At 51.2% G+C, this 144,179-nt stretch overlaps 2 protein-coding genes across 3 annotated transcripts; one reads left to right on the top strand and one right to left on the bottom strand.

The window, feature by feature from the left end:
* Positions 1–191: 191 nt before the first annotated feature.
* LOC144720698 (coatomer subunit zeta-1-like) lies at positions 192–18,956 on the top strand. 2 transcript variants are annotated; one of them, XM_078597668.1, is made up of 10 exons: positions 204–295; positions 4,185–4,253; positions 5,897–5,978; positions 7,201–7,292; positions 8,062–8,117; positions 8,790–8,867; positions 10,008–10,059; positions 11,817–11,855; positions 16,822–16,854; positions 18,258–18,956. In XM_078597668.1, the coding sequence occupies exons 1-10, from the start codon at positions 278–280 to the stop codon at positions 18,303–18,305; spliced, it is 567 nt and encodes a 188-aa protein (XP_078453794.1). In that variant the 5' UTR covers positions 204–277; the 3' UTR covers positions 18,306–18,956. The 2 variants fall into 2 exon arrangements, with proteins under 2 accessions (XP_078453801.1, XP_078453794.1); XM_078597675.1 differs by lacking the exon at positions 16,822–16,854 and having other exon boundaries at positions 192–295.
* Positions 18,957–44,853: 25,897 nt separating this feature from the next.
* PDE11A (phosphodiesterase 11A) lies at positions 44,854–139,647 on the bottom strand. Its single transcript, XM_078597654.1, has 20 exons — positions 138,449–139,647; positions 130,314–130,472; positions 95,931–96,020; positions 92,738–92,878; positions 91,796–91,860; positions 90,997–91,117; positions 89,418–89,496; positions 86,957–87,024; positions 86,675–86,767; positions 85,227–85,277; positions 74,825–74,971; positions 73,531–73,638; positions 72,278–72,387; positions 71,807–71,897; positions 69,536–69,636; positions 68,219–68,296; positions 66,613–66,676; positions 65,540–65,614; positions 58,107–58,190; positions 44,854–45,094 (listed from the first exon to the last, which is right to left on the bottom strand). Exons 1-20 carry the CDS (start codon positions 139,340–139,342, stop codon positions 44,930–44,932), a joined length of 2,784 nt encoding a protein of 927 aa, XP_078453780.1. The 5' UTR covers positions 139,343–139,647; the 3' UTR covers positions 44,854–44,929.
* Positions 139,648–144,179: the final 4,532 nt, after the last annotated feature.

The raw sequence follows: 144,179 nt of genomic DNA, 5'->3' as shown, positions 1-144,179 counted from the left end.
GGATGGGGGGGATGGTGGATGGGGGATGGGGGGGGTGGGGGATGGGGGGGGGATGGGGGGGGGTGGATGGGGGGGATGGGGGGGTGGTGGATGGGGGGATGGGGGGGGTGGATGGGGGGGGTGGGGGATGGGGGATGGGGGGGATGGGGGGGATGGGGGGGGGTAGTGGATGGGGGGGGAATGGGGAACTCGCAGGTCACGTGACGCAGGTCCAGCTGGGCACGTGACGTCACGCGGCACGTGACGTCGTGGGGTCCACGTCGGCAGAGACGGCGGCATGGAGTCGTCAGCGATGGTACCAGCGCGGCTGTCCGCTGCGCGTCTCCCCTCTCTGTCCCTCGTGTCTCCGCGTCTCCTCCTCCTCACCCTCCTCCCCTCTCTCTCTGCTGCTCCTCTCCCACAGCTGATTTCGTTCCCTCCCGTCCCATCTCGCTCACCTCTTTCTGCACGCTCCTCCACCACTTTCTCTCTCCACCACTTCTCTCTCCACCACTTCTCTCTCCTCGTCTGTTCTCAACGACCTCCCTCTCCTACGCCTCTTACATCTCCCTTCGCTCTCTCGCCCCGTCCTCCACTCGCCGTTCCGTCTCGAGTCATCTTCCTCCCTCTCTGCCTATCGTCCTCTCTTCATCCTCCTTCCCTCCGTCTCTCGCGCGTCTTCTCCTCGTCTCCCTTCCTCGTCTCTCTCCCTCCCCCCCTGGGGGTTCCGATGGGGCCTCTGTGGCATCACATGCGGCGGGCGGTGTGTGGGACATCCGCACTCATTCACTTAAAGTGCCACGTCTATTGACAGCGGTGTACGTGTGCGTGCGTGTGAACTTCTTTCGCGCCGTACGTAGCCAACCGCGCTCATCGGGAGGTGCGGATGGAAGGTCAAGGACACTAAAGGAATTAGTTTTCAATCAACAAACAAACTTGAGGTTTGAAAGACCTTAGAGGCTTTCATAGGAATAATAATAAAAAAAGTTTTATTATACTGCTGGATGAAGATCTCACAATGACTTTGCCCCCCCCCCTCCACTGATGTTAAATCCGGGAGGAGGACTCCGTTCGTAGTGGATGGAGTGCGCTAATCGCTGCGCCACCACTCCCCCCCGTGGTGGATACGTGGCCGGGCAACTCGGGTTCCTGGCTCTCCTCTCAAGTTTAGTCGACTTAGCCAGCCGAGATATCAGGATGAGTCATTTGCACGAGTGACCTGGATCAATTCTTCTCTAGGGTGGGTGCCACGTTGGCGAGATGTTGACTACCTTGCGTGGTATACAGGAGGTCGTGGGTTCGATCCCGACCTTGACGACGCCTGTGTGTGTTTGGGGGTTTGCGTGTTCTCTGTCTCTCTCGGGGGTTTCTCTCCACATTCAGAAGTGCTGTAAAGTCCCCACGTGATGATAAGCCACTTCGTTGAGCTGTCATTTGTGGCCAAAGTCGCTTTTGAAAACGAGCTATAGATGGCTCAGTTGGCCTTACCTGGTAAACATAAATTATGTCACGCGTGTGAAGTGTTGGTGTGTGAAGTGTTGGTGTGTGAAGTGTTGGTGTGTGAAGTGTTGGTGTGTGAAGTGTTGGTGTGTGAAGTGTGTAGTGTGTGAAGTGTTGGTGTGTGAAGTGTTGGTGTGTGTAGTGTTGGTGTGTGAAGTGTTGGTGTGTGTAGTGTTGGTGTGTGAAGTGTTGGTGTGTGAAGTGTTGGTGTGTGAAGTGTTGGTGTGTGTAGTGTTGGTGTGTGAAGTGTTGGTGTGTGAAGTGTTCGTGTGTGTAGTGTTGGTGTGTGTGTAGTGTGTGAAGTGCGTGTAGTGTAGTGTGTGTAGTGTAGTGTGTGTAGTGTGTGTGTGAAGTGTGTGCGTGTGTAGTGCGTGTGTAGTGTGTGTAGTGTGTGCGTGTGTAGTGTGTGCGTGTGTAGTGTGTGCGTGTGTAGTGTGTGCGTGTGTAGTGTGTGCGTGTGTAGTGTGTGCGTGGGTAGTGTGTGTGTAGTGTGTGTAGTGTGTGCGTGTGTAGTGTGTGCGTGGGTAGTGTGTGTGTAGTGTGTGTGTAGTGTGTGTGTATATATAGTGTGTGTAGTGTGTGCGTGTGTAGTGTGTGTGTAGTGTGTGTGTGTAGTGTGTGTAGTGTGTGTAGTGTGTGTGTAGTGTGCGTGTGTAGTGTGCGTGTGTAGTGTGCGTGTGTAGTGTGCGTGTGTAGTGTGCGTGTGTAGTGTGCGTGTGTAGTGTGTGTGTAGTGTGTGGTTAGTGTGTGTGTGTAGTGTGCGTGTGTAGTGCGTGTGTAGTGCGTGTGTAGTGCGTGTGTAGTGCGTGTGTAGTGCGTGTGTAGTGCGTGTGTAGTGCGTGTGTAGTGTGTGTGTGTAGTGTGCGTGTGTAGTGTGTGTGTAGTGTGTGGTTAATGTGTGTGGTTAGTGTGTGTAGTGTGTGTGTAGTGTGTGTGTAGTGTGTGTGTATATAGCGTGTGTAGTGCGTGTGTAGTGTGCGTGTGTAGTGTGCGTGTGTAGTGTGTGTGTAGTGTGTGGTTAATGTGTGTGGTTAGTGTGTGTAGTGTGTGTGTAGTGTGTGTGTAGTGTGTGTGTATATAGTGTGTATATAGTGTGTGTAGTGTGTGCGTGTGTAGTGTGCGTGTGTAGTGTGCGTGTGTAGTGTGCGTGTGTAGTGTGTGTGTAGTGTGTGGTTAATGTGTGTGGTTAGTGTGTGTAGTGTGTGTGTAGTGTGTGTGTATATAGTGTGTGTAGTGTGTGCGTGTGTAGTGTGTGTGTAGTGTGCGTGTGTAGTGTGCGTGTGTGTGTATATAGTGTGTGTAGTGTGTGCGTGTGTAGTGTGTGTGTAGTGTGCGTGTGTAGTGTGCGTGTGTGTGTATATAGTGTGTGTAGTGTGTGCGTGTGTAGTGTGTGTGTAGTGTGCGTGTGTAGTGTGCGTGTGTAGTGTGTGTGTAGTGTGCGTGTGTAGTGTGTGTAGTGTGTGTGTAGTGTGCGTGTGTAGTGTGCGTGTGTAGTGTGTGTGTAGTGCGTGTGTAGTGTGCGTGTGTAGTGTGTGTGTAGTGTGCGTGTGTAGTGTGCGTGTGTAGTGTGTGTAGTGTGTGTGTGTAGTGTGTGTGTAGTGTGTGTGTAGTGTGTGTGTATATAGTGTGTGTAGTGTGTGCGTGTGTAGTGTGTGTGTAGTGTGCGTGTGTAGTGTGCGTGTGTAGTGTGCGTGTGTAGTGTGTGTGTAGTGCGTGTGTAGTGTGCGTGTGTAGTGTGTGTGTAGTGTGCGTGTGTAGTGTGCGTGTGTAGTGTGTGTGTGTGTAGTGTGTGTGTGTAGTGTGTGTGTGTAGTGTGTGTGTAGTGTGTGTGTGTAGTGTGTGTGTGTAGTGTGTGGTTAGTGTGTGTAGTGTGTGTGAAGCATGCGAAGTGCGTGAAATGTGTGCGCCGGGTGACGCGTATCCACGCGTGCGGCGCTTGTGGTTGCTGATCTGTATCAGAGATGACATCCGCGCGGGTCCGCCCCTTGCAGTGCTACTAACACCACCAGGCTTTCGAGCCGAAGTTCTGTGGTACACTTGGGCTGTGCTGTCAAGGAAGTCAGTGCAAAACAGAACTTTGGTTGGAGAGCCGCGCTCGGTTAATGCATGACGATCCTCCCGCCCCCCTCCACACACACATCCCGCACGCCAGAATTGGGAGTGTGGAAGCGGCTTTCACACGACCAGGCAACGCGTCCCCCAATGTCTGGCAACATGCTGGCTTCCCCGTATGTTTGTCTCTTAACATGTTCGCAATAATTGCATTGACGTGTGTGTCGTTAACATGCGTGCGTCTTGGGTGTGTTGTGTCTGCTAACCGGCTCAAAGTCGCGTACGTGCGCTGCGCTACGACACCCGGCAACCCGAGTTCGATTCCCGCTCACGGACATCAACACCATCGGTGACGATTATCTGCACCAGTCCTGGGCCTCCCCTAGGTCAACTCGGCGTCATATGAGTACCTGGTGCAGTGTGTACAAACATCGCCACTGGGAGACAAAGGCGTTCGGGCGTAGTGCTGGCACACCCACGGCCTCGTGTGCCGTGCTGACCTTCATAGGTGCTGCTCACCAACAGCACTTGCCCCCAACAGTCTGTTTAGGCTATACGGGCGATCTTTGTGTCTGTGGCTTTGTGTCCGTGGCACGTGGTAGACGCAACGCTGACAAGAGTTCCCTTTTCTACGTCTCTCTCGTGGTCTGCAGGAGCCCTCCCTGTTGTCGGTGAAGGCCATCTTCATATTGGATGCCGATGGGGAGCGAATCTTCTCCAAGGTGGGGCGGTGGGGCAGCTGCTCCTCGAACTCGGAGACCCTTCGTGAAACATATCCATCCTAATCATTAGCTACCGCGTCTCTTGTTTAGCGCGTGCGAGTGTGAGACTGCTTTTTTGGGTTTAGTTTGTTGTCCTTCTCCTGCACCTCCGATTAGAACGGTTGGCTACGTACGGTGCGAACAGACATTCAACATACATACGTACATACAACTCGCTGAATTCGGTCTCTGCCGGTTGAATCTTTAGCTTCTCCCGGGGTTGGGGGGAGGGGGCCCCCCCGAGTACTGATGGGGGGCTCGACATGAACGCTAAATCCATTGCCCCGCTCTGTCTTTATCATTGATGATGATCTACGTATGTATGTCACATTGGAATAGAGCAGCCATTGTATATTCACGCACTCTGTATGGGCAGCAGAGGGCAGTGCAGTAATATCGTCTGATTGTAGAGTCATACCCATATTTACGTCTCCCCCTTTTTACGTCGTTCCGGAAATATGCCGTCACTTTGTTTTCAACACCGTTACAGGATTTGTGTCGCCTTGAACCCGCACTTACGTCACGTGACAGCGTCATCATCATCCTCCGTCCTTTCTTGTTATCCGTCGCCTCTCGGCCTTCGCCTCCACCACCTACCCCTGTAAACCGCTTTGATTTCTGTCGTTTCACTATTCGTCAGGGATACCCGATACAGTAATACGAAAGGCATGCGTTATTCAGAAAACACACGTAAAACAAATTTCGTAAACCATCCCCCGCACAGTGCAGCGAGCACCTCACTGACGAGATTAAACAGCAGTCGTCCTATGGCGTTGAATTACCATGACACTACCGCTCGCCACCCGTTTCACAGTGGACTTTATAAATATCCCCTGGTGTCGTTCGCAAGAGTCGGCTATTGTGCGAAGGCGTCGGTGTCCAAATTTGCCAACTTTGAAAAAAGAAAAATGACCCACAAATTACTCAGTTGGGATGGGAATACACAGAGCAATCATCACCTCCCCCCACTACTGGCAGATTAATTCCCCGTGTGCAGGCTAGGCGCTGAGTCACCTTGTGCCTATAGGGACAGCTGTCACTCGGGGTCCCCCTACCCCCTTTTTATATATAAGTATTGTCATTAAAGAACCCAGAATATAGTGGGAATTTATAAAGGGAGGGAAAACAACGGATAACGCTTGCCAAGGTAACAAGCATCCTCGGAATTAGGGACCGAACAAAGGCATCTGGGTTCGCTGCCAATCCGCGGTAGCAGTGTATATAAAGGGGGGTTGGGGGGTAGATACTTGGGCTCCTCCTTTAAAAAGTTTGAGACGAGATGTGGTGCACAGCGTTCGGAAACTGCCCCCCACCCGCCATCCCCCCCATTGACGCATCGGGCGCTACGTCGAAAAACACAAACCATTGTCGTTCCCGTCACAGAAGTGTGGAATTTCCACCGCTGCACCGGCCAAGGGAGATGAGCGCCCCGCTCACGGATGACAATGCTCGTATGTGGCTGTGGGGGGGGGGGGGACGCGCGTGTGCTTGGACCGTTTGGATGAGACTCATTGTCACCCCCTGATGTCGTCGCTCTGTGTGTGTGTTTGTTTGTCCCTCTTTCCCCACCCACACACCCTCCCAAAACCGCGCTGCGTGTGCAGTATTACGACAACCCCCACCTGACCGTGAAGGATGAGAAGACATTTGAAAAGAACGTCTTCAGCAAAACTCAGCGGACTGAGAGTAAAAACTAATTATTTGGCCATAGCGCGACGTTTGCTATGGGGTGCACGAGCACACATAACGAAAAAACACAAAGCACTCGGTACATTCATCAATAACAGTGCGGCCTTAAGAAATTAGAAATAGAATAGGCGGGCGTTTCTGACAATGGCCCTACTTCTTTCAGCGCAAGACAGAACCGCTCTCGATGCGAGCCTCTTTATTTGCTGATGGAGCCTCTATTTGCTCTGAAGGTCCATTGCCAGAAACATCAGCGTATATTTTTGTATTTAATTTTTTTTAAGTTCACGGTGCTATTGTCGAATGCGTCAAGGTTTTTTTTATTGCTTTGGTCTTTATGGACTGAGAGCAGGCGTGCCTGCGCGTTTTTTTTTGCGTACACATTACACACTTCAGTTTCCCGCCACTAGACGGAAACGTCCGTCATTGGAAACAAAGCCCTTGAGGGGCTGGCTTTTATCCCCTGCACCTCAGCGCCTACCCCCTTGCCGAGATGTGAATTCCTCAATTACGGTGATGACAACACCCGACGCAGCTATATGCGAAGGGGGGTGACCTTACCTTGCAAAGGTCGCCGCGCGCTTGGATTGCCCTTGTCGGTGCATGTATGAAAGCGATTTTAGCGACGCGTGGTGAGCTTTCGGCCACGAGTCACCGGCAGACGCATTCCAGCATCGAGAGGTTAGGGTTGCCAACACCTGTGGTACGAGGATCGCACTGCATCGATAGAAATGGGTTGTCGGGTACCGCTCGTCACAGCAAAAAATGTAAAGATGCCGACGCAGTGCAACGCAATTTGGATTTACGCAGCGTCTGAACCCTTCAGCATCTCCAATTTCGACAGACTACGTAAGGGATAGAAAAGTACAGCGTTGTTTTCCGAGTCGACGGGTTATATCGTGAAAAAATGCCTGTATTTATCCTGAACCTCGTTTGGGTCAACTCAGCCTTAAATGAGTACTTGGAGTGACGGGTGATTATCTCAGCACTGGGAAGACAAAGGCAGCTTGGCATTGTGCTGGTCACACCAAACCCCCTTTTTGCCTTTTCAGCCTTAATAGGTAATTGGTAATATATATTCAGGCTTAGGGATTAATACGGCTCAATTGAGGAAAATAGATTAATTTTCCTTCTTTCAAAATATATTCGAGTGTTGAGAGACAAACCTCTGCCCTTGGGCGATATCGCAATGGTGAATGTTCATCCATGCGTTTGTCACCAGACGAGATCGCCCTGCTGGACGGTCTCACTGTCGTGTACAAGAGCATCGTAGACCTGCACTTCTATGTCATCGGCAGCTCCCAGGAGAACGAGGTATCCGCATTGCCGAGCGGTGCGCCCGATGCATGTACAGTCTGTTTTCTATAGTGCGTGTTTACATGACGCGAATTTAATATGACGCGATGAATGCATTCGGGAACACGTTTTTTTATAACGCGAATGCGAATTGGATATAACGCTATTGAATGAACAGAACTACGTTGCACAAGTAGGAATAAGCGGTTTTGCGGCTGCCTCGGCATAGCATCACACAAGGCAGGATGCTGCTGGATGCTTCTAGATGCTTCCCACGCTCTTCAGACTGTGCTTTGCCCGAAGTTTTGTATTATAACGCAATTTTTTTTATAACGCGATGTTCTTAATGAACGCAACTACTGCGTTATAGGAGAACAAACTGTACGTTAAACTTGTTTCGGCACCGTACGTAGCCAACCGTGTTAATTGGAGGTCCGGGGTGAAGGACAACAACATAAACACAAAAAGCACTTCTAAAGAGATGAGTTTTCAATCGAGATTATTTAAAAGTGTGGACAGATCCAGCGTTCCCAGACGGCCGCGGGAAGAGTGTCTGAAAGCGCGCGACTCGGTAACCGTCTTTGATAGATGGTTAGCCAAAAGCCGCCGCCGCCGCCACTGCTGGGACGATGACCAGAGTTAGCGGGATGAGACTGCCGCTGCCCATGCCACGTGTGCGCGTCAGCGGTGCCTTGCGGTGCCGCGTGTCGGTGGAGGAATCGAGTGGTCGTTTACGTTTGTTTCTCACGGCCGTCTACGCGCGTGCGTGCGTGCCTGCGTTGTTCAGCTCATGCTGGTCGCTGTCCTCAACTGCCTCTTCGACTCGCTCAGCCAAATGCTCAGGTAGCCCTTTTGCACTCGCGAGACATTCCATTGATGTTGCACAGGTGAAATGTTGCGCCCGTGTTTTGTGTGTGCTGGCCCCGAAAGCATTTTTATAATAATTATAAATTATGAAAATGTTTTAGTTTCAAATAGCCTCCCCGGTTCATGCAAATTTGCATCTGCAAATCGCTGAGGAACCACAGACCAAGCTGGAAGGCAGCAAGCGAGGGGGTGAGCCGGATCTACAAACAATTGGCCAAGCTCTGTGGTCCTCTATATATGAAGATGTTTTCAGCCAATTAATGTGTTGTGTGTATATACATCTGGAAGAAAACCAGGTACACCCGGAGAATATTTTATGGAACACTCAATGAGCAAAATGTTTAAATAGTACTTTTATCCTCAGTTTCCACTATTTGTATGTGCACGGAATATTGTGTGTGTGTGAATATATATGGCTGATGTGGGGGGTGCTCTGGCACGGTGGTCGACGCACTGCACTATGAATCCGGCGATCTGAATTTGATTCCTGGCTATAACCAAAACTGCTCCCGTGCCTTCCCTAAGTTGACTCGGCATTAAAAGAGTTACTAGTGTAAAGCACCGGGGATGCAAAGGGAGTGGAGTATGGTGCTGGCCACACCACCGTCAGTGTATCTGTCTTTGTCTCCCCGGGCATTCTCTTGGCAGGAAGAACTTGGAGAAGAGGACTGTTCTGGACAACATGGAGGGAGTTCTCCTGGCCGTGGATGAGATCGTGGATGGCGGGTGAGTCGTTGCACATGACTCTTAATTTGTTCACGCGGATTTCATTTTCAGGGCTTGGCAGGCTTCTGAGAGATTGCAGTTTGGCGCGCCGTGGTGGTGAGATGTTAACTGCCTTACCTGGTATGCAGGAGGTCGTGGATTCGATCTCGACCCAGACGCCTGCTGCTGTATATTTAGAGTTTGCGTTTCTCTCCGTGGCCGCTTGAATTTTTCTTCGCATCCTCTGTTTTTCCCCTCCACATTTATAATCAACATGCATTCAGAATATTTGTCTGCTTTAGATTTCCACGTGATAAGCCACTTCGTTGAGCTACCATTTGTGGCCAGGACCCCTCCTGAAAAAGAGCTATTTATCTCAGTGGGCCTTACCTGGTAAAATAAAGAATACTCTTTGGTTCTTTCGGTAAAGTCATGTTGGTAGTAAAAATAATAGATCACGATGTTTCGATCGCAACGCAAGAAATCGTCATCAGGCGGAAGAAAGAGGAGGGGAGCTGCTGATGCAGGCTGCTGCTTGTTAAGGTTAGAGATGGGCGTAGCCTCAGAGTCATAAACTAAGTGGGGGGGGGGGGGGCTAGTGATGTTAAAGTGAGAAATTTACATGTAAATGTACTATGTAAATGTGATTAGCATGGCAATGTAAGCTCGCAGTGCACTGTCACATTGAGGACTGCATGTAAACATTTTTCTACCTACGTGACTTTACCGAAAGAACTAAAGAGTATGGATTCCTGCAGTCACGAAAGCTTCAAATAAAAAATAAATAATAGTTTATAGTTTTATAGTTTTGAGTGAAAAAGAATCTTCAACGCAATGGAGTTGTGGGGCTTAATTTCAGCTGGGTTCTGTTTGATGTTGCCAGCGCCCGGCACATCACATCCAGTATTCCTCTCTCTGTGGCTCTGAGTCACGTGGCCTACTCCGATCTATCAGCGGCCCCAGAAAAATATTTGGCGAGAAACGCATCGCTGCCAGAGAGGGTTTCAACGCAACTCCGACAGACGTGAACACACGGAGGTTGGCGGCGAGGTGCCATGTTGACAGCTGGAATAAAGCAACGTCATGCCGGGGATGAGATCGTCGTAAGCCATTGGATTTGGGACGCGTTTCTAGCGGATTTGGTTTCTCCCCTCTGCGCAGAGTGATTTTGGAGAGCGACCCGCAGCAGGTGGCACAGAGAGTCGCCTTGAAGGTGAGTTCTGCCATGACTCGTTGTCACTGTTGGCTCCCCAAGCAAAGGGCCTGACACTGCCGCCACCTTCCATCGCCCTCGCCTGGTGTGCAGGAGATTCGTGGGTTTGATCCCGACCCCCTGACGCGTGTTATATATTTGGAGTTTGCGTGTATCTCTCTCCCTGTGGTCGCGTGGATTTTTTTCTGGGTCCTCTGATTTTTCCCTCCGCATTTAGAATCAATGTGCGTTCAGAGTATTTGGCTGCTAGGAATTTACACATAAGCCAATTTGTTGAGCAATCATTTGTGGCCAGGTCACTTCTGAAAAAGAGCTGTATAGCTTAGTGGGCCTTACCTGGTAAATTAAAATAGTTTAGTTGAATAAACAGGGGGCTTGGGGAGGCTTTCATACAACGGTGGATAGAGCATGGCTGCTGATGATAATTTATTATTTATAAAAAATATATATTTTATTTAAATTATCTATTCACACATCAGATCTCCAATACCTGGTCATAGTAGTATGGAATTTCCACTACTGTCTCATCAAAGCTACCAATGGAAACGAGCACGTCCCCCCGCGCTCACTCGCGTGGCAGAGAAGATGCCGTACTCGCCGTCTTGCTTGCGGTTGCCAGCTTGCAACCCGAGCCTTTGGCCAGTTGTAGGTTGGAAAGCTCACGATTGCGAACGCCGTGGTCATGAATGACAACTACAATGGCTACGACGACGACGACATTATAAGCCCCCGTTGCCCTTCGCAGATTTGCTGACGTTGGTCAAATGCACCGGGTGCAGATTTACAGCAGCGGGTAGCTCTCTCCGTAGCCGTCTCTTCGGCCCCGTTAATTGGTACCTAACCGCGGTCGCTGATTTGACCTCCCGCTGCAAGCATCCCGTCACCCCCCCTGTGAAGCTTTTCGCGAACGCTCGCCTGCTTTGCTCATCGCCGCAAAATCATAAGCGGCCAGTGTTCCGAGCCAGCGCTTTACGATGGTTAAATTAGTAAAACAGCGTTCGGGGTGTGCACATACACACACACGCACGCATGCATACAGCGGTAGCAGCAGCGGTGCGAGCGTGCACTCTATAGTTAGCTCGCTAGCCGCTGTCCGTAGAGAAGCGTCAGCACGGTGGCCCTTCGCCGTGACGCTTCTCTGCCGTTTGGTGTTTTTAATCAAGACAGGCGCTGGTGACGTCATCATCTGGTCTTACCCGCCCCTACTGGACATGTGTGAAAAACAGCTGTATAGCTTATTGGATTCCTCCAGTGTAAATAAATATTCCGATTCCGATCTTCCAAGCAAAGAGCTCCCGGGATGGGTGCTCAGCATTGTCTCTCGGCTGCCCACCGGGAGAGGTTCTCTTGCATTGTGAATGTATTTTTTTATTCGAGTGCGTTTCCTGTACATGTATATTGATTTTGTTTTTGCGCCATAGCTAACAGTGCTAATCAGAGGTGCAGGGGAAGGACAACAAACTAAACACAAAAAAGCAGTACCTTTAGGAGCACAATGGAGCATTGATTCTCCTTTCAATGAATATCAATTATCAAGCTCACAATGCGTTCATACATCGAATTGTGTGTGTGTGTGAATCCACGTGACCACGGGGTGAACATGCAAACTCCCAGTATTCAGCAGGTGTCAGGGTCGCGATCGAACCCATGACCTCTTGTATACCAGATGAGGTTATTTAATGTCACGCCACTGAGGCACCCCAAATAAGCTTATTATTCTGGCAAATATTGGCGGCTGAACGTGCGTTGTCTTGCAGGTTGACGATGGATCACTGTCAGAACAGACCGTGTCGCAGGTAAGCGTTGTCACCACACACATTCACACGTGGAGTCCACAATGCCTTGCGCATATCTCTCCGTCACGACTGCCACAGTCTCTCCGAATGTGTTAGTCGCTCATCGCTCTGGCCCCCGTGCACTGTATATTAACATGCCGTTAATCTCACGCTGACCAATGAACCACTCAATTAATTTCAATGTCTTTTCACAAAAAGGCTGTTTCAACTATTCACGCTTCCTAACATATGTGTGTGTGTACGTGCGTGCACGCTTAGGCAAAAACAACCCCCTACCTCCTCGTGGTGCTAGATGGGCAACGATGTCGTGGACAGTGCTGTGCGGGGGAGGGCCAATTCCGATTGGCCTTTCCCCTCAGGGTGTTGGCAACTCCCACAGCGGCCAAATGGGGGCTCTGGATGGGTGCGAGGGGCTGGTAACCCCTCCACCTTCAATAAATGACCACAAAACCGCGTAAAAAATATCTAGTTAATAAGCTTGTGACGGAGGCCCCGGGGGGACAGTCGTCTATAACGTCTTCTGGCCAAACCCCATTTGGCGGAGCCAGGAGATTAAATCTTTACCCGCGGGGCTCCTCCAGAAACAACAAGAAACCACTACGGATGGCCACGTGGAATGTTCGAACGCTCACTGTGGAGGAGAGCCTGCCACTCCTCTGTCGGGAGCTGGACCGGTCCCGCCTGGATCTCTGGCATTCAGGAGGTCCGGTGGACCGGCTCTGGCTCCTGCCACCATGAGGGGTGGACAGTCCTCTACTCGGGGCAGGAGACTACCAAACACCAGGGAGTGGCTCTTCTTCTGAACAAAAGAATGAAGGGGGCGTGGGAACGCGGCAGTGAGGTGTGGGAAGCTGTAAGCCCCAGGCTACTTTGGGCTCGCCTTCCCATCAACCGGAGGCGAGGAGTGGTGGTCGTGGTTACTTATGCCCCTACCGAAGATGAACATCCGTGGAGGGATGCAGGCAAGGCCGATGAGTCAGATGCCTTTTACGACCTCCTGTCACAGGTGATGGCTAAAGTGGCCCCTCGGGATAGAGTAATCTTGTTGGGTTACTTCAATGCCCGAGTTGGTCATGATGCTGGCACCTGGTCTGGAGTGATTGGAAGGCATGGGCCAGATCAGCTCAATAACAACGGTAGGAGGCTGCTAGACTCTTGTGCAGCCGATGGGCTTGTAATTACCAACACACTGTTCCGGCATCGGCGCATCCACACAACATCATGGATGCATGCCGGGTCCAAGCAAGAACATCTGCTGGACTACATAGCGACAGAACAGCGGATGCGGGCCCATGTCCTTGACACCAGGACCGACCGTGAAGCTGATCTGCCCACTTACCATCGACTTGTCATCTGTAAGATGCGCCTGTCATTCTTCCACTCTGGTGGTGGGTGTACACCCAGGACCCCATTCCGAACTAAGGTGGCCTGGTCTCAGCTAGCTGATGAAAGTTGCAAGTGAGAATTTCATCATCGCTTGCGGCTGGGGTAGGCATCGTCCCCCACTCCTCCTGATGTCGAGGGTAAATAGGCGAGGTTTAGAACTGTGACTCAGGCAGCTGCAATGGCTGCTTTGGGTACGCGGTGCAGACCTCCCCAGAGACCCTGGCTGACGGAGGAGGTGTTCAAGATGGTTGAGAAAAAGCGACAGGCCCACTCTAATCGTCTACAGCATCCCACGTCAGAGAATGAGGAGGCTTACCGCAGCCTTCGCTCGGAGGTTCGGAGAGCCGTAAGGAGCTGCAAGGATGGGTGGCGGTCACGGGTTGCTGAGGAGATGGAATCTGCCTCAATGGCCCACGATCACAAATTACTATTTAACTCCATCAAAAAAGTAACCTGCAGCGCCACACCTATTACCATCATTAGGGGAAAAAACGGCAATCCAATCTCCGACCCCTAGGAACAGGTTTACAGATTTGCTGAGCATTTCTGTAAAGTCCTGGGGGAGGGGAAATCCATCGACATGGAAAACATCGTGGGACAAAGTGGGGATGACTCTGCTGCGGCTGTGGTGCCTCAAATATTGGAAGAAGTAGTCACCCTCTGGGTGGCTAGCTGAGGTGCCATCTGTTGAGGAAGTACTAAAGGCGATCCAGAGTCTGAGACCAGGAAAGACACCGGGCAGAGATTATCTCCCAAGCAAAATGCTGAAGGAGGGTGGCGTTTGTGCACAGACTGTCCTACATGACATCATAACAACATTCCGGACAACTGGACGGGTTCCGCAGGATTGGAAGGATGCCCTTGTGGTCCCCCTCTTTAAGAAAGGGGACCGCACAGACTAACAACTACAGGGGCATCTTACTCCTCAGTGTGCCGGGAAAGGTCCTGGCAAGGATTATTCAACATCGCCTTGCCAGGCACGCTGAGGAGAGGCTTGCGGAGCCTCAATGTGGTTTCAGGAAAGGGCAGTTCTGCACAGATGCCATATTTTCTGTCCGTTTGCTACAGGAGAGGTGTAGGGAACGACAACAAGACCTACATCTCTGCTTTATTGACCTGGTCAAGGGCTATGATACCATCAGTAGGCCTGGGCTCTGGGTTGTTCTTCGTGCTTTCGGAGTCCCTGACCCTCTGCTCATGATCATTAAGGACCTTCATGATGGTGAGCGGGCCCGGGTAAAACTACGTGGCCAGGAGTCGGAGCCATTCCCCGTTCACCTTGGGGTGCGACAGGGATGTCCTCTGGCTCCCACATTATTTAACATATTTTTAGACCACGTAGTTCGTGAAGCCTTTGATGGCTGTACCAGATGAATTTACATCTGGTACAGATACAATGGGAGGTTGATCAATGCCCGGGTGCGGTCAAGGGATGGCTCCCTATTGGTCAGTCATGTTTTGTATGTCGATGATCTGATAATTGCCGCTCACTCAGAGGAGGAGTTGGAGGCGCTGCTGCTGAACCTGGAGTGTACCACTAAGAGGTGGGGCCTTACCATCAGCCCCACCAAAACGAAGCACCTGCCTGGGTATTTTATACCATCGGACAACCCACCCCCACAACTCTCAATCGGTGATGGGGTAGTTGTGGAGAGAGTGGAGAGTTTCCCATACCTGGGCAGTGTGCTCATGACCGGCTCCGGTTTGACAGCAGAGGTCTCACTCAGAATCAGTCGAGCGGTATTATCTTTTCATCAGTTGCGTAACGCTGTGTGGAAGCTACCTGGTCTGTCGCTCCGCACGAAGCTTCAAGTCTTCTCGGCCATGGTCATTCCATCCCTTCTCTACGCTTGCAAAACGTGGACCCCCCTAATGGAGCATCTTCGCCGATTGGAAACATTTAGGCTGGCCTGCTTACGATCCATCCTGGGTTTAACCAGGCTGGATTGTGTGAGGAGCTCACAAATCGTTGAAAGATCTGGGCAAAGTCCCATCGGTGATCTCCTTTGGCAGACAAGGCTGTGTTGGCTGGGTCATGTAGCCCGCATTCCCAGTCACCGCATGCCTAAACAGCTTTTATTCGGCCTGATATAGGGGGCTAAACGGGCGCGGCACGGGCGAGAAAAGAGATGGAGTGATGTGGTACAGGAGGATGTGGAGCTGAGTGGACTTGCCGATGACTGGTACCAGCGGTGTCAAGATCGGCCTCTGTTGAGGAGGCTCATGAAAGACGCTGCTGGGCAGTTGGAGGGAGTCGCCCTCCAACAACAACGGAGGGCGGAGGAGCGACGCTCACAACAACGAGCGGCACGCCGGGTGGCTAAAGCACAGAAAGTTGGCACAGTAGGGGGCACAGGTGGTGCATCAGCCAGTCATCTCTGTCAGTCGACCCGTGGCACCTGGGTCTGCCCCGTGACCTCCTGCCAGCGAACGTTCGACACTTCACGTGGCCTCAAGGTGCACATAGCCTGGCACAAGCATCGTGGTGATGTCACCGCCACTTAGTGGCGAATGGCGGTTGTTGTTGTTCTACGTGCACGCGTGATTCATAATTGATTGTCAAATGTGTGTAGATCGCTCTCCAACAACACAGCAGGAATAAATTGTTCACGTTTGTTCATCACGTGACAGCTTTATTCATTGGCTGTCGGGTAAAGAAGGGTCTACGACGCACATTTAATTCTCCCGATCTGATTATCAATTATGAATCGTAATATTGGCTGCGGAGGCCTACCTGTGTGCGTGTACCTTTGTGGGGAGCGGAGGTGTTGTGGCTAGCAGGCTGTGCTCCGAACCAGGCAACCCGAGTTCGATTCCCACTAACGGCCAACCACCAGTGACGATTATCTGAAACGGTCCTGTGCCTCCCATCGGCCGACTCAAATGAGTAGCCTGTGCTACCGGCCTTCATAGGTGCTACTCGCTAACAGCATTTGCCCCCTAAGTTTGTTAAGGCTATGCAGGGAGTTCTTTGTGTTAGCACTTCTGGCAAACTCGTGTAAATCTGTAAACGCTGAGCCAGTGGGGGGGGGGGGGGGGTGGCACGTGCCCCCCCCAATGATCCGATTGAAATCCCTAATTTCGATCGGATCATTGGGGTTTATTAGTAATAAATCAGCATTTTGCGACCCCCACTGCCACTGTGTAGCATATTTTTACATGCCAGGGACTCTGAGGTTATACGTGACTCACAGAATGGCGCGCAGTTGCGTATACAGTACACGACTTCCCTGGTTTTTCAGCGAGCGCGATGCCGATCACACAATCACACACGGTTCGAATTCAACCCTCGATCGATGGCTACGCCATCGCCGCACACGCGTCGAATTAAAAGCAAGGGACAAGTCCTTACTTACTAACAACTCCTCTATCATTTTTCATTGCTGGAGGAGTTGCCCCCCCCCTACCTGAAAATCCTGGCTCCGCCATTGATCACGTGGTTTCTCCATCACAACCAGTCCATAATTCAGAATGGATGGCGCAGCATCTTTCATGTTTAATTGCAGATCTTTATTTATTTGTGCTTAGCTAATAACAATGCTCTCTTTGTTTTGTTAAACCGTGTTTTTTGTTCATACAGCAAATAGCTCAAAAGCTTGGCATGAAAGGGAATGTAAGTGCATGGCTCCCATTGACCTGGTGACGGGGTAGAGGGTTCACAAGCACAGACGAATTTCAAGTCCTATATTTGTTTCCAGTCAATATTGATTCGACAACTTGAAAGGTTTAAAGTGATTTACAATCTTTTTTTTCCCCAATGTGTGCAATTCTGCTCAAGTATTTTTAAATGAAGTCTGTGTATTGTCTTCCCTTTTTGAAATGCATCTGTGCATTTGAACCCGAACAAAAATCTAATAATAGTCTAGTTTTAGCTTTCATGCTTAAACGCAATTTTCCTTCCATTCATTAAGGTGACATTCTGGTCTGCTTCATCACCCGTCCCCCATGGTCTAACATCGCCTCTAAAGACGCTGCTGGCCCTTGCTTGGATAGTATAAAGGTGCCATGGTGGCGATTTGTTATCTGCCTTGCCTGGTATACAGGAGGGTTGTGGGTTTGATCCCGACCCTGACGCCTGTATATTTGGAGTTTGCATGTTCTCCCCGTGATCGTGTGGATTTTTAACCGGGTCCTCTGGTTTTTCCCTCCACATTTAGAATCAACATGCGTTTAGAGTATTTTGGCTGCTATAAAATTTCACATTATAAGCCACTTCGTTGAGCTGTCATTTGTGGCCAGGTCGCTTCTGAAAAAGCTATATAGCCTTACCTGGTAAAATAAAAAGTTGAGTTAGTTTAGATAGTTTAGTTTATCGGGGCATCAGGGTGGCCTCACAGCTACAAATTCCTGGGTTCCATTCCCGACACAGGCGCCTGTCTGTGTGGGATTCCTCCAGGTTCTCCAGCTTCCTCATCTCATAGTTAAAAAATAAAAACGTTCAATGTGTCTGTTATTGGCCAAATGTAGCAATGCAAAAAAATAGAATACTTGCAATTTAACTCAATTGGGATTACGTAAAGCAGCACCGCGTCCCGCTGCAAAAAAAACCTTAACGTTAAATTTCGATTTAAAGCTTTCGTGACTGCAGGGATTCATCTTCTTGGTTCTTTTGGTAAAGTCACGTAGAAGGGAAATAATAAAATAATAAAAATGAAACATAACAAAATAATATTATACAAATTTTTATTATTATTTTTATTTGTATTATTTTATTACTTCCCTTTTACGTGACTTTACCGAAAGAACCAAGAAGATGAACCTTAACGTTCTGTTTATTTCAGCGGGAAGGCCCATCGAGCTCGTTGTTCTCTCTCTCGATGGGTGTCCTGCGATGGCACTGATTGAAACTTGGTGGCGGTGGAGTGGGCCCCTCGTAAAAACAACCCTAACAACAGAACAACAACATCAAAAAGTGTGAGTGTCACACAAATGATCCGCATTGCACACCGCTGCGAGGAACTGACTCTTACATTCCGCCCGTGTGTGTGTGTGTCTGTGCGTGCGTGCTCGTGGCAGGTGCTGCAGTCGGCCAAGGAGCAGATTAAGTGGTCCCTTCTCAAGTGAAGGATGCCATTGTCTGTGCTCCCAACACATTCCACACGTTGAAACGCCCCCCCCCCAACCTGATCGACACACGCCCACGCACACACGCGCGCACACACGCGCACCCAGCACCAGCGTTGGGTTCCCCACGATCGGGCGAGACCTCTGCGCTGTGTTTTGCCACCCGCAGTGAAGTACTATTGCCATTGGGTTATTTATTGTAGGTTGATGTTTCACAATCCATTGGGGGGGGAGTGGAGGGGATGGTGGGTAATTGAGAATTGGACGAGCTACTTGGACAGGATTCACGTCGAGTCCGTGAAGTACGTTTATTTCACGTCGTAGAAGAGTGATTCGTATTTTGTATTTTAAACGTCGAATAAAACCAGTCCAAGCCGTCCTTGGGCTGTCGCGTTTCGGCTGAAATTTAATCTTTCCTTTGCCCACATATTAGGCTGCGGGGAGAAGCGATTCTACGAATCGGCAGGGGTTGGCCGATTTTCACCGTGCGTTGGTGGGAAACTGCCCTAAACCAGCAAGGCAAACGTTATTCCCGCACTGCTCACCTTCCCATCGGTGACTGTTCAATTTTGTTTCGCTTGTCTGAAGATATAGAGCTTTGTCGGGGAATGTTGAATCGATACTCGCAGACATTAAAAAAGGGACATTGTATGGAATGTGTAGACACTTTGTGTGTGTGTGTGCGCACATGTGCTCTGTTTTCAACAAGTAGACGCTTTAAACAAAATTCCGATCGTATCAGCGGTCGTTATTGAACGTCGTGCTTATTTTACTCGGTGTTTGTCACGGATATGAACACCCGCAATCGGTGTATGCTGCTTGTCTCTTTAAAATGTCATCGTATCGAGGTGAGCGGGCGGGCAGGTGGTTTGAGGGGTAGGTGGGCGGGTGGGTGGAGGTGCAGGGTAGGTGGGTGGGCGGGCGGGTGGGTGGAGGGGGGGTAATTAACCCCCACCCTATGTGGTGGATCGCCCTGTGGAGTGTAGGCGAACTTTACGATTGTTCGAGCAGGGTGGGGGGGGGAGGTGCAACCGCCGAATTTGACTTTCTAATGAATTGACACCAATTGGAATACGGGCGTTGACGAGTCAACCTTCGTCAGAGCCTTTCCACCTTGCGAGCGAGCAACTGTGTGTGCTCGCTGAACAGGGAACAGGGGGGCGGAGTGAAGGGGGGGGGGTCCTGGAGTCCCGTGCTGGCAGAGGATCGTCTACTGGACATCCATGAAAAAGAGTTTCATAGCTCATCGGATTCCTCCAGTTTCAATAAATATTCCGATTGATTTTGAAGAGTGCTGAAGACCGCTGGGGAACTCTAGTCATCCGCAGGACCGTGCGTTGGGAGCCACTGATTATGTTTAAACCTCGTGGAGCGTTGCGTCTCGGAAAAAAACAATTGGACAAACAAACAAACAAAAAAGAACATACACAGACAAGGAGGAGAGTGGGGGGTGCGCGCGTTCCCCCCCCTCCAACGCGTGATTTCGCTCCCCGTGCTTAATTTGATGTTTCTTCAACTCGCACGGCTTATAATGCAACCGGCTCGACAGGAACATCGTCTCTGGCTGGCACCACGTCGCGGCTCATCGGTGATTAAAGCCAGCACGGCCCATGCGCTGGCACGCCAGTTGTGTTGTTTTCGGTTTGTGTGAATTGCAACGCTGGGAGTGCCACCGTGTGCCGAATGAACGTTGAGCTGCGAGCGTCCATCTCCATTGGAGCTGAGCTATAATCTACTTTTATTTGACCAGGGTAAGGCCCATTGAGATATACCGTCCTGCTAATACTGGTAGGAACATCCTGGTTACACCAGCCCACGGGATTATTGTGTCCGTCGTGGAGGGAGGGGCTGGGTAGGGAGGGGCTGGGTGGGGAGGGGCTGGGTGGGGAGGGTGGGGTCGGGGTCGAACCCACGACATCCATAGCAGGCGAGGCAGTTAACATCTCGTCGCCGTAAGCTGCTGAGCCAGTGGTGGGAAATCCGTAACGCCTTTAGTGGAGATCAATTTACGCTTTGGACAACCGTTGCCGACCTACCACAAAAGTAGTACATTGTTTTATCAACCCTGGAGAGGATGATAGGCTGAGTCGTGCTCCGACCAAAATTTGACCTCGCAGTTTGCCGAGTACGGAGAGAGTGGTCTCGACTGACCACGGAATGACACTCCGCTGCAATGATTAGGATCGTGGTGATTATCTGATTAATTGTGTCGTGGGCACAAGGCTACAACGTAAACCTCGTGTGTACTGTATATCTTGACTGTGCGTCGTTAGTGGCGGTGCTAGAGAAGACACATCGATGTACTTGGAGGCTGCGTAATTACAAAGAGCAACGCGAATAAAACTGACACTCGGTAGTTAAACGCAGCGTCCTTACAAGACGATCCATATAACGTGGAGGAGGACCTTGTCCACAATTAACAAACAAATAAATGTAATTTACGACTTATTCCGCTTTTCCATACACCGGTAAAAATCGTGCGGTTGTTGTATTTTCTGCAGCACTGCAGTCGCACTAAATCCAATTTACGACGACAGTAATGCGTGCACTTCGATAACAGTGACTTCAGCGAAGACGGGGAAAGAGATACAACAAGGAACACAAAACAAAGTATGTTGACTCCGTGTGTCTCTTGATTTTGTACAATTTGCTAGAGCTTGACTCGTTGGCGGAGGGAGTAAACCTTGCGGGTGCAGAGACGGCACAATCCGTCACCAGCCGAATCTCCTCCGTACGAGCGCTGTACGTGTCCATTGAGAGCTGTTTTGCTCAGTGGGCCTTACCTGGTAAAATATAAAAAAAACGAATTCGTTGGGGTTTTTTTTACGTAACGAGAAAAATCATCGTGTTTAGTTCTGTTCAATAAAGTTATACGGAAAGGGGGTCAAAAGGTCACTCCCGTCTTTCTGTTTTCTGGATGCGTGGCAACCAATGCACCAATAGGATCTCCAAAGCATATAGCGGATCGCCTCTTTATAGGGATGTAGCAAGCTTGTTAAAACTGTGATCATTATTTGAACATAGTGTTTAACAAGTTTGTTCTAACCCTATGGCGCCACGGTGGCGAGATGTTAACTCCCTCGCCTGGTATGCAGGAGGTCGTGGTTTCGATCCCGACCCTTGACGCCTGCTGTATATTTGGAGTTTGCGTCTCTCTCTCCCCGTGGTCGCATGGATATTTCTCCGGGTCCTCTGGGATTTCCCTCCACATTCAGAATGAACATCACGTGTCTAGAGTATTTGGCGGCTAAACTTTTCCACGTAAATAAGCCACTTCGTTGAGCGATCATTTGCGGCCAGAGTCGCTTCTGAAAAAGAGATGTATATTGTTCAGTGGGCCTTCCCTGGGAAATAGTTGATATAGTTTATTTACAGACCTTTGTCAATAATTTTCAGGAGTAAAGCCTCCCCCCCCCTCGCTATAATTAATGGGGGAGTTTGACGTATGTGTAGTGGTGATACGCGCTGGGGTAGGGATCGTGTGTCAGCGCGTAGGGATTGGCTGTGTGTGTTGGTGACGCGCGCTGACGGTGAAGGATCAGGGATCAGCGCGGGGTCATGGGTTATGTGGTAGTGATTGGCTGTGTGCCGGTGACGCGCTTGAGAGGGAGTACCAGCGAAGACTGAAGACGGAGGAGGTGGCGGAATACTGGAACCCGGGGCCGAACGTCCGTGAGAGGGCCGGCTCGTGGGACTCAGAGGTTGTGGCCCACGCCCAAGCTGGGGTGGGCCTGTAGGCTCCACGGACGTTACGGGGTCAAGTGAAGTGTGTGTAGCCGGAGGAATAGAAGCTACACGAGTCAAGTGAAGTGTGTGTAGCCGGAGGAATAGTAACTACACGTGTCGAGTGAAGTGTGTGTAGTCCGAGGAATAGAGACCACTCGTTGTATAGTGACAAGTCAAGATTTAATAAAAAGTGTGTTACCCGTCAAGGAGTTTCCTGCCGTCATTCAAATACTTCATATGTATTGGTGAACTTCTTTTGCACAGTACTTACCCAACCGTGCTAATCGGAGGGGTGGACAATGTTTTTTTTTTACCTGCATTGCGGCTTGGTGAACAAGAGGGATTGCCTACAGGGACAGTTCGGATATCGCTCGCCGCTGATGTTAGCCGTGGCCCTGGATTCCATCTCGGCTCGCGGGTGTCCTCACGCCGCACCTGTGTATGGATGGCATCGTAATGGTCAAGCGAGCTGAATGTTACTCACAGGGCAAATGGAAGCTACCGATCTTCGAATTCGGGCGCGTGCGCAGGACGCTCGCGAAATAATTGCAGGATAGGGTACGCAACTCGTACGGTTCAGCATGGAACTGAGCAAAATGAGGGGTGTCGGTGAAGATGGAAAAAGAGGAGGGAGTGATTGTTGGGATGCGAGCGCGTGATGGAGGAGGGCATGTTATTGAGATGGGCGATGAAACAATAAGAGTGGACATTGGGAAGAAGTGGGTGTCCACAGCTGAAGGGTGGAGGCTATGCAGATTTTTCCTGGGCCGTCTGGAACGTTCTTCCGATGTTAGGAAGCCACTGGAGCTATGCACTTATACATCATCTAGATCGAAACTCATTTCTTGAGAACTGCTTTTTTGTGTTTAGTGTCGTTGTCCTTCCCCCGCACCTCCTATTAGCATGGTTGGCTACCTGCAGTGCGAAATAAGTTAAGCGTACATACATACAAACAGATGGGCGGTGGCATCAAAGACATTGTGACGACTTTCTCGAATTTGAATATTTTTTTTCACGTGCCGGTGGTGAAGATCGTCAGAAGTCTGGTGGACGTGTTCGTGGGACGAAGCGTGCGGAGTTCCACGCAGAGATCAGGAAACGCTTCCTCCTTCCTGCCCATTCGGGGGAAGCCGGACGATGTTTGATGACACAAACAACAACGCCAATTTTTGTCAAACGGGCGAGCGCCTCTCATTCTTGAGCCGTAACTTGGCCGTGCGGCGTTAAAAGTAGGTTTTGTTTTGTTCTCTTTGGATTAACCCCGGTTGCGGGTTTCACATTTCATCTTCGTGTCATCGTGTTCACTGCGCCGGCGTTCAAAGTATTCGTTCGGGACTGGCTGCAGTCCAATCGCCGACAGCATATTCCATTGGGGCTTTGCACATTTCTCAGGAGCACGGGATACTGCAGTATATTATCGGAAATGAATGTCCGTTCAACGATATATCTAAATCCAGCCCAAACTCATTTGTTTAGAGCCAAAAGCATGGCCCTGGGTGGGTTTGCGCTGTAAAAACCACAACACGCACACACGACGGCCATAACTCTTATTTTGTTTATTAAACTATTTTTCAAACGTAAATGGCTGGAATAATGACATGATTTCCACACGTGGCAGCGTCGTCCCGTGGCAATAGTTACTTTAGAAGGACGCGAAGAGATTTATGTAACTTGCGAAGGCGATTATATTTCACGTTTAGGCATTTGTTTTTGTTATGGATGCAATTTAAAACTGCACGGAATCGTTTTGCGCATGCAGTCAACGCGGTGGTCGTGGCTATGCACGTGGCTTATGATGCAGCACTGTTGCAGGCAGTGAGGGGTCGGTGGATCGCTGCACTAATCTCGTTAAAGTCCCTTCCCGTGGTAGTCGATGAGGTGCCATACCCTGGCTCGCCAGGAGACGGCAGTGCAGCGACAATGTGCACTCCACCTGTTCCGTCTGAATGGGATAGAGCGTTGCCCCCTCGCACGCGTGTGGTTTTCTCCGGGTGCTCCGGTTTCATCCCACGTTTATACACTCATTAATTGGCCTATCATCATCATCACGATCCACAGGCAGATAGATCGTACGTGTCCACTGCACATTTCGTAATTTTTTTCCCACTTTCCTTTGTTTTGTGCCAATATGCTCAAGTAGTGCCGCATCTTTCTGGTGATTGGCCGGTAACACCTTCATATATAGAGGACCCGCAGGGCTTGGGTAATTGTTGGCACCGGCTCATCGCGCGGCTGCCTTCAAGCTTGTTTGTGATTCCTCCTCGCGCGGTTGTTTTTGCACTGATTTCGGTTTGTGTTAATACAGAATCTACATGCGACTGCGTCTCAAGGCGCTGTACAGAAAGTGGGCATGTTGATTTTATACCGAGAGAAATATGCAGTCTGTCGTAGGCAGAGGCGGAGGGGAAGGTTTCGAGCATTGGAATTGAACAGGGGGTCTGGAGTCGACAGCACGGATGTCTGGGTGAAAAGGGAGTTCCAGACTTGTGGGGGTAGGAGAGTGGATGGAGGGGAGTCGGGTGAGGTGAAAGAGGAGATGTCGCAGATCGTGTGGCGGAGAGACCAGTGAGATGAAAGGGGAGAGGTAGGAGAGCACGTGGAAGGGAGTAGAATGAGATGGAAAAGGGGAGAGGTAGGAAACGCGCCCGTAGGGGATCTTAAAGACGGTGAGTGCGATCTTTAAATTGATCCCGGGATTGGATTGGGAGCCAGTGAAGGGATTTACGACCTGTAAGACGATCATGCACGTGGCACTGAGCAGCGGTTGGCAGCTGTCCTGCATTCATTAAGTCCCAAAGTCACAGCGGCTCCATTTCTCAACACTCAAAACAAAGGTGGTACCCCTTGAGCGCAATGTGTATCTACAGCAACGATCCTGAGCCAGTGGTGGACATTTCACATTTATATGCTGATGCTAATGTAATATGAGAATATATCAGGCTCACTGACGTATCACACCTTGTCATGGTGATTGGCTCTGCCGGTCCTGGTTTACAGCCAATGGGGGGAAGCCTGGGGGCATGGCCATGATGTGATGGAAGGGCGACAGCTATGGAGATTGGTTCTGCTGGCTTTGGCCTCAGCCAATGGGGAGATGAGTCAGGGGCGTGGTCCTGGGAGCTGACGAGGGAGCCTGGAAGATTCGACGCAGGCTAACGAGGATTGGCTGAAGCGTATCACGTGACCCGGGGATTAAATAGGGGTAGAGAGGAACGACACGTGGTCAGAACGGGAACCAACGGAGGAAGGAGCCACGCGAGAGCGGGGCTCCGAGTTGCCACGTGGCAGTGCGTCTCTCTCGGTCTATCTGTCCCTTCACGTTGTCTATCAGCAGCGTGAAGTAGATGTAACCCAAAGTGAATAAAAGACGGATTCCAGAAGTCGTCTCAAAGAGTCTTATTACACTAATAATATTGGCCTCCCTACGGCCAATCGCTGTTGACTTCTCACACGGTGCTACATCTAAACTATTACAGGCCCACTGAGCTATATAGCTCTATTTCTGAAGCGACCTGGCCACAAACGATAGCTCACAGAAGTGGCTTATTGTGTGGAAATTTACATAGCAGCCAAATGCTCCAAAAGTGGAGGGAAAACCCTGAGTACCCAGAGAAAAATCCACGTGGCCAAGGGGAGAACATGCAAACTAAAAATATACAGGCGTCAGGGTCGGGATCGAACCCACGACCTCCTGTATACCAGACAAAAGAGCTAACATCTCGCCTCCTTATTGATTCAATGAGCGCTCACTTCTCCTTGGAACGCATTTTGAGCTCTAAGCGAGGACTGCCTGTAAAAATCATTGCCCGAGGAGGGTTGAGGTGGACGCATATCGCCTGCAGGGGGCGACCTGACATCGTTATTGCTCTTCTTGGTTCTTTCGGTAAAGTCAACGTGACTTTACCGAAAGAATCAAGAAGATGAATCCCTGCAGTCACGAAAGCTTTAAATCGAAATCGTTATTGCTGCTAATTTCGGTCATATCGTGAGTTTCAATGTAAAGTCACGTGAGAGCGCGGGGCGTGCGAGACGCGTGAGTACGCGCACGTACGTACACGTGCGCACGTGCCACCCACCGCGTTCCGCACAACGGAATCAGACTTTGTTCATGCTGGAAGAATCCGATGAGCTACAAAGCTCTTGTTAACAGATGTCCAGTAGGACCTGGCACAACGTCGTCGCATTTGCACGCTGTGAGCAATGGATGCGCGTCCGCTTGGGCCGACGGTGCGATCTCATCTTACCTAACAAAGATGCACATAGCGCCTTGTTCCAATGCGCTTTACAGCAATCGTATAATTGTACGTACGATGACAGTGAGTGAGCTTAAGAGTGGGGATATTAAGAAGTGGTGGTGGAGTGATGAAATAAACCCGTCTGCAGGATGAATTTCAGTATTAATTGCATCGCCGGATCGTGACAGATGGCAAAGGGATTTTGTAGGATGCCTTCATGCAGCAGTGGATTGATCATAGTTGCTGCTGATGATGATTATGAATTTCCACTACTATCGTGTGTTTGTATAGTTTCTTGCTGTAACGTTCTGACCCGCCCACTACTGGACATCTGTGGAAAGAAAGAGCATTATAGCTCATCGGATTCCTCCAGTCTAAATACATTTTTGTGATTCTGTATTATTTTATCAGAGCCGTTCTCGTTATCGGGAGCGAGGAATGTATTCGGCCGTGAGCCGAGTGGGCTCTTGCTCGGGGTCCACGGCTCCATGAATGAAACATTGAACGAGGATCTCCGGAGCCTGCGTCAGGAGTAGCGGGGATTGGAATCCCTGCGACGTCTCCTTCGTATTCGTGGATCGGAGGGGGAGGGAGGGGGGGTGGACATTGCATCGTTACACGTCGCACGCTCTTTGTTCTGCATGACCACAGTCGCAAGCTACTACTGGGCAGTTTCAAATATTCCAGTTGCGCGTCGGGTATCCGCCTCTGCAGCCATGGTTTGTGCAGTGGATGCTTTTCCAGGGTGGACCGTGAGCACTTACGGGTCATGGGCAGGCTTTCTGCTTGTACCTTTTGTCGTCCTTCCCCCTCCCCCCAACCGCGCCCTCCGATCAGCAGGGTCGGCTACGTGCAAATGAAGTCCAACACACCGTACGCACGCACACACAGGACCGAGGTAGCAGCAGCATTGCCGCGAACAAAGCCGCTGCATTTTTGGCTTAACGGTGTAAGAGAGGGCTTCGCTGTAGCGTTGCAACACGTTCCCAGGTTGATGCCGATTCGTGTGGGTGGCAGGAATTGTACTGAGATCCGGTATCGGTATCGCTGTGTAGAAGTGTATCATTGTTATTATTACTGGTGCAGGATACAGAAGCACAGTTGTGGGAATACGACCTTGGTGCTGACTGAGTTATGCGTCCGGGTTTGGTCTCCGGTGGGAAACAAGGGTCCGGGTTTGGTAACCCCGGCCTCCTGCCATCAACGAGTGAGTTAAATTCCTGTGCCAGGTTTAGGGTGCGCAGCCTGTTGTGACGTTTGCAATGAAAATCAGATTAATTCGAATGAGAAAAATAAACAAGCAGCTGTTATAAATAACAATAATAATGCTGGGGGTTAAGTGAGTAGGATTGCGTGTCCCGAGCTGCCTTAAATGAGTTTGAAGCTTGATTAATGAGGGGGGAAAACATACTTTAAAGGCACGAGTAAAAGTGCTCCAGTGATGTCACTGCAGTGGCATTAAAATTAAAATATATTTTAGTCCATCAGCCTGTTGGAGACAGGCCAATATCATCACGGAGATCCAGAGAGGCTTTCTTATTGTACTATAATAAGCATAAACCCGTAATGCTCCACTGCAACGCGCCACGTGGTCTGTGCCTGCTGGAATACAAATACGGGGTTCCCCGCTTGCTCTGCGCGGTGCTAGTAGTAGATGCGTTAAAAAAAAGGCGCACAAAGCGAAACCGCACGTGGAGAGAGATACCTGCCGAGTGGCACACACAGTACTCACAGTACATGAAGTACACACAGTACACACACAGTACATGAAGTACACGCAGTACAGACACACAGTACACACAGTACACACACAATGTTGTCCCACGTCCGACTGCATAGCCGCATATGAATGAATTCAAACCGCCATGTTATAAGCCAATTTTGCGTAGAAATAGGTTAACCGCATGTTCAGCGCAAAATCGCACAAACCGAACCCGCATAGAGCGAGGGGAACCTGCTATCAGGAACAAGGCACTCGTCACAAAACGCTGTCTTGCTCCAACTTACATTGGGCGGCGCACATCTTCCCTGGTAGTTCTAAGCCAGCGCTGGGAATTCCACATTGCTATGGTGGGTGCCAGTACATCCATAGACAGAGAAAACCATGATCTCACTAAACATGAGGTGGTACTCATCGCATTGACCATGAAGAGACGATTGGCTAAATGGCTCCCTGACCTTGGATGTGACGAAGCGTCACGGTCCAAAGTTGGCAAATTCGAAAGTTACCCGCAAGTCACTTGAGATTACGCATCACAATCACCGCCCCCTGGACTGGCAGACTCCTGCCCGCATATTGGCCTGTGCCGAGTCACCTTCTTGGTACACAGGGACATGTTGCCTAAAAACACGTGCTCACAGACGAATCGTACGCGTGCACGTGCCACTTCTTTCGCACCGTACGTAGCCAACCGTGCTAAATCGTCGTGTTTGTTGCGGTTATGGGCGCGGTACGATTGCGGGCACGAGTATGATTGCTTGACCTCGAGACTTTCCAATTAGAGGTGTGGTAATGTGTGTGACAGCTGAGCGAAACTTGGTGAGGGAACACTGCCTACCACGTGTGAATTCAACACCCCCCCCCCTCCCTCCCCATGGTCGTTTGGAAGATTAAATTAGCGTCGTTTCACATTAGACACTTTGATACATTCTAAAAATGGGCCCTCGTTATAGGAGGGGTTCGTTTACTTGCGTTTAATGTATCACGTGTTTTTGTATTGTTTATTAACTTTTGTATTTTTCCTCGATCCGTGTCGTGTTTACGAGACGACCTGTTCAGAAATCTCGCACGAAGGCAAGATCATCACTCCGCTGTTTTGGGGGACGGCCCGCGGAAGGCGATATGACCGAATTGTTACCGATATCGGCACACGAGTTGGGGCAGCACTTTACCACCAGCCCCTACTGTTGAGGAAACACTTTCACAGCATTTTTTTCAATCGGTCAAAAATAACGACGAAATATATTTTAACGTTGTTGTTGTTGTTGTTGTTTTTTTTAGCAGCCATCGGTGACTAAGCTGTGACCAAGCAACTAACTACAACTTGATATCTCAAATTGATCACGAGCGGCTGGACACCCTGGATTCAAACCCAGGTTCTCAGCCGTGTCAGCTCGACGTTCTGATGAGGGACCCGGCCTCCATCTGTACAAGGAGAATCCCAACCAAGTCTCCTTGATGCGTTTTATTTTTCCACCTCGTGTGTGCGACTACACCTGACCTTAAAACATGAGCCCCGATGGCCTTTTATCTTTACTTTATTGCGTCAATGAAAGGAACATTGATCAAACGTGCTGATATGGTGACCTTTCGAGTTTTTTGTTCATTTTCAAAAGCAATTAACAAGCATGGGTGTGTGTGTATGCAGGTGTGTTATAAGTGGCGTGGTACCAGCCACCCCACCCCCCTCGTGTGCGGTGCGAGCTTTCAAAGGTGCTGCTCGCTAACAGCACTTGCCCCCAAGAGTCTGTTAAGGCTATACGGGGGATCTTTGTCTATTATAAGTGGGTGGAGAGCGGTAGTACAGCGGTTAGCGTGCTCCCACTCACGGCCAACACCAGTTACGAATATCTGAACCGGTCCTGGGCTTCCCCTAGGTACACTCAGCCTCAAATGATGGCCTGGTGTGGTGTGTAAGCATCGCCACTGTGGAGACAAAGGCGGTCGAGCGTGGTGCTGGCCGCCCGCCCCTTCGAATACCGCGCAGGGCTCCACACAAGCCGCCGCCACCTCTCACGATCTCACGGTGTAATCGCTCCATCTCCCTCGTGTCAAAGATGCGGACGAGATTGGTGCACAACAAACACGGTGACAATTGCGTGGTACCTGACCCTGGCATTGATCTCCCCCATGCGGGCTCAGTCTGAATGAAGTGCCTCGTGCGATTGTGTGTCACCTGAGCAGATACGGAACGGTCCACGTAACCAAAGCCCTCGGCCACCCGGTGAAGAGCTCCTTCCAATTGGTTCCCCGGTGCGCTTTCGGATCGTGCCACGTGCTGCCCATTCATTCGATTGCTCAAAGAAGCTCCCGCAACACGTGGAGCGAAACGTCGGACATCGTGCTGAACAACAACAACTTTTTTTTTTATTTAAAGCTTTCGTGACTGCAGGGATTCATCTTCTTGGTTCTTTCGGTAAAGTCACGTAGAAGGGTAATAATAAAATAATAAAAATGAAACTTTATTTCCCTTCTACGCGACTTTACCGAAATAACCAAGAAAAAAGAACAACAACAACAACAACGACACATAGCGGTGCAGCCGGGAGAACAACGATTAGTACGGTGGTGCGAAAGAAGTTCAACAGACAGACATACAATAGAAAGCTGTCCAAGCACACACCGCGATAACCCCATGGTGCTCAGTTTCACAGCAGCAGCAGCAGCAACCCCCTTTGGTTCTCATCATTTGACGTTTCGGCGGCCGTCGCTCAGAGGCGACCGTGGCTCATTGTGACCGGCGTTGGGTCGTTTTTTCTCAAACCCCCCACTCCAGCAATTCGAGCCGCGGCAATCGCCGCATTTCATTCGGCCAATTTACAGCGGCAGCCGCTGCAGCCGCTGCAGTCGCAGCAGCAGCAGCAGCATCGCCTTGGGAAGCGCAGCGGGAGAAGGCAGCAGCGCGTGTTGCCCCCCCCCCCCTAGCAGAGGGTGGGGTGGTGGTGGGGGTCCTGGAGCCCATCTGGACATCTATGAAACAAAGAGCTTTATAGCTCATCGGATTCCTCCGGTACAAATGTTTACGATTCTCATGTCTGAGCGCGTCGGGGGTTGGAACCTCGCTCCGAGAGCTGCCCTCCCGCTCCACGCGCCCAGCCTCTAGCACCCCCCCCCCCCGCTGCCTTCTGAGAGCCCCCTACCCCCTCTACCCCCCCTCACCCTGCCTCCCCCCTCACCCTCCCCCCCCTCCGCCCTCACCCCCCTCCGCCCTCCCCCCCCTCCGCCCTCACCCCCCTCCTTCTTCACCCCCCCTCACCTCCTTCCTCCCTCACCCCCCCTCACCCCCCTCCTCCCTCACCCCCCCTCACCCCCCTCCTCCCTCACCCCACCTCACCCCCCTCCTCCCTCACCCCCCTCCTCCCTCACCCCCCCTCACCCCCCTCCTCCCTCACCCCCCTCCTCCCTCACCCCCCTCCTCCCTCACCCCCCTTCACCTCCCTTCTCCCTCACCCCCCTCACCCCCTCCTCCCTCACCCCCCCTCACCCCCCTCCTCCCTCACCTTCCTTCTCCCTCACCCCCCTCACCCCCTCCTCCCTCACCCCCTCCTCCCTCACCCCCCTCCTCCCTCACCCCCCCTCACCTCCCTCCTCCCTCATCCCCCCTCACCCCCCTCCTCCCTCACCCCCCCTCACCCCCCTCCTCCCTCACCCCCCTCATCCCTCACCCCCCTTCACCTCCCTTCTCCCTCACCCCCCTCCTCCCTCACCCCCCTCCTCCCTCACCCCCCCCTCACCCCCCTCCGCCCTCACCCCCCTCCTTCTTCACCCCCCCTCACCTCCCTCCTCCCTCACCCCCCCCTCACCCCCCTCCTCCCTCACCCCCCCTCACCCCCCTCCTCCCTCACCCCCCCTCACCCCCCTCCTCCCTCACCCCCTCCTCCCTCACCCCCCCTCACCCCCCTCCTCCCTCACCCCCCTCCTCCCTCACCCCCCTCCTCCCTCACCCCCCTTCACCTCCCTTCTCCCTCACCCCCCTCACCCCCTCCTCCCTCACCCCCCCTCACCCCCCTCCTCCCTCACCTTCCTTCTCCCTCACCCCCCTCACCCCCTCCTCCCTCACCCCCCTCCTCCCTCACCCCCTCCTCCCTCACCCCCCCTCACCTCCCTCCTCCCTCATCCCCCTCATCCCTCACCCCCCTTCACCTCCCTTCTCCCTCACCCCCCTCCTCCCTCACCCCCTCCTCCCTCACCCCCCCTCACCCCCCTCCTCCCTCACCCCCCTCATCCCTCACCCCCCTTCACCTCCCTTCTCCCTCACCCCCCTCCTCCCTCACCCCCCTCCTCCCTCACCCCCCCCTCACCCCCCTCCTCCCTCACCCCCCTCCTCCCTCACCCCCCCTCACCTCCCTTCTCCCTCACCCCCTCCTCCCTCACCCCCTCCTCCCTCACCCCCCCCTCACCTCCCTCCTCCCTCATCCCCCCTCACCCCCCTCCTCCCTCACCCCCCCTCACCCCCCTCCTCCCTCACCCCCCTCCTCCCTCACCCCCCTTCACCTCCCTTCTCCCTCACCCCCCTCCTCCCTCACCCCCCCTCACCCCCCTCCTCCCTCACCCCCCTCCTCCCTCACCCCCCTCCTCCCTCACCCCCTCCTCCCTCACCCCCCTCACCCCCTCCTCCCTCACCCCCTCCTCTCTCACCCCCCTCACCCCCCTCCTCCCTCACCCCCCTCACCCCCTCCTCCCTCACCCCCTCCTCCCTCACCCCCTCCTCCCTCACCCCCCTCACCCCCTCCTCCCTCACCCCCCTCCTCCCTCACCCCCCTCCTCCCTCACCCCCCTCACCCCCTCCTCCCTCACCCCCTCCTCCCTCACCCCCCTCACCCCCTCCTCCCTCACCCCCCTCACCCCCCTCCTCCCTCACCCCCCTCCTCCCTCACCCCCTCCTCCCTCACCCCCCTCACCCCCCTCCTCCCTCACCCCCTCCTCCCTCACCCCCCCTCACCCCCCTCCTCCCTCACCCCCCTCCTCCCTCACCCCCCTCCTCCCTCACCCCCCTCCTCCCTCACCCCCCTCCTCCCTCACCCCCTCCTCCCTCACCCCCCTCACCCCCTCCTCCCTCACCCCCTCCTCCCTCACCCCCCTCACCCCCCTCCTCCCTCACCCCCCTCACCCCCTCCTCCCTCACCCCCTCCTCCCTCACCCCCTCCTCCCTCACCCCCCTCACCCCCTCCTCCCTCACCCCCCCTCCTCCCTCACCCCCCTCCTCCCTCACCCCCCTCACCCCCTCCTCCCTCACCCCCTCCTCCCTCACCCCCCTACCCCCTCCTCCCTCACCCCCCTCACCCCCCTCCTCCCTCACCCCCTCCTCCCTCACCCCCCTCACCCCCCTCCTCCCTCACCCCCTCCTCCCTCACCCCCCTCACCTCCCTCCTCCCTCACCCCCTCCTCCCTCACCTCCCGGGGCGTTAGGCAGCGGCGAAAAATCGGCAGATGGTGCCGCGTGCGTCGCAGGGGCCGTCGTCGTAAGCCGAGGGGATGGGAGAGACCAATGTGCGTGAGCGCGCCGAGAGATGCACCGTGGGTTTGTGTTTACCCGCGTCCACTCGTCCCATCCCGCTGAGCTACGGGGTCACACAACTAAAATCACAAGAAGAGACATCTTTTTTTCGGATTCGGTGACAAAAACACAACACACACGTAGGCTTTCGCGACCAATATCGTTCATAATCAACGTTTTTGGGTTAGATCGCGTTATTTATAAATGTGTCGTAACCCTCCACCACCCGACACGGCCAATCAGTAAAAAAAGTGTCACGTTGACAAAAGACAAATAGTTCACTGCTTTAGCCCACCGGTGTGTTGAAGCGTGAAACCACAACATTTACTATTTTTTTGTGGTTTCACGCTTCAACACACCGGTGGGCTAAAGCAGTGAACTATTTGTCTTTTGTCAACGTGACACTTTTTTTGCTGATTGGCCGTGTCGGGTGGTGGAGGGTTACGACACATTTATAAATAACGCGATCTAACCCAAAAGTTTGATTATGAAAAACACAACACATTTCAAGAGCCGCAATGCAATGTGAATGACGTAATTGGGCAGTCCCTTCAAGGGCAGCATGCGGCTCCAGAGGTTGCCAATTCCTCTTCTAAACTAAACTACAAAATAAACTTTTATTAGATGTAGTGTCAACGATTCAGAGACACAGTTTCTAGGAGGCACTTTCTTCATTGACAACTTTCACGGTCTCGTCCGCACACAGTCCACAGTAGCTCAGCCCAGCCTGTACACAACACCAGCCGTCTAACACGGACGGCGCTGACTGAGATGGCCAACATCTCTCCTTCGTAGCGCAACATCTTGGGGAGACGACAGCGACGACGAGACGAGTCCACTCCCAGAACCGGCAGCCTCGAACCCCCCGCTCTCGGCTCCTTTTATGCTCCCAGCGCGATAACACTACTTAGGTCAGGCGCGCTGAGCAAAATAAGCTCTTTTTCAGACGCGATCTAGTGACAAAAGCATAGCTTAGCGAAAGCGGCTCATCGTCTCGTGGGAATTCATAGCAACAGACTCGAAGCAGTACTGCTTTGAAATCGGGCCCATCGTTTTAAAACACCCTGTATTATGCGGGGAGGGAAAAACGGGACGACCCGGAGAAAAATCCACGCGACCACGGGGAGAGAGACACGCAAACTCTAAAGGTACAGCAGGCGTCAGGGTCGGGATCGGGATCGAACCCGCGTGCTCATGCATACCAGGCGAGGAAGTTAACATCTCGCCACCGTGGCGAGATGAATTCGATCACTGATCAAATGCCATGCTTAGGCTTGCTTAAAAATTTGATCGTGTACACTGTAAGGTTGGGTGTTATTCTAGTACTGTAATTGGTCAAAGTCTATTGTTCGCTCGGTTAATCTGATAAGGGGGTGAGGTTTGATTCCCCCCCCCCACCTCCCATCGCCCCCCCCCCCACCTCCCATCGTCCCCCCACCACCTCAGCCCCACACAGAGATCACAAGACACCACTGCTAGTCAATGCGGCGTTAGGAAGGCGTTTTTGAGTACCTGGTGAAGTGCGTCATAACATCGCCACTAGGGAGATAAAGGCGGCCGGACTTGGTGCTGACCACCCACCCCTTCGCGTGCCGTTCTGGCCTTCATAGGTGTTTGCGTACAGCACTTGCCCCAACAATTTGTTAAGGCTATACGGGAGATCTTTGTCTCTTTTGGTGGGAAGCGGTAGTGTAGCGGTTAGCGCGCTGCACTACGAACCCGGCGTCCCGAGTTCGATTCCCGCTTGCGACCAACACCAGTGACGATTATTTGAACCGCTCCTGGGCCTCCCCTAGGTCGACTCAGCCTCCAATGAGTACCTGGCGCTGTGTAAACATCGCCACTGGGGAGACAAAGGCGGCCGGGTGTGGTGCTGGCCCACCCACCCGCTCGTGTTCCGTGCCAGCCTTCATAGGTGCTCGCTAATAGCACTTGCCCCAACAGCCTGGTAAGGCTATACGGGGGATCTTTGTATTTTGGTTTCTTGTTCCGATTTTGTAATATTACGTTTTCGACGGCAAGGATTCCACATTCCGTCTTGGGACCAATTTGCCGAGCGCATGTTTCTGCAATATTCAAAAAGCGTGCAGCAAACGCGAGAGACGCCCCTCCTCCTCTCTCTGTGGATGGATCGTGTTCATAATGCGTGGACGCAGAGGCTCAAGGTGAGAGTTCCGACGGAAAGCAAAATAAGTATAATTTTATTAGCTCAGTCGGCAAGGCGCAGTTTATTTACATGGCTAATTTTACATCGCCTAGAAAGAACAGAGAAAAGCATTAACAAAAAATATTGCACGCAATAACATACATTTATATCATAGTGCTATTTCTCCGCTTTCTCGATGTTCCCGGTTTATTAAAGGCATGTAACACACTTCTCTTGAAAAAAAGGGAATGCAGGCTCGCCGAAGCTGTAGGCAAATCATTCAGGTCACAGACACGAGCGATAAATATTCCCGTTGTGCTCCGTCTCCGTGGCATGCAGGAGAGAGAGAGAGAGGAACGGTCAATTTGCAGGCATTCAGATCGCATCCCTGTTTCAAACCAAGTCACATTCGGAACCGGCGATAGGGGCGTCAGTGCATCACCGGCTCGGCCCTCGCCAGCAGCCACGGTGCGCGTAGCCCGAAGCAGTCGGCCCGGACTTAAACAAAACAAAACCCCAAACAACCCGTCCGAATCTGCACCGGAGTTTCAAATGCATCGAACAACCGATCGATCGATCGATCGATATAACCGAAGCGAACGCGCTACCAACGCAGGCGAAATGCGCCGAATTTCCCGAAGCGTGCATGGCCGTGGGGATTTTCGCGTTACCCAACTAAAAGTGTCACTTGGATGCGGTGAAATCCTCGAATGAGCTGCGATGTGATGATGATCATGATGGGAGATCTTTGGTCGCGATAGCCCCGCCGCTCAGAATTATGGCAGAGGTCCCGCTATTCTCGGATCTGGTCTCTGGTAAGTCACGACTCTTGGTTAGATTTGCATAACTTTGTCGTGGCCTCTAGGGGATGTGGGGCTGGTTGAACTTCTTTCGCACCGTACGTAGCCAACCGTGCTAATCGGAAGAGCGGGGGAAGAACAAACGAAACACAAGAATCTGGGCGTTGTAAATCTGTATGTATGTGTGATACGTGTGTGTGTGCGTGGAGTGGTGGCGCAGAGGTTAGCACGCTGCGCTACGAACCCAGCCATCCGTCCCGCTCACGACCGATAACAGTGGATAATATGATCCGGTTCTGGGGTTCCGCTAGATCGACTCAGCCTCAAATTAGTACCTGGTGCGGTGTGTAAACATCGCCACTGGGGAGACAAAGGCGGCCGGGCGTGGTGCTCGCCACCCACTTGTGTGCGGTGCCGGCCTTCAATTTTGCTTACGATCTCCGGACACAAGATGTTTGCTGTCTTTACCATGTATTCTTTTACAAACTTGCCTTCGGAGAAAGTGGTAATGAGTGGTAATGTTGGTGAGAAGAAGTTTTTAAAGAACATTAAATCGAAGTTAAGAGGAAATTATTGAAAAGTTTGTATAATTAATGATTTTTCAAACTTTAATAAAAAAAATTTCTGTGCTTAAAACTCTTTAAAAAACTGTAGGGTCTAGAACGGACTCGTGAAATTCGGAGAGAACTCAGAGTTAAGTTTTGTTTGTTTTGTTGAATTACACAAAGTGCACCATCTAATGGGGAAATGGGGGCATTACAGGAGGAAGGTAAAATTTAATTTAATAATAATATTTGGACAAGTTCGGGGGGCCGGATTAAACAGCCCATGTCTGGTCTATACCGTCAGCAGTGACGTCTGCTGTGTGATCTCATTTGGTAACAGCCAAGTCTGCATGGAATCAGCAGTGACGCCATCTAGGGTGCGTATTCTAAATGGCTCGACGTGTAGTTCCGAGTCGATTCATCTGAAAATATGACTCGGTGATACTGAATGTATTCACGAGACTCTCACGATGTCATCGTCGTCGTTTTAGGATGTCTCACATTGAGATTTTCCTCTTCTTCTACGTCAAAGGTCGCATTATTGCATTGAGCGGATCGACTGCTCCGTGATAATTTGGGCCTAACACGGAGATATTTCGCCGAATTTTTTAATCAGTCCTATTCCGCCTCGTGGGGCAGCAGAAAACGGGAGAAAAACTGTAACGGGAGATATCGCAAACAAAGTAAATATCTGCACGAATGTGTCAACAACCTCCTTGCTGAACTGCCACCTTCCCTGATAACCTTCAATAGCCCGGCATGCGATGGCAATCTCGCTGCACATTGCGACGAACTCTTTGCGTGATCTGCCAACCCCATGACCAATCAGCCAGGGTCAAATGGGGGAGGGGGTGGATGGGGGCGGAGGGTGCCCAAAACCCACGGTGGCCGCTACCTGCACGTTGAGGTAGAATTCACGTGAGAGGGCCTGGTGGACTACGGTCAGCAACTGAGGTTTCAATCCCCCTGGATCCTGTCTCTGGCGTGCATCATTTACCCCATGCGGAACACTGCGCCACCATGCCACATGCAACACATCATCACTATTATCACCGTGATCATCATCATAATCAGGGACGGCGTCTCTCCCCGACCACCACCCGAGAGTAGTTGGAGATAGAAGCTGGAGTTCGGAGTTGGAGTTAGAAACTGGAGCTTAGAGCTTGGAGATAGAAACTGGAGCTTGGAGTTGGAGATATAAACTGGAGCTTGGAGTTGGAGATATAAACTGGAGCTTGGAGTTGAGATAGAAACTGGAGCTTGGAGTTGGAGATGGAAACTGGAGCTTGGAGTTGGAGATAGAAACTGGAGCTTGGAGTTGAGATAGAAACTGGAGCTTGGAGTTTGAGATAGAAACTGGAGCTTGGAGTTGGAGATATAAACTGGCGCTTGAAGTTGGAGATGGAAACTGGAGCTTGGAGTTGGAGATAGAAACTGGAGCTTGGAGTTGAGATAGAAACTGGAGCTTGGAGTTGGAGATAGAAACTGGAGCTTGGAGTTGAGATAGAAACTGGAGCTTGGAGTTGGAGATGGAAACTGGAGCTTGGAGTTAGAGATGGAAACTGGAGCTTGGAGTTGAGATAGAAACTGGAGCTTGGAGTTGGAGATGGAAACTGGAGCTTGGAGTTAGAGATGGAAACTGGAGCTTGGAGTTGAGATAGAAACTGGAGCTTGGAGTTGAGATAGAAACTGGAGCTTGGAGTTGAGATAGAAACTGGAGCTTGGAGTTGGAGATAGAAACTGAAGCTTGGAGTTGGAGATATAAGCTGGAGTTTGGAGTTGGAGATAGAAACTGGAGCTTGGAGTTGGAGATAGAAACTGAAGCTTGGAGTTGGAGATATAAGCTGGAGTTTGGAGTTGGAGATAGAAACTGGAGCTTGGAGTTGGAGATAGAAGCTGGAGTTTGGAGTTGGAGATAGAAGCTGGAGCTTGGAGTTGAGATAGAAACTGGAGCTTAGAGTTGGAGATAGAAACTGGAGCTTGGAGTTGAGATAGAAACTGGAGCTTGGAGTTGGAGATAGAAACTGGAGCTTGGAGTTGGAGATAGAAGCTGGAGTTTGGAGTTGGAGATAGAAACTGGAGCTTGGAGTTGACATAGAAACTGGAGCTTGGAGTTGGAGATAGAAGCTGGAGTTTGGAGTTGGAGATAGAAACTGGAGCTTGGAGTTGGAGATAGAAACTGGAGCTTGGAGTTGGAGATAGAAGCTGGAGTTTGGAGTTGGAGATAGAAACTGGAGCTTGGAGTTGAGATAGAAACTGGAGCTTGGAGTTGGAGATAGAAACTGGAGCTTGGAGTTGGAGATAGAAGCTGGAGTTTGGAGTTGGAGATAGAAGCTGGAGCTTGGAGTTGAGATAGAAACTGAAGCTTAGAGTTGGAGATAGAAACTGGAGCTTGGAGTTGAGATAGAAACTGGAGCTTGGAGTTGGAGATAGAAACTGGAGCTTGGAGTTGGAGATAGAAGCTGGAGTTTGGAGTTGGAGATAGAAACTGGAGCTTGGAGTTGACATAGAAACTGGAGCTTGGAGTTGGAGATAGAAGCTGGAGTTTGGAGTTGGAGATAGAAACTGGAGCTTGGAGTTGGAGATAGAAACTGGAGCTTGGAGTTGGAGATAGAAGCTGGAGTTTGGAGTTGGAGATAGAAACTGGAGCTTGGAGTTGAGATAGAAACTGGAGCTTGGAGTTGGAGATAGAAACTGGAGCTTGGAGTTGGAGATAGAAGCTGGAGTTTGGAGTTGGAGATAGAAACTGGAGCTTGGAGTTGAGATAGAAACTGGAGCTTGGAGTTGAGATAGAAACTGGAGCTTGGAGTTGAGTTAGAAACTGGAGCTTGGAGTTGAGATAGAAACTGGAGCCTGGAGTTGAGATAGAAACTGGAGCTTGGAGTTGAGATAGAAACTCGAGCTTGGAGTTGAGATAGAAACTGGAGCTTGGAGTTGAGATAGAAACTGGAGCTTGGAGTTGAGATAGAAACTGGAGCTTGGAGTTGAGATATAAACTGGAGCCTGGAGTTGAGATATAAACTGGAGCTTGGAGTTGGAGATAAAAACTGGAGCTTGGAGTTGGAGATAGAAGCTGGAGCTTGGAGTTGGAGTTAGAAGCTGGAGCTTGGAGTTGAAGCGAATAGTTGGAGCTAAGTGTTGGATCTAGGAGTTTATTCTCGGAGTTGGAGCTAAGAGTTGTAACTAGGCTTGGTCATCATCATTAAGCCTGTCCAGAATGGCGAGTGTGGTCAGCATAAATATCCCAGCTGCCTGTGTGTTCATGTTGACGGTTTGCTTTCAGGTAATTTCCCAAAGATCATGACATTTTACACCTCATGAATTAGATATTTGCAGCCGCGGCTCATTAAAACGAACCCACTCCAGTATTTTATATTCCGAGATACTCTCCGTGTGATGAACGACTCTTGTGGACATTTCTAATGCTTTTTTTAAATTACGAATTGCACCGAATATTATTCAATTCGTTTTTTTTTTGATACCACATGAAAACCCATGAGCACGTTTCAGTTCTCACCACCGACTTCGCGCACCAAGTCAACGATGCGAGTGTTTGTTTGTTTTATATTATCGCAACGCGTCAAAGTTTAATAACATGACCAAATACAAAAAATAACATGACTAAATCATCGCAACGCGTCAAAGTTACCACTGCAGATATTTAACCGTAAACATAGCCGCGCGCCTTTGGGCAGAGACGAATCGCGAAGCAGCGGTGAGAGCGAACAAATTTGGTCATGTTATTCACGTTCGTCGGAAGCCTTAATAAGAGTTTGCGACGGCTGAGGAGGAGCGTGCAGGGGCTGCTATTGCGTCCCGTGCTTATCGAGCGACACTTTTTTTAAACGCCGACTTTGCGTCATTGACTCAAAGACGAGATCGGTGTTTCCGTTGGGCACGAGACTGCAATTTAAAGCCTTCCCCTCCCCCAACACCAAAACAACCGCCATTCGTCACGAAGTGACGGTGATGTCACCACGGCCCCTGTGCCAGGCTAGGTGCACTTTAAGGCCACGTAAAGTGTCGAAGGCTCGCTGGCAGGAGGTCTCGAGAACAGACCCAGCAGGTGCCATGGGTTAGCCGACTGAGATTCGCCTCCCTCACCCGCCTCTCCACCCCCACCCGCGTACCCCTCACCCCCTCTCTTCCCCCCACCCCATGCCCACCACTGATACATTCTACCCACACCCATTACCCGGAGCTTGTGCAAGAACACAATTGCGAACACAAATAAGCACGGCTTGGGGAAAGCAGCCTTGTAATGGACAAACGCGAAATTAATCTAAAATGCTTTTAGAGTCGGCGGGTTTGCGACATCAAATGTCCTGTAAATTGCACTCTCAAGGGGGTTGTTGTTTTTTGATGTTGGCTCGCACGCACGCGCACAACCTCTTGGCGCAACATCGAGAGGAGCCGGGCTCCCTCCTATGCAGGCCGAATGTTCCCCCCGCTGTGGCGGCGCGACGATGTCTTTGTTTTCCCCTCTTGATCGACGAGCCATCGCACTCCCCTCGCTGTATGTACGCCAGTACGTTGAACTTCTCTCGCACCGTACGTAGCCAACCGTGCCAATCGGAGGTGGCGGCAGCGAGGGGGCAACAAGACTGAACACCGTTGTATAAGCACAGTGCCACCTCGACTGTGCAGACACAGTTTACACATTTCGCTTCCCGCTTTTAGTATAATTAAACATTTTCGGTAAAGTCACGTAGGTAACCCTTGGGCGACACCCATTTCAAACCTTTAAAACAGTCTGCATTAGCAACAGGCCATGCTTTCCCACCTGATGATGGACCCTTGTGTTGCGCCCAAAACGTCGTGATTTATTTTATTTTTATACCTACGTGACTTTACCGAAAGAACAAAAGAGTATGGATTCCTGCAGTCACGAAAGCTTCAAATCGAGATATAATTAGTTTGTGCAGTGATGAGCAAGCACAGGAGTTGGGGTCTGGGGTCTGGGGCGGACACCTTTCCACCCGATACCCCTCCGTGTAAATTTGTCTGACAATTGCCCCGTCACGACCGTCAGTCGTGAGCTGTCGCGTTGTAAGGGAAATGGAGTCGTCGGTCGCAGTCGTGGCCAATGCTTACAGAACGAACCTCGGTCGCTTAACAATCACCTCGTTTGATTGGCTCGAGCAGCGGGTCTTAACCTTTACTGCGGCCTTGCACCCCTTTGGTTCTCAATCGTAAAAAAAATAAAGTGTAATGTTTGATGAAATAAAGTAAGTTGTTACTTACGTGCCCGTGTTTAAGTTGTGTTTTCGATTATTTACTTTAAAAAAAATCTGCCCATGTCTCGCACCCCCAGGGGGTGCGTGCACACCAACTTAAGAACCAACGGGCTTGAACAAGAGGTGAAGGTGAAACAAGAAGTAATGGTGGTACTCTCGCTTTCGCCCAGAAACGATCAGCGCTGAGCCACTTCGATTCTCGGCGTCTCGCGTCATTAAAGCACCCACAGGTGACCACTCGGCTGCCCGCCAGCCAATCTCTGCAATATGTTCGATTCCTTCACGTGATGCGGTGATTTTCTTTCGTGTTGTTCCGATCGCTATTTGCTTCTTCGTCGTTGTTGTTTTTGATTGTCAATGCTTTTTTTATTTTTAGGTCGAGACTCTTGAGACTCTATCCTGGTCTCTACTGCGAGTTCTCAGCTGGTTACACAACACGAAACCTGACCCTATTGTTACGGCGGTGCTGCTCTGTTTTGTAGAGATTGGACAGCGAAACTCCGTGGCTCTAACTTCCTGCGGCTCCCGTGTGGCGATTTGAAACTCGCACGGCACAAAAAAATCCCCGCCCGCCTCGGCCATGTGCAACAAATTTCGTCTCGTTGGCCGCTGCTTGGAGTGCATCTTAGCGCGCAAAAGAAACCCGAGAGATTTGAATCCTTGCGCTGCGGCTAAAATGAAAGCGTACAGCACGCAGAAGATGTTGTCTCCTCCGTTTGCAGAACGAATACGTTAGAAGGTCGCGCTCATAATTATCCATGCAGCAGCGGCATATGGCTCGCCATCAAAGACGGTGACCGCATCGCGCACTTTCAGATGCGCTTCTGCGGCCGTCTGGAACGGTCTTCCTTTCGCTATTAGAAAGCCACTGGATGAAGTGAAGTCACTTTTAAATCATTCGATTGAAAGCTCACTTCTTTAGAACTGCTTTTTGTGTTCAGTGTGTTGTCTTCCCCCCCCCCCCCCACACCTCCGATTAGCACGGTTGGCTACGTAAGGTGCTAAAATAAGTTCAACATACATACGTTCATACACACGCGCACGCAATCGCACAGAGACAACGAATCTCCTCGTGTGGCCCTCATCGATAACGTTCCAAATCTGATGCTGTCAGCGAGAACCTAGCGAGGCTGGCACGGTGCTCGGGGCGGTGGTGTCGCCAACGCAATGTCAGCCCACCCGCTCGGGCTGCCCGGCCTTGTCCCCTTGATTCACTTCATTGCTCCCGCCTCACCAAAAAAACCCCACACACACAGTGGCCGAAAGTGATTTACTTAATACTTGCATTTTGAGGTGCAATTTCTAGATGCTAATTGTGATGCGATTTGCGCGAACGACGCTACGCGAATGATCGATTCTCATCATTAGCACGTCCAGCTGGATGGATTGGAACACCATGGTCTGTGTAGAACCCCATGGTGTAAATGTGAGTGTTTCTTGTCGGGATCTCACCCGTCAAATCGTGTTTGTTCACTTCTCCCAGCGCTTTTTGTTCACTTCTACCCACTACGCAAGTGCTCGCGCACCGGTTTGTTAACAACGCTCATAAAACTTCGAACACGTGCTACGCAGATTTCTTTTTACATCTCGTTGCTCGTATTCAACGCCTGGGATGTAAGACAAAGATCCCCCCCAGCCGTGTAGCCTTAACAGACGGTTGGGGCAAGTGCTTGTAGCGAGCAGCAGCTACAAAGGCCGACACGGCACCCCTCGTCGGTTCTTTCCGCCGTTGCCTCGTCCGGAGGGATTTTCCCGCTCCGCTTTGAGCTGTGTTCAATATCAGTGACAGCCAATTTGATGTGCCTTCCATTTCTTGTGCAATATCAATAGATGCGATCGCGCAGTTTAAAACCGCGTGCGTGGGAACTGGATACCGTCAAAGTCGCGGGTGCGAATTTAGAGTCCGCATGTGTGTCGCCTGGTCAAGCCACAGTCATCGATTTGTAAAAAATGTTTTATTATGTTTAACTTCTTTTAAAACGTGCCATCGTCCATTGAGATGCAGCAGCATTGTGATCTTACCGTGGGTACATAGACGTGGTAAAAAAGAATGATATATTTTAAATAATTTAATTAGCACACGCCACTGCGTATGCTTTTCGCGGTATTAACATCCGTCGTGTTTTCGGGTTGTTACCGCGCGCTGTCCGACGTTTCGCTCCCGCGTGCCACGAGCTCGGTCAGGAACCGCGCCGGGCAGCTCGCCGTCGATCACGAAAACTGGGAGAAGGTATGCGGCACGATGAATACGCGACAGTCGCACTCTCGCGGACCACGGGGGGGGAAAGGCCACGCACGTGCACGAACTAACAAATGAGAGAGCGAGCGGAGGACGCGTCCCGGTCGGCAAGCTCGCGGACGAGTCTCGGTCCCGCCCACCGGGTGACGTCACAGTGGGGAGTTGTCACCTAACGAGCGTGATGGACGGAGACCCCTTCATGCGACCGTCAGGGGGGGGGGAGGGGTTGGGGGTCGCTTTCTCGCAGGCAGTGGCGCGCTATAAACGTGGTCGGATCGCTCCTTTCGCCTCCGTCGTGGGCCGTGACTCGCCGCCAATCCCGGGGGAGGGGTGGGGAGGGTCCGCGCTGACGACGCAGCCTGGTAGACTCCTCCGGGGTAGACGTCGATTTCCACGTCCCCCCCCCCCCCCAAGCAGCGTGGTAGCCGTTAAATGCACGCCAGCAGGGGTGGCAGCGGTGCGGCGTGGTGCGGTCCCCCTCATTGCGTGTCCGCGCCTTTGCCGTTGCTGGTGTCTTCGGGAGTCGGAGGCTCTGGGCAGTCGCACGAGTGCTCCCGGAGCTGGTGCAGCTCCTCCCAGCGGCGCCGGTTCGCCACGATGCCGTCCAGCATCGGCCGCAGCCGGGAGCTCATCCTCACCAGCGTCTGTGGTGGCGGGGGAGGGTTGGGTGGGGGGGGAATCGATGGGGGGGGGGGGGGGGCCACAGAAGGGAGCAGTTGGCACAAATCTGTCACCAATTCCTAACGAGTGTAACGGAAGAGGAACTACCCAGCACCTTACCATCAGGGGGCGTCGCATTCTCGCAAGGGTGGTGGGTAATTGTCAGGCGTAATACGCTGCCACCACTGCAGGAAAATGTGTACCTCCATGCAGGGCCCAACAGGGGGCAATAGCGGGTCCGGTCTGTACTAAGTAGGACTCGTGGGTCAGGCAATCTGGGGGGCGGTTAGGAACCGGAGGGGGACACCCCAGGCCCCCAGTGGGGGCTGGGGGGATTGCGCAACAATCTAGGTCCCTCCAGAAGGTTCCAGAGAGTGGGTGTGGCCAGGGGCGGAGTGACTCTTGGAGCCCCATAAAAGCCGGACCCCAGAGCAGCTCGGGCAGTCAGCGTCAAGCCGAAGACCCAAGAGCTCGCCTGAAAATAGGACCCTGGACCCCAAGCTCTGCCATCCTTCTAAGGGCTGGAGCTCAGTGAGGCCAGTGGTCAGAAGGCTAGGACCCTGAGGATCCCTGGACACAACGTCCTTATCAGGGCCGGTTCTGAGTGGGCCAGTGGTCGGGACCCGAGAACCTTGGCAGGGTCGGGTCAGCCTCCCCTAGGTCCCGTTAGCTGGAGGGCTAAGAGTAGGTGGTCCCAGTGGCTAGGACACGTTCGCCCGGAGGCGATACCTCCTTAGGTCGTTGGGTAGAAGGGGCCATTACCCCTTCGTGTTAGGGACCTCATATGCTATTGTTATTGCTAAATAAATGTGTTGCGTCCTAAGAAGACTCCGTCTCCATATAACCCACTACACAAGTGTAGGGGTGTTAGAGAGAGAGAGCCGTTATGCATGGCAGCTTATGGGAAACAAACACAGTGGGCGGGGCTACGTAAGTGCACGGGGGGGGGTGCTATCAACGACGTCCGCACCAGGCAGCCCGGGGCCCCACCCCTCAGCGGGGGTTGAGTATAAAGGGGGATGTGTCAGAGGGCTCGGGGCAGAATGTTAAAGCTAAACCAGTGAAGACCGAAGATCGTCTAGCTAGAGCCCTGGACTCCCCTGGGACGCCGCCCTTGTCAGGGCCGCGCAGGACCGAGCCAGCGGCGTGGTCCCGACAACCAGAGCTAGTGCTCTGGGACTCCGGGTACCGTAGCCCGACTTACCAGTGTCGGGCCAGACAGCCTCCCCTAGCCCGTTAGTGGAGGACTAGGAGGTAGGTCAGAGATAGCTAGCAGTGTATTCCCAGCTAGCCGGGTGATGGGGCCGATACCCCCTCCAGTATTGTATGTCCGCGGTTGTGACAACTGTTGCGGAATAAATACGTGTGCCTCAACCCCGGGTGTCCAAGAGTCCTCAACGGTATTACACAAGCATTGGCGCACGCTAAGTCGGTGTCTGTTCATGTCACCGTTATAAGCCATGGTCTAGCCACTGCTGGACGATTTCATGGCTCCATCTCCAATTACATCGCTCCATCTCCGATCGAATTGCCTCCATCTCTGATTGAATCGCTCCGTCTCTATGGCGTGGACATCTCCTCCCTCGTGCGCTTTGGTCGTTATCTCTCAAAAATCCCAGCCTGACGACACAATATACTGTGCGGTGTGTATCTTTAAACCTTCTGCCATAACCCCCATGGGAGTGGGGGAGGTGGAGCCTGTCTCTGTAGAATCAAGTCTGAATGTCTGCCTGCTCAGGCGGGTCTGATGATGCGCTTCTGTGCATCGTGCGCGCTTTCAGATGCGCTTCTCCGGCCGTCTGGGATACTCTTCCAATATTAGGAAGCCACTGGAACGACGCGACTTTTAAATTATCTAGATTGACGAACTCATTTCCTTAGAACTTATTTTCGTGTTTAGTTTGTTGTCCTTCCCCCTCGCCTCCGATGAGTGTTGAGCGTAGTACATCGCATCTCGCCCAACTTTATCACTACGTTGTCTACGGGGGAAATAGTTTTCGTGGAACGCCTTTTTCGCTTGCCGCGGCACTTCTCAGTAACGAATCTCCCGCGTTCAACAAAGACTTACTTGTACATTAATTAACGTTGCTGCGTTGCCCTCCCCTCGCCCACCCCTTGCTGGCCAACACGAAGCCCTGCAGCTGTCATGGGCACAGCGGTGGCGCCATTAGGAACACTATCCGGGCTAAAAAAGTATCTGCTTAGTTTTCCGAGAAGTGATGGAATCGGGCGGCGCACTCCGGGACGATGCTGCCTGCAGGCTATTCAGAGTGGCCCTGAAGAGAGCCGAAGGCAAACGCTCGCGAATGCGATGCGTGTGATTAGCATGTCGCATAATGCACGCAAGCCACATGTTCTACGTTGCTTCATTAAACCGCGCGTACATTGCCGCTGTTTTGATACTGTTGCCTCCCTATGCGCGCTCTCAACCCACTCGCCAAAGTTTTCCTCCAGTAAATTCAAGTGTGCGTACGCAATTACTGAGCCAAAAAGTGAATATTTATAATTTGAACAAAGCATAAAATGTTCAACTTGAAACGTGATTTCAGCTTGGTGGAATTAGTTTTTTTTGTATCCACTCACATTTAAATAGATGCGTTTAGATTGTTTGGCTGCTACACATTTCCACATAATAAGCAATTTCGTTGTCGCCAGGTTGCTTTTGAAAAATACGTCATTATCTCAATGGGGGTTTATCTGGTAGGATGGGGATGGTTTAGTTGTGTTTGTATGTGTGTTGGTGATTTGTTCACCTCTCTTGTACTTTGCACTCCAATCATGTTTTTGCATTGTTTGTTGTTGTAACGTTCTTACCTGCCCCGACTGGACATCTGTGAAAAAGAGCTTCATAGCTCATCAGATTCCTCCAGTGTTAATAATCTCTCTCTCTTGCTGTTTATCAATTTCTCTCTATCTCTGTCTCTGTCCATTCTGAATGGTCTCACAAGCCTTATCGCTGCTGCTGCCGTTGCTGCTTTCGCCTCGCTGGCCAATGGTGGCGGCTATTGGGGTAGAGAACTCACGACGAGATAAATGATCCAGCAGTAAAGTCCCCCCCCCCCCGCGGCGAATCTCGTGGCGTCAGCAAAAAAAAAGCGAGCTGCCCCAACTGAGAAGCGCTCGCGGGACACCGCTGCGCCCGGGAGGAGCGGAGGTGCTGAGCCGCGTCGAGTTAACCCCACTGCATTTGCACGTAGTGTACGTACGTACGTTGAACTTCTTTCGCACTCTACGTGGCCAACCGGAGGGTGCGAAGTTTGCATGCCCCCCCACCACCACCATCCCCACACTCCGCTACTGCTGTGCCAGCTCAATCCCACCGTGGATGAGAGCCACTGGCCGTTGCTGCTGCTGCTTGCGACGTATCGGGGAGCCGAGCCGTGCCCCACCATGCGCTGTGAGCCGACATGAGCACGGCGCGATGAGTCCCCGCGCTGTGCTCGCATTATGCCGGCCGTGCCTCGTCAAAACGGCTCTCGCTTGAATTTGTATAGTTTTTTTGTTTCTGACACGCACGCAGTCTAAGTAGTACCACCTACTGCTGTATTCTCAGCCGTGACTACGAACTCCCAGCCATTTTAATGAGGGCGAAGTTACATTTCGCAGCTTGTCGCAAAACGAGCCCCCCCCCCCACCGCAGTGAATACGGCCGGCGCAGCTCCTCTGCCACAGGGCCCAAGCAGCACCAGCAGAGCGGTACTCATCAGGGTTAGCTCGGCCCTCTTGAGCCAATGAGAGAGTGTGCCCATGCGAATGATATAATAGAAAGCAATGTATTCGTTCACTCGTTAATGCCTCTCTGAGTTACGAGGTCCCTTTTTTCAAGAGGGCTCTGCCTGGGATGTTTTGCCAAAAGTTAATGCATTCACGATTTGTGTCTGCTGGTGGAAATTGGCCTGGGTGGGTGGGTGGGTGGATTGGTGGGTGGTTGGGTGGGTTAGTGGGTGGGTGGGTGGGTTGGTGGTGGATGGGTGGGTGGTGGATGGGTGGGTGGTGGATGGGTGGGTGGTTGGGTGGGTGGGTGGTTGGGTGGGTGCGTGGCGAGCGAGTCCTCCCATTGCGGCAAAGAGTGGAAGTTCACGCTCGCATATGTAAACAATAATGCTCACTCACAGCAGCATTAACAAATAATGGAACGTGGGGGGTGGGTGTCTTTAATGAAGGTGCATTGGATGCGTGTAAATCGCACGCAACTTGCCCATTTTGCACGAAAATGTTCGCGCGGTTCGTTGATAGGGAAACCGATGACAAATGCCGCGCACTTCATACGCTCGTAAATTGCAATGTACGGTGCGTGTCGTTATAAGGACGATAATAATAATGATGTTGAAGGGAAACCGGTTGTTATTGTGAAAGCACTCCTTGGTACAAATAAATAAAAGGAATAGTAATTTTAAACAAAAAAAAAGTTTAATGATAAGAAATTGCCCTATGCAAAGCCGCAGCGTTTTGATTCCAGCATCAAAATGTGGTGCGAGCGCTAACGCAGTGCTCACGTCAATGAGGTCCTGGTAGACGGTGCGAATTAATAAATTATTATTTTCGCAAGCCAAGACCCGTTTTACACGCTCGCGTGAAACGGTGAGGTTGGGGTGCCGGGGTGTTGGGCTGAGTGTGAGTATGAGCACATGCGTGGATACATATATACGGGTAACGAAGATAAATATCCCCCGTATAGCTTTAACAGACCGTTGGGGCAAGTGGTGTTAGCGAGCACATATGAAGGCCGGCACGGCACACCGAGGGGGTGGGTGGCCAGCACCACGCCCGGGCACCTTTGTTTCCCCAGTGGCTATGTTTACACACCGCACCAGGTACTCATTTACAGGTTGAGTCGACCTAGGGGAGGCCCAGGACCGATTCAGATAATCGTCACTGGTTTTGGCCGTGCATTACGACTGCAGGCATTGTGGTCTATGTGTAATGTAGTAACTCGGCGGGAGACGACTTCACGGGTAACACACTCTTTATTTTATCAAACTCGTTTACAGGTGACTAACACCTACTTTGTATCTCGGGTGACAAACACCCACTTAGCTATCTCGGGTGACAAACACCCACTTAGTATCTCGGGTGACAAACACCCACTTAGCTACTTGGCGACTAACGCCCACTGAGCTACTCGGATGACCAACATCCACTTAGTATCTCGGGTGACAAACACCCACTTAGCTACTCGGCGACTAACGCCCACTGAGCTACTCGGATGACCAACATCCACTTAGCTACTCGGCGACTAACGCCACTGAGCTACTCGGGACACTCCCTGCCCGGGGTGTCCGTCTTGACTGTGGGTCCCCAGCCCGACCCACGTGGGCGTCGGACCCTGGGTCCCACAGTCTCGCCTCCGAGCCACACAGGGCCCCGGTCCCCACAAGGACGGCGGGACTAGGGGTCTCGGGGCACTAGGTCTTCAGCTCCGTCTTCGGGTCTTCAACTGGGTAACTCTCCCCGAGTGCTCCCGCGCGTCCCCCTTTATACCCCACCTGCGGACGTCGCTGCGAGCACCCACTTATTCGACCAATCGCCGGGCGCTGGCTACGATCCTCTTTTCCCACATCTCATCGTGCCTCACCACCCACGCCGCGCCGCCCCGTCATCTGTCACTCCCGGCGCGCGCGTCCACACCACGCCCACAACGCGTGCCCAACCCCGCACCCCGCGCCGCCCCGTGATCCATCACTGTCACAGTCGGCGCACGTCAATACCACCACTACATCACCCCCTACCACATAGCTCGCAGCCGACCCGGCTGCTATAAAAATATACCAACCGCCCTGTGTGCCCCGTAACACAACACAACAACAAGAACAACAACTAACTTAACAACACAACACGACGCGAACACTACCATCCGCAACCCTCAACCAATGCCACCGCGACAATAGAACAATATATACAAACCGGCGAGTGACAATAGCAATGTATATGCAAAAAGGAAAATAAATGGAATTTTTTTTTTTTTTCTTTCGACTCGTGCAGTGTCCCCTTCTTCTTCCGAGCGTCCCTACAACGGGACAGTACCCCGGCAGAGGGGAACACCGGGCGAGCTCGGTGTAGAGAAAAAACGTCTTCATGAAAATTGTTGAGACCTAGCCCGAGTCCGCCTTGCCGGTCCGTCGTACGGCACCAGACGCGGTTGAACGTCCGGTGGTGCCGGCGGTTCAGGAAGACATCGGCCAGGCAACGAGGACCCGTGCGTGCCCCGGGGTTCAGGCTCTCGACGGTCAGCAGCCGTCAAGCCCGAGGCACCTGGGGGTGGGTCAGGTGGAGACACGTGAGGATCAGCCTGCGACACCTCCCTCCCCGAGTCGACGGTCACATCACACGCCCGGTCGTCACGGCACAGAACGGGGTCACACGGTGCCGCATAGGGCTTCAGTCGGGAGGGGTGCACGTACCAACGGCGTTTCCCCCATTTAATCTGTATACTCTGGGGTCGTGCAACCCGCACAATTTCCACCGGTCCCCTCCAAGGTCTCAACAACTTGGGGGACGTAGCCAACGGTGCATGTGGACAATGCAGCCAGGCCTTATCGCCTGGTTTCCAATCATGCGTATGCACCCTCCGCTCATGCAATTTCTCGTTCGCAATTTGCCGCGACCGCGAATTCAACCTTGCCGCCTCCCGCGCTTCAGTCAATTTGGCGATATTAAATTTGATGTGGTCTGCCAATTTAGATTTTGCACGTGGCTGGGAAATCCCCAGTTGGACGTCCATGGCCGGATCGGCCTCCCGCCCATACATAAGAAAAAATGGGGAAAACCCCGTCGCCGCATGAGGGGCCATTCGATAGGCCGCGAGTACCCCCGGCACCTGTAAGTCCCAATCAACCTGATCGTCGCAGACCTGTTGGCACAACATAGACGCAATCGTCCTGTTCAGACGCTCAACCATCCCGTCAGTCTGCGGGTGGTAGGGGGAAGTACGCACTTTCTTTGTACCCAACAGGTCGCACACCTCGCGCAACAAAACGCTCGAAAAATTCTTTCCTTGATCCGTCAGCAAGCGTTCGGGGGCGCCCTTGTCCAACACATAACCCTGGACAAAGGCGTCCGCCACCGCCGCAGCCGACTGGTTGGCGAGCGGCCATGCCATAGGCCATCGGGTGAAGTATTCCACGCCAACCAGCAGGAACCTATCTCCCCTTGGTGTAGCCGGAAAGGGCCCCAAGATGTCCAACGCTACCAATTCGTTTATACGCGAAACCTGAATGGATTGCAGCGGTGGATTAGCTGCCAATGGTGGCGGTTTCCTTTTGGCGCACCCTACGCATCCCTTAAGAATATTCGCCACGTCGTTACCCATCCCCGGCCAATAATAGTCTCGCTGGATTAGGGCGAGCGTTTTGTGAAAACCCAGATGCATGAGCCGTTCGTGAGCTGCCAGAACAACCCTACCCCGCATAGCAACAGGCACAACGAGCACGTGACGCCGGGACATGTTGTCCCACTTCATCAAAAGGCCCTGTCTGCACACCCAGGAACCGACCCGCGCCTTCCCTTCTTCGGGAGCGCCGACTTTCCGACGTAGCGTAAGTAGGGAGCTGTCGGACATCTGGAGGCGGCCCCACTCAATGAGGGGCAACGACAACAGCGAATCCCTCCCCGTGGGGGCGTCCTCTCCCGGGGTGTCAGTGGCGGCGAGCGCAACTCCCGGGGTGCCGGCGACCGGGGGTTTGCACCGCGCCGATCCCAACAAACATGTGCAGTCCGTGCACGGCGGCAACCGCGACAAGGCGTCCGCATTTGAGTGTCGCAACCCCTTGCGGTAAATCGTCGTGAATTGGTAGTCTTGAAGGACCTCCAACCATCGGGACAATTGGCCCGATGGCTGTGCCACGCGCATAGCGTATTGTAGAGCCGCATGGTCCGTCCGGACCGTAAAATGACGGCCGTAAAGATACGGCCTGAATTGCTGTGTAAAAAACACAATGGCTAACAATTCACGACGAGTTACGCAATAGCGTTGTTCGGCGGGGGAAAGAACCCTACTACCGTAGGCGACCACCCGTTCAACCCCCCCGACCACCTGTGAGAGCACCCCCCCGATACCCGTATTGCTGGCGTCCGTGTCAAGCAAAAACGGTTGTGTGAAATCGGGGTAACACAAGGGGGGAGCCTGCACCAAGGCGTCACGGAGGGAGCAGAACGCAGCCTCCTCTTCCGCCCCCCAGTGAAACCTCACACCCTTAGCCGTCAAAGCGTGCAGGGGCCTGGCTATGGTGGCAAATTGCTTGACAAAACGACGGTAATAGGAGGCGAAACCAATGAAACTACGAACCTCCGTGACCGAGGTTGGCGTTGGCCATGAGCTGACGCAATGCGTCTTAGCAGGGTCCGTCGAGATCCCTGAACGACTCACGATATGGCCCAAATACCTGACCGATTCCCGAAGCAGAAAACATTTAGCCGGTTTAAATTTAAGCTTAGTGGAACGCATCCTGAGGAACACCGCTCTCAGTCGCTGGAGGTGCTCCTCGAAAGTCCGACTAAAGACGATGATATCGTCGAGATAAATCAAACAGGTATCCCATTGGAGGCCTGACAAAACCAATTCCATGAGTCTCTGGAACGTGGCGGGAGCGGAATGTAAGCCCATGGGCAAACGGTTGAATTCAAATAGGCCCCCAGGTGTCCGGAAAGCAGTTTTAGGTTTTGACTCGTTATCGAGTGGCAATTGCCAAAATCCAGAAAGCAGATCGAGTGTGGAAAAAAACTGCGCTCCCGCCAAGGCATCCAGCGACTCATCCATCCTGGGGAGCGGATACGCATCCGCCATCGAGATTTTGTTTAAGCGGCGGAAATCGACACAAAACCGCAAGGACCCGTCCTGTTTCTTTACTAGGACAATAGGTGCACCCCACGGACTAGAAGAGGGCGAAATGATATCGGCCGCCAACATATCATTAACCGCCGATTGCACATGTTCCTTCTCGGCTGGGCTGAGCCGGAAGGGATTCTGACGAATAGGGGCCGCGTCCCCTGTAGCTATGTGGTGGCGCAACAGGTCAGTGCAGCCGATATCGTACTTATGTTTGCTGAACACGTCAGCAAACTCGATTAGCAAACCCCTCAATGCTCCCAATTGCACCCCGGACAAGTTAGCAGAACCGGCACACAGCGAGTCCAACCACTCAGTCCCCTCATCACTTTGAGGATGCGACTTAACAGTGAAATCTGCTTGAGCCACGAGCCGTTCCTCAACGGGTAGCGGCGCGGCGTGAGCCAGCACCGTTCCCTGCGCAATTACGGCCGGCCGCGACCCCGTATTCAGGACCATTACGAACGGCTCACTGTCCCCTCTCACCATGGTTTGAGCAACCGCTAAGTCGAGGCCCTTACTGGCTCTGTTTGACGGCCCCAACAGCACCCCCTGTGCCTCCGCACCCACCTCGAGTGGCTTCCTGAACCGAAGGGGTACTAACATTTGCGATCCCGGGGGCACCCGTACAGTGTGAGTCGCCAGCGCCTGCACCGTCGCACAAACCGTGCGCACTTTGGTAGGGCTCGACAAGAACGCAACCCTCCGACCTGACGGAAGCTCTATGCAGGCCTGATCTATAAGAATTTTGATGGGCATTTTGGACAAAAAGTCCGTACCTAGCAAACAGGGAACGGCCAGCGATGATGATACAAAAATAGGGCCCGCCAATTTAATGTCACCAATGCAAATAGTCGCCCGAATCTGGCCGATGATCCCCAGGGATCCCCCATTCGCCGCATAAAATGGCACGTCTACTGGCAGAAGGGGTCTACTTTGGACGGGAAGAATGTTATAAATAAGGTCCGAGATGATGGTGGCCGACGCACCCGTGTCAACAAGCACCCGGACCTCAACCCCGTCAATGAACCCCGTTACCACGGACGACCCGGCCGACGCAGCCACGATCCTGTGGGCCAATTCGGACCACTCGACTGCTTGCGGGCCGCGTACGGACCCCCCTCGCCGAATTGAACCCCCGGCACCCAGCCGCGAACCCCCCACCGCGAAGCGGCGACCCGAATGTGCCGTGTTTGTGGACCGAACGTGTGAGGTGCCGCGACTTGCCGGGTTTTGTTGGGATGACTTGTGGCCCTGGTCGTCGTCCCGACGTGGTCCTGTGGCGCGCTGACGCGGGGCCCGGCACCCGGCTGCGACGTGACCCCGAAGGCCGCAGTTGTAGCAGACGACGGACGTCGTAGGTTTCGGTTGCTCCAGCTTGCGGGGCGAACGTGTGGGCGAACGACCTCCCGTTCTCCACTCCCCCGGACGCGATGCAGCGAAGGCCTGCTCCTGCACCGCAGCTGGCTGAGGTTCGGCGATCGTGGCGGCCAGTGCCGCGTTCCCCGCCCATTTGCAGACGACCCCCGGCTTGCGTTTTAGGACCTCGTACGCGTGAATGCTCGTGGCGATCGCCAGGGAGCAGATATCCATCTCGTCCGCCACGTTGATGGGGACCCCCAACTCGTGGGCCAACACCAGCAGCTGCTCCGTCACCATGGCGTCCTTCCCCTCCTTATCCATGCGGGGAAAAGCTGCGTCTGCCAAGGCGAGTAGTGCCGTGCGGTAGGCGAGCGTCGTTTCTCCAGCCACCTTCCGCCGATCGTAGAACTGGTGGCGACACGTGGAGGGCGGCCCGAACACCTTCGCCATCAGGTGTAGTGCGGCCTGGAGCGTAGAGCGGGACGACCTTGCAGCAGATGTGAAGGCTGCAAGCGCGTCGTCGTCAAGCATCGCTGGCAACGCACGCAGGGCAGTGGTGTCGGACCACCCCGACATCTCCTGATGAGCGAGGAACCTTCGTTGGAAGGCTCCCCAGTCGCCCCCATCCGCCTTGAACGCCGACAGCGCGGGCAATCTTTGCTGGAGGACCCGATCGTCGTCGACGTCGGAGAGATTTTCCCGCGCTCCGCTGTAGTTGTGTAAAATGTCGGCTCGGTTGTCAGGCGCAAAATGGAGGGCTCCGGCGCGCGCTGATGACGTGGGCTGCGCTGCGCGGAGGTGTCCGGCCACGTGGCGTCCGTCTTTCCCGCCAATCGGTGGCGGCCCCCCAAAAACGGCGGCAACTTCCAGACTTTTGGCGCGAAGCGCCTTTTGGCGGGAATCCTCCACCGTCGCTTCCTCCACGACCCCCGCAGCCGTTTTTCCGCTCGCCGGAACGGAGATGTCGGCCAAGACAGCGGCGGCGGCGAGTAGCAACTCCGCCAACCGGGCGTGCGCGTCCTGGAGGCTGGTGTCGGAGGCAAGCGGAGCGTCGGCCATCACCGCGAAGTGCTGCATCGGCGGCAACTCCTCGTCCTCTACTCCCGAGGTCGGTGTCCCCGGTACGCCGTCGTCGTCCCGACCTCGCTCGTGGGTACGGGTAGTCTTCCTCGTGTCCATACTCCTTGAAGACAGGTTTACTTCTGACGCCAGTTGTAATGTAGTAACTCGGCGGGAGACGACTTCACGGGTAACACACTCTTTATTTTATCAAACTCGTTTACAGGTGACTAACACCTACTTTGTATCTCGGGTGACAAACACCCACTTAGCTATCTCGGGTGACAAACACCCACTTAGTATCTCGGGTGACAAACACCCACTTAGCTACTTGGCGACTAACGCCCACTGAGCTACTCGGATGACCAACATCCACTTAGTATCTCGGGTGACAAACACCCACTTAGCTACTCGGCGACTAACGCCCACTGAGCTACTCGGATGACCAACATCCACTTAGCTACTCGGCGACTAACGCCACTGAGCTACTCGGGACACTCCCTGCCCGGGGTGTCCGTCTTGACTGTGGGTCCCCAGCCCGACCCACGTGGGCGTCGGACCCTGGGTCCCACAGTCTCGCCTCCGAGCCACACAGGGCCCCGGTCCCCACAAGGACGGCGGGACTAGGGGTCTCGGGGCACTAGGTCTTCAGCTCCGTCTTCGGGTCTTCAACTGGGTAACTCTCCCCGAGTGCTCCCGCGCGTCCCCCTTTATACCCCACCTGCGGACGTCGCTGCGAGCACCCACTTATTCGACCAATCGCCGGGCGCTGGCTACGATCCTCTTTTCCCACATCTCATCGTGCCTCACCACCCACGCCGCGCCGCCCCGTCATCTGTCACTCCCGGCGCGCGCGTCCACACCACGCCCACAACGCGTGCCCAACCCCGCACCCCGCGCCGCCCCGTGATCCATCACTGTCACAGTCGGCGCACGTCAATACCACCACTACATCTGCAAACATGACTCCTTGTAAAAAAAGCTGTCAGTTTTGTCACCAGATGAAAGGGTAAAACACCAATTATCTAGTGTCAGGGTCGCTACTCTGCTGTATTGAAGTTATCTGTAATAAATACGTGTTGCCTCAAGTCAACCCTCTCGGTCGTCATAAAGGCCACTACATATGTACAAACATATACATTTCCCTTTGCCGCAATGAAAACTAAACACAACGTTCTCCTGAAAAATTGGATACCCGCCGCATCAAGGGTGAGCAAAGCAATGCCACCCATGCCGGGCACTGTGCACAGCGGTGGCAAACGGCTCACCTTCTCTGGCTCCGGTGAAACCGTCCGTGCGTGCAATGCGATTCGGCATTCATGCATGGCTCTATGTTGAACTTATTTCGCACCGTATGTAGCCAACCATGCTAATCGGCTAAGCACACACGTATCCGTGATCATGTGTGTCGGTATATACACAGCGTGTGAGAATCCGCTCTAAATTATACTATATTAACCAAAACTATGTTTTACTTTACCAGATATACAGCTCTTTTTCAGAAGCCACCTGGCCATCACAAATGATAGCTCAACGAAGTGGCTTCTCATCATGTGGACATTTTATATCAGCCAAATAATTCCAAACGATTGACCTTTATTCTAAACGTGGAGGGGAAAAATAACCCGGACAAAATAAGTGTGGAAGTGTGGCACTCCTGGATAAATGCAGAAATAATAACTTATATAATAATAAAATAAGTGAGAGACAGACAGACGGATGACAGGGCCGGTGCACGTTCGGGATCTTGCCTGGTAGAGGGGTAGACAAATGCTATCGATCCACTCGAGCTGAAGCCCTGGCAGCTCGTCCTTACGGTTTCGATCAAAGATCGCCTGCGCACGGCCGACGACACAAGGTGGGGGGCGGGTGGGGGTGCGGCAAGTTTCACTCTCAACGCACGGGGACTGCCAAGTAGCGCAATGCTGTGCGAGAACAGCATCCGCAGTTCGGAAAAGCTGCACGAGCCCGTTGACGACGTCAGAGTAGGTGGATCACGGAGAGACGGCATTAAGAGAAGAGCCGGGTGGTTTGCGACGCGGCCGCTTTCTCTGCCCTGGCAGCTCCCCACCGTCTCCGGACCCGCCAACCGCTCTCGACCCTCAACGCTTTGTCGTGAACCACTGTGCTCTGGCATCATCAGATCGTTTCGAAATTCAGAATCAGAATCAAAATATTTATTTATACTGGAGGAATCTGACCCTACCGGACAAAGCCCACTGAGGTAATAACAAATTGGCCCATCATCATTTGGACATTTCTAGCAGAAAAATTAGCGAAATAGTCTAAAAGACATGTTTCAAGATCGTACAGAGTTTGCAACAGTTCCGTGGACGAACTGCCCATGGCCCCAGCGCACCGCAGCTACAGGAACCTCACTGCTCTACCCACGGCACGCACTCTGCCCTCTCAAAGGATTGCAGTGACCGCCGTACCCCCCTCCCCGCCACAATGAACCGCCAACTCACGCCCTGTGGACCAGATCTCCTGGGAGAAGCGGCGGAGGAAGTCGAGTCGCGGTGCGAGGAATAATTTAATTGCCGTCGTCGCTTCAGCCAGCCGCTCCAAGCCGCTGTCGATTCCACCCCCACCCACCCCCCCTATCCCCACCAGTCGATGTGTGTGTGTCTTTTTTGCCCGGGCAACGCCAGATGTCTGTGTGTACGTCGATGTGTGTGTGTGTAAGTCCAAGTGTGTGTGTCAGTCGCTGTGTGTGTGTTAGTCGATGTGTGTGTGTGTGTGTTAGTCGATGTGTGTGCATGGCTCCATGTGAGTGTGTAAGTCACTGTGTGTGTGTGTCCATGTGTATCAGTCGATGTGTGTGTGTACGGCGATGTGTATGTGTGAGTCCATATGTGTGTGTGTTAGTCCATATGTGTGTGTAAGTCTAGATGTGTGTAAGTCAATGTGTATGTGTGAGTCCCTATGTGTATGTGAGTGTAGGCCAATATGTGTGTTAGTCTATATATGTGTGTGTGAGTCCATGTGTGTGTGTCTCTTAGTCGATATGTGTGTGTGTAAGTCCATATGTGTGCTTAGGTCGATGTGTGTGTGAGAGTCTACGTATGTGTGTGTGTGTGTGTGAGTCGCTGTATGTGTGTACGTCGATTTGTGTGTGTAACTCCATGTGTGTGTATCTAAAGTCGATGTGTTTGTGTGTGTGGGTCAATGTCTGTGTGTGTAGGTCGATGTGTGTGTCTGTCTTTTTCGCCCGGGCAACGTCGGGTACTTACCGCTAGTATCTTAACTAAAAAAGTCATTTTTTGTCTGTCTGTCTGCGCACGCGCGCTTGCGAGGGATTTGGCTCGCGAACCGTGGGGTTTACGTAAAAACTTAAATATAAAAAGAAATAGCTAGGCACCACGCCGTAAGCCCCGTGCTTGGCATAGGCTATTCCTTTTCCACGTCCGTCACCTTTAAATTAGTTAAAATAGCGTTTTTGTGCGATTTCTCTTTATTTATTTATTTCCCTGCCCCGCTCAAGCTGCACGGGGGTTGCCCCTGGCAACGCACGCACGTCATTGGTGGAGGGTGGGGGGATTTTTCCTTCGCATTCAAAATGTAAAAAAAATACATGCAACGCTGAGGTAAATTCATCAAAGTGTCATGTCCTCTTCTCTCCCCCCCCCCCACCCCAATGTATGCACTTACTACTATAGGGTCGGTCGATACTAATATTATAGCGCTTAGATAGTATTATTGTAGCGCAGGCGGGGGGATGGTGGGGGGCGGGGGTAGCGGCCCAGCCCCCAGCCTCGGCTGGCTGGGCAATCTAGGCGAGGCCGGGGGCTCTGCACGGGACTAGGCCTCACCACGGCACTCTGTCAGGTGAGTACTTTGTGCTATAGAGTCGACATATACTGCTATAGAGTCAGCATGTACTACTGTAGTGATAGCAGGTACCACCACAGTCAGTATGTACTGCTGTAATCATACAGGTACCACCACAGTTGGTATGCACTGTTGTAATGAAACTAGGTACCACCACAGTATGCACTGCTGTAATCATAGCAGGTCCCCACCACACTCAGCATGCACTGCTCTAATCATAGCAGGTACCACCACAGTCAGTATGCACTGCTGTAGTGAAAGCAGGTACCACCAAAGTCGGTATACACTGCTGTAGTGTTAGCAGGAACCACCACAGTCGGTATGCAATGCTGTAGTTAAAGCAGGTACCACCACCGTCAGTATGCACTGCTGTAGAGAAAACAGGTACCACCACAGTCGGTATGCACTGCTGTAGTGATAGCAGATACTGCTATCGAGTTGGTAGATACTGCTATACAGAGTTAGTAGATACTAAAACAGTCAGTATATACCACTACGGTCAGTAAATACCACAATAGTCAGTAGATACTGCTATACAGTCAGTAGATACTACTACGGTCAGTAGCTACTGTTATAGAGTCAGTAGATACTACTATACAGTCAGTAGATACTACTACGGTCAGTAGCTACTGCTATAGAGTCAGGAAATACTACTATAGAGTCAGTAGAGACTGCTATAGAGTTAGTAGATACTACTATAGTCAGTGGATACTACTATAGAGTCAGCAGATACTACTGTAGGGCCGGTAGATACTACTATGGTCAGTAGTTACTAGTCAGTAAATACTACTAAATAGTCAGTAGCGACTACTGGCTCAGTAGATACTACTGTACAGTCAGTAGATACAACTACAGAGTCAATAGATACTACTTACTCTGTTTTATGTTGGGTGTGTAGGTATATATACCTACGCGGGGGTAAAGATATTTTTTTAGGGGGGGGGTCGACAATTTTCGGAAACCTTTTAAATCAACTATTTACCCCCCACTTTCTTGTGCAAGCCTCTTATAATTTTGTTGTTGGAGAAATGGACAAACGGCCCATCGGGCTTTCACAATACCTTAGTATCTGTGTATGTGTAATAAAATACTCTGTTAGGCACTGCTGGTCTCCGTTGGTCTTTTATTCAAGTTCTTTCTCCGCACCCCGCTGGTCTCCTCTGCGGACCAGCGTCGTCTCGCGCGCGCCCCGCGCGCGCTACCTCCTCAGCTCCTCCACTCTTCCTCACACCCCGCTGGTCCTGACAAGGGACCAGCATCTCCTCTCGCGTACCGCGCACGCTCCTCTCGCGTGCCGCGCACGCTCCTCCGTTAGCTCCTCCTCGCGAGCGCCCTGCATGCGCTCTCCCGTCAGCTCCTTCTCGTGCGCGCCCCGCACGCGCTCTCCCGTCAGTCGCTTCGCTCCTTCCCGCTCCTCCCCGCTCCGCACACCGCTGGCCGACGGTGTGCCGAAGCCCCATCAGCCACGTGGCTGATGGCGCGGCGGCCACCCAACGTGGTCCCGCTTCTTCACTCCAACAACTGACCCCGATCCCTTCCGGGCTTCCACCTATATCTTCTTTCCCACGTGACCCTGACTCCTCCCCTCCCGGATCGTCAGATCCGGCCTTCCCATACTGGGCTCCGCCCCCCAATACCCCGGGCCGTGTGATTAGGCCAGAGCCCAGCAGCAACCCCATTTACGCTCACATTACATATGTATATGTCAGGTTTTTAAGAGAAGATTTGAAATATATTTTTTGCCTGGTTAACGCCGGGTACTTCCCGCTAGTCTAACCTATAAACCAACTCATGTACGAACTCACGCGCCTTTCGTGGAGGGGACGGCCCATGCCAAGTCGCACGCCTTCGGTGGGAGTGAGGGGGACATTTTCTTTTGCGTTAAAAATGCTTCAAAAATAAACTAAACGCTGAGCTTGAATCTTCACTGTGTGATGTCCCCCCCACCCCGATGCGTGCAGTTACTCATATATACAGTCGCTAGATGCTACCACTATAGGCCAGCCTGCCAAGGTGCCACCTCGGCCAGCTGAACAATCTAGACGAGGCCGGAGGCTCTGCACGGGACTAGGCCTCACCACGCCACTCTCTCAAATGCGTATTTTGTGCTATAGAGTCGATAAATACTGCTATAGAGTCAGTATGTACTACTGTAGTGATAGCAGGTACCACCACAGTTGGTATGCACTGCTGTAATCATAGCAGGTACCACCACAGTTGGTATGCACTGCTGTAATCATAGCAGGTACCACCACAGTCAGTAAGCACTGTTGTTAGATTTTTAAGAGTAGTTTTGAAATATTTTTTTGGCCAGGCAACGCCGGGTATATAAGCTAGTATTATATATTTTATATATACATATGTAGACAGTGCCTCTCATTCCACAATCACAAACTGCGCTGCCGCCGGTGTAGTCGATCTTCTTCTTTGGTACGGCTGATGTAGCTGCAAAGCAACAACTACAATTTCACATTCAGGTGGTCAAGCCAGATAGCCGTTGTGAGGAATAGCGGAGGGTACTGCTGTGATGTCTCCTTCGTATGTGTAGCGATACACTCTGAGACACTAGGAATAGGAGGCACTCTGTTTATTATGGCTTTCATAGGGTACAAGGGGTAACTACACTTTAGTCAGGATAGCTAACAGACTGCCTGACTGACAATGCCGAGAATGTGAAGACGGTGATGAAGACTCCAGCAGACCGACGGGATTCCACTCCAAACAACAGCCCCGACCTTCGCTTGGGTCCCCTTTTATCCTCCTGGCATGGCCTCGCTCCGCCCCCGGCCACGCCCCCTTTCTGGAACCTACTACTGAGTTCCCGGGCTCACCTCATGTGCCCCCTTTATCAAATTTGCCCTACATCCCTCTCTCTGCTTATCACGTGACCTGTTGACAGAGAGGGCTGCTGCAACCGCAGATCCCTTTCTCTGCCAGCAACCAGCGCTATTATTCATAGTGACCCATTCCATGTCACTACATATGTGTGGATCGGGCATTGCATTGTTGTGCGTTGTCCGGTCTGTTCTGGATGACCACAGTCGCACACTACTGGACAGTTTAAAATTTTTGTGCAACTCGGGTGAAGTGTGACTCGAAGCGGATGGAAAGCGGCCACTGTTGAAACCGCAAACTCACAGTGCGCAGACTTCCCTTGGTTCGGAGTCGCGGGAGACCGCGGACAACTGGGAAGGCAGCCGATGCAGAAACCGGAGCTGCCAACGATTGCCCAAGCTCTGTGGCCCAATATGGGTTTTTTTGGTCAACTCCATTAATAAGTGATTATACACTGCGGAACACTGCTGCTGAATTGAATTCAGTTTCTTTTAGTTTTTTTTGGGGCATAATTCTTAAATAATAACCTGCAAAGATGTCAGGGACGAACATTGCTCTTAGCCTAACCTCCGCCACTGATGTTTTTATTTTGTACAAAGCATATTTAGAGGATTTATTTTCAATAAAGGCAGTAATACAATGGCATTTCACGGGGAAAATGTATTTAATTTGTTCAGGGCCTGCTAGCTGCAACCACGGCATCAAGTTATCCTCCTGGGTTTCTGATTGCATAGCTATACGCAAAATAGGTGACCTTGGTGCATTCTCCTGCAGTAATAAAAGAGCAGCCCCCTGCACATAAAACCCACACTTCTATACGTTCCTGGTATATTGCCTCTTTGTCTCCCCCTTTCTGGCCAATAATATGAAATCGGAAACATAAAGGGACACAGTTTTTTGTTAAATCTTAATTTTAGAACTTTCGTGACTGCAGGAATTATTTGGTTCTTTCGGTTAAGTCACGTCTAAAGATAAAATAATAAATTAAATTAAATAATAGAATACGACGTTTCGATTGCAACACAAGCAATCATCATCAGGTATAATGAAATAGCGACATAAAATCTAACCAGAAAAACTATAGACAGACATATTAGCAGACAGATATCACCAAGATACATAGCGGGAGCAACACAGGTAACAGAGAGGGGTGATCGTCTCTGTGGGGTGGCCTTAAATAGACAGAGGGGGGGGGGGGGGTGGAGGCAGAGAGAAGGAAGGGGGGTTAGAGAAAAAATTAGCATATCAATGAGTGGTCAACAGACGTGGTGCTGCACAGCAAGTAAGCCTGAAAATCAGAAGGACACACTAAAATTAAATAACCTAGTAAAATATCGAAATGTAATGTAATACAACACAGAGGGTCGGTCAACACACAATTAACGCATAGCCTGGTTGATTACGTATTTCAAAGATTGCTAAGTTAGAATTTAAGTGTGAACATTCTAAAGAGGACACAGGCAGAGAAAACAAGTCGCCAGAGAGAGGGAAAAAAGATTTGTTTTCTCTGCCTGTGTCCTCTTTAGAATGTTCACACTTAAATTCTAACTTAGCAATCTTTGAAATACGTAATCAACCAGGCTATGCGTTAATTGTGTGTTGACCGACCCTCTGTGTTGCATTACATTACATTTCGATATTTTACTAGGTTATTTAATTTTAGTGTGTCCTCCTGATTTTCAGGCTTACTTGCCGTGCAGCACCACGTCTGTTGACCACTCATTGATATGCTAATTTTTTCTCTAACCCCCCTTCCTTCTCTCTGCCTCCGCCCCCCCCCCCTCTGTCTATTTAAGGCCACCCCACAGAGACGATCACCCCTCTCTGTTACCTGTGTTGCTCCCGCTATGTATCTTGGTGATATCTGTCTGCTAATATGTCTGTCTATAGTTTTTCTGGTTAAATTTTATGTCGCTATTTCATTATACCTGATGATGATTGCTTGTGTTGCAATCGAAACGTCGTATTCTATTATTTAATTTAATTTATTATTTTATCTTTAGACGTGACTTAACCGAAAGAACCAAATAATAGTTTTTTGTTACCAACAAAGCATCCGAAGAGGAAATGAATGAGTGAATGAGTGAACGAGAGGTGTCGCGACCGCCCCCCCAGACGTAGAGGCGGCGTGTGCTGACAATCCTTCCGCCAACATGAGCAGAGCCGCGTCGCGTTTGCTGAGCGCAACGCGGAGAAAAAGAGAAGCAGTAGTTCTGAAACTAAACTTAAGCAATTTTTTTCAATTTTTCAGAAGTGACCTGGCTATCACAAATGATGGCTCAACTTTACTGGAGGGGCGCCACGGAAGAATATCGCATCACAAAACGTGTGTTGGATCTGAAAAAATGAGACGGAAAATACCGCGCGAGCGCTTTGTGAAGATTGCCTCCTCATTGCAACAAACCAGTGCGGCCGTGCGATCAGAGGCATGACAAAGCAGCCTCTCGTGGCACCAAGTAAATCGATGGTACGCACGTACGCGGCGAGCGAGATGCGGCAACCCGAGCCGAGCTCTCACCGCGGGCGTGAGCTTCAGCTCCGATCGCTCGCGGTCGCCCTGCTCAAAAAACTCGCTGGTCACCAGCTCGGCCACCTGCACGCGAACGGAGACACGGCCCGACACGCGGGCGATGTTTAGACATGGCACCAGGTTTTCATTTCTGGCTGAGCCGACCTAGGGGGAGTCCCAGGACTGATTAAGATGGCTGTGAGCGAGAACCGATCCCAAGTCGCCAGGTTCGCAGCGCACCGTGCTAACCATCACACCACCGCTCCCCATATATATGCAAAGACAAAGATCCCTTGCATAGCTTTTAACAGACTGTTGGGGCGAGTACTGTAAGCGAGCACCTATGAAGGCCGGCACGGAACATGAGGGGGTGGGTGGCCAACACCACGCCCGACCGCATTTGTATCTTCAGTGGCGATGTTTACACATCGCACTAGGCACTCATTTGAGGCTGAGTCGACCTAGGGGAGGCCCATGATTGGTTCAGATAATCGTCACTGGTGTTGGCCGTGAGCGGAAATCAAACTCGGCTCACCGGGTTCGTAGTGCAGTGTACTAACCGCTACACGTCTGCTCCCCACTGTGCATATATATGCACACACATACACATACATTTCTGTCCTGGCAAACCTGGTAAGTCTCCACAATGCATTACAAGCCCCGAATGTGTAACAATTATAATAAGTAATCCACCGCTAAAGATAACGCGTTTGTCTCTTTGTAGTTCTCCCATTTTCTGGTATCATGAGATGCCCTTTTCTCTCTTCCCACGATGCATCCCGGTGATTAGAGGGGGGTGGGGGTCAACCCTGCTAACGTGTGTAAACCCTCACTAGCGGAGTCAGCCAAACGTCCCAATGTAGGACTCCAGAGCTCGCAGAATTATTGGTGCTGGGCTCTGGCTGCCTTGCCCCACTGGTCTGTGGTTTCCCGCGCCTCCGGAACGAATCTCTCCCTCGCCCTGAGAGCGAGCGAAAGACTGTCGCTGTTGCACGGTTCCCCACGACATCATTTCACGACGTCGCTTGCTTTCCGAGCAATGGCCGGGATCGAGCGGAAAGACCGAGGTGCGCGGCCCTTGCCTTCCTCGAGATGTCCCAGGGCTTGGTGACGGCACCCAGGTCGCACGCCGTCATCAGCATTGACCTGCGGGGATTGCAGCACCACGACCTCGGCGTCACACAGGCGTGCGGGCTGCGAACGTTCACACAACGCCCCATGACCGCAGGCAGCGGCCGACAGCGGTTAGCTCCAACTCATCGCCTTAACTGACGAGCAATTCACTCCGATGGATGGAGCGGCGGCTACAGGTTATTCAGAAATACCCGTGGGTTTTACGCAGGGGCGGATGGGTGGGCTAAGGCTGGTGGGGTGAGGGGGGGGTCTCCCAAACAACGCAGACGTTGGATTTATGAGTTGGCCGACGATCGAGATTCAAGATCCTTAACTAAAGCGGCCCTAACATTTCAGATCCAAAATTACGCAGGTGAATAAAAAATAATTAATAATATAAACGCCCAACTTTATCTGTGATGAATATGATGAACGCTGCACTTCCCGTCGTTTTCATGCAGGGGGCGCTGCAAACCTACGCGCCCCGTGCATGAACGACGGAGGCACAGGGACAGATGTTCGATTACGATGGAATCGATCTGCAGATGGCGGTCTTCTCGCACGGCCAGCTCAATGTCGCCTTATCTCGATCCCACAATCCCAAACAGGTGAAAGTCCGCATCGAACCGAACCCCCAGCAAGGACATCTACTTAACGACGAGAGATAATTCACGCAAAATGTCGTTTTCAATTAAGTCTTTCAGATGTAAAATTATATTTATATATAAACAACTTTCTCTGTCTATGATGAATATGATGAACGCTCGAGAGAGAGAGAGAGAACGAGGCGATTCGGTGTTGATTCCCAGAATCGACTTGGCCCCCACCGACACGACTTTGCCATTTGTTTTGTGACGACGACAATTTCCCCTACTCCCCGCATACGCTATCACAATCAACAAGTCGCAGGGACAGACATTCCATTACGTTGGTAAGCGCACAACTTTATCTATCTTTCTATGATGAATACTAGGTTGTTGGGGGGCGACGCAGGCGCCCCCCAAAACCTGCTATTGTTTTACCCATCATATAATTGTTTACACAGAAGAGCCTTGCTTTGTATCAAGACTCTTTTTTTGTTTTTCTTCCAGAGGGTCCTTGTTAGGTTTTCGGAGTCGGGGTTGACGATCGCTACTCCGCATTTCCCAATTTAGTAACTCGTGTAAACTCTTCAACTTTGGTAAATGTTGGATCGATGACACCGGCACACAACGGCCCTTTCGATGGGGATGTCATCCATGGGACCTTTAGCATTCACCACGAACCGCAATACTCTTGCATCTTTACGGTTACTACAACACCCGCGCATATGAACCAATTTTAAGGTTAATTTTATCCCGCGAAGAAATAAAGATCAATCTTTCGAGCTGACATTGCCTCTTGAAAAGTTACAGAGCAGTAATGCATAATTTATTGGAAATTACTATAATGTATGTGTGTGCGCGTGTGTGTGTGTGCATGCGTTCGCGTATGTGCGTGTGTATTAGCCGTAGCTTTATTTCTGGTTTCTGATGAGGGATGCAAAATTTATATGAACAAAAATAAGCCGCGCTCGCTCACCCTGGCTCCACGTACCTTAGCATCTCTCTTTGGTCCCGTGCGTTCCAGTCATGCGTTCCCATGGACACCAGCTCAAAGAACTTGGTCCTCTGCCTGGTGGGAACAATCGCAGTAAACACAAGGGCCCTCAGATATGAAAATAACATCGAAGGAATCTCGAAGAAACGACAACGCTCGCTGATAGGCGAGCGTGTAGGCATGGTGCTGGCCACCCACCCCCTCATGTACTGTGCCGGCCTTCATAGTTGCTCACTAACAGTAACTGCCCCAACAGTCGGTTAAGGTTACACAGGGGATCTTTTGTCTTTGTCCTGTAGAATTAATCATCGGGGGTGGGGGATGCGCTTGCCCAATACTCGTCGCCCGGCAACATTCGGCCTTCACGTGGCCCACTCTGTTAAGTCGACCGTCGATCTCCCAGTCTCGAGAGCGACAACTACAACACGAGTCACTTTCAACGGCCCTCTTCAGGGCCAACCAAGGGCGCGTCAGATATGCCCTGGGACAAGGATCCTCCAAACTGGACATTGAGGGACTCTCCAGAGCGAGTATCCTGCCATCGTAATGATTGCACGGTTGTCTTCACCATCTGAATGCAGGGGCGGTTTCTTCATTAGGGCGATTGGGCGACGCACCACCAATGTCATTCAACCACAGAGTCACGCTAGCCGTCACTGTGCCTTTGGATATAGTCCAATCAGCGTCATGTCACGTTCTGTGGAGTACCGCCTCTTTTTGGGAGATTTCACTCCGGCTGAGAATCGCCCCGAGTGGCCCCATAGACTTACATTCAAAGATGTTTTTTTTCGAACGGGGGGGCGCTGCAATGCATTCTCTATGGCTTCCGGGAGGGCTCGCACTAACGTGCTTACGTCATCATACGTAAGCACGTTTCATCCAACAATATAATTTGTCGCCACCTAGTGGAATCTTTAATAAAATAAACTTGAGTGGATTGTATTAATAGTGAGTATAGAAACAAACAAGATGTATTGTAAGAGTCACTTTATTTTTCATTAATATTAAAGAAGTGAAGTTGCCTTTACATGCTTAAGCTGTTAATTTATCCATTGCATGGGTGGACCTTATCCTTATCAATCATCCAGACATTTGCCCCCCCTGAGAGATTTTGCAGGAGCCGCCACTGTCTGAATGTGAAAATGTAGCTGTTGCTTTGCATCTACATCAGCCGTACAAAAGATTCGGCCCTGCCCTTTGCTTGCATGTGTCCACGTGTGTGCTTGCAATGCGTGTGTCCGTGTGTGTTTGCACATGCGTATGTGTTTGCATCCGTCTGTGTGTCCGCGTGCGTTTGCACCGTGCGCACGTTACCGGAAATAAAGCATGAGGTCCGTGGCTAGGATCGCTTGCTTGAGCAGCTGCATCATGCTGGCGTACTCGCGCGAAGAGAGGTTGCCGAATATGTTCTGGCCCTGCGGGAGAAGCGAGTGAGATATTGCGGGAAGACGAATGGACCCATTGGAGTAGCAGCAGCGGCAGAAGCAGCAGTGGATGCAGCAGAAGCAGCTTCAGAATCAGTAGAAGCAGCGGAAGCATGAGAAGCAATAAATGTATGTATATTGATGTTCTTTCGCACCGTACACAGCTAACCGTGCAAATCGGAGGTACGGGGGAAGGACAACAAACTAAACTGCAGCAGATGCAGAAGAAGCAGAATCAGCAGAAGCAAAAGCAGGATAAGCAGCAGCAGATGCAGTTGATGCAGTAGCAGGAGTAGATGCAGCAGGAGCAGAATCCAGTAGAAGCAGCGGAAGCAGGAGAAGCAGTAGATGCAGCATATGCAGAAGCAGGAGAAGCAGCAGAATCAATATATGTAGCAGCAGGAGGAAATGCAGCAGGTGCCGGAGCAACAGAATCAGTGCCGGCATGCCCACAAGGCTCCCTAAGCATTAATCCATTCATTCGTTTCGACTAGTAGAGCCATCGTTTATACTGGTAGGAACCTCCTGGTTACACCAGCCCACAGGGGATTATTGTGTCCGTCCGTCGTGCATCAAAAAATGGAAGGGGTGGGGCTGGGTGGAGAGGGGAGGGTGGGGAGGGGCTGGGTGGTGAGGGTGGGGCTGGGTGGGGAGGGGCTGGTCACCCGTTGGTGCCCTTATAAAACTCAACGTTTAACCTACTCACGCCGGCTTGTGCCTGCCCTCACAATCGGCCATATTTGCGGAATACACCACGCCGCCGTTGACCCTGGCCATTGACCGAGCAACCCAACGTTCCTACCAGCTCCCTCCGCAGGAATGTGTTTTATGAGCGGCCGATGTCCCATCCCAGGCTCGCCGCATGCAGCTGACACACTGCACCATGGGGACCTTTCTCCTACTTTGCCCCTGGCTGCCACGGTGGCGAGATGTTAACTACCTCGTCTGGCATACAGGAGGTCGCGGGTTCGATCCCGACCCTGACGCCTTTATATTTGGAGTTCGCGTGTCTTTCTCCCTGTGATCGCGTAGATTGTTTTTCTCCGGGTTCTCCGTTTTTTCCCTCAACATTTAGAAACATGCGTTTAGAAGATTTTGCCGCGATAAACTTCTACGTGATAAGGCGCTTCGTTGAGCCATCATTCGTGGCCAGGTCACTTTTGAAAAACGAGATGGATAGCTCAGTGGGCCGTGAACCGGATTCAAGAAAATTGTCAGATCGTGTCTGCTGCCCCGAATTGACTTCTCTTTAACTGTTACAGCCCTACCCCGGCACCTCCGATTAGCACGGTTGGCCACGCACGTTGCGAAAGAAGTTCAGCATACATACATAACTGCTTAGCGGACACCGTTGAGCAACTGTGATTTGTTTTCATATATAATGGTTTAAATAAGAACAATAAATATAATTCACGGCCCTGTGTTCAATCCAGTGCTAGATGAAGGCCTCGCCACGCCGTGCCGGTCATGCAGGTTGCTGGGTTCGTAGGGTGGTGCATGAACCCCAGTAACATTGCAGCAAGCGCTATCTCAAAGCAGAGTCGTGCAGAGAAACCGTGTCCAATTCGTTCAAATCTCTTTACACGATATAAAATGTAACCTTGAACAAACTAAATATAGCAAAATGACAATCAAACCCCGGCAGTGTTTGCGGGAATAAAGCCACGCTGGTTGAGAACACTCGCCTCACAAAATTAATACAATCGAACGCAATTTAATGGCATTTCAACAAGTTGCAAATCAACAAAGGGAAATGACAATTCCGCGTGGTTCTGCAAACTCGTGTGGTGCGGTGTGCCGCTGCTGCCGAGCATTGAAGCCGAAGTGTGGTTGGCATGCGGCCCTGGTGCGAGGAATTGAAATCAAAAGAATATTTTTCGATTTAAAGCTTTCGTGACTGCAGGGATTCATCGTCTTGGTTCTTTCGGTAAAGTCACGTAGAAGGGAAGAAAAATAATATTTATTTAGACTGGAGGAAAACCGATGAGCTATAAAGCTCTTCTTCACAGATGTCCAGTAGTTTTCGCTATTGTGATGGATCCCGTGTTACAATTCCACCTCCTTCCTCCCCAACTTCGTAGTCCACCGGTCTGAGGGGCCCGATGCAGTTGCACCGCTTGCACACTCGACAGCTGCTAGACCAGCGCCTCCCTCGGCGTACCTCGCTCCGCAGGATCATCACGGCATGGTTGAAGTGGTGGTGCTCCAGCGTGGCCGACGTGCCGTAGAGCTGGGCAAGAGCCGAGCCACTCCTAGGGGCGCCACGGAGAAGAGACACAGAGAGTGGGGGGGTTGGGGGAGGAGAGGGGGCGCAGGGGGGTGGCAGTTTGTCTCCGACCTCAGAACTAAAGGGGGGGGGGGGGGTCCCAATATATGTATGTTGTATGCTGAACTTCTTTTGCACCGTACTTAGCCAACCGTGCTAATCGGGAGGCACGGGGGAAGGACAACAAACTAAACATGGTGTGCTGCTGTGTGAGGACCTCGTGGCATTTTGGCCGGGGTCTCCCCCTACCGATGATTCACCGCTAAGGGGGTAAGGGTGAACTTTGGTCAGCCAAAGGGACATTTGGTGGTGCGGGGCACCCCTTGGATGGCGCATGGGGCCCTGGCCAGCCGCTGCTCCGCTCACTTTGCCTGGAAGGCATTGTTGGTGCCACGGTGGTCGAGGTCGTGGCACAGGCAGCCCACCATGAGCGCCAGCTTCTCCGAGTCGGTGAACACCTTGGATAGCGCCGCCGTCTGTGTGTGGGGGGGACAGCGACACGGTGAGCCGGACAATGACGGCCAGGGAGAGGAGGGAGGTTACGGACACCGGGAGAAATTATTATTATTCTTCATTATTATTACTATAGAATAGTGCGTCCTTATATAGTGCCCGATCCGAAAATACGAGGGGGACATCACAGCGACATACTCCACTGCTACGCCTGATGCGGTTATCTGGCTTGACCACCTGAATGCAATCCACATCGGCCGTACACAAAAGGCGAAGAAGAGATTACTATTCTTCTTTACACAGGAACACCTCATAAGAGTCTCAAGACTCTCCTTCAGGAGGGTCCTGTCAAGCTTTGGTAGTCGTAGTCATAGTCGCTAAGCCATCAATGGGCCGTTTCAAACGTTCCTCCAGGTGTCGCGATTGATCGCTCCTAGCCAGGCCTCAACTTCGAAAAAATCCAGGTATCACTGTAGTGTGTCATCGCAAATCGAGTACAGCAATTCACAGGTTAAATGTTTTAGCACTGGGGATGTTGGAGGCCAATGTGGGGTAAGATGGTGTGCGGTGTGCTTGTATGTGCAGAGTCGTCCCTAGGGGTTACGGCGAATCGGAGCGACCGCCCCGGGCCCTGGACTTTGGGGGGGGGGGGGCGCGCTTCAATGTCACGGTGTCAGATGTACCACTTCTGGTTTACTTTGAAGACGTTGGGGTGGCGGGGGGAGCTCCTCATGGTGTGATTTTCCCCGGGCTCCGTATCCCCCGCTATGGACGGCACTCTGTGGTGTGTGTGGTGTGCGTGTGGTGTGTGAGGTGTGCGTGTGTTGTGTGTGGTGTGTTTTAGGGGGAGTGGTAGTATAGTGGTTAGCGTGCTGTTGTACGAACCCGGCGTCACTTACGGCCAACACCAGTGACGATTATCTGAATCGGTCCTGGGCCCTCTCCTAGGTCAACTCAGCCTCAAATGAGCACCTGGTGCGATGTGTAATAATCGCCACTGGGGAGACAAAAGCGGCCGGGGCGTAGTGCTGGCCACCCGCCCTGTCGTGTGATGTGCCGGCCTTCATGGATGCTACTCGCTAACAGCACTTGCCCCAACAGTCTGTTAAAGGCTATACAGGGGGGGGTTTCTTTGTCTGCTCGTGATGAAAGGGGCCACCCCCCACCGTCATCATGGCGAACATGCACTGCGCCACGTTGAAGGCGTGCCGCCAGTTGTGGTACTGCACTAGGCGGTAGTTCTTCCTCACGGTCAGCAGCCACCGGCACAGCGTCTGTGTGTGGTGAGGGGAGGGGTGGCACACGCACAGGCGCAATGGGGTCAGGGTGACGGGGGGGGCTGCAGTGTCAGTTCGATGAGGGGGGGGGTGGGGGATTATGGCTGAGAGGCGGTGGGGGGGGAACCCCGACCACCCCCCCCCCCCGCCTCTTTCTTGAGGCTTGTCACGACGCGTCAATTCAACTAATATTACAATAAATATGAAGACAAAAATCCAAGTCCATCGCTCGATCTGACGCACTGTTTTTTACCCCCCCCTACCTGATCTCAGAGCTCTGCTGGCTATGACAGAGTTGGGTTTTTTTTTCTCCCAGCGGTGAGTGGTGGCCCCAGTTCAGGCAGTCACCTCCATCGAGGGGGTGGCTTATTTATTTATTGATCGCAGGCAACGTAAGCATCTTAGTACATCAATTGGGCACCACGGTGGCGAGATGCTAACTACCTCGCCTGGTATACAGGAGGTCGTGGGTTCGATCCCAACCCTCACGATGTCTGTATATTTGGAGTTTGCGTGTTTTCTCTCCCCGTGGTGGTCGCGTGGATTTTTCTACGGGTCCTCCGGTTTTTCCCTCCACATTTAAAAAAAGCGTATAGAGCATTTGGCTACGATACATTTTCACTTGAAAAGTGAATTCGATGAGCTATCAATCGTGGCCAGGTCTCTGCTGAAAACGAGCTACACATGTCAGTGGGCCTTACCTGGTAACATTAAAAATAGTTTAGTATAAATAGTTGGGCCAGGTGGCTCAGTGTTAGAACGCGTGGCTCGCAAATTGGAAAGTTCTCGAGTTTAAATCCTGGTGGAGGGGTTGACTGTCTCCTATGCGGCCCGGCACCACTTTGCTTGTTAGCGTATGCAGATACTCGGCTCTGCCCGAGGAATGTGGAATTTCCTATCGCTGGTTCAATAACTGTTAAACGGGATATGTGAGCAACGGCCCAGTGTTCACTTGAGCGGGAAATTACTGCATTTTGTGTTTTCAGTTTGTTGTCCTTCCCCCGTGCAGTGCGAAGAAAGTTGAACATTACACATACACATAAAAAAAGCGGGAGGCAATGTCGAACACAACAGTGGATGAAAAACCCCTGAAGTAGAGAGATTACAGTCACGTCACGGGGGGGGCGGGGGGGAGAGAACCTGGCGCGAGCCGTGACATTGCGGGCACGTTGCGGGCGTGCACCTCGTAGTCAATGCGGAACGTCTGCACGAGCCCGAGGTCGGTGAACATGCGCAGGGAGGCGGTGATCATTGCGTCGTGGTCCAGCGAGAAGTCGTCGAAGTGGAACTCGTCGATGCCAAGCTCGCACACCGGAGGGATCTCCACTGCCTACCAAGGAAGGAGGAGGGTGCAAGATGGGATCAGATCACGAATTTTACGTACTGTGTTAAATCGAACCTGGATCTTGATTTTGGAAATATTTTTTGTGACCCCTGCTCTGTATGGCAAGGTGATGGTTTTGATTGGGTCCTCAGATGGTTCTTTCCCAACGGTTGGGGTGAGAGCTTTACGGATTGTGTAGTCTTAATATTCATTCAGACTGTGTAGCAGCAGAGGGTTTTCCTTAAAACCCTCTGCTGCTACACCTCCCAGATTGTATGGCTTACCGAAAATCCATAAAGAAGGGACACCCCTTCATCATATCGTCTCCACCATTGACTCACCCACTTACAAACTGGCCCGATTTCTGTCTGAGACCTTAAAACCATTCACTGGTAAGACCACCTCAACTGTACTCAACTCAGCTCACTTGGTATCGTTTATTAAGGACACCTCACTATCTCCAGGTGATTTGCTCGCTAGTTTCGATGTGGTCTCTTTGTTTACCAACGTTCCTGTGCTTGACACCATTGCAATCATTGAAGATTTGGTCCAACAAGGACTGAATGCTGATGTACCGGCCCTGGTGAGACACTGCCTCACCAACACTTACTTCACCTGGAATGGAACATTCTACAAACAAGTTGAAGGTACCCCAATGGGTTCTCCCTTATCTCCAGTTGTAGCCAATGTTTTCATGGAAAAATTTGCCATCCAGGCATCCACTCTATGTCCGTCCTTGTGGAAGAGGTACGTAGATGACACGTTCGTCATCTGGCCATATGGCCGACCAGCTCTGGGCCAATTCTTCAACCACATCAATTCCATACACCCAGCCATCAAATTCACAAAGGAGGTGGCAAAGGATGGCAAGTTAGCATTCTTGGATGTTTTAATCGAAAAGAAACTAGATGGCTCAATGGGACACTGTCTACAGGAAAGCCACCCATACGGATGCCTACCTAAAACCAGACTCCCACCACCATCCATCCCAGAAGAATTCGCTCATCAAAACTCTACACCATAGAGCTCGATGTATTTCCGACCGTCATCACCTAGCCAGTGAACTGGAATACGTACACCAAGCTCTCAAGATGAATGGATATTCAGACTCCACAATCCGTAAAGCTATCACCCCAACCGTTGGAAAAAAAACATCTGAGGACCCAATCAATACCATCACCTTACCATACATAGCAGGGGTCACCAAATATTTCCAAAATCATGAGCAAACACAAGATCCAGGTTCGATTTAACACAGTTCGTAAAATTCGTAATCTGATCCCATCTGTGAAGGATGTGATCCCTGACATGCAATACCCCGGCATCTACAATCTATGCTGTCTGCAGCAGTAGTTACATTTGGGAAACTAAGCGACATGTCTCGGACCGTGTTCGTGAACATAAGGCAGATCTGAAACACGGTAGGACCAATACCTCGGCCGTGGCTGATCATTGTTTTAATGCGGTGGGCTCACATTAAAAAAATTTCTCTAAGACGAAGGTACTTTGAAAGCCAACTGGCTATCAACAAAGATTCGTTCATGAAGCCATCCATATATATAGACAGACACAATTTCAACTAAGATGGGTACAAACTGAGCAATAATTGGAAGGACGTTATCAACCAGTTTAAGTCATAATTGGTTATGATGTTCCCATCTTACCACCTTCCGATGTTGGTCGTGCTTTACGCCCATTTCAAACTTGCGCTTTCAGTCATTTCGCGCGCCGACCCATTGGTTGCAGCTCTGCGATCTTCCATTAACATGCTAATCTCTCTTTAACATGCTAATTTTCACCTGGAAGCCGTTTGATTGGTGGAAAACGAACCACCGCCGGGCTCGTTGCCGAACGCTTATATTATCATTGGCTGCTGACATTTGGGCTATGCCCATTTCAAACCCTTATAATTAGTTTCCCTTGGAAGCTAACCCCCCCTTTTCCTAAAGACGACCGCTTGCGTTGCGATCGAAACGTCGTACTTTTATGTTATTTTTGTAAAATGTATTTTAACCTATCTACATGACTTTACCGAAAGACCCAAGAATATTAATTCCTGCAGTCAAAAGTATTTTTTTACATTTTTAGAAGAAAGCCATTCGGGGAGCCGCGTGCCATTTACTGTAAGAAGTTTCCAGGAAATTGGAACTGCTATTTTGTGTCGGCATGTGTTTGGCAGGCATCATTACATAATGCACGGCAAAACAGACTCTTAAGAGTTCTCTACTAAAATGAAACACAACAGCCACCCGCGCCGATCTCAAACCATCTTTCTTTCGCACGACTGCTAATGTAGCTGTAGAGCAACAACTTCAATTTCACATTGTAGTGGTCAAGCCAGACTTCATTAGGAGCAGCAGAGTGCATCGCTGTGATGCCCCTTTGTATTTGTGGATCGCGGCATTGCGTCGTTATACGTTGTACTGTCTGTTCTGGATGACTACAGTCGCACACTACTACTGCACATTTTCCATTTGTGCATCAGGTATCCGCATCTGCAGCCATGGTTTGTGCAGTGGATGTGGTTTAGGGTAGACCATGTTCTTCTGAACTCCATTCAGCTCTCCCAAACCTCAATGGGGGTAGTCTCTAGCGAATTAACCATCTCGTGCACCGTGCCCCGCATGGTGGACTGCAACGGTGTGCGTGGCTACTACGCAATTAGAATGCATTTCCAACACATAGCACATACGAAAGGCGAGCGAACTCCGGTCCTCCTCCTCGGGTCGTCAGTGGCTTCTGGCTGGCCATCGAACAAAGACGGTGGTCACCGCATTGTGTGCGCTTTCAGGTGCGCTTCTGTGGCCGCCTGGAACGCACTTCCTTCCGATATCAGGAAGCCACTGGAGCTGTGCACTTTTAAAGCATCTGGATTGAAATCTCATTTCTTTAGAACACTTGTTTGTGTTTAGTTTGCTGTCTTTCCCCCGCACCACCGATTAGCACGGTTGGCTGTATACGGTGCGAAAAAAATTTAACATTCATATATATACACGTAAATTTTGGTAACACTTCTGGCAGTGGCACATCTTCACATCTGGCAATGGCACTTCCGGTTGAGTTTGAAGGCGTAGCAGGGGTGGGTGGGTGGGAGGGCTTGCACACAGTGCGAACGTGGTCCATTGTCTGAAACATCGCCGCTTACATCCGTCTTCCTTGTCTCCTGGCAGTGATATATATTTGATATATATGTAGTGGTGATACGCGCTGGGGTAGGGATCGTGTGTCAGCGCGTAGGGATTGGCTGTGTGTGTTGGTGACGCGCGCTGACGGTGGGGGATCAGGGGTCAGCGCGGGGTCATGGGTTGTGTGGTGGTGATTGGCTGTGTGCCGGTGACGCGCTTGAGAGGGAGTGATCGTGTGGCAGCGCGGCGTGATTGGTTGTGTAGTGGTAACACGCGCTGGGGAAAATGGATCGTAGGAACAGCGCGGCGTGATTGGTCAACTAAGGAGCGATGCTCACGTCGAGGTCCGCATACACTCCGTCTCCCGTGAGCGGGGACTATATAAGGGGATGCGCACAGGCGCACGGGGAGGAGAGTACCAGCGAAGACGGAAGACGGAGGAAGAGGCGGAACCCTGGGACCCGGAGCCGAACGTCCGTGAGAGAGCCGGCTCGTGGGACTCGGAGGTTGTGGCCCACGCCCAAGCCGGGGTGGACCTGTAGGCTTCACGGACGTTACGGAGTCAAGAGCAGTGTGTGTAGCCGGAGGGACAGAAGCTACACGAGTCAAGTGCAGTGTGTGTAGCCAGAGGAATAGAAGCTACACGAGTCAAGTGCAGTGTGTGTAGCCGGAGGAATAGAAGCTACACGAGTCAAGTGCAGTGTGTGCAGCCGGAGGAATAGATGCTACACGAGTCAAGTGAAGTGTGTGTAGCCGGAGGAATAGATGCTGCACGAGTCAAGTGAAGTGTGTGTAGTCTGAGGAATAGAGACCACTCGTTGTATAGTGACAAGTCAAGATTTAATAAAAAGTGTGTTACCCGTCAAGGAGTTTCCTGCCGTCATTCAATACTTCAACTGGCGTCAGAAGTGAAACAGTCTTCCAAGCATGGATACAAGGAAGACCCGTCGGACTCACGAGATTGACCGCGAGGATAACCTTGACGACTCGGGCCAGCTGGCATCGGGGGGTGAGGAAGAAGAAATGCCGACGCCGCAGGATCCGCCGAGGGCGCCGGACGAGCGATTGGGGACCGAAGCCGTGCTCCGCGAGGCGCACTCCCGTCTGGCGGAGCTGCTGCTCGCCGCCGCGTCCATCCTGGCGGAGATCAGCACGTCGGGAGGAGCGGGGACGTCGGTGGACTTTCAACAGGGTCGCCCCGGGGATTCCCGCCAAAATGACTGGGGGATTCCCGCCCTTTCTACTGCGTGGCCATCTTTTGGCGGGAACGGCGAGCACCACGTGGCGGCGGTTCTCCAAGCGCGCCCGCTTACGTCATCGATGCGCGCTGCGGACCGCCATCAGACACCCGCCATTGGGGCCGCCATCTCGCACACCGACGGAGCGGCGGAGAGGAACCACGAGGCAGAGGACGCCTTCATCTTTCAACAGCGCCTTCCAACATTGTCAGCCTTCAAGGCGGATGGCGGGGACTGGGCCCAATTCCAGCGCAGATTTCTGGCGCATCAGGAGATGTCCGCCTGGGCCGATGCTACGGCGCTGCGGGCACTGCCTGCCATGTTGGACGACAACGCGCTCGCAGCCTTCACGTCAGCACGGAGGTCGGACCGCTCCACGCTTAAGGCCGCGTTGGGTCTCATGGCCAAGGTCTACGGACCTCCCTCGGCGTGTCGCCATCATTTCTACGCAAGGCGGAAGGCGGACACGGAGACCGTGCTCGCCTACCGGACGGCGTTGTTGGCTCTCGCCGACGCCGCGTTCCCTCGTATGGACGAGGAGGGCCAGGACACGATGGTCTTGGAGCAACTGCTCAAGTTGGCGCAGGACCTGGGGGTCCCCATCAACACGGCCGACGAGATCGATATTTCTTCCTTGCGGGTCGCAACAAGTATACAGGCGCACGAGGTCCTTCAACGTAAACAGGGGGTCGTCTGCAACGCTGCCGTGGCCTCAGCTCCGGGCCCGGTGGTCACCGAACCCCAGGTTGTCAGCCCACGAGAGGAGACGTTCACCACGGGACGACTGGGGGACTGGAGGTTGGGGGGTCGTTCGCCTCTGCGATCGGCCCGCAAGCTGGAGCAACCGAGATCTCCGACGACCCTCATCACGTGTTATAACTGCGGCCTCCGGGGCCACGTGGCGTCCGGTTGCCGCGCTCCACGTCAGCGCGCCATGGGACCTCGGCTGGACGACGACCAAGGCCCCAAGTCGTCCCCACTAACCCCGGAAAGTCGCGCACCTCACATGCTCGGCCTACATGCACGACACACATGGGCCGTCGCGTTGCGGCGGAGGAGAGCCGGTTAGGGTTCGGGAATTCGGTTCGGCGAGGGGGGTTCGGCGGGGACCGGGGGGACATTACATGGTCGGAGTTGGGGCACAGAATAGTGGCTGCCTCGGCGGGATCATCCGTCGTTACGGGATTCATTGATGGGGTCGAGGTCAGGGTGTTAGTGGACACGGGGGCGTCGGCGACTATTATATCGGACCTCATTTACAACATTCTCCCCGTCCAATGTCGACCGCTGCTCCCAGTGGACGTGCCATTTTACGCCGCTAATGGGGGATCGTTGGGCATTATCGGTCAGATTAGGGCGTCCATTTGCATTGGAGATATAAAATTGTCGGGACCCGTTTTCATTTCTTCTTCCTTGGCGGTTCCTTGTCTATTGGGCACTGATTTTTTGGCTAAAATGCCCGTTAAAATTCTCATCGATCAGCGTTGGATTGAACTACCATCGGGTCGCCGTATTTCATTTTTGACGAACCCTACTGAAATTCGGACGGCGTGCGCTACGATACAAGCGTTAGCGACACAGACCGTGCACGTGCCCCCGGGTTCACAGATGTTAATTCCCCTCCGGTTGCGGAAACCGTGGGTGGAGGAGACCTCGGAACAAGGCATGCTGTTGGGTCCTTCAAATAGGGCTGTCGGGGGTCTCGATTTGTCGGTGGCTCACACTTTGGTTCGGGCTGACAAGGACCCGTTTGTGATGGTTTTAAACGCTGGGTCGCGGCCGGCCGTTATTCAGCAGGGCACCGTGCTAGCTTACGCGGCACGGATCCCTGCGGAAGAGCGGCTGGTTGCGCAGGTTGATCCGAGCCCCACGGGGAACATTACAGCGAGGGAGGACCTTGTATGGGTCGATTCGCTGTGCGCGGACTCGAACGATTTGTCAACGGTACAGTTGGGTGCGCTGCGGGCGTTGCTGATAGAGTTTTCTGATGTGTTTAGTAAGCATAAGTATGACATTGGGTGCACGAACCTGTTACGCCACCATATTGAAACGGGCGATGCGGCACCGGTCAGGCAAAATCCCTTCCGACTGAGTCCTACTGAGAAGGAACACGTTCAGTCGGCCGTCAACGATATGCTGGAAGCCGACATTATTTCGCCTTCTTCCAGTCCTTGGGGAGCACCTATTGTGCTAGTTAAAAAGCAGGACGGGTCCTTGCGATTTTGCGTAGATTTCCATCGCCTGAATAAAATCTCTGTGGCTGACGCGTATCCGCTCCCCAGAATGGACGAGTCCCTCGATGCATTGTCTGGTGCGCGATATTTTTCGACTCTTGATTTATTATCGGGATTCTGGCAGTTGCCACTCGACGACGAGTCTAAACCTAAGACAGCGTTTCGGACTCCAGGGGGCCTGTTCCAGTTTAACCGGTTACCCATGGGACTTCATTCCGCTCTCGCGACGTTTCAGCGCCTTATGGAGTTGGTTTTGTCGGGCTTGCAATGGGATACGTGCTTGATTTACCTTTACGATGTCATTGTTTTCAGTAAGACGTTTGAGGAACACCTCCAGCGATTGAGAGGGGTGTTCTTGAGAATGCGAATGCATTTCGCCACCATTGCAAAACCCTTGCACGCTCTAACGGCAAAAGGAATCAAGTTCCGATGGGGACCGGAGGAGGAGGCTGCGTTCTGCTCCCTCCGGGACGCCTTGGTGGGTGCCCCACCCTTGCGTTATCCTGACTTTGCGAGTCCCTTCTTGCTAGACACGGATGCTAGCAACACGGGCATTGGGGGGGTGCTCTCGCAAGTCGTTGGAGGGGTCGAAAGGATGGTCGCCTATGGTAGCAGGGTATTGTCACCGGCGGAGCAGCGCTACTGCGTCACCCGTCGCGAGCTGCTTGCTATTGTTTTTTTTGTACAACAGTTTAGACCGTATCTATATGGCCGTCACTTTACGGTCCGGACGGACCACGCGGCGCTTCAGTATTCATTGAGGGTCGCCCAACCCTCGGGCCAATTGTCACGGTGGTTGGAAGTCCTCCAGGACTATCAGTTCACGACTACATACCGTAAGGGGTTGCGCCACACAAACGCCGATGCCCTGTCGCGATTGTCGCCTTGTCACAAATGTGCGTGCTTATCGGGATCGGCGCGCTGTAAACCGACAGTTGGGGAAGGTATGGGGGCGTTGGCTGCGACCGCGGGTGCACCAATCGGGGATGTTCCCGCTACCCCTGAGGGAGAGGACTCGCTACTCTCACTGTCGCTGATTGAGTGGGGCCGTCTCCAAATGGAAGACAGCTCCCTGCTAGCATTGCGCCGCAGGGTGGGGGGTCCCGAGGAGGGCAGGGAGCGAACTGGCTTCTGGGTACTTAAGCAAGGCCTATTAATGAGATGGGATAGTTTGTCTCGGCGGCACGCACTTGTGGTGCCTTCCGCTGTGAGGGGGAAAGTTGTCCTGGCCGCACATGAACGCCTCTTGCATTTGGGAGTGAACAAAACGCTTGCTCTGCTTCAGCGTGACTATTATTGGCCGGGGATGGGGAGTGACGTGGTAAATATTCTAAAGGGGTGTGTTGATTGCGCCAGGCGGAAACCACCGCCCGTGGCATCTAATCCACCGCTGCAATCTATTCAGGTCTCGCGCACTAACGAACTCGTTTGCGCTCGATATTTTGGGGCCTTTTCCAGTCACGCCTAGGGGAAATAGGTACCTGTTGGTGGGTGTCGAATATTTTACCCGGTGGCCTATGGCGTGGCCACTCGCCAACCAGTCGGCGGCGGCTGTGACGGACGCCTTTGTCCAGGGCTACGTCCTGGACAAGGGGGCTCCCGAACGCTTGCTGACCGACCAAGGGAAACATTTTTCAAGTAAATTGCTGCAAGAGGTGTGCGACCTATTGGGTACTAAGAAGGTGCGTACCTCCCCGTACCACCCACAGACGGATGGGATGGTGGAGAGACTCCACAGGACTTTGACTTCTATGCTGTGCCAGCAGGTGTGTGAGGCACATGTTGATTGGGACCTGCAGGTCCCGGGGGTCCTCGCCGCGTATAGAATGGCCCCCCATTCAGCAACGGGATTTTCCCCATTCTATCTGATGTACGGTCGGGAAGCCGACTCGCCCATGGAAACGCAGCTGGGCCTACCCGCACCACGAACAAATTCGAAATTGGCTGAACATATTAAATTTAATATCCATAAGCTGACAGAGCGGTTGTGTGCACAGAAGGTGTCCGTGCACGACTGGAAACCTGGTGATAGGGCCTGGCTGCATTGCCCTCAGGCACCTTTGGCTACGTCGCCTAAATTGTTGAAGCCATGGCGGGGACCCGTGGAGGTCGTGCGGGTTGCACGCCCCCAGTGCGTTCAAATAAAATGGGGGAAAGCGTCGTTGGTACGTTCACCCCTCCCGACTGAAACCGTTCTCGCCTCCATATGGCCTCCCTTTGTGTCGTGAGGGCCGAGCATGTGACGTGACCGACGACCTGAGGGGGGAAATGTCTCTGCCTGATCCTCACGTGTCTCCGCCTGATCCGCTCCCAGGTGTCTCGGAACTGACAGCTGCCGACCACCGGCGGCCGGATCTTCACGGCGCGACCGGTCCTTCCAGGCCCGATCCGCGCCGTCCAGAGCGGCCAGAGCCACCGGACGGTCGTCAGCGTCCCGTTCCATACGACGGACCGGCCAGGCGGACTCGCTCTAGGTCACGCTACTTGTTGTGATCTACCGATTGAGGAGGCGAGGCGGCCGGAGCGCCTCGTCACTGCATGTGGTCGCAGAGACACTGGACGCGTTCATTTTCTGGAATTCGCTTTTATTGTGTTGTTCGTCGGGCTGTACATAGCTTTTTATCTAGTTGTTGTTGTTGACTTTTATTGCGTTGGTTGTCGATTTGTACGTAAGTTGTTGAGTTGTTGTTGTTGCGTTACGGGGCACACTGGGGGGTGGGGTTTTCTCGTGTTGACGTTGTGGTGTGTTGTTGTTTAGCAGCCGGGCCGGCTGCGAGCTATGTGGGAGGGGGTGATGTAGTGGTGATACGCGCTGGGGTAGGGATCGTGTGTCAGCGCGTAGGGATTGGCTGTGTGTGTTGGTGACGCGCGCTGACGGTGGGGGATCAGGGGTCAGCGCGGGGTCATGGGTTGTGTGGTGGTGATTGGCTGTGTGCCGGTGACGCGCTTGAGAGGGAGTGATCGTGTGGCAGCGCGGCGTGATTGGTTGTGTAGTGGTAACACGCGCTGGGGAAAACGGATCGTAGGAACAGCGCGGCGTGATTGGTCAACTAAGGAGCGATGCTCACGTCGAGGTCCGCATACACTCCGTCTCCCGTGAGCGGGGACTATATAAGGGGATGCGCACAGGCGCACGGGGGGGAGAGTACCAGCGAAGACGGAAGACGGAGGAAGAGGCGGAACCCTGGGACCCGGAGCCGAACGTCCGTGAGAGAGCCGGCTCGTGGGACTCGGAGGTTGTGGCCCACGCCCAAGCCGGGGTGGGCCTGTAGGCTTCACAGACGTTACGGAGTCAAGTGCAGTGTGTGTAGCCAGAGGAATAGAAGCTACACGAGTCAAGTGCAGTGTGTGTAGCCGGAGGAATAGAAGCTACACGAGTCAAGTGCAGTGTGTGTAGCCAGAGGAATAGATGCTACACGAGTCAAGTGAAGTGTGTGTAGCCGGAGGAATAGATGCTCCACGAGTCAAGTGAAGTGTGTGTAGTCTGAGGAATAGAGACCACTCGTTGTATAGTGACAAGTCAAGATTTAATAAAAAGTGTGTTACCCGTCAAGGAGTTTCCTGCCGTCATTCAATACTTCATATATATTCAATCGACGAGTACGCGTGAACGCAAACCGTCCATTGAAATCCCGTCGCCGCCCGCCGCGGTGGGAGCTGTTACCTTCAGCATGTCTACCTCGGCCTTGGTGCAGGTGGCGTGGTAGGACAGCACCTGCAATGGGGACAACGGGGTGGGGTGAACGTGACGGTCAACGCGGCGTTTAGCACAGTGGTTCTCAGCGCTTTTATTTGGCTACTGTGTACCCCTTGTTGTATGTGGACACATGTGAAGTAGGATGGACAACAGGAAAATTCAAAGTGTGTTTTTGCTGTTCGGAAAAATGTAAGGAACCGGAAAGAGAGGTAGACCTAACGAAGATTAGCTTGGACGACGACATTAAGAGATTGGTGCCAGAAAGATGTGCGCACCACTTGAGTATATTGGCACAAGACAGAGGCAAGTTTAAACAAATGACGAAATGTGCAGTGGACACCTATGGGCTATTTGCCCATGGATCGTGATGATGATGATCCCTTGTTGAATTTTGTTTCAACCGAGTACGCCCCTTGCATGACCCAATATGGTTCTGAGAAAGAAATGTATAAATCACGAACATCAATATTGTAGCCAATCGTCCATTTTGTGAGGTATCTCTCTCGGAGTCGTTCTCTCTCTGAGGCGTCCTATCTCTCTATGAGTCATCCTCTCTCTCTCTGAGGTGTCCTCTCTCTGAGGCATCCTCTCTCTCTGAGGTGTCCTCTCTCTCGTTCTCTCGGAGTCGTCCTCTCTCTCTCTATGAAAGTGAGCGCATACTGTGCAGCGGCGGCGGCACAGGGTTACAAGTTGAAGTCATTATTATTCATGCTGATCTGAGCAGGGAATCACGTGCCACAGGGTCGTTTCTGTGCTAAAGCGGTGATGATTCACGCATCTCAACAAGTTTCTTTCACCTGCTGGTGAAATAAAATATACCAACACAACTACTCAGCAGCACAATCAGAATCTTTATTTATACTGGGGGAATCTGATGAGCTATGAAGCTCTTTTTCACAGATGTCCAGCAGCAATGGGGTGGGTGGGCATGGGGGGGAGGTTTCTTCCAGGATTTCTGTCAAAATGTGCGGTGATAATTGGGACCTGGGCCACCACAAGACCTGTCCATAGGGTATGGCGAATCAGGGTGACTGCCCCGGGCCCCACGCTTTGGGGGGTGGGCGACCGTGCTTCGACGTCACGGTGTCAAATGTAACACTTGTGCAACCTCCCCCCCACCCCATGGACGGCCGTGGCCGCCACCACGCACAGGTTTAGTATGTACGCTGAACTTCTTTTGCACCATACGTAGCCAACTGTGTGCTGCGCTAAATCGGTGATGCGGGTTAAAGGCCAAGAAACTAAACGCAAAAAAGCAGTTCCAAAGAAAGGAGTTTTCAATCTCGATGATTTAAAAGTGACATAGCTCCAGCGGCTGGCTTCCTGGAAGGAAGAGCAAATGCGCCTGGGGTCTGGGAAAGAGCGCGTCACGCGTCAACCTTAATGATCAATGGGCGGCGGCGGTCGGCACTCACATCCAGAGTTACCGACTGCTTGGCGAAGGACTTCTTCACTTGATTGTACATGATGGTGTTATTGATTCCCAGTCCACAGAAGATGACAAAAGCCTGGCGATAAAACGGCGCACGACAAAAAACAGAAATCAACCGTAACGCTTTGCCCCGCGTTAAAGTTAAACCAACACAAAAATGAAGAGAGAGAAGGGGGGAGGATAAGTGCACTGATTGACGCCTTATTTCGTGAGAGCAAATAAACAGCGGTGGAAGAGGAGAGAAGAAGAAGAAAAACATATATACCTCGAAAAGCCTTTGATCATCGTCGTCAAAAGGCTTGCCATCGATCCGGTTCAGAATCTGCGCCACACCTGCACACAAAAGCCACCACGGGTTTATATTCCAAAGTGCCTGGGGTTCGATTCCTGACTTAAATTAAACTAAACAATTTTTTTTATTTTACCAGGTAAGGCCCAGTGTAGCTATGTAGCTGCTTTTCAGAAGCGACCTGGCTATCACAAATGATAGCCCAATGAAGTGGCTTATCATGTGGAAACTTATATCAGGCAAAAACTGTCCATGCACTTTGAATAGAATGTGGAGGGGAAAACCGGAAGATCCCGAGAAAAATCCTAATAGACAGCAGGCGTCTGGGTCGGGATCGAACCCCCGACTTCCTGTATACCAGGCGAGGTAGTTAACATCTCATCATTATTAGCGACGATGCTTGCTGGGATGACACACTTGTGAGCATACCAGCAGTCAACAGCAAAACCCCAGTCGATCGCGCTCACAGGCCAGCAGGTTGTCGTCACCACCACTCCCGGCTCCAACTTCAGACTGTCCTCTTCAAGATGGCCGCCTCACCAATACACCCGGGCACACCGCGGCTGTGACGCAGTTTGAATATCTGACACCCTACGCTATGTTTCTTTTTCACCTGACACTTTTCTCAGCTCCCGAAATTTTCCTCTGTCACTACTTATCTTATTCCATGCCCCAATGGCCCTCACTCCAGGAAACCAAATGTTCTAACTCGCATTCTGTAGGCCACACGGCCGCCCTGCGTATCCCTCGCTCCTCGTCCCTCCCCTGTCACCTGGTTCCCCTTTCCCAAGTTCCATCCACTCCTATCAATCCAAACCCCTCACCGATCAGGAGATACCCTGCCCACAAACCATCCCTGCCCCCAAACCACAGTGGCCCGGGCAGTCAGAGACACCCAGCCACAATCTCACGGGGAGGCGAGCGATGATAGCCCGTGAGATGCGACTCGCTAAGCCCCAACGCACCCCCAAGCACTGCATTATTAGCAGGCGTGGGTGAGCGAGCACAAACAATGGCTAATGTAACATTGGACAGTCTCAATCCACTACTGGTTGAATGCCTCCCCCACGCCATGTCGGTCCGGGGGGGGGGGGGGGGCGGGGTTGTCTGGTCATACTTCACCATGCTGTTTAGTGGGTGTCGATGTTGCCAGGGTGGTTAACCCATGACCGGTTCGGACGCTGGCCACCATGGTCGAGAATTGAACTCAGGTGGCCGAGGTTACAGCACCATGTTCGCCACTCAGTTCCATTTTCATCATCATCATTATCACCACCATCAGCCGAGGTCAATCCACTGCTGGACGAAGGTCTACTCCAAGCTGCTGCCACCAACCACTTCCTGCGATCCCGCTATGTGAGCAATCCACCCAGCACCCGCACACGAACGGATTGAATCACTCCATCTCCTTCGGTGGGGTTCGTCCTCTTGAATGCGGGTCATATAGTTACCATACTCAGTAGGGGGCACAGCTGGTGCGTATGCCAGTCATCTCAGTCAACCCATGGCACCGCTGTGTCTGTCCCATGACCCCTCCTGCCAGCGAGCCTTCGACACTTCACGTGGCCCTCAGAGTGCACCTCGCCTGGCACAGGCGCCGTGTTGACGGAGCTCGAGTCGGCGAGACCGCCGCACGTGTGACGGCGAGAGACTCCGAGCCGCTATTGAACGGCCACTTAGGTGGCTTTCACCAGCCTCCCCCGGGCGTCCGCTGGGAGCTGTCAAATGAACACTGCCACTGCGAGCGGCGGTGGAGGAGGAAGCAGGAGGCAGTGCCGTCTCGGCAGGAATTAATTAAACTCCATCAAATGGGGAGTGTTTCACAAACTCCCTAGGAAAACGCACGCTTCGACTTCGTGACCTCATTGAGCTCAGGGCATCTGCGTTTCTCCTCCCAATACTGCTTGCCAATCACCTCGCTCGCAAGCAAAAGGTTGTGTGTCCAAGTCCCGGTCGGGGATCGACGAAGGTTATTATCATCGTCACCGTCGTCCGCATCAGCAATGATCAATCCTCTGCCGGATGAAGGCATCCCTCTGCACGCAAAAGCCGTCTGCCCCCTCCCTGAACGATTTCGCAACGCGGCGATCGATCGAGCCTCCTCCTGCACACCCGGGGGGAGTGGAGGGGGGAGTTCGTCGCCGACAAGGCAGAATCGTTCCTGAGCCCGTGATGCACGGCCCTGGTGATTGGAACTCTTCATGAAGAATGAGTGACGGGTCCTGGGGAATCTGTTAACTTGACCACGTAGCTCGGCGACAGAGCGAGCAACTCGCAATCACAAAGGGGGGGGGGGTTGACTTAGCCCATCAACCCACTGAGGTCGATTAAAATCACAACCAATTTGTGGGGAAGTCTATACCGTGTAGTGATTAGTCTGTTCTGTTTGCGTTATCCATTGAGCGATGATGGGCATGAGGGCACGAACGGGACTTACCGATGATCTCGTGGCTGCTGTTCCAGATTGGCACACACAGCACCGAGCAGATGTGGAATCCGGACATTTGGTCTGCGAGCTGTGTCCAGACGCATGCACACATGCACACACGTACAAGTGGTATCGTTGTATATATGTTTGTTGAACCTCTTTCGAACCGTACGTAGCCAACCGTGCTAATCGGAGGTGCGGGATAAGTATAACAAACTAAACACAAAAAGCAGTTCTAAAGAAATTAGTTTTCAATCTAGATTTAAAAGTGCATAACTTCAATGGCTTCATAACATCGTAAGGTAGAGCGTTCCAGCCGTCCACAGAAGCGCATCTGAAAGTGCATGGTGCGGTGACCGTCTTTGTTTGATCACTAGCCAGAAGCTGCTGCTGCAAGGATTACCGATGTTAGCATACTCATGTACCATGAGTGAGTTTCTACTGCTCATCTCACATTTATAGCCTTGACCCAGTGGTAGAAACTCCACATCCATATGGCGGGGGGGCGAGTCTATCCATAGGACAAACACATTTTTGTGATATCCCCTTGCTTGACCACCTCTGTTTTGAAAGACTGTGTTGATGATTTCGGTGGCACCGTTAGCTGAGCTCGAATCGTGATTGGTAAGTTTGCCCATTCCAACCCTCTGTGGGAGGGTCGCTTAACCCACCATCCATTCGAATCAGGGTTATAAAATAATAATTAAGTACCGCTTTGTGGGAAAGTCAGCGGCAGTTGTCTTATTGAACAATTGGTCCCTACCATAGCAATGTGGAATTTCATACGTTGGCTTAGGATGTTAGATGAGCACTGCTCCGAAGCAATATCGATTTTTATTAAACTAAACAATTTTTTGTTTTACCAGATAAGCCCACTAAGCTATATAGCTCTTTTTTGGAAGTGACCGGGCCACAAATGATAGCTCAATAAAGTGGCTTATCACGTGGAAATTTATTATTCTAAATGTGGGGGGGGGGGGGGGGGGAACCGGAGGACCGAGATGAAAATCCACGTGACCATGGGGAGAGAGACACGCAAACTCCAAATGTACAGGTATCAGGGTAAGGATCGAACCCGCAACCTCTTGTGTACCGGGCGAGGTAGTTAACATCTCGCCACCATGGCGCCATATTATTATTAAAGGTAGCAAAGCAGAAGCACTTGACATCAATAAGACAAAGCAGCAGCTGCAGAAAGAGGGAGAGGTGAACTCAGGTGGGAAGGTGAGATGTGTCAAGCACCTTCATCGCGTCTCAAATCCATGAGCGCAGAATCTTTGACCGAGCTCTCGGAAGCGCTTTCGCTCCATACGCCACGGTTTTGTGCGGCCCAAGGTCCGGCGTTTCGCTCCTAATACTGGGAACGTCTTCAGGAGCCCATATGGGGCGAGCTCACTTCTCTGCGGGGGCTCCCGAAGCCCGCGGAGCGAAAAACACCGGACGGGGCTCGGTGTGTCCAATATCGAAATCTGAGATCCACACCGCTCCGCCGCGGCGCGAACCTATGCGGTGGTGGTGGTGGGCCTCGACTCGGTCATTGGCAGGTGAGTGGCGGTGGTGGAGGAGGAGGGGTGGGCCGTTCGCTCACCTTTGTGTCGAAGCGTGGGTCCTGGTAGACGTCGCTGATGTTAACGGGGAGGCCTGTGGAGGCCACCAGCTCGGCGATGCTATTGTTGATCAGCCAGTCAGAGCGCGTGGCCTTCTCCAGGCTGCCTTCACACCGGGGGGAGGGCAGCCGTTACGTGACGTACAAAGGTGACAATGTCTAAGTACGGCGACAGCTTTGCGCTCCCGATGACGCTGCCCCCGGCGAGTTTGTCGGCTGCCGCGCTTCTGCAAATGTCGTTCGGCCGCATGCGAGACGTCAGACATCATCGTACGAAACGGCAGGCGGTGCAGCACCACAAGCGCCCCCCCCCCCCCTGCCGAGAGCTGCTTCAACGCGCGTGAACGCACGGTGAGCCGAAGTATCGACCGTGATCCTATGAACGAATCGCGATGCGTCGTCGCACCCCGAGAGTGCACGATTAATGATTGGCCTTGGCATGAACTGTTTAGTGCGAGGCTGAGAGCAGTGCGGGAATTGATGTGGCGGAGGGGAGGAGTAGGGGGGTTGATCAGCAAAGTTGATTTCACGACGTGGGCCATGAATTGATATTGGTGACCGCATGCACACTTGCGAGGCCATCCCTAATGGGGTAAGAGTGCAGTAGGAGGAGATGTATGTACAGTACGTACGTATGGGTTAACTTATTTTGCACCATACGTAGCCAATCGTGCTAATTGGAGGTGCGGGCGAAGGACCGCAATGAGATGGTGAAGTCTTGCCGTGCGATACTTTGATGCAACGTTTGGTAACGATCAGCTGGGGAATGAGACATCATCACCTGCTCTCCGTGTTGCCGCTGCACTTGGGCGACATCAGTTCGAAGGTTTTGCTGAATTTGACGACCTGCAGAGAGGCAACGGGCATTCAACGATTTTTTTTCTTCTTCTTCCAGGACTACAATTCGGACAGAAATAGTTTTGAATCATCAAGTGGCTTAATGCACAACAACAACCGTCATTCGCCACTAAGTGGCGGTGACGTCACCACAGCACTTAATGCCAGGCTATGTGCACTTTGAGGCCACGTGCAGTGTCGAACGCTCGCTGACAGGAGATCACGAGACAGACCTAGGTGCCATGGATTGACTGACCAAGATGACAGGCAGATGCATCACCTGTGTGTTTGTCACAATATGACAAACACTTCGAGCCAATTAGGACTGTAATTCACAAATAAATAATTTGCCTACTCTTCTTATTAAGGGATACATGCCCGTAAAATACCATGGTGTTATGACATACGTGGACTAACTGCCTCTCTCCATGCACGCTGGGATGGCAATAGTGCAAAGTCAGTTTCATGCATGCCATCAAACTATTCCATAAACAACCCATATTTTTTTTACCGTACATAACTCCTTTCCCATTCGGAGACGTCTGCAAGTTGCAGGGTGGGTCGTGTTCACTGCTGAATCTCGGATCGCGCAAGCGGTTGAGCGTTAATTTTATTGAGACATTGTACTCGCCGCAAAGAACCGTAGCGACACGACCGCACTCTACAATAGCTGGCACCAAACTGTGCCACATGCCCTCCCGCATGGCCTTTTACTTCTGATTCTGGTCCAACGACGTATGTGAAAAACTGATGACGTACACATACGTCATTGGAAATTGAAAAGGGATCATTATCTTCACAATGTCACGATCGCCGCATGTGTTATAGGGACGATATCGGAACATTTGACCGTGAGGTTGCCAAATTTGCGGAGCCGCCTGCTCACCGGCGACGTGATGTCCTCCAGCAGAAGCACGGAGCAGTGCTCGCACTTGAGCAAGGCCTGGGCACGGTGCATGATCTTGTGGACAACCTTCTCCAGGTGTGTCTGCTCTTCGAACAGGTCGTTGACCACCTCCAGCAGGGCCTAGAAGTAATTCCGCGTAGCAGGCCACCCACTCCCGAATGACACTTTGTCACTTCCATCATTCACCTGGCCTTGTAGCACAAAGGTCTAGCTAGGTGGCACCGGTGTTGAGACCAACTGACTCATCATGGGAAGGTTACACTTTCAAAAAATGTGGTTCAGTTGATCACCTCGGCCCATCATCACTTTGGGGTTCGATTAAAGATTCATAATAAAAGGGCCTTTGTCCAATCGGCTGCCGAATGAAGGCCTCCCCATGCTGTCAGTCACGAGGGTTGTTTGGCCATACTTCACCACGCTGGTCAGTGCGTGTTTGTGAAGGGGGACCCAGGAGCAGTTCCGATACCACTCACCACTCATGTAAGCCATCGCCGGGAATCAAACTCATGCGACAACACTGCTCCTCCAACAGCATTTAAGGGGTCAGCGTAATGAGCTTCCCTTCGTGGAGAGTAACATTCGTGGTGGTGTGGACAGACTTGGTCCTGTCATGGAAATATAGAATTGTATTCTCACTGGCTCCAAGCTGCCAATGCTCATTTGAGTAGAGGGAATACTTTGACTTGAAACCATAAACATGCAGGGAAAGGAATTCCCCTTCTCAGATTAGTGTATGGCACCAAAGAATTTCAACATACGTGCCACATACATACATATATAGAAACAGAAGGCAGAGACATCGCTTTTCAACAATCAGCGTTTACAAATTGAAAACATGGCTCGAGAGTTGTTCTGCCCCATGGCAGGTATGGGGGTGTTGATTACACAGGAACTTCCTGATATGGTGTTGAGTTTGGTCACGTGACCAGGAAGTTACGATTTAACATTCTCTAAGCCATGAAGCAGGGTGTCAGCCATTACACGAGTACAAGGTGGAGGCACAAATAGCGTCTCAGTGAAGACAGGTGCATCTGTTCATTGTGGGACTTTAAGAAGCATTGTCTGTAAGTTCGTATATGTTCTTATAAGACTGGGAATGCTGTATAATGTTGGGATTGCCGTTATAATGCTGTAAATGCCTTTATAATGCTGTTAAATTGTTACGATAAATATGAGGCCTAGTTAACAACGAAGCCTGCCACTTGCATTATTGTGAATGTTACTTGTAATTTAATAAGTCGAGTCAGACTTGTGCCCATGTAACTTTAATGCGATCTTGAGAGCAAGGATGAAGAAGTATCTCATCCACAGTTCAATGTTATGTGCAGCGCTGTGCATTTAGGCTGCAGTATGGTGATTACACAAAGTGACCTTATTCAACACAGTAGCTTATTCTCTTGTATAGCTATTCAGTGCTAATGGAGGTGCCTGGTCCATCCAGGACCTATTGTTGAGTTTCATTTTATCTAAGACAATGTTATAATGCTGCAGTGTTCATTGTATTGATATTCCAAGTATTAACAGATGCTGTATTTTGTGCTGTGTTTTCCATCAGTTTTACCTCGTTCAATTAATTAAATACGTCGGAGTCGGATGTTCACCCTGGCTCTGAAAGTTTATTGAATGCGAGATTAACTACTCAGATAGTGGTGCAACACAGCACACAGTGAGGCCGAGACAAGAGTCAATTGGGATTAAAGGCCCCTTTCGTGAGAAGGAAAACTAACAAAAATACGGTCCAAATGTCATGACCGGAAAATAATTCCATGGAATGTTAAAACTTACGGTGTTAAATGACAAAATCCACACGAAAATATATTGCGCCAAATATAAAACATGACTGCTCTGCTTACAATCACACACCGAACACGGCAGCAGCTACATATATGGGCAGTTTCTATCGGCAGGCATAACTACGGCAAATACATAGTTTTTTTTTATTAAAAGAAACGCCCAGTTATTACATTTTAAGAACTCGAGGAATACATTTAGACCTGCTACATTGCGTGGGCGGAAGTGTGACTGTTGGTGTCTCGTAAAAGTGGGTCGATGCCATCTAGAATCAGGCCAATATATTTTAAGGCATTAGTGACGCCAGTATATTTTCAGGCATTAATGATGCCAGTATAATTTAAGGCGTTCGTAATGCTGGTAGATTTTTTTTGGTGTTAGTGACACCAGTATTTGTTTAAGGTGTGAGTGACGCAAAAAAAAAAATCGCTCATTGGAGAGAAGACCAGAGAGGAAGTGACCAAATAAATCGTCAACAACACTGGCCCCCAATCGAAAAAAATTAATAAGCGACGTTTCGGGCAATGACCCTGTATTTAATCTTTTAGGTCAGTGTTGTTGACAAAGTGATGAGTGTTTTTTGCGTGTTTTCGTTAACTGCACTTGTGCCGCCACTGCCAACGCAGCAGCATTACCACAAACTTTATTTAATTTTGTAAGAGCAAGTGAGCTTTCCTGGGGAACAAAGAGGCAGTTAATTGAAACTATAAATATTTTTTTATTTTACCAGGTAAGACCCACTGAGCAATGTAGTTCTGTTTCAGAAGCGACCTGGCCACCAATGATAGCTCAACGAAGTGGCTTATCATGTAGCAATGTATAGCAGCCAAATACTCTAAACGGGTGTTTATTCTAAACGTGGAAGGAAAAACTGGATGACCCGGAGAAAAATCCACCTGACCACAGAGAGCATATGCAAACTCCAAATAGAGAGCAGGAGCAAGGGTCAGGATCGAACTCACGACCTCCTGTATACCAGGTGAGGTATTTAACATCTCGCCACCATGGATTGATTGGCAATGAGCTGGGTTTTTTTAATTGAGAGCTCTGGACGTGCCCAGCGATTAATCAAAACATTGAACCGTATCTGATCGGGCACCTTGAGAAGCGTACCACACAAATCCATCATTGAGATTCCATGGGGTTAAGGCGCAGATAAATTGTCCTTTGAGGTCCACTCAAGTCCTATGAATTTTGTTTGTAAACAATAAGCGGCGCGTAACCCAAAAGTGGTGGTGGTGGGCGGGGGGGGTGCGATAATTTTCAACCATGGACACGTAGTACGGCCGGGTATCCCCGTCGTCTGGGTCTCTTTCTCTCCGACTCTCTCTGGGGGTGGGTGCATGCATGGATCGCGTGGAGTGGGTCGAGAGCTGCTCACCCGACTGCGGTCGTATTCCTTGCGGGACGCGGCGAACAGCTGAGCGTTGGCGATGCCGATCCCGCAGAAGGGCAGGTACATCTGCAGCACCTGCGTGGACAAATCATGCGCCGTGATTTTGGTGAGCGGCCTGTTCAGCACACTGAATGGGACAAAACAAAACAAAACTCACTTGGTCCTTTTGGGGTCATCTGGTCCAACACCATGTGAGACTAGGCTCTAAGGAAAGCTGTATCGGGTGTGGACCAATCAATTTCAAGGACAGTGCATACATCATCAGTTATGTTTTTTGTTTGCATTCCGACTGCAGGTATTGTGGTCAATGCAAACATGACTCCTTGTAAAAAAGGTCAGTTTTGTTGCCAGATAAAAGGGCAAACAACCAATTATCAAAAACTCACTTGCTCTACTGTATTGATAAGGCAAAGATTCCCCCGTATAGCCATAACAGACCTTTTTATCGGCGGCCAAGTGCTGTTGGAAAGTGGCAGCCATGAAGGCCGGAACAGCACACGAGAAGGGGTGGGTGGCCAGCTACCACGCCCGGCTGCCCTTGTCCAGGACCGGTTCAGATCATCGTCACCGACGTTGGTGGCTGCGAGCGGGAATCGAACTCTGGTCGCCGGGTTCGTTGCGCTGGGAGATAACAACTGCGCCACTGCTTGCTGTATAATCATGATCATCAGCAGCTGGGACGATCTTTCCATTGCTCGATAAGTAACAGCATCCCTAAGCCGTGAAACCATCTCATGCACTCTTGCGATTAAACAATCCATCGGGCTCCTGCGCACGACATAATCTCATCAGCTGCCATATCAGCGTTAGGTGATGTTGACATTACACGATAATAGGGATTATTTTAGTACACACAACCGACAGGATGCACAAGTGCAATGTGCTTGAAAGTTGATATTTACATTCGAAGAGTCGTACTCAGATTGTAAACGTTGTGGCTATGCTCTCCGACACACCGGTGTTGCTGTACTAGTGACGAATTGGCATGTTCTGTTTACGTGACAAATCTTATTAATTGGCTGTGTCGGGTGGTGGCGGAGGATAGTGGTCGCGAAATCCTACTACGTGTTAAAACAACAAGACAACCCGACACACAGTCGGGCAACAGCCCTTCCGTCACAGCACAAAGAGAGGCCAGAGATGCAGGCGACCAGGGATGTCGAAAATAGGCGACGTGTCGGACAATGCCCCTCTGCCTCTGGAAATCTCGACCTCTCTGGCCTCTCCACGTGCACTGAAGAAGGGTGACTACCCGAAACATCGCCTATATTAATTTTATTTTATTTCTAGTGCAGTGCTAATGACGGGTGTGCCACAATGATTTGTGTTTGTTGTTGGCTGTGCGTATGCACCACTGCCAATGCAGCAGCGGCGGCGGTAGCATCGCCCGAAGACTGCGTGTGGTTAGATTCAGCGTTAGCTGATACTCAAGTCGGGTGTCGCATTGCGCTGCTTTACTGAAGGCTAACTGTTCTGCCTCACGGCAGGGGTTTTGCCTCACGGCAGATGGGGGGGGTTATGTACACATGAATTTCCTGTTTTTGATGATAATTTTGGTCACGTGACCAGAAAGTTGCGATTTGAGATTCCCGCTCAACCACGCGGGCGTCGGCCATTACACACATAATTCAAGATGGCGGCACACATCGCGTCCCAGTGAAGCCAGCTGCAATTATCCATTGTGGGACTTTAAGAAGCATTATCTGTAAGTTCGTTTTTATTCTTATAATATTGGCAATGCTGTTATAATGTTAGAATGACCGTTATAATGATGTAAATGCCTTTATAATGCTGTTAAATTGTTATGATAAATACGAGGCCTAGTTAACAACGAAGCCTGCTACTTATTGTGAATGTTACTTGTAATTTAATAAGTCGAGTCAAACTTGTACCCAAGCAACTATATTGCGATCCTGAGAGTAAGGACGACGAAATATCTCATCCACAATTTAGTGTTATGTGTAATACTGTACATTTGGGGTGCAGTGTGATGAATACACGATGTGCCTTTATGTAACACAGCAGCTTATGCTCTTGTATAGTTATTCAGTGGTAATGTAGGGGCCTGGTCCATCCAGAATCTATTGTTTAGAAACAAGTTATCTAAGACAATGTTATGATGCTGTGGTGTTCATTCATTGTTTTGGTGTTTCCGGGTATTAACAAATGCTGTATCTGTGCTGATTTCTTACCAGTTTTACCTCGTTAAATTCAATAAATGACGTTTGGAGTCGGACGTTCATCCTGGCTCTGAGGGTTTATTGGACACGAGGTTAACTACTCAGCTAGCGGTGCAACACAGCGCACAGCGAGGCAGAGACACTGACGACGGCACGCAACATTTGTTCAATGAGGACGATCAATGAAGGGGAACCAGTTCAGCTGTGTTCGCATTGATTCATGCCTAAGCATTGTCTCTGCACGCGTTTCTTGGTCGGCGCCAATCGCTGCAACCCCCCCATACCCCACGGCGTTTTGACCAAATCGCCTGGAATGCGCCCGATTCTCGCCAGACCTCGGAAGATTTTGAAGGCTAGAGCTTGGACAGCGAGCACACAACAATGGGCCACCCAAAATGCAAAAAACACAGGCGTTATAGGCTGTTGCGAGGCTACGCTGTGGTCAGCAGTGCTGCAAGACTCCATTGTTATGCGCTCCCCGTTGTATTCTTCCCGACATTACCAACTCACACTGACCGGCGTGGTGAAGTATGTTGTTCAAATTACCTCCACCACGCAAACATCGCGGGTAGGCCCTCGTCCCGCAGTGTATATATATGTGCATGACATTCTGTGTGATGTGGTCATCTGTTACAACGACGAATTCTTTGGTGGTGCTACTGCTGGCAATAATGCACAAGTACAGACAACAAAAACAAATTCGTAGCATACGTGCTATGAAGAAAGGACCATCGCTAACAACGTCGCCTGTTCTATATATATACTTTTTGTATAAACTATGAATGTTTTTATTTATTTTTTTACCAGCTAAAGCCTACTGAGCTGGATAGCTCTTTACTCAGAATTGGCCTGGCCACAAATGATAGCTCATCAAAGTGGCTTATTACGTGGAACTTTAGAGCAGTAACCATTTACTCTGAACGCACGATGGCCATTCTAAATGTGGAGGGGAAAAATCGGAGGACCCCGAGAAAAATCCATACGACTACGGGGAGAGTGAGCATGCATACTCCAAATATACAACAGGCGTCAGGGTCGGGATCGAACCTACGACCTCCTGCATACCAGGCGAAGTATTCAACATCTCGCCACCGTGCCGCCCCTTTTTTCTTCTAAGACCCCAGTCTCGTTGTTGACGGGTGCGTTTCGTTGTTGTTGCAGACCACAGATAGACAGCGAGCTTTATTTGGTACAGCAGGCGATTGCGCATCGAGAGCAAACACCTCTTTGTCAATGGGCGGGGGGTGAGATCTGGACCAAAATAAACACCGAGGAACATGCACAACGGGCGGCGATTGCTGCCTCTCCCATCGCCCTAGCCGAGGATATCACCGCAAGCATCACCCCTGCGCCAACAGTGTCGCCGGGGCTCCAAGCGGCTAACTGGCACGATCCTCGTGACTGATGTCCGTGCTGGAGAAATACAATCCCTCCCGTCCCCCCGTCCCCCCCAAAAAAAATCTCAAAACCAGAGGGGAAAACGTGGACTTTATTGCATCCATTGCTCACCGCCGTGCACACTAAGCGAGCTGGTAATTGGAGGAGTCCCCCGCTAGATTTGAAGCTTTCGTGACTGCAAGGAATCATATTCTTAGGTTTTTTCGGTAAAGTCACGTAGGTAAAACATCAAAATTAATGAAAATAAAATAAAATAAAAACAAAAATCACGACGTTTCGGAGGCAACACAAGTCTTCGTCATCAGGTGGGACCGTCACAGCCGAATTAGCTGCATCAAGTGAGGCAATGATTCAAGAAGCAATCCCTTATAAGCAAGTTGAAGGGGGGAGGAGAGGGGGGGGCTCATCAGAATGTGGTAGCCAATGAATGAAACGTATCGGGAGGGAGGGGGGCGGGGCTCAAAGACAGCACGGAGTGCTAAGTACAACGCATCGGGAGGGGGAGGGGGGGGGCGGGGCCAAAACAATGGACGACGGCTTGGACGCGGTTGCTGCTGCACACGCCAACACAATGGACAGAGAGGGGGGAGGGGAGGTCTGATACACATGATAGACAAAAGAACGAAAATGCCCATGTTTATACCAATGCTGGCTGAACAATGAAGAGAGCACTGCCAAAAAATAACTGGGGATGTTAACACTCGGTAAAGTAAAGTAAAAGTAAAATAGTGCCTGTCAGATAAGATGGTCCAAAAAAGTGTAATTAAGTCTTTTTTGCGTGGTTGATAACATCTTTCCAATGATTACTAAGTTTGTACCCATCATCACGGTTGAAATTATGTCTGTGTTTGTATATTTGTATGGCTTCGTGTACAAACCTTTGATGGTAGCCGGGAGGTTTGCAGAGAACCTTGGTCTCGGAAAAGACAATTTCATGAGAGCCCACCGAGTTGTAGCAATGATCGGCAACGGCAGAAGAATCAGTTCTGCCGTGTTTCAGATCTGACTTGTGCTCGCGGACACGATCAGAAACATGACGTTTCGTTTCTCCAATGTAGCAATCACCACAAATGCAACTCAATTTGTAGACTCCAGGATACTGTAAGTCAGGAACGGCATCCTTCACAGATGGAATCAGATCACGGAGTTTATGCACTGTACTGAATCGGACTTGGATCTTATGTTTGTTTAGAATTTTGGAGATCTTTTTGGTCACGCCTGCTATGTATGGTAACGTGATGGTTTTGGTCGGAGTTTCAAGTGGCTGTTTCTGTGTGGTGGGAGAGACAGCTTGGTGGATAGTACGGTCAGAGTATCCGTTCATCCTGAGGGCCCGATGTACATGTCTTAATTCACCGGTCAGGTGGTGTTTGTCAGAAATGCCATTGGCTCTGTGGTATAGCGTTTTGATGAGAGCATTCTTTTGAGATGGGTGGTGGTGGGAATCCGGTTTCAAGTAGGAATCTGTGTGGGTGGCTTTCCTGTAGACAGAATGTCCCAAACAGAATATCCAAGAATGGTAGTTTACCGTCTTTCTCCACTTCCATGGTGAATCTGATGGATGGGTGTCTAGAATTGATGTGGTCCAAGAAGTGGTTCAATGCTGGGAGGCCATGTGGCCAGATGACGAAAGTGTCATCCACATACCTCTTCCACAGGGAAGGACGCAGGGTAGATGTCTGGATGGCGTCTGATTCAAACTTTTCCATGAACATGTTGGCTATAACTGGTGACAAAGGGGAGCCCATAGGGGTACCCTCATTCTATTTGTAGAAGGTGCCATTCCAGGTAAAATAGGTGTTGGTGAGGCAATGCCTAACCAGCGCAGGTGCATCAGAATTCAATCCATGTTGGACTAAGTCCTCAATTATTGTTAGGGTGTCCGGTACTGGGACTTTGGTAAACAAAGATACTACATCAAAGCTGACGAGTTCAGAGCGTTCGCTCTGAACTCGCGGACCTAAAAAAGAGAGATGATATAGTCATCCTCTCGGCAGACAAGGGCAATGCCACGGTCATCATGGATAAAGATTCATACAACAACAAAATCCTGGACCTTCTTAATGATGGGAGTTACTCCAAAATTAAAAACGATCCCACTAAAAGCCTAACGACGAAAACCAACAGTATCATCACGAGTTCGACTTCCCTAATCGAACCAAGCAAACGTCCTTCTCTAAAACCATCGGCGGCAAGACCTCCCAGACTCTATGGTCTTCCCAAAATCCATAAGGAAGGCACCCCGCTACGACCCATTGTGTCGACGATAAACTCTCCTACGTACAAACTAGCCCGTTTTCTATCAGATACTCTGCTCCCTTTCACAGGCAAGACCTCTTCGGCAGTACTCAACTCAACCCAATTAGTCTCTATGGTTAAGGACATGGTACTATCTCCTGATGACATCCTCGTCAGCTTTGATGTAGTATCTTTGTTTACCAAAGTCCCAGTACCGGACACCCTAACAATAATTGAGGACTTAGTCCAACATGGATTGAATTCTGATGCACCTGCGCTGGTTAGGCATTGCCTCACCAACACCTATTTTACCTGGAATGGCACCTTCTACAAACAGAATGAGGGTACCCCTATTGGCTCCCCTTTGTCACCAGTTATAGCCAACATGTTCATGGAAAAGTTTGAATCAGACGCCATCCAGACATCTACCCTGCGTCCTTCCCTATGGAAGAGGTATGTGGATGACACTTTCGTCATCTGGCCACATGGCCTCCCAGCATTGAACCACTTCTTGGACCACATACATTCTAGACACCCATCCATCAGATTCACCATGGAAGTGGAGAAAGACGGTAAACTACCATTCTTGGATATTCTGTTTGAGAGGAGGCCTGACGGATCCTTGGGACATTCTGTCTACAGGAAAGCCACCCACACAGATTCCTATTTGAAACCGGATTCCCACCACCACCCATCTCAAAAGGATTCTCTCATCAAAACGCTATACCACAGAGCCCATGGCATTTCTGACAAACACCACCTGACCGGTGAATTAAGACATGTACATCTGGCCCTCAGGATGAACGGATACTCTGACCGTACTATCCGCCAAGCTGTCTCTCCCACCACACAGAAACAGCCACTTGAAACTCCGACCAAAACCATCACGTTACCATACATAGCAGGCGTGACCAAAAAGATCTCCAAAATTCTAAACAAACATAAGATCCAAGTCCGATTCAGTACAGTGCATAAAATCCGTGATCTGATTCCATCTGTGAAGGATGTCGTTCCTGACTTACAGTATCCTGGAGTCTACAAATTGAGTTGCATTTGTGGTGATTGCTACATTGGAGAAACGAAACGTCATGTTTCTGATCGTGTCCGCGAGCACAAGTCAGATCTGAAACACGGCAGAAGTGATTCTTCTGCCGTTGCCGATCATTGCTACAACTCGGTGGGCTCTCATGAAATTGTCTTTTCCGAGACCAGGGTTCTCTGCAAACCTCCTGGCTACCATCAAAGGTTTGTACACGAAGCCATACAAATATTCAAACACAGACATAATTTCAACCGTGATGATGGGTACAAACTTAGTAATCATTGGAAAGATGTTATCAACCACGCAAAAAAGACTTAATTACACTTTTTTGGACCATCTTATCTGACAGGCACTATTTTACTTTTACTTTACTTTACCGAGTGTTAACATCCCCAGTTATTTTTTGGCAGTGCTCTCTTCATTGTTCAGCCAGCATTGGTATAAACATGGGCATTTTCGTTCTTTTGTCTATCATGTGTATCAGACCTCCCCTCCCCCCTCTCTGTCCATTGTGTTGGCGTGTGCAGCAGCAACCGCGTTCAAGCCGTCGTCCATTGTTTTGGCCCCGCCCCCCTCCCCCTCCCGATGCGTTGTACTTAGCACTCCGTGCTGTCTATGAGCCCCGCCCCCCTCCCTCCCGATACGTTCCATTCATTGGCTACCACATTCTGATGAGCCCCCCCCCTCTCCTCCCCCCTTCAACTTGATTATAAGGGATTACTTCTTGAATCATTGCCTCACTTGATGCAGCTAATTCGGCTGTGACGGTCCCACCTGATGACGGAGACTTGTGTTGCCTCCGAAACGTCGTGATTTTTTTTTATTTTTTTTTCATTAATTTTGATGTTTTACCTACGTGACTTTACCGAAAAAACCTAAGAATATGAGTCCCCCGCTCTGATCGGTGCTGAATGGCCCAAATAAAAACAGCTGCCACAGCCGCCTCATCCGCGAGGGAGCCTCCGGTGCATGGCCGGAGACGAATCAAAGGGGTCAGGTCGCCAGAGCCATGGATTTCTGTCGATGCCCAGGGAAATTAAACCGGGGCGTGCGAGCGGTGCGCTGCACGCGTCTGGGGGGCGGGGGATGTGCGCGACTGGAACGATTGCGCGGTGCTGAGATCGGAGGGGGGGGGGGCTAGGGCACGGGGAGGGAGGGCTAGGGCACGGGGAGGGTTGGGCTAGGGCACGGGGAGGGAGGGCTAGGGCACGGGGAGGGGGGGCTAGGGCACGGGGAGGGGGGGCTAGGGCACGGAGAGGGAGGGGGCTAGGGCAGGGGGAGGGGGGGGCTAGGGCACGGGGAGGGGGGGGCTAGGGCACGGAGAGGGGGGGCTAGGGCACGGGGAGGGTTGGGCTAGGGCACGGGGAGGGGGGGCTAGGGCACGGAGAGGGAGGGGGCTAGGGCACGGGGAGGGGGGGGGGCTAGGGCACGGGGAGGGGGGGCTAGGGCACAAAGAGGGAGGGGGCTAGTGCACGGGGAGGGGGGGGGGCTAGGGCACGGAGAGGGGGGGCTAGGGCACGGGGAGGGTTGGGCTAGGGCACGGGGAGGGGGGGGCTAGGGCACGGAGAGGGAGGGGGCTAGGGCACGGGGAGGGGGGGGGGCTACGGCACGGGGAGGGGGGGGGGGCTAGGGCACGGGGAGGGGGGGGGGCTAGGGCACGGGGAGGGGGGGGGGGCTACGGCACGGGGAGGGGGGGGGGGCTAGGGCACGGGGAGGGGGGGGGGCTAGGGCACGGAGAGGGAGGGGGCTAGGGCACGGGGAGGGGGGGGCTAGGGCACGGGGAGGGGGGGGCTAGGGCACGGGGAGGGGGGGCTAGGGCACGGGGAGGGGGGCTAGGGCACGGGGAGGGGGGGGGGCTAGGGCACGGAGAGGGGGGGCTAGGGCACGGGGAGGGGGGGGGCTAGGGCACGGGGAGGGGGGGCTAGGGCACGGGGAGGGGGGGCTAGGGCACGGAGAGGGGGGGCTAGGGCACGGGGAGGGGGGGGCTAGGGCACGAAGAGGGGGGGCTAGGGCACGAGGAGGGGGGGCTAGGGTACGGAGAGGGGGGGCTAGGGCACGGGGAGGCGGGGGCTAGGGCACGGAGAGGGGGGGCTTGGGCACGGGTAGGGGGGGGCTAGGGCACGGGGAGGGGCTAGGGCACGGGGAGGGGGGGCTATGGCACGGGGAGGGGGGGGCTAGGGCACGGGGAGGGGGGGGGGGCTAGGGCACGGGGAGGGGGGGCTAGGGCACGGGGAGGGGGGGCTAGGGCACGGAGAGGGAGGGGGCTAGGGCACGGGGAGGGGGGGGGCTAGGGCACGGGGAGGGGGGGGCTAGGGCACGGGGAGGGGGGGGCTAGGGCACGGGGAGGGGGGGCTAGGGCACGGGGAGGGGGGGCTAGGGCACGGGGAAGGGGGGGGCTAGGGCACGGGGAAGGGGGGGGCTAGGGCACGGGGAGGGGGGGGGGCTAGGGCACGGGGAGGGGGGGCTAGGGCACGGGGAGGGGGGGCTCCTGCCCTCCCCCTCCCAGGGGCGGCAACGGTGCCGAGCGTGGCGGCTCGGATTTATATTCAGCTGCAATTGCGTGCATTCGAAAGCGTCGATTATAAAATATTCCAAAGTCCAGTTTTACTGTTGGGGAGTCCTCACCCAAAGATTCAATTCGTTTTCCACGTTACCTGGATTTTAATTAAACACGATTATTTATTATATATTTAAAAAACAAACTTCTGAACTCTTTACTTAGAATAACAGAAAAAGCGTCTGAACAAAAACAGGGGTAAAGAATACAACACGTGCATGGGGTCTATTCCCATACCATAGAACAGTCTTAAATACCTGAGCCAGAATGGCAATGACCTGACCAACCACCTCCCCCTTTCCCCAAAGAACCCCCCCCCCCCCCTGCCTGCTATAATGAGTCCAGTATGCCTGATACCGTCGATGCAAATGGTAATGCCGTCCAAAACGTCAGGATGTTCCAATGCATGATGTGAGGGAGGATGTAGAATCTATATCTCCATATATATAAAATGGAAATTTGTGAATATGTATGTCTGTTCAAAATGTTTAGCGTACTTCCCGACATGCAACAAACTTGAAATTTGGCATGTGGTTAGCTTCCAGACTACACAATGCAAAAAGTATTACATTTTACTTGAATATTTGGGGGGGGGGGGAGGGATGACCATGAAATGTGTGGCGTCAACCCACATCCAGGACTGGCGAGAATAGATATATGGTAATCGTTTGTAGTATCGATTAAACGGGAATAGGCCGATTCTAAAGAAATCTACAACCTTCGATTTATTTTGCGCGATTTAAAGAATAAAATCTTGGCGCGCGAGCTTAAGTTGTTTTTTCTCCACCGCGCGTTGGGTTTTATTTTAATTTTAATCAATTATGTAATGATCAAAGTATTCTTTAAATTTGTATATGTTATGTTTTTAAGTTTTGAGAAGTTTTAAAATATATTTCCCCCCGGGCAACGCCGGGTACTCCCCCCTAGTCATCAATAACAGAGGTCCTCGGTTCATTCCCGTCTGAGTAAAGACTCAATTCGACTCACGTCAGCACATTGACAATTCCTCAAGCGAAATGTGCGACTGACAGACTGACTAACCCACTGACAAATTGTGTTTTCGTATTGTGCAGACATGGGTAGACAGGAGCACGCAGACTATGCTATAGAAAGGCGAGCCCCAGCCATAGCAATGTGTAATTTCCACTCCTGTATTGGGGCTGCCAAGCAATTGGAGTGCACCAGCCACATTCAAAGAGGCCCGGCCGCCTTTGTCTCCCCAGGTGCTAATTTGCGACTGAGTCGACCTAGGGGAGGCGCAGAATCATTTAGTGTAACTAGCGTGGGGGCAGGGGGTGTGCCTTCCCCCCCCAAAGGGATGTTTTCAACAACAGTGTTGGGGCCCCCCACCTGACACGATTGCCGCAACCCCTTGAGCTGATCATGTACAAGTTTCTACGCCACTGCCTAGAAGCGGTTTAGATAATCCTCACTGGTGTTGGTGCCCGTGGGCGGGAATCGAAACTCAGGTGGGCCAGGTTCGTCGCACAGCACACATTGTCACATTGACGTTGGATTGGTTTGAAACTGAATCCCCCCCCCGGTCGAGTTCGTGCAATCTTTAGCCCGGATAGCGAGCTGCGTTACCGATTGCCAAATAGACACAGATTAGATGCGTTAAGCTCTCTCCGTTCAGCAAAATGCACAGCCCATTTGTCAATCTACTGCTGGACTAGGGCCTTTCTCCCCACGACGTGCGGATCATGGGGGTTACTTGACCATACATTACCACCACGTGTCGCTCAGTGTGGGTAGGTAGTGCGTTAGGAGCCCAGAAGTACAGTGCAACGATGGAAGTTATTTTTGCCCATCTGCTGCTCCCAACGCAGCTACTCCGGATGGAAGGTGTTGAGCGGTTATTTACATTTTCTCCGTTCTGGAATAAGCAACGCTATTTTAATTATATATATAAAACACACGATGAATCATTGAACAATTGCCCATTAAGAGCGTTTTAGTAAGGCGCCATTAAGGCGGCGATTGAAAACCGGCACGTGCGTTCGATTTTGAATTGCCACCAGGGCTGGGAGCGAGAGTGCCTGAGCACCACGCGACTGGGGAGCGTTTAGAGACCGAGGCATTGCCTATCGATCGTCTACTTACACTGCTCAACACCTAGTCGTAGTAGTAGTAAACTTTCGCAGCAAACAACTTACTTATAAGTTAAATTAGCAATGTATTCTTTGGTTCTTTCGATGAAGTCACGTAGAAAGAAAATAAATTAAATAATAGAGTACGACGTTTCGATTGCAACACAAGCAACCGTCATCAGGTAGAATTAAATTTGAGAGAGAGACAACAAAACCTGACATATACATACACAGATACTAAGCTATTGTGAAAGCCCGGTGGGCCGTTTGTCCTTTTCTCCAATAAAATTATAAAAGGCTTGGAGAAGTCCAAAAAGTTATAGAAAGGGGGGGGTAAATAGTTGATCTAAAAGGTTTCCGAAAATTGTCGACCACCTCCCCCCTAAAAAAAATGTGTTTACCCCCACGTAGGTATATATATATATACCTACACACCTGATATACATCAGAGTAAGTAGTATCTATTGATGCTGTAGTTGTATCTACTGACTGTATAGTAGTAACTACTAACTCTATAGCAGTATCTACTGACTCTATAGTAGTATCTACTGACTCTATAGTAATATCTACTGACTCTATAGTAATATCTACTGACTGTAGCAGTATATACTGACTGTTTTAGTATCTACTAACTATAATAGTATCTACCAACTCAATAGCAGTATCTACTATCACTACAGCATCGCATACCGACTGTGTTGGTACCTGCTATCACTGCAGCTGTGCATACCGACTGTGGTGGAACCTGCTATCACTGCAGCAGTGCATACCGACTGTGGTGGAACCTGCTATCACTACAGCAGTGCATACCGACTGTGTTTACAGCAGAGCATACTGACTGTGCTGGTACTTCTATAATAACAGCAGTGCATACTCACTGTCGTGGTACCTGCTTTGATTACAGCAGTACATTTTGTGGTGGGACCTGCTATCACCACAGGAGTACATGCTGACTCTCTAGCAGTATATATCGACTTTATAGCACAAATTACTCACCTGACAAGAGTGGCGTGGTGAGGCTTAGTCCCGTGCAGAGCCCTCGGCCTCGCCTAGATTGGCCAGCCTGCCGAGGTGGCAACTTGGCAGGCTGGGGGCTGGGCCGCTACCCCCGCCCCCCACCATCCCCCCCCCCCCGCCTGCGCTACAATACTATCTAAGTGCTATAATATTAGTATCTACCAACCCTATAGTAGTAAGTGCACACATTGGGGTGGGGGGTGGAGAAGAGGACATGACACTTTGATGAATTTACCTCAGCGTTGTGTGTATTTTTTTTGCATTTTAAACGCGAATGAGAAATCCCCCCCCCCTCCACCGATGACGCGTGTGCGTTGCTTTGGCGGCGCGAGGAAATATTTAAATAATAAATAATATCACTAAATAGTTAATTTAACTACTTTAAATTTGACGGATGGAAAACGGAATAGTGCTGGCTCACCTCGAGGTTTACGGCGTGGTACCCGGCTACCTTTTTCAAACGTAAACTCCATGGTTTGCAAGCCAAATCCTTCACAAGTTGCGCCCACACAGAGACAGACGAACACAGACAAAAAATGCCTTTAATAGGTAAGACTAGCGGGAAGTACCCGGCGTTGCCCGGGTGAAAAAGACAGACACACACATCGACTTACACACACACAGACATCGACCCACACACATACAAACACATCGACTTACCCACTAATACACATATAGACTCACACACACAGATATCGACTTTAGACTTACACGAAAAAAACAAAGACAAAGCTCCCCCATATAGCCTTAACAGACTGTAGGGGCAAGTGCTGGTTGCGAGCACCTATGAAGGCCGGCACGGCACACAAGGTTGTGGGTGATCAGCACCACGCCCGGTTGTCTTTGTCTCCCCAGTGGCGATGGTTTTCACACACCACACCAGGTACTCATTTGAGGTTGAGTCGACTTCGGGGAGGCCCAGGACCGCTTCAGATGATCGTCACCGGTGTTGGCCGTGAGCGGGCATCGAACTCGGGTAGCTGGGTTCGTAGCGCAGCGTAGCGCTCACCGCCACACTACCGCTTCCCGCCCACCCACCATCTGTCCTTAGCTCACCACCCTCCCAACTCCTATTATGCCGCTCTCTCTCGCAGGCGCGCGTGTGGGGTGGGGAGTGTATTTCGTGGCAGGGGAATACTGTTCGAGGCTACAGCTTTGTTTTGAGCCTGTTTAACGTTAGCCGCATGACTGACGGCTCAAAACAAAAAAAGCCATTACGACCGGGCCACACACGTACATACAACAAAGATCCTCCGTATAATCTGAATAGACTGTTGGGGCAAGAGCTGTTAGCGAGTGGCACCTATGAAAGCCTGCACAGGAGTGGGTGGCCAGCACCACGCCCGGCCGCCTTTGTCCCCGAGTGGCGTTGTTTGCTACATATCGCACCAGGTCCTCATTTGAGGCTGATTAGACCTAGGGGAGGCCCAGGAGAGGTTCAGATATTCGTCACCGATTTTAACCGTGCTCCCCCAACATATACACATCACACAGACACACGCACACACGCGACCCCTCCCGACCCCTCTAACGCGGTTACAGTGGCACGACGGAACAAAAAATAAATACATTAAAGGGTCACGTCGGAAGAGCGAGCCATGCAGATTTGGGGGGGAGGGGGCAGGGTGAGAGGCAGCGAGGGCTGTGGGGGCGAGGGGGTGCTGGGGGGGGGGGCTGGGACGGGGCTGCCATCTACCGGCGCACGGGGATGGCCTGCGTCCTTCGCGCCGCGTCCGGCTTTTGAGGGACACACTCCACGTGCCGCTGATATCGATCAAGAGGAGACGCGCGGCGAGCGAGCGGCCGAGCACTCCAGCCAGCGGCAGCAGCAGCCGCCACAGGAAGCCAACTCGCTTGCTCCCCTTGCTCGTAAATGGGTTTCCCAGTGAACTGGTTCTGCGTGGTCGCGCGCGCGCGTGTATGCATGCCGCTGGCCACTCACCCACTCCCTCGTGTACCGTGTTGGCCTTCATAGGTGTGCGCCAACAGCACTTGTCCCCAATATTCCGCTAAGGCTATATGGGGGATCTTTGTTTGTCGGAGAAACGGTCGTGCAGTGGTGAGCGAACTGTGCTCCGAACGCATAACGGTGGCGAAGAATCGATGCGGTCCTGGGCTCTCCCCGAGGTCGACTCACCCTTAAACGAGTAAAACCTCGTGCAGTGAATAAATGTCGTGACATCGCGGTAGTCACTGTGTGATGCTGGCCCTAGAGAGGCACGGTGTGCGATGTAGGGACATCGCGGACACCACGTGGATGTGGGTGCAGTGCCGGCCCTAGAGGGGCTCGGTGAGCGCTCACCGGCTGTGCTGGATGGCACCACGCTCTGTGTGCAGTGCCGGCCCCTCCATGATAGGGTGCGGGAGTGCTGGCCATGGAAATGGGGTTACTAAGGGCCATGGCACTCTGGTCTACACAGCAGAGGCGTAGCTAGGATATTTAATCACATTTTCCTATTACATCGAATAAGGAATAACAATTAAAATTTTAATGAAACATTGTATTTGAAGAAGCAATAGAAATTATATTTCATGGCTCACTCAGTCACTGTCGTAGACTGGTTGACATAGTCTACAAATGATGACATTTTCTTGATTTCACTGTCGCAAACTGGTCAATCACGTAATCAAAATCAGTTTTTTCCAATGTTTCTCTTTCAACGCTAAGAAGAGCAAGATCGCTGAGACGATCTTGTCCCATTGAAGCCGCAAATACGACAAAATAAGTTTCAATTTGCTGAACGACCGCTCACAGCTTGCAATTGAAACTGCTATTGTTAATCAAATTTGCAGTGAAATTCGCAAATTCGGAAATATGTCGTCTCCATAAAACACAATAAAACCAAGAAGATCCAAAGGAGTTTCTGGTAGAACTTCATTCCGGTTACTGAGCAGCATTTTGCAATCTCCAATTTCTGTGAAAAGTTCGTGGCCATTGATGTCGGTGTCATAGAAATTTCCAAAATCTGTGCAATTTCGACGAATTGCATCGACATCGGTGTCGGATAGAAGAGTTTTGACGTCCAGCAGAAATCAAAATTGTGTGTTCAGGTCTTTTAGTCGTAAAAACCGTGTTGACATCTCCTGTTGAAGTCGATCAAATACGCCCTTCATAACGCGCACAATTTCTTCTTCTGCTGAAAGTCCTGCATCTATTGCCAGTTCTCCTGGCATCTTCCGACGTCGCCTAATTCTTCTGTCCACATCGATCCCCCAGGCTGTGCATCTTGTTTTGGCGTTTTCTACAGCAACTTGGCTCAAATCATCACGAAGCTTGACAAATACATGCTCCAAAGATTCAAGATCAGTTGCTGCTTCCTTGAAATTCATAGTAGGATCCTGTAAGCGCTTCTGAACACGATACATTTTTCCAAGAATGACATTCCAGAAATGTAATAAAACTATGAAGTTAAAATTTAATACGCATGCCTGTAACTGTTCTGCATCACTTCTGGTTTCAGGCGTCATAGTTACGTCCTCAGATAATTTGTCTAGCAGCCCTACTAGTTCATCCAGTCCCTCAGATTGCTTTAACAGCTTCTGATCGTGCACTCCAGCGTGTTTCAAACTCCCGCTTTACTGTGATGGGCACAGCTTTTTTTTAACTCTTCCCAACGAATTGTTGAACGAGAGAAAAACAAATATATACTTTCAACTATTCCAGAAAATGTGACAAGTGGATCCTGTTTAGCTGAGTGTACTCCTGCTAAGTTTAAGCTGTGGTTGTCACAGTTGACAAACAATGCTCTGTGATTTTTGTCACATATTCGTTGTTGAAGGCCGGATATATGCCCAGTCATCACAGCAGCATTGTCATAACATTGTGCCCGACAGTCGGCTAGAGGTATGTTGTCAGATTTCAGTCTCTCGACGATGACTCTTTCTAGGCTTGCTGCATCTTTTGCATATATCTCGATATAACCTAAAATTGATTCTTTGATACTTTTTTAGTTTGAAAATCCACATCCACAAATCTTATGACCTGAGAAAGCTGTTCCCGCTGACCTAGATCAGGAGTTGAGTCAAGTAAGATACCGTAGTACTTGTTTTTCCTGATATCACTCAACAATTGGTTCTTTACAGTCGACGCAAGTATGTGGATAAATTCATTCTGGATTTCCGGTGACAAATAAGAAACTGATCCCGGATTTTCTCCTGCGTGCTGTACGTGTTTTGCTAACAATGGGTCATACTGAGCAACGAGTTTGATCAGCGCGAGAAAGTTTCAAACAATTTTATCCTCATCCGCATTCAAATTTTCCTCATGGCCACGTAGTGCGAAATTTTGTGAAACCAGAAACTTAATACAGGTGAGTATTCTTTGCAATATATCTCGCCAACGTTGTTTTTCCAAATGAATTTGAGCTTGAACCACTGCATCAATTCCAGTGCCATCAATTATCCTTCGTTCGGAGGAGAAGTAAAAGCTGTGCGGTGGCTAGGATTGTTTTCACGAGAATTTAGTTTTTCTGGCTTTCTCCACTTGTTGAAACCGTTTGTTAGCTCAAACGAAGCTCGTGAGTTTGAACTCGATGATGTAAATAATAGACAACAAAAACAGTAAGCAGCTTTATTGATTGGTGAATATAATAGCCACGAACGATTGACTTGCTCTCCGTTCGCTAGTCGGCGTTTAAACCATGCTGATGTAATTTAACGTTCTCTGGATACTGATGATAGATTGTCTCTGTGCTTAAAAGGCAAGGATCCGAGAGTAATCATTTCATTGCGAAGAGGCTGTGATATTTTCGATAGCTTTGTCGTTTTATCAAATTCTAAGTAGCCAACATCGTGAAACCTTAGTACAGCAGGAACAGCATCATACATGAGTATTTTCAGCTCTTCTATCAGAAGATTCTTCTATCTCATCTTCCCCGTTACTGTCAACAAGTTCATCATCATGTTGAACCTGTTCAATGACGACGCCCTGGTCTTCAGTGTTTTCGGAGTCTTCCTCAGCATAGACAGTAACATCTGTCTGAACCATATTTTTCTCCGAGTCCGCAATGTCTTCAACCTTCTCGTTTACATGCTCTGAAATAGGTGGTTGATAGCCGCCATCTTCTGATTCTGAAGAGTTGGAGTTTGCAGCTTCAGCTTCTTTCTTCTTGGCTATCTTTAAAAAGCTAGCCAGTAATGTACTTGACATTTTTGATGCCATTTCAGCTTCTTTTTTTATTTTACGACATTGAGCGCCACTTCGTTTTCTTCCTGACATGGCTGACAAAAATTATAAATATATTATTATATCACGGAGTACACTGAAGTGAAAAAAATATGTGTAGGCCTAGACCAGGGGTCTGCAACCTTTAAGACATAAAGAGCCACTTGGACCCGTTTCCGAAGGAAAAAATAAACTGGGAGCCGCAAAACCATTGCAACTATTAAAACAAATATAACACTGTATATATTGTTTCTTACCTTATTGCTATATACAGGATCGTGCAGTCAGCTGTCAATCTGAATAAAAAAAGGACTTTTTCACTTAACAATGTAAAATATATTTTTGCAAATTAATATCTAAATTACCTGGTTAATGGGATTTTTGCTCCTGAACCTCAGTGCACAGTGTCTGCACATCAGGGCTGTAAGACGTCACCTTCATTTTCACACAGGCTTGCAAGCTGTCATCTGTGAGGCGTGATCGATGTTTGTTTTTAATATAGTTCATGTTGGAGAAGACCTGCTCACATACATATGTGGAGCCGAAGATCGACAGGACTCCAAATGCATACTTTTTCATGTTTATATAAGTGTTGGGGATGGCATTCCATGTTTCGAATACAAGTTTGTCCTGTTTGGGAAGGTTTTCAATATCACTCCATTTATGATTCTGAGCCAGAATGGCCTTCTGACGGGCAACATCCTCAAGAGTAGAGGTCAAGCATTTGAACTTGGACACCCATATATCTTTGTCGGCTATATCGGCCAGTTCCATCTCAAGATCAGGTTGACTTACACCTGCAAATGCAGTCATATTCAATAGGGATGGATCGATCGCCAGGGGAGTGACAGGGAAGGATAATGTCGTTTTTTCCTCTCTGAACTCACAGAATCGTTTCCCAAACGAACTTTGCATTGTGGTGATTGCAGACTTGAAATATTCCAAATTTATCGTATCATGACTTTGTTTGAACTCTCTCAAAGAGGGAAAGTGAGACAGTGTACCTCTCTGTAAATCTTTGACAAACACTGTCAACTTGCGCTCGAATGCCAAAACCTCCTCCAGCATGTGCAGGGCTGTGCCTCCTTTCCCCTGAAGGGTTGTATTTAGCGTGTTTAGATGTGCTGTCATGTCTACCATAAAATGTAATTTTTCCAGCCACTCTGGCTGTTCCAGCTCAGCAAAGGTGAGCTCTTTGCTGCCCAGGAAGGTTTTTACTTCTTCCAAACATGTGACAAAGCAACGGCAACGTTATTGCCTGTCACCGGGCGGGCAGTGTGGAGCGGAACGGCGACCTGTCAGCAGCGGCAACGCCAGAGCAGGTGTCACAGTGCGCCTCCTCCCCTCGCTAGCATCCGCCCCGGAGCCGCGGTCAAGGTTCAAAAGAGCCGCATGCGGCTCCGGAGCCGCAGGTTGCCGACCCCTGGCCTAGACAATAACATAGTGGCACTGGCATAGTGCTACTACAATAAATCATTATTATAATAATAGGCTATACATGCAGATTAAAAGTACATAATTTATACGCTTAAAGGCAGATTATGCTGCAGATATTTAAAAATATCGATATACTAAATTTGATTCTATATAAAAAATGTTGTTTTAATTTATTTATCAAAAAATATCATAAAACATACCTCTTGTTGTTCAAGTAACCAAAATAGGTCGCCGCTTTGGACGCCACCACCTATAAGCTTATACTGTCGGTCGTACGCGGCCATGTAACGGCATAGACTTACCCGCCGAGGTTGACGCTCGTCCGGTGGCTTGTAGTCGTGGCACGGTGGTCTAGCTAACACAGTAACACTCTCACTTAGTGTCCGCCAGTGAGCATGGCTCGGCTCTTAGGTCAGTTCAAATATAAGTACGAGCGACGTACACGTAAAAGTGAGCCTTGTAGTAAATGCTGCTAAATGAAGGCCACGCTATGTTGACGTGCGTGGGCTGCTCTGGCTACTGCAGCCGCCTGGAGCGTGGTGTCACTAATAAGAACTAAAAATAGGCCGTCGTAGTTTCCGCCACCAAAAAACAGGCCAGTGACTAAGGCTGAAAGACTGCGCCTGTCTGTTGTTTGGGACGTTCTTCCATGTAAGTTCTTAATAGGCGCGCGCACCAAAATGTAATTACATGACATGTAGGCTGTGTGTGGCGGGATATATAAACTTTTAGGTTGAGGTGTAGATTTGTGCAGTAGTTTCAGGTTGCCGCGCCCGCCGCAATAAGTTATAATGTAACGTTGTAAGCCTCATTTTGGCGCCCCTTTACCTTGGCGCCCGGGGACATATGTACCCCCCTGCCTCCTCTAGCTACGCCTCTGCTACACAGGGCCCCCAAGTGGGGGCTAGGGGTGGTCACGTGTCAGGGTCGAGTTCCTGCTCGAGGATTCTAGAAGGTGGTCGTGGCTAAGGGCGGGGCCAGTTCCGCCACAGAGGATATAAGCCGGGTCCCCGAGGAGGGACCGGCTGCTGTTGTTCATCCTGAAGAAATCTACATTCTACATCCTACAGAGTCTCCAAATCGTGGACCTGGACCCAAGCTGCGGTCCGTTGTAGCTAGTTACGGTGTAATTAGTGTAATTAGCCTGGTGGTCACCACCATAGGTTGTTGTTCTGTTAAGGGGCAGTTACCCCGTGTGTTGGTGTTAATACATGTGTTGCCTCCAAAGAGTACGTCTGCGACTCAGTTGAACTCACTACGTAAACATCCAAACTGGGGAGACAAAGGCGCCCGGGCGTAGTATTGCCCACCCCACCCCTTTGTGTGCCGTGGCGGCCTTCATAGGTGCTCGCCAACAGCACTTGCCCCGACAGTCTGTTAAGGCTATACGGGGGATCTTTGTATTTGTTGTCACTGGGCCTCTCAAATGACCACGTCCTCCCACCAAGTTCGGAATGCTGCCACGTTATTCCCCGTCATTGGACCTTTTGTTTGCATGTTCACCACAAGTATGCGTGGTTAATGCAGATACGATTCCTTGCAAAAGGTTTATGTTTGGTGTTTTAACATCTTAGCACCTCCTGTTTTATTACCAGAAAGGGTACAACCAATTGTCCTCATACGTTGTTCCCCGACCGAGGCGGAGGGGAATGTGTGAAGTGAGATGAGTACATGAACTTTCGTGGATTGCATAAAGTGTGAGGATTATCTTTGGACATCCTCTACGCACGTATACTGCGTGTTTAAATAAAAGTGATATTTGAAACATGTATGAAAAGCAAATCAAGGAGTTTCATTTGAAAATGTATTTCTGCTCAGATGAGCATGGGGTGGTGCTTATCAGAATTAGTGGTGTAAATTCCTATGGTGGTGGGAGGGGCTCATCTATCAAACAGCAGAACTGATTTTGACTTCCAGAAAAGTAGTACAGTTCTTACTTTATCTAACACAGGGAGATGATGGGTTGAGTAATACACAAGACTCATGCAACAATGCAGCACCTACCGAATTAGCTCTTTGTTAAAATTACATTGAATGGAGATTAACACTGAATGGAAACATTCAAAAGAGCTGCAGATTGAAAACAGCACGTTACGGACCCTATTCTACAAAGAACATTCGGGACAGCAGCGGCACTGAAAAAATGGGTCAGCAGTAACAATTTCAGAGAGAGAAAGAGAGAGATAGAGCATTGTCTTTGAATAACTGTCGATCTCGCCACATAGACCAGCGTGATATTTAAAATATATATGATTTTTTTTTGCGACGGTGACACAGATGACCAAACTCTAAATCAGAAGACTGTGAATCTGAATCGTGCAGGTCAACTTCTGCGTATCAACCACCAATCAACATCATTCTCCAGGATCGATAAAATACGATTCCATTTTTTCGGGGTAAGTCGCGACAGTTACTTTCCTACGAAGGTCCTAGCTCATTGTCACAGAAATGTTGAATCCCTACGATTAGCGCGGATATGGATGCGGAGAGTGGAGATTCGCTAACCAATCATAATGAGCTTCATATAATAATAAAATGTATAGCCCTATGCCAGTCCACTGCTGGATGAAGACCTCCCCACGTCATGTCCGGTCACTGGAGTTATTTGACTATTTACCACCACCACGCTTGTCAGTGCGTCAATGCGGGTTGAGTCGGTGAAGGTTTTGCGGTGGTGATGGAGGCCCCAGGACCAACACGGATCATCACTCGCCACGGTAGCGAGATGTTAACTACCTCGCCTGGTATGAAGGAGGTTGTGGGTTCGATCCCCCGACCCTGACGCCTGCTGTATATTTGTAGTTTGCATGTTCTCCCCGTGGTCGTGTGGATTTTTCTCCGGGTCCTCAATCTTTTCCCTCCACATTTATAATCAACACGCGTTTAGAGAGCATTTGGCACGCTATACATTCCTACCTTATGAGCCACTTGGTTGAGCTATAATTTGCGATCGCTGGGTCGCTTTTGACAAACAGCTATAAATAGCTCATTGGGGCCTTACCTGGCAAAACATATTGAATAGTTTTGTTTTGAAATCAGCACTTTACAGGTGAGCCCGCTCGTAGCAATGGTGTGCGGCGGGACTACCGCGCTAAAAATCGACACGCTGCGACATTCGGAGAAGTGCGCTTTTGAGGTCGCGATCCCAAAAGGGGCACGCGCGCGCACAACACCAACGTGTCACGGCGCACGCTCGCACGCACGCACGCATGCTCGCTCGCTCACACCAGCGGCGCATCTAATCCTGGCGTCACGAATCCTCACGTAATTGCCACCGCTCCCTCCCACCACATCTCTCCTCTCTCTATTGTTCGCCTGAGAAGAAAGCTGAGCTGAGATATTATTTTGTTCCGTGTGTGTGTGTGCGGATCGCACTTGATGGGGGGGGGGGGGGGGCTTTGTTCGCTGACGAGTGAAGAAGGATGGAGGGCGAGCGAGCGAGCGATGGTGACGTATATATTGGGCCGGCCGACTCCGCAATGCGCACGTCGCTTGTGGTCAGTGGGTTGGTGAATGTTTGGGTGAGTGGGTGGGTTGGTGAATGGTTGGGTGAGTGGGTGGGTTGGTGAATGTTTGGGTGAGTGGGTGGGTTGGTGAATGGTTGGGTGAGTGGGTGGGTTGGTGAATGGTTGGGTGAGTGGGTGGGTTGGTGAATGGTTGGGTGAGTGGGTGGGTTGGTGAATGGTTGGGTGAATGGTTGGGTGAGTGGGTGGGTTGGTGAATGGTTGGGTGAGTGGGTTGGTGAATGGTTGGGTGAGTGGGTGGGTTGGTGAATGGTTGGGTGAGTGGGTGGGTTGGTGAATGGTTGGGTGAGTGGGTGGGTTGGTGAATGTTTGGGTGAGTGGGTGGGTTGGTGAATGTTTGGGTGAGTGGGTGGGTTGGCGAATGGTTGGGTGAGTGGGTGGGTTGGTGAATGTTTGGGTGAGTGGGTGGGTTGGTGAATGGTTGGGTGAGTGGGTGGGTTGGTGAATGGTTGGGTGAGTGGGTGGGTTGGTGAATGGTTGGGTGAGTGGGTGGGTTGGTGAATGGTTGGGTGAGTGGGTGGGTTGGTGAATGTTTGGGTGAGTGGGTGGGTTGGTGAATGTTTGGGTGAGTGGGTGGGTTGGTGAATGGTTGGGTGAGTGGGTGGGTTGGTGAATGGTTGGGTGAGTGGGTGGGTTGGTGAATGGTTGGGTGAGTGGGTGGGTTGGTGAATAGTTGGGTGAGTGGGTGGGTTGGTGAATGGTTGGGTGAGTGGGTGGGTTGGTGAATGGTTGGGTGAGTGGGTGGGTTGGTGAATAGTTGGGTGAGTGGGTGGGTTGGTGAATGGTTGGGTGAGTGGGTGGGTTGGTGAATGGTTGGGTGAGTGGGTGGGTTGGTGAATGGTTGGGTGAGTGGGTGGGTCGGTGAATGGTTGGGTGAGTGGGTGGGTCGGTGAATGGTTGGGTGAGTGGGTGGGTCGGTGAATGGTTGGGTGAGTGGGTGGGTTGGTGAATGGTTGGGTGAGTGGGTGGGTGAGTGGGTGGGTTCGTGGATGGTTGGGTGAGTGGGTGAGGTGGCGGCTCGCCTCAACCAGCGTCACTCGCGCTGCCACAGGGATCGCTGACACGCCAGTTTTTTGGGTTGCAGAAAAATCGACTGTACACTGGGACTACTTGCCGAATTCATATGCCGTCTGTTTGCTCTAGTGACAGATGTCTTAAACCTCCAACCCCCCCCCCCCCGCGGCCTCTGTCCACCCAGCAGTACAGATCAGAATCAGAATATTTATTTATACTGGAGGAATACGATGAGCTTTACTGCTCTTTTTCACAGATGTCCAGTAGGTGGGTGACACCACGCTAAGTTAGTCGATCGGGATATCTGGCGAGCGTAGAAGAGTAGATCAAAGTAGTCTCCATAGGGGGTTTCTCTCGAGATCTTTCCAGTGAAGCCCTTCCACCGGCAGTGGTTGTGAGCAAGCACTTGCAGGGCTGCGCCTTCATCTTTAAACGAACATCAACTCAAGCGTTTGTTGATTTGTTTTGTTTGCGAGGGTCGTGCCACTCAAGGTCCAGATGTTTGATGAAGTGAGCATCGAGCGGTGCTTGGCAGCCCTGACAACAATTGGTGGAAATTCCCAATTACAACGGCCGAGGTCAGTCTCACCGTAAGGCGACCTCCGTTGGCTGCGATGCCGACATACCTAGGATTGTGTTCTACCAAGCTACACTTTTGTTAGGACGTTCTTAACCAAGGGTTTTTTTCTGCCCTTTTGCATTCGACTGTTATACATTTTTTTGTAATGCAAACTATTCGTTAATAATCTTGACTTAAAGCTTTCGTGACTGCAGGGATTAATATTATTTGGGTCTTTCGGTAAAGTCACGTAGATAGATACAAATTAATAACAATAATACAGAGAAAATAAACAAAAAACTACGACGTTTCGATCACAACACAAACGATCGTCAGGACGATCATCAGGACGATCGCTTGTGTTGTGATCGAAACGTCGTAGTTTTTGTTTATTTTATATGTATTATTTTTATTAATTTGTACCTATCTCCGTGACTTTACTGAAAGGCCCAAAGAATACTCGTTAAGAATTGGGCAGATGCTGGCCGACATTGTAAATATGTACAATTTTTTTTTAGTTTTTTTTATATATAAAGTACACTATCTATAATGGTGTTTGCGGCTTAATTGAATTTAGCCTTTGGCAGGAGCAGTATTGTCTCGTTTAGGCAAGGCCCGGCCCCGCGGAAGAGCCGCGCGGTTGAGTGTGGTCACGAGTGATGGACGGGCATTATTTAAAGGGATGTTAATTTACCGATGCCTAATTTATGAGGCTCACTGAGGCGGTAATAAATTACGTAGCGTGAAAAACAGCTTCCATGTAGAGGGCCTCTCCACACTCATTCATGTCCTCCCCTGGTCCTTCGGGTGTTAATTTTTTTCCCAATGAGGTTTTTGGACCCCAACGTTTTCAGCAAACTGCTCTCTGCCCAGAGCTCTTTGCAAAACGAACACAAAACAATATGACAATGCGATATGTTAACTACTTCGCCTGGTACGCAGGAGGACGTGGGTTCGATCCCGACTCCGACGCCTCCTGTATATTTGGAGTTTGCGTGTCTCTCTCTCCCCGTGGTAGCATGGATTCTTCTCTGGGTCCTCCGGTTTTCCCCTCCACATTGAGAAACACGTGATAAGCCACTTCGTTGATCTACAATTTGTGGCGAGGTCGCTTCTGGAAAATAATTATATAGCTCAGTGGGCTTTACCTGGTAAAAAAATATATATATATATTGTTTTATATTAAGTGGAGGCACAGCCCTCTCAAGGCCTTAAAATATAAACCAACATTGTGGGGATGTTTTGGCCAATTCCATGAATGAGTGTTAGGTTTCACACGTGACAAAAAGTTGGAGTGCCCACAGAAAACCCACATTACCTCCAGTGGTGACAAAGTAATAGAATAGGTAATTAGGATGATGGAAATGATGTACGGGCTCGTTTTGAGTCTTTTGCTTGATGAAAGAAAGAACCAAAGAGTATTGATGAAGAGTATTTGTTTGTTGTGTAACCACATTTCACTACACCGGACGGTGCGAGTTGGTGAAGGCGGGCTACATAAACCTGGGAGCATAGAAGTTCAATGCAACAACAAAATGCTGCTACACCAGCCACAAAGTATAGCAGGCTTACAGCCTCTACACCCGTTATGTATTATGGGCGCTCATCCACGCGCGATCCGGCCTTAACCTTGCTTAGTTTGCACCATCTGATGAGGCGATGGTAATGATGATAATTATGATGATGACCTTTATTTACCCAGTAAAGCATCAGTGAGTCTCAAGACTAATTTTTTTTCTTCAGGAGCGTCCTGCATGAGGAACAGATGGCCAATTCCATTAACGAGCGTTTTTGGCATCCGCTTTGTGCGTTTGGCAACAGCTCGAGGTTCTGATGCCCGCTCTCACCTCGCCGCCGGCACTGCTGCCACTCTCAGCAATGAGCCGACGGTACGAAACCCTGCAAGCAATTTTAGCAGACAAGTTGGTGGAGCCAACGAGAGAATGGGAATGGTCTCCGTGGCAAGATCAGAATCGGAATATTTATTGATATTGGAGGAGGAATCTGACGAGCTATGAAGCTATTTTTCAGAGATGTCCAGTAGGGGTTGATCAGAACGTTACAACAACAAATAATGCAAAAACACGACAGGAGTGCAAATTATAGGCAAGGTAAACAAATCACTTGAAACATTTTTACGAATAAAAGTTTTTTTTTATCTTACTAGGTAAAGCCCACTGAGCTATTAGCGTCTTTTGCAGAAACGACCTGGCCACAAATGATAGCTCAACGAAGTGACTTCTCACATGCAAATCCACAGCAGAAAAATAATTATCTAAATAATCTAGACGTTTGCTTCGAAATGTGGAGGGGAAAATTGGAGGACCCGCTCGTAGGGTAGAACACACGTGGCAAGACCTCACACGGTCGTGGCTGCGTCGACGGGCGCCGAGGACGGCTGGCGGCTCGTGGCGGAGCAAATTGATTCGCTACGGGCCGTTTTGCTGGATTTGGTCACCCTGGTCACGCCAGCGACGATGCCGGGACAGCCATGCGTCGGGCCTTTACGGGGGGAAACTTCGGGTGGGGCCGAGCCAACCGCCATTGTGGCTTCTGCGAGGCTTCCCGCCTTTCCCGACACGTGGCAGGACGCCGCCATCTTGGGAGTGGCCACGACTGAATGGCGGGAAGCCGCCATCTTGTCACCGCCACGTGGGGCGCCCACTTCGGATGACAGCAGCTCGGGGACTCGCAGCCATTGTCTGACGACTATTAAAGAATTTACAGTCGGTGGGGATTGGAGCGCATTCGCTTGGCGTTTTGAGTCGGCTGTCCGATCCGCCAAGTGGATGGATGCAGAGGCCTTGGAGGTTCTGCCGATGCTCCTGGATGACAAGTCCTTGAAATTTTTCCGCTCCATCGCGGCTGCGAAGAAGGCAACGCTGAAAGGGGCGTTCGAGATGGCGGAAGCATACGAGCCTCTGGACGACGCACACCGTAGATTTGTCCAGAGACAACGGGCGCCGGAGGAGTAACCTGTGGCCTTCCGCGGCGCTGTGGTTGAGCTGGCCATGGCAGCGTATCCCGAGACCGAGCCCGACTTGTTGGAGCCCTTGATACTGGGTAAGATGTTAAAGCTGTCCAAGGACCTGGGCATTCCACTGCCCGTGTGCGGCCATGAGCAGCTGACCTCCCGGTTGGCTGCCAAGTGCCTCGACGCGCAGTTCAACTTGCGCCGTTGGGCGCAAATGGCCGCCTGGAAGGGGGGTCCAACCGTGGAGGGAGACGCCGTCGGTTGGACACCGTCGAAGGCCATCTTCGTCCCGGACGAGAGGGGGCCTGGCGATCTCACTGCGGCGGCGGCCCAGTGGGTTCCTCGAGGGGGAGCGGTGTCATGCTTGGGGCCCCCGTCGATGGATCGCCGGGACGCCGGGGGAACTGGGTGGTGGGCCAACTTGGCGTGTTACCACTGCGGACGTCTTGGACATTTCGCGCGTGACTGCCGGAGTCGCCCTCGTCCAACTCTTCGCCCGGAGTCCCCGACCAGGGACGCGCCATCCACGTCGGAGGGTCACCCGCGCCAGGCAAGTCGGTACGCATCAGATACCCGGCAAGGCCTGTCATCTCATTCATCACCGTCGGAGTGCGTTCCGGGGGCCTGTTCTAACGGGGGGGACTCTAAGGGATCCGCGTCAGACGATGACACAGTGGCGGAAACTAGCTCGAAGGGTGGTCGCAGCCTCTACTGGGTCTTCGACCATGCCGGGCTCAATACAGGGGATTGACGTGCGGATTTTGGTCGATTCGGGCGCGTCCGCCACTATCATCTCGGACGTTATATTCCATCTCCTATCCATCCCGCCGTCGCGGGTACGACCGGTTTTCGATTCATGTGTTGCTGCTAACGGAGGGAGTATGGGCATCGTGGGTCAGGTGGAGGCACGCATTTCTGTTGGGGATGTGTCGGCTTCGGGGACGGTGTTGATCTCCAGGTCCCTCGCTGTGCCTTGCTTATTGGGGACCGATTTCCTGTCAAAGACGCCGATTCAGATAAGGGTCGATCAAGGTGGTATTGAGTTACTGGCGGGCCGGAAGATTTTCTTTTTGCCATCGCCGTGGGGCCGGTCCGCCCCGGACCGCCAGGTGCAGGCACTGTCCGACGTTTTGGTCGACATTCCGCCAGGCTCGCAGATGCTCATTCCGCTGTGCTATCGGAAGCCCATGGCTGGGGTTGAGGGGGCGGCGGGTGTGTTATTGTCGCCATCCAATGCTGTTACGGGTGGCCTGGCGCTGGTCGCAGCCCGGACGATTGTTCGGCCGGGTCAGCCTCCGTAATTGCAAGTGTTAAACGGAGGCGCGGACAATATTGTGGTGTCGGCCGGTACGGCCCTGGCCCATGCCACGACCGCCTTCACGGCCCATGATGATCCGGGTCACCAGGGCCTCGTAGCGGGGGTTTTGGTCTCGACGTCGCAGGACGATCGATGGATCGCCAGGTTGTGTCAGGAAAACACGTCCCTGACTATGTACCAACGGTCCACGCTTCGCGCGCTGCTGTCCACATATTCTGACGTCTTTAGCAAAGATAATTTCGATCTGGGACGCACCTCGTTGATCTCACATCACATTGATACCGGGGATGCTAGTCCCATTCGGATGAATCCGCATCGGTTGAGCCCAGCCGAGAGGGATCATGTCCGCGGTGCAGTGGATGATATGCTGACCGCCGACATTATCTCCCCATCCAACAGCCCATGGGGCGCTCCGGTGGTCCTGGTAAAGAAAAAAGATGGTAGCCTGCGGTTTCGTGTTGGTTTTCGAAGGTTAAACAAAGTGTCGGTTGCAGACGCTTACCCCCTGCCGCGTATGGATGATTCCCTCGATGCCTTGTCTGGAGCAAAATTTTTGTTCGACTCTTGACCTCTCATCGGGGTTCTGGCAGCTCCCCCTGGACGAATCGTCGAGGGAAAAGACAGCTTTCCGTACGCTGCAGGGCCTGTTTCAGTTTAATTGTCTCTCCATGGGGTTGAATGCCGCCCCTGCTACATTCCAGAGGTTGATGGAACTCGTGTTGACCGGTCTGCAGTGGAACACGTGCCTCATATAGTTGGACAACGTTATTGTTTTCAGCCGCACCTTTGAGGAGCATCTTCAGAGATTGGATGCTGTGTTTGCTAGGGTGCGTTCCGCCAATTTGAAATTTAAGCCCAAGAAGTGTCACCTTTTGCAACGATCCGTGCGCTATTTGGGTCACATTGTCAGCCTTGATGATGTGGCCACGGACCCGGACAAAATGGCGTGTGTTCGGGACTGGCCGACTCTGGCCACGGTGGGAGACGTACGTCGATTTGTCGGGTTCGCTTCCTATTACCGTAGATTCGTTCCAAAATTTGCTACGATCGCTAGGCCGCTGCACCTCCTTACGGCAAAGAACCAGAGGTTCAAATGGGGGCCGGCGGAGGAGGCGGCGGCGTTTCACGGCTTACGCGATTCGCTTGGTGTCAGTGGATACCAACGCAAGTGACACGGGTATTGGCGCCGTCCTATCGCAGTTTAAGGGTGGCATCGAGCGCGTTGTGGCTTACGGCAGCCGCGTTCTCTCTCCGGCGGAGACCCACTATTGCGTCACCCGCCGGGAATTGTTGGCTATTGTGCATTTTGTCCGTCAATACCGCCCGTATTTGTATGGCCGCAAATTCATTGTGCGCACGGACCATGCGGCTTTACAATATTCCCTGAAAGTTGACCAGCTATCTGGCCAGCTGGCACGATGGCTGGAAACTTTGCAGGAGTTCTCGTTTGATGTTCAATGCTGTAAGGGCTCGCGTCACGCTAATGCGGACACGCTCTCCCGATTGCCGCAGGGATCCACCTGCGCCTGTGCCTCTGGCACGAATAGGTGCACACGGGTTCCACAGCCCCCGCGGCCTGTCGTGTCCGCTGTGGAGATGCCCGCGTCTTCCACGTGTCCGGAACCGGCCGACAGGGTTTTGAATTTGCCGCGTTCCGTGTGGGTTCGGGAGCAATTGCTTGATGACTCGCTTGGGGCCTTGCGGAGTCAGGCTGCGTCGTCTGATGGGATGCCGGGAGCAGCTCTCCATGACGGCTTGTTGATGCGGCCAAGACCCAGGCCCCGAACGAACGGTGCACCCGGCACTCTCATCGTGGGTCCCCTTGGCGAGTGGGGGACATGGCCTGGCTCCACTGCCAACAGGTGCCGGTGGGGACCTCCCTTAAGTTGCACAAACCCTGGCAAGGGCCGGTTGTGCTGATTGAGGTCCCTAGCCCACAGTCCGCACGCGTTCGGGTCGGGTCGCAACGTTGGTACGTTCACACGTCCCGATTGAAACCCTACGTTGCCCCGCGTGTCGATGCGTCATCTCCTAACGTTGCCTTGCCGGTGTCTGTCACGTCCGACGCGCCACTGCCCTTGCCTGTTCAACCTGCAAGCGCGCCTGTCGTGCCTCCTGTAGACGGCCCGGCGGTGATCCTGCCGGACAGATAGATTCCTGCACCGGATGGGCCTACCACGGCAACGGGGACACCTGGCCCCACTGCCCCTCCAACCCCGCCGCGGTTGCAGTTGCAGGGGGCCCCGATTACGGACCTCTCTGGGGAACGGGGTGCTGGGAAGGACAGGCCTCCAATAGTGGCGGATGATTCCGTTTCTGCTGCTCCTCAAACCCTGTCGGGACTGCGACCTTCGAGGGCGCCGCCTCGCGTGAAGGACGGGCCGGCGACCCGCACTCATTCCAAAGCCCTTCCCTTTCGTTGATTGTGTTCATCGTTGTACTCTCCGTTGTGTCTGGTGTGATTCCTGTATGTGTTTCCGTCGCTCGCATTATTTTATCCTGGTTCAGCCGGGACGGCTGGTCTTTACATCAGGGGGGGGGGGGGGTCATGTAATGCGAGCGTAAGCAGGGTTTGCGGAGTGCGAGGAGGAAACTAAATAAAAGTCCAACGGAGACCAGCAGTGCCTGATGAAGTCTTTTATTACACTTCTATAAGTGTAACTATTCATGAGGTGATTAAAAAGATATTATTTAACTCGCATCAGGCCGCACGGTGTACAGTGCATTTTTAATAACCACTCAATATCTCTCTGACCTCTATATTAATGCGCAGTGAAGAATGGCCATTGCCCGAAACGTTGCCTATTACATAAATGTTTTGTTTATTTTATAGCCATATACACACAGTTATTGTTGAACTTGTGGAGTGTTTTTGTTTGTTTGCCAACACATCGGACGGCTGCAATTCACAGCTCTTGTCGACCTGCTGCTGGATGAAGGTGTCCCCTCGACCATACAACAAAGGGATGGGAAGAGTCTGTACAGCAGTTAAACTTGTACCTACTCGGCGCAGAAAAAAACCCAAAAAACAATCTAACGTTAATCAATCAGTCACATCAGTCTTTATTTGAACGTGCCAATATCACCCTCAATAAAGTGGGTACCAGCAGCACAGAAATGCTACACTGGGGGCACGGAGCAACAGGAATTAGAAAATAAAAAAAATCCATCCCGACCTCAGCAGATAACATCTCGCCATCGTGGCACCCCTCTCTCGCCACCGTGGCAGCTTTGGCTGGCAATCAAACTCGGTTTTTGCAGGATTCATAGCACAGCACACTGACCACTCACACCACCACTACTACCACCACTTCGCTCCACCCCCTTAAGCATCTCCAGTCTGAGGATGGGCAGCCGGTCGCTTGTTCGTGACTTATTTACTAATAGCTCGCGCTGACAGAAGCCAAATAATCATGAAATTAACCAAGCATACCCCCTAATTGTCCTCACGCTCTGCTAATGCATGGTGTACAGTCTGCGACAAGGAGGTCTCAACAGTGCTGCGACGACCCAAATGAACGATTTCACTCATGATATTATGACCGAACAGCCTAACAACATTCACGAGCTCTGTTGGCTTTGTGATTTTACAAACACTGTGCACGGTGGTGTGTGTGCTCTTGGAACAAATGTAGTGACTTGACTTGGAGACGTAAGTTCGTGGAGGCAGTTCTTTAATTAACACCAAGCACACTTTGTACAATACATACCCTACACTGTTAGCACACTCCTGTCTCTCGCTGGTTGCTAGCCTATGACGGCGCTGAACTAAGACAGCCAACTACCATCTAGCAGCGCAATATCAAGTGATGACGACAGCGATGAAGGCAGCAAGACAACAGCGATGATGGTGAAGATCTTCAGCAGCAACGACGGGGATTCCACTCCAAACAACAGCCCTGAGGTCCCCTCCTGGGACCCCTCCTATACTGTCAGCGTAGCCTGGCTCCGCCCCGGCCACGCCCCCTTATGCATCCTTCTAGCGGGTTCCCAATGTGCTCCTTCCGTAACCTTTCCCATAGATTCCTCTTGGGTCTATCATGTGGCCTGTTGTCATTCAGGGCTGCTATAAGCTACAGATCCCTTCCCTGCCAGCAGCTAGCGCTATGCTACTACGTGACCGATTCGATGTCACTACACACAAAGATACCGTTTCACCACCCACACCCCTCCCGCACCATCCACACCACCACACCATTTGCACCACCACACCACCTAAAACCACCCACCCCACTGTATAGCCGTAACAGACTGTAGGAGCAAATGCTGTTAGCGAGCACCTTTCAAGGTCAGAATGGCACACGAGGGGGTGGGTGGCCAGCACCACACCCGACCGCCTTTGTCTCCCGAGTGGTGATGTTTACACACCGCACCAGGTACTCATTTTGAGGCTGAGTCGACATAGGGGAGGCCCAGGACCGGTTCAAATAATCATCACTGGTGTTGGCCGTGAGCAGAAAATCGGGTCGCGCGGTTCGGAGCGCAGCGCGTTAACCACTACACTACCAACCCCACCGCACCACCGGCACCACGCACATCACCCACACACCGCACCACCAGTCCGTTGTTACCTGTCCTCGTGATACGGACGCGCGTGTGCGCGCGCTTCATGGCACGGAACGGGACACTCTCCCCAATCCGCGGGTGTCGTTCAAGGCAGCTCTTTAATCTCCGTATCAAACGCGGGGGGGGGGGGGTCACGGGTGAACCGCCGGTGTAAGGAGGATTCCTCCGTCGGAGCCCAGGGCAGACCACGTAAGCGAGGGAGGGGTTATAACGCGTCCGCCGCATGTTTTGTGCACGGTTCCGCGGTTCAAGTCCTGGCAGCCGACTTTGGCTAATACTGCCGGATGTATTAACCGTTACGAATAAAAACATAAATACATAAGTACGCACTCTGCATGCTTTTACATTGGATGGTGAAGATCCCGGTAACGTTATTCGAAGAAGTGTAGCCACGCATGTTGGCGTCTCGGTCAAAATTCGACAATATTTGAAAACCAGTCCCTAAAAGCCCCACAATGTGACCTATTACACTCACACAATATACGTGTTTCCCTTTGAAGGTGTTGTTAATAACGAATGTCGCATTGTTGTTTGCGTTTGTGCACCACTGCCAACGCAAGTGACAGTGTCGCCAAATGAATATGTTCGCTCGTGGATCAAGTCTCGGAGAAACGTCCCTTCACTGACAACCGCTGTGAGAATGTGAAGTCTCACTGGTCGCTCCAATTGTCTATCAAACACGGCACCTTCAGACTCACAATTATCAAAATATTGATTAATGTTGGTGGAATCCGATGAGCTACGAAGCTATTTTTCATAGATGTCCAGTAAGGGTGGGTCAGAACGTTACAACAACAAGCAATGCAAAAAACACGGTAGGAATCCAAAGTATAGGAAAGGTAAACACATCACCTAAAATAATATACACAAAACCAAACTATCTTACCATGTAAAGCCCATTGAAGTTAACGTATTTATCAAAAAAGACCTGGCCACAAATGATAGCTCAAGAATGTGGCTTATCATGTTGAAATGTAAAACCGCAAAATAATCAGCATGCAAGTTTCTAAATGTGGAGGGAAAAACCGGAGGACCCGGAGAAAAAAAATCCACGCCACCATGGGGGAAGAGATACGCAAACTCCAAATATACAGCAGGCGTCAGGGTCGCGATTGAACCTCCGACCTCCTGCATACCAGGTGTGGAAGATAACATCACAACCACCGTGACGTCCCTGACATAAATACATGAAACGTATACAAGTTAACATTACGTGACTTACCCAAGCTTGGGAAAGGAAATAAATTCCAAACATACGGACGATCTCGTTTGTAGTTGGACCGCACCCACCTTCTCGTCGTCGTCGCTGAATGGCGCCCATCCCGGTGTCTTGTTGACGGCTTGGGCCACTCCGATCACCTGCCCGTCGCTGTCGTGGATGGGCATGCCGAGGAGAGACTTCGTCTTGTAGCCCGTCAGCTTGTCCATCTCGTCGCTGAATCGCCGGTCCTTTGGCGAGACACGCGAAGCAATGACAAGATGCCCCCACTCCGCTCGTGTACCCTTTACCGGGAAGGCAAGGGGAAGTGCCAGTCGCGTAATGAGCGTGGGGGACCCAGGGATGCCTTGCCCCCCCGCCCACACCTGGTGGCCAAAGCTACGAGTTGAGGCCCTCTTCACAACCACCATTAAACATGTTTTCAACAACAGTTATAAAAGAACAACTTATTTAAAACGCGGTTACATTTTTATTTAAAGAAAGCGCTTTCATTTACGTTCCACATTGCATTTTTTTTTGTTTATTACAATTACAGCGGTAACGTTTGACATCCACAAAATTGGGGGCCCCACCTGACCGACTGCCACACCCCTTGAGCTGATAATTATGTCGTCACTGCGCTACTGGCAAGTGCTGTCGGCCGAGAAAACGTCCCCAAGGCCGACGCGGTGCAGGATGGGGGTGATGTGGCCCTGTGTCGTGAAGGGCCACCCTTTTTCAGTCTCTCCGGTGCTGATGTTTTGCATACCGCACCGGGTGCTCACTTCAGTCGGAATCGAACGAGGGAAGTGCCCCAAACTGGTTCTGATATCGCTCGGCACTGATTGTAGCCATGGCCGGAAATCGAACTGAGGTTGCCGGGTTCGTATTGCAGCACGCAAACCACTTCGCCACCGCTGCGCAAACACAAGAGTACACAAGAGTACACACGTGAACAAAGGTAAAGATCCACCGTATAGCCTTAACAGGCGGTTAGGGCAAGTGCTGTTACACATATGAACACACACACACATGCACACGCACAGACACACACATGTAAATACGAAGATTATCTAACTAGCTTTATGCCCATAGGGCATCATTCCCATTCAGATTGCTTATTTTCATCAGATACAAAATTGGCATTTTCTCCATGGGTGGCATTGGTGCTCTCTTTAATTGGTGGCGAGTAATCAGTGGTGAAACGTCCACGTTACGATGACAGGGGAAAGTCCATCCGCTGGATACAAATTTTTATTTTATCTTCAACAATAACGCAATACGTGCAGATTAAAAATGGCGATGCGTGTGACACTGCTCTTGAAGTTGGAGTGCAGCGATGGCGTGGGCTCAGAGTTGTGGGTGGAGGAGGGGAAACCCGCGCAGCCACTGCCGCCGCTACGGCTATTGGCGCCCACACAAAGAGCCAAGGAAGTGCCTTAGAGGCACGACGTCAGCCTGGCCTGGCATCGTTGAATGCGACGCGCCGGAGGTTGGAAGCCAAAAGCCGCGCTCGACGGAGTCTCGAGGCGCTCGGCGCGTGGCCCGCCCGGCTCCCAGGCAAAGCGCGCCTTGTTATCTAGGTCAGAGAAAGGAGGCCAGAACGACCCCAGCCTCTAGACCCTGACGTTGACATTAAACAGGCACCTTCCAGCCGAGTACCAACACTACTGCCACCGCCAAACCCACCACCGTCTCTACCACCACAGCCACCGCCGTGTATGTTGAACTTATTTCGCACAACGTACTTAGCCAAGCCTGCCAATCGGAAGTGCGGGGGGAAGGACAACCAACTCAACACAAAAAAGCGGTATTGTGTTGAACTTTATTGACAGTGGACAGCACAGTTATGATAAGAAAAGTGAGTGCTGACTGTCAACGATATGTCCAATGGATAATTGGTATACAGATGAAAAGGTGGCAACTGTGCCTTACAGGGGGCTCTGTTCTCAGCGATACCGTGATAATAAAAAAAAAATCATGCGGTTGGGGCACGTGCAGAAATTGCGAATATTTAACGCAATTACACTAAGCCGCACCTAACAAAGAACCCCTACTTTCTTAATGACCACCAACTATTCGACTCTCAAACACACTCGGCTGGCACTCGCACGCGCCACAGAGAGAAATCTGTTCGGACACCGCGTGCATGCATGCGGGAGGGCGCCTAGGCAGACGAGTGCAATCGCCTGGCAGAGTCAGGAAACAAATTAAAATGTTATTTAAAAAGATTGGCGCGAGGCCACGCGGGGAAGAAACGAGAATTATAGCGCGATGACCCACGGGCTGGAACATGATTGATAAGCGAGTCGTCATTGCGACCTTGAGACGGGTTTGAGTGCGAGCCGAGTGCTTTGGCTGTGAGTTTCCCCATTGGACAAGTGCTAAATCACCCTCGAACCCTGTTCACCAATGTTTGTTGTGGTTTATTTTATATATCTGTATACATTTTTTTTAAAGCGGTGGTTCCCAGCAGCTGAAATTATAGTTATCTCGCCGTGCCGAGATGTTAATTACCTCGCCTGGTATACAAGAGGTCGGGGGTTCGATCCCGACCCTGACGCCTGTTGTATATTTGTAGTTTGCGTGACTCCGTAGTTAAGTGGATTTTCTACGGGTCCTCCAGTTTTTCCCTCCACATTTCCACATGATAAGCCACTTTGTTGAACTATCATTTGTAATAGCCAGGTCGCTTCTGAAAAAGAGCTATGTGCATTCATATATATTTTTTCAAGTAAAAATTCGCCCCGACTAAAGAGGGAATGGTTTCACGCTTCAACACACCGGTGGGCTAAAGCAGTGAACTATTTGTCTTTTGTCAGCGTGACACTTTTTTACTGATTGGCCGTGTCGGGTGGTGGAGGGTTACGACAGATTTATAAATAACGCGATCTAAACCCAAAAACGTTGATTATGAATATTTTTATTTCTTTCAATTTCAATAGATTCTCTAATTAGTCTTGGCCAGTCGTAACTAGTTTTGCACAGAACTTCAACATTATCAAAGTCAATTGAGTGTCCTTGTTGGCACACGTGTGCTGCTACTGTTGACAGTTGTATTTGGGAGTATTTAATATTTCTCTGATGTTATTTTAGTCTCGTGCTGATCATTCGTCCTGTTTGCCTAACATAGCATTTGCCACAAGTGCAGTTAATCCTGTACACACATTCTGTTAATAGCTTCGGTAATATATCTGTTATACCAGATATTAATTTCTGTATTTTATGCACCGTTCCAAATCTGAGTTGGATGTTTTGTTTTTCCAAACATCTGGCTAGTTTAGCAGTTACTCCCGCAATGTACACTATTTTGATCGTTTTAATTACTTGGGCAATTTCAATGTTCGTGTTATTTGATTTGGTTTTGGCATTCAATGCCCTGTTTATTTGTGCATCATTGTAACCGCAGCGCTACTTTAACATTATTAATTTCTCTTCTCAGATTGTCACCATCTGACACTTTCTTTGCTCGATGAATTAGCGTCTTGATAAGAGCAGATTTCTGTGCGGGGTGATGGTGTGACTGCATTCAGATAGACGTCAGTATGCGTTTTCTTTCATTGTCAACTTCCACTTCCATGGTGAACTGGATGGATGGGTTTTGCGAGTTTAGATGATTTAGAAATTCGAGGGGGTGGGGGCCTTTATGAAGACACCACGTTTGCACATCTAACCAAGCAGATAGAGTGAATTATGGCATTAGGCATTTTTGGGCCAGAAAAAAAGAAACAACACAAGTCTAAAATCTCCTGTTACACGTGGGTGGCACTGGCTTTAAACTCTGCTCGCAATGTTACTACTCTGCGTCTCATCCTAGTCCCAATCCGCGCCATCAATTGAATTGACGTGTTGTTTTGCACTTTCTGGCATCCTGGCCTTTGAACTCGGGAAAAAAAGAGCAACAACCCGCGCACTCCGCATCAGTGACGCGAGGGCCACACAATGCCATGTCGGTAACGGGCACGTGGTCTTCTAACGACGTGGGGAAAGTGGGGGGGGGGGGGCAAGCAGCCCTGCACGGGAGAAGTTCCACCTCCCTGGCGAGTGACAGGCACCCCCTGTGGCTTATGCTGGCTGATCCTAGCCGGAAAGGGGGACACCACCCCTCGCCAATGCGTTTTACGGCATCTCCGCAGCATGTCATCACGTCTCACTGCGAGAGCGGCGGACATGAGATTATGTATAAACACATACATTTATGTCTGATAGCGAGGATAAAGGAGGAGGGTTGGCGTCTGGTGGTAACCGGCCGTACAACCCTCAAGCCAAAACATTGGAAAGTCCTAAACAAATGTCCCTCAGTGTGCGAAAAATCTCGGGACCCAGTGACTGCCGCTGCTGGGAGTGCAGACCCGGGCGGTGGTAGTACGGTGTCTGCACATATCAAGATGGAGAAATAAATGGAAAGAGCAGAAGGTTGTTCGGGAGGAAGATAAGGTTGGCCACATGGGATATTGGAACAATGACAGGAAAAGGTCAGGAATTAGCGGACTGCTTGAGGAGGAGGAAAGTCGACATCGCATGCATCCAGGAAACAAAATGGAAAGGCAGCAGAGCGAAAGAGATTTACCATGGTTTTAAATTGTTATACCATTTAACAACAACAAGGAAAAATGTGGTTGGAATTGTGCTGAGTGAGGAGATGAAGACAAAGGTTGATAGAAGTCAGAAGAGAAAATGACATACTGATGATAGTCAGACTGGTACTGGACAGTGGGGTTGTAAATGTGATGTGTGCGTATTTATGGGAGAAAAGGGTGTTTGTAATATTGATGGGGCTGTTTGGGATAATCTGGATTGAGGAGAAAATGCTGGATGCGTGGAGAGAGAGTACATTGGTTCCCATCTTTAAAGGGAAAGGTGATGTACAACAGTGTGGGAACTACAGAAAAATAGCATTGATGAGTCACACCATGCAACTCTGGCAAAGGATCATAGAAAGGAGACTGAGGAAGCTGGTGATTATTGGCGAGAGTCAGTTTGGATTCAGACAGGGAAGGTCAACAATGGATGCAATCGTTGCACTGAGTGTATCGATGGAGAATTTCAGAGAGAAAAAACGGCCCTTGCACGCGGTGTTTATTGATCTAGAGAAAGCGTACGACAGGGTGCCTAGAGAGCTCATCTGGCGGTGGATGAGAAGAAGAGGTATTTTTGAGGTAAATGTCCGGCTGATCCAGGATATGTATGAAGGAGCAAAAATGCATGTGCAAAGCAGCTATGGAGCGCTTGAGAGCTTCAAGTCAAAGGGGGAGTGAAACAAGGTTCTGCCCTGAGCCCCTTTCCTGTTCAGCCTGGTGCTGGACACACTCACGAGAGATATTCAGAGGGAACCCCCCTGGTGTATGCTTTTTGCTGACGACATTGTGCTATGCAGTGAGAGTAGAGTGGTAGTGGAAGATGATTTGAAGATATGGGTGCAAAAGATGAAGAGATTGCGTTGAGGATCAGTCGGACAAAGACGCAGTACGTGGTGGCAAATTTCAGTGGAAATAATGCAGAAGGAGGATTGCAAATTGGAAGTGATCAGTTAATGAAGAAGAATGAGTTTAAGTACCTGGGTGCAACAATGTGTGCTGATGGTTCACTAAAAGGAGAAATGAGAACAAGAACAAGGGCTAGATGGCTGAAATGGTGAGAGATGACTTATGTGGTGTGCGATAAGAGGGCCCCAGTTTAGTTGAAGGTAAAAGTGTGTAGTGTATACTGTATAGTAGTGTATAGTGTAGTGTATAGGAGTGTATAGTGTAGTGTATAGTACACGACGGTGGTGAGGATGGGGCTGTTGCATGGGGCCGAGTGCTGGGGCAAAAGAAAGAGGGAGAATCAATCGATGGAAGTCAGATAGATGAGGATGTTGCGGTGGATGTTGGGTTTAACAAGGAACGACAGGGTGAGAAATTAAGAAGTGAGAGGAAGACTCAAGGTGGTATAAATTACAGAGAAGATGAGAGAGAAAAGGCTCTGGTGTAGTTCCGTTATGTGGAGAGACAACAGGAAAATGATGTGGAAGGTGATGCAAGTGGGAAGGAAATAAATCATGAGGAAAGCTGAAGAAGAGGAGGGCGGGCGGGCGGGGGGGTATGTGGTGCAATCGGACACGGTGGCCCGAGAGCGGAAAGAGAGATGGCGCAGGACAGGGCAGCGTGGAGAAGGTTGGCAAGGACAGCGGACCTCACATGAGTGGGACACACGCGTGGAAGAAGAAGAGTAAACGCTGGGGATACTGTCACAGTGGTCTAATGCTCAGCACACGACCGCTTGTGATGCGATCGAAACGTTGTGGCTTTTTTTTCAGGCTACAGTCTACATTATAGACTGTGAGTACACTCACTTCGATTAAGAACCAGGCTACAGTATTATTTTTATTATTCACTTTATTTTATTATGATTTTTTCTACCTACGTGACTTTATCAAAAGAACCAAAGAATATTATTGTTTGCAGTCACAAAAGTTTTAAGTCAAAATGTAAACTAGAGGGGCTTTGTAAGAGTTCCCTCTCGCGGTAGCATGACCAAGTAATCTCAGGGTTGCAGCTTTACCAGCAAACAATGGTGCAGGCGATGCGGTGCAGAGCGACACCCGTGCGCCGATCGAGAAGCCGGCTCTTAGTGGGTGCGAAATGGCACGGTTTCATCGATCCCGACCCTGACGCCTCCTATATATTTGGAGTTTGCATGTTCTCTCTATCTCCCCGTAGTCGCGTGGATTTTTCTCCGGGTCCTCCGGGTTTTCCCTCCACATTCAGGATCAACTTGCGTTTAGAATATTTAGCTCCTAGAAATGTCCACATGATAAGCCACTTTATTGGGCTATCATTTGTAGCCAGGTCGCTTCTGAAAAAAAGAGCTATATAGCTCAGTGTGCCTTACCTGTTAAAATAAAAAATAAATAGTTTATAGTTTATAAAGTAAATGGGAATGATTCAAACTCCGTGTCGTTGAATGGGTCAGGGAGCTGGCGACACTCTGGCTTCTCCCAGTATGTATGTCTGTGTCTGTGTTTAACTTATTTCGCACCGTACGTAGTAAAGCGTGGTCGCAAGGGAAGCTGCTCCTCACCCGCATGCCGCTCTCATGCCGGAGCAGAACGCAAGCGACGCATGAGTCTCACGCCTCGTGACATTTGTTTAACCCACTGGATCTCCTCGTATGCTGCCAAATGGCATCGGCACAAGAATACATCGTGTAAAAAAATATATATATACACGCGCACGTAAGTTTGTTTTCAATTTTGGCTGAATTTTTTTTTTGACAAATGTCATCAAATAAGCGTGGAGCTGATAACCACCCCCTACCCAATTTCCTCCTCCCCACCTGCCATCCCCATAGATGACGTTCCATCATAACTACTTCTGAGGTCACCTCAGTCAAGGGGCAACACCGTTTACCTGCCATGCAAACATTGTTCGGCACGTGCAAAAGAGCTCCATCGCTCTTCGGATTCCTCCAATATAAATAAATAATCTGATTCTGTTTATCAAACTAAAAATGTTACATCCTCAGAGCTGGAATTTATTCTAATTAAATAGAAAACTAAGTTAAAAGTGGTTTTGTGGTCATGTGTGTGCAGGGGGGGAGGGTTCTATCCGTAATTGGACTCAGGATCTCAGTAGTGGCCAAGCAGTGTCTCTGACCCGTGAACCACCCGGCCGCCTCACCATTCGCCCTGGTGGTGAGTAGAGTCACGGGCAATTAACAGGGGAACATAGGTGAGAGCCCACCAACACCATCACCACCGGGGTTGCTACCCTGAGGTACAAATAAAAAGGGACGTATCACGGGAAGAATATCTCACAAAAGCGAAAGAGGCGAGGATTGCATGCAACTGACAATAACCGCGACTTTTTACGTTGAATGCTTAGAAACGCACAGATTTGCTCACAACACCTATCTTAAAAGAGAGGACGATCCTGCGAAAACCAGGACGGATGGCATTCTTAACCACTAATGTCATCACTACCACCGCCACAAAAGTTATCACTACCATCGCTGATGCCATCACTGCCACCACGAATAATACTATCAACACAATCACCACCAGTGCCACCACGACCATCACCAATGCCACCACTACCACCATCAATGTCATCACTACCATCATTAATGTCATCACTGTCACCACCACCAATACCATGATCATCACCACTTCCACCGTCAACGCCACCACGACTACCACCAACGCCATCGCCGCTACTTTAACCGCCAGCACCACCGCCACTGTTACCTCGTAAGCGTCCGGGATGTTGACCGTCTCCCCGTGCTCCGCCACGTAGCCAATGATGCCACTGCCCCAGGGCACCCGCACCTCGCTCGAGGTCTCCCCCCACCTGCCGCACGGGAAGAACGCGGAGCTGGCGCGCACGTCGTAGAGCCTTGACACGAGGGTCCTCTTGCGCGGCGGGCCCTCCACCAGGAAGAGCGAGCAGCGCTCCGCCTCCAGCATGATGCACACGTTGACGAGGATCTTGCGGCTCAGGTTGGCGAGGTCCAGGTCGTTGGAGATATCTTTGACCATCTCGAGAAAGAACTCGTGCTCGTTGCTCTCCTTCAGGCGGAACTTGCAGTCGATGGCGGCGCTGGCGTACTGCGGCAAGCTCACGCGCGACTCCAGCAGGGCGCTCAGGATGTGCGCCGTGCTGGGCGGCAGGGAGCTTGCCTTGCGGAACAGCGCCCTGCGCCGCACGCTGGAGAGGGACTCCTGCTCGCGCGGGTTCGCCTGCTCGTCATATGTCCTGTGCACCGTCATCGCTTTGGAGCGCGCGAAGCAGCGGCGCAGCTCTTTCTGCGACGCGCGCTTCGGCAGGGCGCCGTCCACCGTCATGGACAGCGCCCTGCTGAACTCCTCGGACGGAGTGGGAGTTGTCTCGCCGACCTGCGGAGGAGGAGGAGGCGCCGGTGCCCTGCCCGGGCTGCAGGGAGACTTGGGCAGGTGCGGGACACGCGGCGATGGTAGTGGTGGCAGTGGTGGCGACTGCTGCTGCTGCACGACCGCCTGGTTGTGTAGCTTGAGCCACTTCTCCACGGAGCTGCAGGTGCCTTTGCGCAGGAGGTAGTCCTCGAACACATCCGGGTGATTGTCAAGGAACAACTCGATAGCCGTGCAGTCCAGGCCGCTCATGATTGCATTCGGGTGTGATTGGGTGAGTGAGGAGCACGTGCGCCTTGTTAAGTTACGAATCGGAGGTGGAAGAGCCAAAGCCGGGTGGGTAGTGGTGGTAATGATGATGGTGATGAAAATGTGAAGGCGTGGGAGCACAGTCGACCGGGTTGACGACTGTGGAATAAATGCGCGATTGGGGCAGAAGGAAGCGATGGCGAGATGCGGTGGCGAGATGCGGTGGCGAGATGCGGTGGCGAGATGCGGTGGCGAGATGCGGTGGCGAGATGCGGTGGCGAGATGCGGTGGCGAGATGCGGTGGCGAGATGCGGTGGCGAGATGCGGTGGCGAGATGCGGTGGCGAGATGCGGTGGCGAGATGCGGTGGCGAGATGCGGTGGCGAGATGCGGTGGCGAGATGCGGTGGCGAGATGCGGTGGCATCAATGGCATTAGCCACGGAGACCACCACTCGATTGTAATTATGATGATTATTTTTGTTAATAGAGTCGTCTGCTTTTAAAGTGTAGAGAACAAGGCGACGGTGATAGTCAATGCGTGGACACGCGGTGCATTCATCATGGAAACACCGCGGGAACAACGGCGGCCACTCAGCTTCCTGAAATCGGTGCGCCTCCTCCTCGTTCGCCTCCTCCTCTTCCCGTCCAATCCTCCATGGCCGCCCAGTAGCCCCCGGTGGCACTGCCGCAGCACGCTGAAGCAGAAGAGAGGAACACCCACGCGGCGCTCGAATAGGACGGCGCGTCGCGCAAAAGTCAAGCCTCGGATGAGGAGTGCGAATGAAGGTGGAGACTTCACTTCCCTCCCCCCTCACCTCCTCTGTTTAAATGCCAAAAGGACAGTGAGGTTCACCCTTCGCTCGGACGAGCAGCGTCCCCGGGGGAATTAATTGACGGTCCTGGGTAAAATGGCACTGGTTGCCAAATCAATATTAATGTCCATAACTTGCATTTATTCAGCGTCTGAGTTATCATGCGTAACTATTGAATGAAAGCGTCGAGATGAAGGGGGTGTTCAGTATTTATATAACACGCGTTCAGTTTGCTGGCGTACGGGTAAGAACAATTATGAAAGCGCACGTTGCGTTACGCATAGTTACGCTCCCGCGGGACTGCACGAACACGGCACGCATTTTGGCGAACATGACTCGAACAGGTGTGCTTAGGGTCCGTCCATAAATTACGTAACCCGATTTTGGACAATTTTCGTCAGACGGCGTCACGAAAAGTCAGACCCCCACCCCCCCCAAATAAAACATGCTTCAAATCGCTTTAAACTATTGTCATAGTACGTATTTAATGTGGCGCTGCACTCTGATGTTGTAGGAGAAAAATGTATTAAAAGTCTATTTAATTAAGTAGAACGTGTTGTCTATATTTATTTAAAGTTGCGCATTTTTACGCGACGTCACATTTCTCCCCCCCCCATCTCGTCACACATCGTCACAAACGTCTGACCCCCCACCCCCTAGATGCGTGACGTTATTTATGGACGGCTCCTTATAACTGGCACGCGTATAGACGCAGATCAACGTTAACTTGACCGTTAAACCACGCGGGTTTACCCATTGAGACTAAAGTGGTAACGTAGACGATTAAGCACAAGAATAAAAAAAAGGTTAATTTGCGCAAACCATGGAAAGCGAACTGCTGAAATGAGCATAAAACAACGCCAGCGATCTACTCAGAGGCGTAACGAGTATACACACTGTAAATATATATATGGGCACGATAGAGCACATTTTGAGAGCCAGCTAGCTGACATCACGTATCGTATTACATAACGCGGAGATAACTTTACCCCATCGTTGTAATGAGGCCAGTGCGTGTGTGCGTGCGTGTTCGCACCAGCTCTTACCAGACAATACCCCCCTCCTACGCAGCCCCCCCCCGCCTCCTTCAGAGTGGTCAGTTGGGGGGCTCTCTCCGTTCTTTCATCGCTGTCCTCGTTGCAGTGATTCGTCGTCGGGAGAGGAGACGAGAGCAGAGGTCGACTGACAGCGCGCGGCTATTTACAGGGAGACTCGCTTGCACCGTGGCGTGGCGAGCGAGCGGTGTGCATTGAGTGGTGCGGCGAGTGCAGTGGAGTGCCGCTGTTATGGGGAGCGCGGAGGAGGGGGGGCGCGGAGGAGAGGGATGGAGGGAGCGAGGGAGGGAGGTCCGATGAGCTTGGGGGGAGCGCGGTGCTGGGATAGAGTTACAATTGTAATAAACGACTTCCACGACGATCTTTGTCAGAGTTTCTGTATTAACTGTGGTTACTGCACAGCTCCGCGTCTTCGGTCTCCGGGTAGTTTCCCTTGCACAACACCACAGACGAGCGTCTATCTTTCCCTGGTCCACCAGTGAGGTTCGGTCCGCTCCCCCGGACTCGCCGTTGGCTGGCGGCGCACCGGAGAGAAGAGGCGAGCTTCGCTGGGGAACCCGCCACGTGGTTGGTGGCGCAGAGAGGAGTTGACGAGCAGCGACGCAGTCCGGACCCAAGGCTCTCCACACCGACCACGAGTCCCCTCCTTCCCGATGGTTCCCGAAGCATCCTTCCCGACTCTGCCCGTCACCCAGATGTTATTCCCTCTTAGATTTGGATGCCAATTACACAATAGTGCCTGTACCCGGTTATCCTTTGGCACCCACTGTATGGCGCTCTCTCATTAAACAATTTCACACGCAGGCACCAACGTCGCCCCGACGCCCACGTGTGCGGTCACAGTCACTCTGGGTCTGATGATTCTGAATTGGATTAGATATTAACGGTGGTAATAATAGTAATCTATCTATCCAGGAACCGCTGCGCCGAGTTTCAAGATTATTATTTTAAGCAATGTTTCTGCAGCATTGCGATGCTTGACAGTTCTTTTTTTTATTGTGTTTTTGTTGTTATTATTAATGATTGTTTGGCTTAGCGTGCGGGTGAAGGGAACCGGCATACCTACGTGCACGAGGGGTATAATCCACCCCAGCGCCGCAAAGACAGACTCAAGAATGCATTTGCTATGCTGCCATATCCTGGCTACCCCGCAAAAATATCTTGTCAACGGGAACCTGCCCGTTATAACGCCGACCTCATCGATGATGTTGATGATTATGGTGGTGATGATGTATGTTGAACCTCTTTCACACCGTACGTAGCCAAACCGTGCTAACCAGAGGTGCGGAGAAAGGACAACAAACAATTATAATGGAAAATACATTAAGATACCACGTACATATAATGGGCAAAGCCATCGTTCTTTGGTGGAGAAATCCCATGACCGCTCACGTTCCCACTCGCTCGTCCACGCGAGCGCGACAACGATTCCGCATGTAGGGAGAGAAGGGAGATAAGTTTGTCAACCCAACCGGTGACGCTGATGCTCGCGTCGAGTAAGCTGAAAGTGCTCAGAAAGGAAGGTGATTCACGCTTGGGGCTTCCCCTGGTATTCCCGTTTCTTCTCGCATGCCACGCACCCACCCATGGAATTTGACTCAATTGGGCCCCCCTCTCACCCACCCACCCCTCCCCCCAGGAAATAGAGGGGGAGGTAGCTGCCCCCAAATTACCACTTGTGGTCGGCTACGTAAAGTATCTTACGTTATACATTTCCTTAGTTTGCAATATAAATAAGAATACACACTTAACTTGTAACACTGCGCCGCCGCCGCGCAGTGTCCGCTCATCACTCTCGTAGAGACGCAGAGAGAAGGGACAACTCAGAGAGAGACACACAGGGGGTGACTCGGAAAGAGAGAGAGACAGAGTGGGTGACTCAGAGAGAGAAGGGACGGCTCGGAGGCGCGAGCAGGAGAAACCACATATGCATCGTAAGTGCTGTGATGAATTCCTCCTAAGCGCGAGATTCCGCGCATGCACATCCCACGCCGGAGTTTGAGACGCTGGGGATCAGCTCCACATGTGTAGGGGTGCGAGATAATCCCTGACGTCACAGGGCCGCGAGAGATGGTTATGGGATTGCAAAGAGGCCTTCATCGAGCAGTGGATAGACCACGACTCCAGGTTTAAGGTGAAAAAAAGTTTACACATTCGTCAAAGGAAGAGTATATAACAGGCAGCATTTCTGGCAATGGACCATCTATATATCATATAAATAGAGAGGCCAGAGAGATAAATGAGACAATAGTTGTGAACTGGAGCCTGATGAGAATCATATATGGCACATGTTTCCTAGTAATTCCTGATGACCATTTAAAAAAATATATACTAAAAACAATTTGCATATACACAAAGATAATAGCCCAGATCTGTCATTCTGTGACTGTGATTAACGCCCCCGGATTGGTTGACGTGACCGCGAGCAAGCAGCCAACCAGAGGCGCGCCCCTCCAAAACATGTACGCCCCCGGATTGGTTGAAGTGCGTCACGTGACCGCGAGCTGCCTACTTCGTGTTGTTGTGGTGTACCCCGCACCTCGGAGGCCCGAGAAGCAGCAACATCACGGCCACAGCGTCGGAGACGCAGCCACGGAAAGCTGACGGTCGATCCACTCACACACAGCTCACTCATACACACAGCTCTCTCATACACACAGCTCACTCATACACACAGCTCACTCATACACACAGCTCACTCATACACACAGCTCATTCACACTCACTCACACTATCGCATGCAGCTCAGAGGAGACGAGTGAGTTAGAGTGAGGAAGCTGACGGTCGATCCACTCACACACGGCTCACTCATACACACAGCTCACTCACTCTCACTCACACACAATCGCATGCAGCTCAGAGGAGACGGGTGAGTGAGAGTGAGGCAGAGCCATGCTCCGTCCACTGCTGCCCTGAGGGACCCCCGTGCTCTCCACTGCTGGCTAGAGGGAGAGCCGCGCTGTCTCCACTGCT

Source organism: Lampetra planeri, chromosome 1 (genome assembly GCF_965212315.1).
Source record: "Lampetra planeri chromosome 1, kcLamPlan1.2.h2, whole genome shotgun sequence".
In the NCBI taxonomy this organism is placed as follows: Eukaryota; Metazoa; Chordata; class Hyperoartia; order Petromyzontiformes; family Petromyzontidae; genus Lampetra; species Lampetra planeri.
The sequence above is the reverse complement of the archived record's forward strand: the minus strand, read 5'-3'. Positions and strand labels throughout refer to the sequence as shown.

Excerpts from the sequence above, each read along its gene's own strand:
- PDE11A (XM_078597654.1), bottom strand. The coding sequence starts at position 139,342 with ATGAGCGGCCTGGACTGCACGGCTATCGAGTTGTTCCTTGACAATCAC. Across the intron at positions 91,118-91,795 it reads AGCGGCAACACGGAGAGCAG|CCTGGAGAAGGCCACGCGCT; the intron begins GTGATGATGTCT and ends GTGTGAAGGCAG. Across the intron at positions 65,615-66,612 it reads CCTGGGACATCTCGAGGAAG|GTGGCCGAGCTGGTGACCAG; the intron begins GCAAGGGCCGCG and ends GTTCGCGTGCAG.
- LOC144720698 (XM_078597668.1), top strand. Across the intron at positions 8,118-8,789 it reads TCGCTCAGCCAAATGCTCAG|GAAGAACTTGGAGAAGAGGA; the intron begins GTAGCCCTTTTG and ends TTCTCTTGGCAG. Across the intron at positions 8,868-10,007 it reads GATGAGATCGTGGATGGCGG|AGTGATTTTGGAGAGCGACC; the intron begins GTGAGTCGTTGC and ends CCCTCTGCGCAG.